Source organism: Papio anubis, chromosome 3, assembly GCF_008728515.1.
Source record: "Papio anubis isolate 15944 chromosome 3, Panubis1.0, whole genome shotgun sequence".
Taxonomy (NCBI): domain Eukaryota; kingdom Metazoa; phylum Chordata; class Mammalia; order Primates; family Cercopithecidae; genus Papio; species Papio anubis.
In genome coordinates, this window is record NC_044978.1 from 68,120,446 (window position 1) to 68,264,624 (window position 144,179).

General features: G+C 38.5%; 1 protein-coding gene and 1 pseudogene across 1 annotated transcript; both read left to right on the forward strand.

The window, feature by feature from the left end:
- Positions 1–14,021: 14,021 nt before the first annotated feature.
- Positions 14,022–70,011, forward strand: QRFPR (pyroglutamylated RFamide peptide receptor). The gene is made up of 6 exons (XM_003899140.5): positions 14,022–14,768; positions 56,796–56,954; positions 60,523–60,584; positions 64,301–64,536; positions 66,814–66,911; positions 67,619–70,011. The coding sequence occupies exons 1-6, from the start codon at positions 14,429–14,431 to the stop codon at positions 68,017–68,019; spliced, it is 1,296 nt and encodes a 431-aa protein (XP_003899189.2). The 5' UTR covers positions 14,022–14,428; the 3' UTR covers positions 68,020–70,011.
- On the forward strand, positions 16,557–25,718 carry LOC110743326 (annotated as a pseudogene).
- Positions 70,012–144,179: the final 74,168 nt, after the last annotated feature.

The window sequence follows — 144,179 nt, forward strand, 5'->3', positions numbered from 1 at the left end:
TCTTCCAAAACACTGCACGAAATTCTGGCTGCCTGCCTTGCTCACTAATGTCAGGAACTCTGTACACCCGACCCTCAAATCTGAACACCTTGTGTCTGCCTGCTGTTTCGTGGCTGTGGTCTTTCTGCAATCATCAGATTGTTCTGTGCTAATAGGCAAAACACTCCCTTTGGCGGAAGAACTGTTTGCTTTTCAGACTGAGTTGGAAACTGATTTTCCATTCTATGGCCCTGGCATTTTCTGGAAAATGGAGCATTAGTAACTGCGTTTGTAGCAGTACCTCAGAAGTGGCCCTGAGGGAGAATGTCTGTTTAAACTAGTGGTGTGTAGGCTACACTATCATGGAAATATAAGTAATTATGTGTTACCATCATCCTAAACCAACTCAGGGGAGTAATACAGGCTTAGTATGTTTAAAATCTGCAAGAGCACATGCACCATTCTAAGGAGAATGTGCTTCCCCTTGTGGCTGTCTTGACAAAACATCTGCTCAATCTCTTGCTCCATCTATGCTGCAATTATTTAGTGGTTTGCACCATTTTTATGGTTCTTCTCATAGCATGAGAATCCATAGAACAAGCATTATGGATTTAACACTATCACCTCCCAAATTCGGTCACAAAGCTGATTCTCTGCATTGGTTATACACTTGTAGTCTGATTAGCTGCCATTAGCAGATAGATTAGACTGACTGATTATTTTGTTATAAAAATTATCTGTTTAATTCAACAAAACTATTACTTAAAGCAAAGGAGTCGTTATTTATTATACATTAGGGGCTCTCCAACCTAATTACCCATTAGATTCATCTGGGGAGCTTTCACCATCTCTGATGCCCATGCTACATTCAAATTAGTTACATCGCTATCTCACAGGTTGAGATTCAGATATCACACTTGTTATAGTCCCCCCCGACAATTCCAACATGGAGCTGAATTTGGGAACTACTGATTTACAGGGAGACTTTTTAAATGATCCCATCATTATAACAGAACATAATAGAGAGTATTTGTTTTATTGTTCTACACTGGCTCTATTACTATGCCTTCTTTTATCTGCAATATCTGCATTTTATCGGCATTTAATGAATATAACCTCATTTAATCCTCACTATGACCCTATTGTTTTGTCTATGTTATAGTTGATGAAAATAAGGGGCAAAAATTAACTTGTCTAAAATTGTCCATATTATAAGTGACAGAGTCATGATTTTTGCTGACAGCATGGCTCTTAACCCCTATGCTATTCTGACTCCTATTAAATTTTCATATTGTTAAATAGAGTAGCTGTAGTAGCAGCAGCAGCAGGCATTCACAGAGCGCCTACTACACTTACGATGAATGAGCTACACTTCTAAGTGCTTTACATGGAGGACAATATGAAACTTCCTGAATAAATACCAACTCTTATTAATAACTGGTTAATTTGCTTCTACATTCTATTGTTGTGCTCTCAGAATACAGCTCTTTTCCTCTCTCCTGTGGCTGCACTGCCATGGAATTGGAGATTGGTCCCCGATGTTTCTTCCCTGTGTTGCTCCATTCCTTCCTCATGCTCACTGCCTTCCCGACATTCCTCATTTACCCCCCTCATCTTTCTTGACACCCAATTTCCACAAAGATACAAACTGCTCATGGGCCCCCAAGACCCAGGGAAGAGAGCGTGCCTTCTTCTGGTGTGCGGTAGGAGGAAGAGAGGGTTCTCCTAGCCACATGCCCTGAGAAGGGCGACCTCTGATTGCTCCCTAGTTGGAATCTATTGCCACTCTGCCTTGTCATGACCAGCTGGGTTCCCTCACAGGAAACCCTTCTGAGGTTCTGCAGCTGAACCCACTTAACTGCTGCTGGTGCCAGTGGAGCCCAGTGTGGGACCAGGGACCACTCCTGAACTACAAAAGACACCAAAGAGTCACTCAGTATAAAGTGGGTGTGTACACACTCATTGATCACAGTAGGACCTTTAGCCCACTCTCAAATAGATTGTTGATTTATTTCTGTGGCCACACTCTATATCTTAGTTTTAATAATTGTGTCTCTGTTTTTTTCTTCACTCTCACCTTCACGTACATGCCTCTGAACAGGCCCTGACCCAATGACCTTGTCCTAGTCCCTTAAGCCCCACTAGGGTCTGTTGTCCAAGCCCCTAATTCCAGCCCCTAGCCTGGACTGGCCACCTGCCACAGATCTCCTTGACACCCAGTGCCTAGTCTTGTCCTATGCCTATGACCAGGTGCTCTGATTCCATTTGCCATTCTCTCGGGGTGTTTTTCACATCATTACTTACTGTGGAGACTTGTCCTGTGACCTTCTCTATTCTGGGGTTCTGGTATATTTCTGGTTATGGGTCTTTTCTAACATGACCCGTCCCAAGTGCCATTTGAGCCTGAGGTTTGGCAGCCTTCTCTCCACTGGTGCTGGTGTTTGTGATAAATTATTTATATCCACATGGATGTTTGTTTATTGTTGAGCTATGTCATAGGCTTCTAGCAGTTTTCCCCACCAGTCTCAGGATGGCTGGCACAGACTCCTCCTTTATTAAAGGGGCCAGGTTGCTTTTAGTGAAAACATTTAAAAATTATATTCAAACACGACAAATCTGTAAGCAGGTACACAATATTCCTTAGATCATCAATGGGCATCACCCCTTCCTACACACCCCACTTCCCTCATCCATCTCCATGATCGGTGACAGCCTCCAGCCCAGGCCCATCCTTCCCTGTAACCCTGTGCACCCCTCCTCATAGGGCTCACCTGTCAAGTTCAATACCCATTCAGCAAACATTCTGCATGCTGTGGCTGCATATTAGTGCCACCTGGAACCTTTTTAATTAAATTAGAATATCTGCAGATGGGACCTCAGCATTGGTGGTGTTAAGAGCTCCCCGGGTGATTCTAATGTGTCTCCAAGCCTGAGAACTTCTGACTTAGGAAAATTAGGCCTCAGTCTTTTATACGAAGTTGAAAAGGCCCTGCCAACCAGGATTAAGTTGCATCTAATTTATCATTTTATTCTTAATATACAACATAGCATGTGGCATTTCTTGGGAACAATGTGTATTTGATGAATAAGTAAATAGATATCCTAAAATGTGTTTATGACTTTTCCCTGAGGCTGGAAGCTAGGATTTCTGTCCACTAAACCTAATTGGCTGAAAGTTAAAAGCAAATACATTCCAAGCATGTTCACATCCAATTATAAAAATTTTAAATTTTGACATTCTTGACACCTCTACTTTTGAAAACTTGCAGAATTTTCTCCATATATATATATATCTATATATAAAGATATATATATATATCTTTATTACAGGAAAAATAGAAAACACATAACCAAAACAAAGAAACTAAAAAATATTTGTACTTATACCATCTAGAAATAAACTGATGTTAATCCTTTACTATCTCTTCATTTACTATGCATATGTATTCTTGGATACATTACATTGAATCATCATCTTATTCACTCAGCAATATATCATATGAAATGTTATTAACCTTATTAATACATAACTTGTAGACAAGTCAGCTAACCATTAGGGAGGTGAAAATTTAAATTCAAAATCCCATAAAAGGACTCTCATATGGTTTGACTGTATCCCCACCCAAATCTCATCTTGAATTCCCACGTGTTGTGAGAGGAACCCAGTGGGAGGTAATTGAATTGCGGGAGCAGGCCTTTCCTGTGCTGTTCTCGTGATAGTGAATAAGTCTCACGAGACCTAATGGTTACAAAAAGGGGAGTTTCCCTGCACAAGCGCTCTTCTCTTGTCTGCTGCCATGTGAGATGTGCCTTTCACCTTCTGCCATGATTGTGAGGCCTCCCCAGCCATGTGGAACTGTAAGTCTAATTAAGCTCTTTCTTTTGTAAATTGCCCAGTCTCAGGTATGTCTTTATCAGCAGCATGAAAAGGGACTAATACAGATTGTAAGAAGACCTTTCTAAAATTCAGCTACAGTATCTCTTTTGTGCTTCATTAGTGATTGAATCCTTAAATAATATTTGTGTTTGAAAGAACAAACCTTAAGGCCTGTGAAATAAAGTTATTCCCCAGTAGAGAATAGGGAGGGTGCAAAAGCAAGAATTTTAACGAAAATGAAAACATTACTTAGGAGTTTTGAGTATTAAAATCATAACATTCTTTTAAACTTATGATTGCCTTTTGCTTTTGGCAAAAGAAATCATAATAGCTAATTTTCATCAACAACAGGTATCCTATTGTTCCGTTAGTCCAGCTATACTTAAAAATGTGTAGCTACTTTGGCAAAATTCCTTTCTAAAAACTTGTCTTGATAATCTCCTTCCCTTTACTAAGTCATTTTAGAAGTCTACCAGAGCCGGCTTCAAATTCACTGTTTAAAAACCCCACTTTCCTTCTTGAGGAAATTGAGAGTTTACCCATGTCTAGTCTTCACTGCTTTTCTTGGACATCTGATTTCCAAAAGATTTTTGGTGATGATTATTCAGACACGTTGGTTAAATTCTCTTCATGCTTTACTTACACAGTCTGTTGCTGATCTCCATACAGAATTGAAGGGATTCACTTGAACAGTGAAACAACACAGCTGAGCCCCTTAGCTTTCATAATGAATTCACTCACTGGCAGACACATCATGTCCAGAGCACATGGATCTCTTTTTAATCAACAATAGCGCTTACCCCATTTATCTCAACTTAGAGCCATTTGTCATATGGCTCCTGTCCAAAGCCTGAGAGAGATAATTGATATTCAGGGATGGTAGTTTATGAAATATGAAGGGTTATCATTTGCTAAGTTTCCTCCGATCAGGTCAGATCACTAGAAAGCAAGATACTGTACCTGCATTATCTTATTCTGGCTCTCTGTAGAAATCACTTTATAAACTATGACTTGAATTATGCCTTCAGCTTGCATCACGTTTGCTATTAGGAATGTCTATTAGCAACTATACTTTGCTTGTCATGAAGTTAACAGAAAGCCCATGGTTATTAAAGACACCATCCATTATGTATTTCAGTATTTCTTATATGAAGACTAATGCAGTAAATTTTTCTTAGAGGTCAAAATGTGAAGAAAGTTGTTCTCTTTTGATATGCTTCCTTTCTTTTTTAGGTTATGAGGATTTCAATTCTCCCTTATATTTTTCTTTTGGCTCTGACTCCATAGTTGTCAGAAGCTGATAGCTAAGTCTTCTAATCCATTAGTTTAGTGTCCCATAATCTAGGTTTGCTGATATAATTATCTGCCTAGCTTTTATCATTACCAACCTCCTGTCTCCTTCTCCTCCCTGTCCTTCTTTTTGTTCCAGCCTCATGGTTTATATTTTCCTCATTGGTAGTAAAGACAGTATGGGGTTGAGAGTATGATTGCCTGGAATTTTGAGAAACAAACTACCAGTTTTTAGCTGTGTGACCTTGAGCAAGTTTCATTATATTATCTATGCCTCACTTTTTCATTTTTCAAAGAGGCTAATAAAAGCACCTACCTCATATGATCGTTATGAAAATTAAATGAAACAATGCAGACAAAATATTGTTTAAAAGATATTATTTTTGCATTTTTTCTTTTTAAAAATTGTGGTAAAATGCACATAACATAAACAGGGTATACTGTACATTTACCATCTTAACCATTTAAGTACTGTACATTGTTGTGTAGCCAATCTCCAAAACCCTTTTCATCTTGCAAAATGAAAACTTTATATCCCTTAAATAACAATTCTCCATTCTACTCTCTTCCCAGGCTTTGAGAACCACCATTCCCTATGCTTTTGACTACACTAGATACCTCATATAAGTGAAACTTAGAGTATTTGTCCTTTTGTGACTGGCTTATTTCACTTAGCATAATGCCCTCAAGGTTCATCCATATTATAGCATATGTTAAACTCTCCTTCCTTTGAAAGGCTGAATATTATTTCATGGTATGTGTATACCACATTTTGTTTACCCGTTAATCTGTCGATGGACACTTGAGTTGCTTCCACCTTTTGCCTGTTGTGAATAACGTAGCCATAAACATGGGTGTAAAAATGTCTCTTCTAGACCGTGTTCTCAATTACTCTGGGTACCCAGAAGTAGAATTGCAGAATCATATGATAATTCTATTTCTATTTTTTTGAGGAACCATCATACTATTTTCTATAATGGTGCTATCAGTTTACATTCCAACCAACAGTGTACAGTGGTTCTCTTTTCTTCACATCCTTGACAACACTTGCTATCTTTTGTCTTTTTGATAATACTCATCTTAACAGGTATGAGGTGACATCTCATTCTGGTTTTGATTTGCATTTCCTTAATAATGAAAAATGGCCTCTTTTTGCATGCTTGTTGCCCACTTGTATATCTTATTTGGAGAAATGTCTATTCAAGTCATTTGCCTATCTTGTAAGGGGATTGTTGTTGCCCTTGTTAAATGGTAGGAGTTATTTTTATATTCTGGATATTAATGCCTTATTAGATATGTGATTTGCAAAATTTTTTCCATTCCATAGATTTCCTTTTCACTCTGTTGTTTGTGTTCTTTGAGGCATAGAAGTTTTAAATTTTGATGTGATCCAGATGATCTATTTTTACTTTTGTTGCCTGTACTTTTAGTGTAATATCCAAGAAAGTATTGTCATATCCAATGTCATGAAGGTTTTCCACTATGTTTTCTTCCAAGAGTCTTATAGTTTTAGCTCTTATGTTTAGGTCTTTGATTAATTTTGAAGTAATTTTTGTATATGTAAGGTAAAGGTTCAAATTCATTATTTTACATACTAATATCCAGTTTTCCCAGCACCATTTGTTGAAAGACTGTCCTTTCCCCATCAAGTAGTCTTGGTACCCTTGCCAGAAACCATTTGGCCATGTATGTGAGAGTTTATTTCTGGGCTCTCCATTTGATTCCATTGGTCTATATGTCTATCTTTACGCCAGCAGCATGCTGTTTGATTACTATAGAAATGTTTTAAGTTTTAAAACTAGGAAATGTGAGATCTCCAATGTTATTCTTCTTCAAGATTGTTTTGGATATCTTTTCACCCAAGCAAATAAAAAAAATTGTTTTGGTCATTCAGGGTCCCTTAAGATTCCATATAAATTTAGCATAGGTTATTCTATTTCTGCAAAACATATAGTTGGGATTTTGATAGGCATTATATTAAATGTGTAGATTACTTTGGGTGGTATTGATATCTTAGCAACATTATGTTTTCCAATCTATGAACACTGAATGTCTTCCCATTTATTTGTGTATTTTTAAATTTCTTTCAGCAACATTTTGTAGTTTCCAGTGTACAAGTTTTTCTCCTCTTTGGTAAAGTATATTCCTAAGTATTTTATTGTTTCTGATACTATTGCAAATGAAATTGTTTTCTTAATTTCCTTTTCAGGTTTCTCTTGTCCGTGTATAAAAATGCAACTTATTTTTGTGTGTTGATTTTGTATCCTGTAACTTTGCTGGATTTGCTTATGAGTTCTAGCAGTTTTCTGTGCAATCTTTAGGTGCAATTATTTTTTAAGCATAAGTTATCTCCAGTCTTTTCTTAAAGTAATTAACATGGATAAAAATACCCAATATATACAATTACATAATCTCTCTCATTCTCTCTCTTTTGCTGAAAGCACTTTTCACAAAAAAAAATCAATTTACTCTGGGCTTCCTGAAATTACTCTTTTTAGATGTTTTTGTATCTGTTCATATACATAAATAAACATATATACACACACACACACATATATACATACACACACACATATCCATCATATAATTTAAAAAATTCCTGCTTTGTAGCAGAGTTCAGAATATTGATTCTATGCAAACTTGTAGCATACCATGGCTACTACTCTTGCTTTTTAAAATTTCTCATTGAGATACTCTGCTACTATGGTGTCAGAAATTTTAAAGCTCCTCAGTCCTCTTTATTCAGCTTCCATTTTAGAAACTATAACCAAGAGATCATACAATCTTTTCTAAATATCATTAACTTGGTTTCTTGCAGCTTAGAATCCCTATCTGACAATATGTAGTATGTTCTACATCATCTCCCTCAGAGTTGGCAGTTTCTCAAGCTTCTGTCACTTCTACCTTACTATCAACCCTTTGCTCACTGGGCAGAATTAAGAACAGAAAACCAAGTCTCCCAGAAGCTTTTTCCTTTTGAAAGACAAAATTCTCAGGAAGGTGAGGAAAATACCACATGCTCTGCTTTTAGACTACTTGTACCTTTAGCAAACATCTAGTGAACTCCCCGTCTCTGACAATTTGGTAATCTTTTCTAAGGAAAGTTTGATTATCACAACATCTCACTGACAAGATAAAGTACAGTCTTTTAAAACTACTAGTTGCCTCTCCTTTTGTATTTATCCAGATACTTTCTTCCATGTTCCTATCTTTGAGGGTAGAGAGTTCTTTGGCGATTCTTCTTCACCCTGTGATTTTATTTATTTTGGAAAATAGACCCTCTATCACTATTGTTTTCTAGTCATGAGAATTGCCAGTAAGCATCAGAAGCCAATCCTGCCTTTCTGGCTTGCTTTATCCCTGTTTCTAACATAATCATTTCTACTTCTGTGCCTTTGGAGAGGCTACCCACCCTGTGAGATAAGTGACCTTTCTCTTTTTCAATTTATCTTTCCTTTTAGGCTTGATTCACACTCCACATTCCCCACACAGCATGTATGGATTTGCCTTTGCTTGAATTTCCAGAACATGTTCTTTCTGTGTCTGGATGTGGCACTTGTCACCTTATTTTGAGCTATGAATATTTCTGTCCATCCAGCCTCTCCAACAAGATGGGATTGGCAAACTGCTGCTGCAAAGGGTCACAGAGTAAATATTTTCTGCTTTGAAAACCATACAATCTCTATCACAAATATGCAACTCCGCCATAGTAGTGTGAAAGCAGCCAAGGATGATATGTAAATGAATTAGCATGTTGTGTTCCAGTAAAATGTTTTTATTTTTATAGGCACTGAAAGTTGAATTTCATACAATTTTATGTGTCATGAAATATATTCTCTTTATGATTTTTAAAAATGATCTGAAAACATGAAAACTATTCCTTGCGCATGAGCTATACAAAAACAGATAGTGAACCATGTCTGGCCCAGGCTGTAGTTTGTTGACCCTAAACTAGATAATGAGCTCCCCAAAGGCTGAGCTGTGTTGTGTGCCCTTGTAGGAGTTACCCCTTAAGACTGGGTCTGTTTCTTCACCATACTACTCTTAATGATGAACATAGTGCCTGGCATACAGCAGACATTCAAAAATGTTATTGAACAGAGGCATAAATACTCATTTACTTATCTGGTTTTTAAACAATAAGCAGGTATTTCAGGAAATGGTCATGAGGTCATGGGGGGGCAGGAAAGGTCAGGAGTACTGGCAGTGTCTTGTGAGATTAGCCTTGGGCTACCTTAATAGGGGTATTTTCACTAGGTAGAGCATTGGATGAGTGAGATGTGGGTGGTTGAGATAAAGTGGGTTGGGAGGTTGAAGAGATGAGAGTTGAAGAGGTGTAGAGAAGTCTTGAAAATGAAGTCTAGTGCTATATTATTAGAGGGAGGAAGACACAAAAGAGTTTAAACTTTAAAGGCAAATGTCATTTTTTTTGTACACTTAGCTCCAATCAAACTAGCTTCAATCATGCATTATTTCAAAAAACAATTCTCAAAATCTGGATTCAAAAGCTTTTCAAATATCCTAGGGAGCCACTATGAGAGTTTGTCTTTGCTTTCCAAACTTCCCTCCTTCCCCTATACTCCTTTACTTGTTTTGAAGAGTGTTGAGTGGAACTGGGAAAGATGAACACTATTGCCGACTGCAGTAATGTATGTCTACATAAAGCACAAGAAATTAAATATAGTCATATCAGACCTGCTCTGGCCCTAAGAAAGCCTTGAGATTTCTTCTCTGGGTCACCTGGGGCTGGAATCAGCCTGAAGCTATGCTGCTGACCTTCTTTGATCCCAACACTATGGACCAGGGAGAGGCAGGGCATGTCTTCTATCTATGTGGTTCCTATGTCATTCAAGAGCCGTTCTCTATGACCCAAACTTTCAGTCCCTAGTCCAGAGAATTGGAGTCATAGATGTGAACCATTGCTCCTACAATGGATTATGATTGGACATCTTCCCTTAGGTTTCCTTCAACAGTTACAATATGAACACATCCTTTTCAAATACCCTTGGAGCATATACCAAAATAGATAATACCCTTGGCCATAAAACAAACCTCAACAAATCTAAAAGAATGCAATTATACAGAAAATGCTCTCTGACCAAAAGGGAGTCAAACTAGAAAACAGAAAAATAGCAGAAAAATGTTCAAACACGTGGAAACTAAATAAGACATTTCTAAATAATCCATTGGTCAAAAAAGACATTTAAAAGGAAATTAAAGAGTACATTGAGCTGAATGAAAATGTAAATATAACACGTAAAACATGTGGGACACAGTTACACCAGTGCTGAGAGGGAAATTTATGGCACTGAATGCTTACATTAGGAAAGAGAAAAGGTTCCAAGTAAATAATTAATGTTTCTACCTCAAGAAACTAGAAAACGAGTAGCAAAATAAAATGAAAGCAAGTAGAAGGAAGAAAATAATAAGGATAAGAGCATGAAAATCAAGAGATGAAATTCAGAGAAAATAATAGAGAAAATCAGTGAAGCTAAGAATTGTTTCTTTGTAAATAGCAATAAAATAGCCAAACCTCTAACTAGATTGACAAAAGAGAGAGAGAAGGCAGAAATTATAAAATCAGGAATGAGACAGGGGATATCCTTCAGCCATACAAAGGATATTAAGAGAATACTATTAACAACTCTACACACATAAATTCAGAAGAAATTTATCAATTCTTAAAAAAAACTCACCCGATATGGAATAGATAATTTGAATATCACTAAACTATTAATAAAATTAAATCCATCATTTAGGAACACCTCTAAAGGAATTCTTAGAATACTACCAAACTTTTAAAGAAGAATTAATACCATTTCTATACAGTCTTTTCTAGAAAATAGAAAAGGAAAGAATGCTCCCAATTCATTCTATGATGCTATTATTACCTGAATGCCAAAACCAGGATAAAAAATACAAAAAGAAAAAAAATTACAGACCAATAGCCCTCATGAAGATAGACATAAAATTCTTTAAAATCCTAACTAATAGAATTTAAAATGTATATGAAGAATTACACACCATGACTAAAATGGGGTTTATTTAAAATATTCAAGGCTGATTCAATATTCAAAAGTCAATCAATGTAATCCACCATTTTAACTGGCTGAAGAAAAAAATCACATGATAGTATTAATTGATGCAGAAAATCATTTGACAAAATTTAACACCATTGATAGAATCTCTCCACAAGTTGAGAGTAGAGAGTAACCTCCTCAAGTTGATAAAGAACATCTGCAACTAACATCATACTTAATGGTGAAAGAAGGCTGAATACATCCTTATAAGATTGAGCACAAGACAAGGATCTCTATTCTCCATTGCCATTTAACATAGTAAACTGTGTTCTCCAACCATTGCGCTAAGGCAAAAACAAAAAACAAAACAAAACAAAACTCAAACAAACAACTAAAACAGGAAATAAAGAGCATACAGATCAGAAAGGAAAAAATAAAACTGTCTTTCTTCTCAGATAATGTGATTGTCTATGTAGAAAAGTCCAAGAAATCTACCAAAAAAACCCCCTCTGTATTAGTCCATTTTCACACTGTTGATAAAGACATACCCAAGACTGGGCAATTTACAAAAGAAAGAGGTTTATTGCACTTACAGTCCCACATGGCTGGGGAGACCTCACAATCATGGTGGAAAGCAAGGAGGAGCAAGTCACATCTTACATGGATAGCAGCAGGCAAAGAAAGAGCTTGTGCAGAGAAACTGCTGTTTTTAAAACCATCAGATCTCATGAGACCCATTCACTATCATAAGAACAGCACAGGAAAGACCCACCCCCATGATTCAATCATCTCCCACTGGGTCCCTCCTACAACACATGGGAATTATGGGAGCTACAAGATGAGATTTGGGTGGGGACACAGAGCCAAACCATATCAACCTCCTAATAAAATTAAGTGAATTCAACAACATTGGAGGAATCAAGGTCAACATACAAAATAAATTGGATTTCTGCATACTAGTAATGAACACATGGAACCAAAAATGAAAAATTCAATACAGTACCATGTACAAATGTCCCCCCAAAATGAAATACTTAGGTGCAAATCTAAAAATATGCACAGGACTTACATGCTGAAACTGTAAAATGCCTTTGAAATGAATCAAAGATCTAAATATATGGAAAGACATTCTACTTATGGATTGAAAAACCAACCTAGTAAATATGTCAATTCCTATCAAAATCCCAGCAAGGTTTTTTGTAGACATAGACAAGTTGATTGTAAAATGTATATGAATAAGCACAGGTCTGAGAATAGTTACAATAATTTTGAAAAATAAGAATGAAGTAAGAGAAATAACTCTACTTGATTTCAAAACTTATTATACAGCTACAGTAGTCAAGAATGTGGAGGATAGATAGACACATAGATCAATTCAACAGAATAGAGCTCCCAAAACATAAAATATAAATCTATAACAGTTTTAGAAAAATACCTAAGAGAAAGTTTTTGAGAAATAGGCTTTGGTGAAGTTGTTAGACTGAACACTAAAAGCTATCTATAAAAGAAAACATTGATAAATATGACTTCACTAAAACTAAAAGCTGTTCTGTAAGAAGATAAATAACAAGCTACAGACTGGAAGAAAATATTTGCAAACCATTTACTGACAAAGGAATTGTACGTACAATATAAAAAGAACTTTCAACAGCAAATAAACTAAACAATACAATTAGAAATTGACAAAACACATGGAAAGACGTTTCACCAAAGAAGATACAAAGATGGCAAATAAGCACATGAGAGGTTCAATATTACTTGCCATTAGGGAAATGTAAATTAAGGCCCTAAAGAGTTATCACCACACATCTATTAGAACAGCTTAAAAAAATAGTGACAAAACCAAACGCTGGCAAGGATGTGGAGAAACGTAACTTGTCATGCATTGATGGTAGAAATGGAGACTTGTACAGCCACTCTGAAAAGTAGTCAATCTCTTTAAAAATTAAATATACACATTACAGACTCAATAATCAAAACCTTTTGGTATTTCCTATAGAAAGGAAAACTATGTTCACACAAAAACCAGTACATGGTTCTTTATAGCAGCTTTATTTGTAATAGCTCAAAATGGTAATCAAACAAAATGTCCTACAAGAAGAGGTGGATGGTTAAATAAACGGTGATACAGCCTCAGCAATAGAAAGAAACAGCCATTAATACATGCAACAACTTGGATGGATTTAAAAGGTATTAGGCTAAGCGAAGGAAATTCAATATCAAAAGGAAGCATATTGTATGATTTCCCTTATATAATGTTCTGACAAAAGTTGAGAGAGAACAGATTAGTAGTTGCGAGGGGTTAGAGATGGTGGAGGGAGGGGGCTTGGTGTGAGTATAAAAAGCACCAAGGAGATTTTTGTGGTGATAGAAGAGTTTGTATCCTGATGGCTACAGGAATCTACACTTGAGATAAAAATACGCAAACACTGTACCTGTGTCAAATTCCTGGTTTTATATTGTTCCCTAGTTAACTAAGATGTAACGAATGGAGGAAACTGGGTGAAGGGTGGGTACACAGGATCTTTCTGTATTATCTTTGCAATTTCCCACGTTCTATATTTTAACTATCTTAATTATTTTTCAATACAGAAAATAATTTAAAATAAACCTTATTTGCCTTGGGTAGTTGTGGCTCCCATTATTTTTCAAGAGGAGAAACTTGAAACTGTGGAATCCCGCAATACCCAGTTTCACATATAAGCATGACCTGACTGGGGCCATGCCCTGAGAAAGGCGCCGGGCGGCAGCAAGGTGGGGAGCCAGGGAAGTCTTCCCTCGCCGTGAGGGTGCGGGGAAGCGACCTTGGCGCCACTGAAGCTGGGTGTGAGGGGGGCGTCACCGAGTTCAGCCCCACCCTCCGCCGCTCCCCAACCGTGTCCGGTGTCCGCATAGCAGGGCCAGAAGGCGGGGAGCCAGAGGCGCTGGGACCCTCGCGTGGCGCTCCATCACCCTGTACCGTCGCGGCGCCTCGCCTTAGGGAAGAGCAAGGGAAGAACTTTACTTGAACCGCGAATATTTTTTGGCCACTGAGATTGAGTTTCCCAGTGCTTTGGCTTCCTGCCTGTTTATCGTGGATTTGATCCCTGAGCTGCTCGCCTTTCCCTAACCTCCTGCGGTGCAGCCGAGAGCCCTCCCGCGCGCCTGAGTCCAGAGCCGAGGAGGGGAGGCGGCCTCCTCCCGGTTCCCCCGAAGCCCTCCCTGCGCCGCGGATGGCCAGGAAGTAGCGGGCGGTAGCCCCGCGTCCCGGGAGCGCACAGCAATGCAGGCGCTCAACATCACCCCGGAGCAGTTCTCCCGGCTGCTGCGGGACCACAACCTGACGCGGGAGCAGTTCATCGCTCTGTACCGGCTGCGACCGCTCGTCTACACCCCAGAGCTGCCTGGGCGCGCCAAGCTGGCCCTCGTGCTCACCGGCGTGCTCATCTTCGCCCTGGCGCTCTTTGGCAATGCTCTGGTGTTCTACGTGGTGACCCGCAGCAAGGCCATGCGCACCGTCACCAACATCTTTATCTGCTCCTTGGCGCTCAGTGACCTGCTCATCACCTTCTTCTGCATCCCCGTCACCATGCTCCAGAACATTTCCGACAACTGGCTGGGGGGTAAGAGTCGCGCCCCGCTCCTTCTCGGTTAACCCTCTGCCTTTCAGGCAGATTTTTAACTTTGGTTTGTTTAATTATTTGAAATATTTTTTATCTTACTTTTAGTAAGAAAACTAGGGGAGAAAAATCTGATAATTACAGAAAAGGGAGCTGAAATAAGTGGCGACGGGTGCGACTCCCCACATCACTGCTCAGGACCTTTCCCAAGCCTTTCCCCAATGTATGTCTCTATGCCACAAGGAGGAAGCGCTGGATGGGAATCAGAGGCGGCAAAAAAAACTTACATCCAAGTGAACACAGGTGGCGAAGTTCTAAGAAAGAGCAAACCAAAGTTAAAAATCTCATTTCCTCATTCCCCTAGCCTCCACCCTCACTTCCCAGTGGCTTGCAGACAGCTTCTTGTACCTATGAATATAAAACAAATATAATTCATGTACAGTAAAAATATACTGAACTAGTCCTTTAAAAAATTGTATTAAGTGTCATGCAGGAAGAAGGAACACAGAAAACTGATGCCCTCCTGACTATTAAAAAATGAGACATGACATTCTCGTCCTTCCGTATAATGGGAACAAAAATGACAGAAGAGAGATGGAGTCACTGAGTTGGGAACAGTGTGTGGAGATTGGAAAAAAAGATATCCTGTTTCTGCAGATGATCCAGCTGTTCCAAGAACACAGCTGGAGAATGCCCTGGTGTAAACCCATCAGCAGTAGTTTTGTGTTCTCACCAGTGCTTATGGTGCACTGTGGGCCTCCCCATTTTCACGGTTGGGTATTCTTGTGGCCACATCAAAATGGTTAGAAATGTAAGAGAAATAGATCATTATGCCTTCAGTCTCTGCTATTTCTATCCCATTACTAATTCCCTTAAAGTCATGGAGGGTGTTTCATCCTACCATTACCAATTTGAGATCGTGAGCATTGCTTTTTTCCCCATTAGCTTAAACTGAGTTTGCTATTAGTGAGTCAGAATGTTAAAATCTTTGATTCTTATCAATCTACAATGTAAATATTTTCAGAAAAGCATTAAACATGGAGTACAGAGCATTGACTTGAAAGTAATACACAATGTGGAAAGAAAGACATTGATTTATGAATTAGAGACTTTCTTATGCACACTGATGCAGTAATTGTATTTGGGCATTTTAAAGTTGCTCAGTGAAACTAACTCCACCAAATTAATGGGGTATTTTTTGATCATCATACAGAACTTGTTTTTTGGGGGAAAAGCTTGTGAGTTTTCATTTCTAAATGTTTGTGAAAGCAGATTTATGAGGCTTATTTTTACTGGAGATGATTATAGCTCCATTTGTAAAGGTGAAAATAATTATGCAAAGTGGGATTTTATGGTGGGGATCAAAAGACCTGGATTACTATTTTGGCTGTAATACATGTTAATTTTGCATGTCTGAGTCTCAATTTTTCAGTAAAATATTAGGGATTAGAGATGTTTGAAAGTGCAGTGAGTCTGGTCAGGCACAGTGGCTCACACCTGTAATCCCAACGCTTTGGGAGGCCAAGGCGGGTGGATCACGAGGTCAGAATATCGAGACCATCTTGGCTAACACGGTGAAACTCCATCTCTACCAAAAATACAAGCAACAACAAAAAATTAGCCAGGCATGGTGGCACGCACCTGTAGTCCCAGCTACTTGGGAGGTTGAGGCAGGAGAATTGTTGAACCCAGGAGGCAGAGGTTGCAGTGAGCCGAGATTGTGCCACTGCACTCTGGACTGCGTGACAGAGCAAGACTCCACCTCAAAAAAAAAAAAAAAAAAAAAAAAAAAAAAAAAAGAAGGAAAGAAAGTACAGTGAGTCAGATCTTGAGCTCCTGTTCATATTGGGGAATGATGGCCGAGAAAGGCTGTATGGAGCATCTTCCATCCTCAGGGCTTATTTGGGAACTGCCAAGATTTTTCTCAAGTTTTCTTTTCTCCCTGCTTCTTACTTCATGGAGAACATTTCACTTTAGCTTCTAAATACTGAAGGAGAGTAATACATTGCTCATTTATTTTACAGGGTTAGTGTGAGAATAAAGTGTGTTGGTAAAAGTGCTTTGAAAAATATTGGTCATGCCATGAAAGTATAAAGTATTAATTCTATTAAGGGGTGTTTAATTGGGGGTGGCCTATGTTTATCTGGGACAAGATTTATAGAGTAAATAATAATCTTATAAATTGAGTAAATAATACCAAAATTGAAGTGCGAGGGAGAGGTGAGAGCCTGCAGAGGGGTTAGAGATAAATATGAAAATAGAATTAGCTTGTGCATTATAGGACAGGATAATCATTGCAAAATTTCCTTAATAAATTAACAAAAGAAAAGTTCAAGAGAATGTAATCTAAGAGCCAAAAATTAATTCACAATTTATTATTTTACAAAGCTATTGAGGATCTCCTATCTGGCAAAGTATTCTACCTTGAGAGTACAAAAGTGCGTAAAGTCTATCTGTGCCCTTCAGGACCTCAGAGAATAGGAGATGGTCCCAAAATTAGCAATAAGAGGATTTGATAGAAAGAGGATCCACTCTGCTCTAGGAGCACAGAATAATCAGGAAGGCTTCCTCAAGGATGTGATGTTCAAGCTAGGTCTTGAAGAATAATTCAGAGAATAATTTAGACTGTTTCCAGCAGAGGATGGAGTGTGTTCTAGGAACAGGGGTCAGTGCCAAGTTGGAGGGAAGAAAGAAGATGGTGTATTCCAAGAATACCATGCAAGGCATTGCAAGAATGCACAGTTTATATGTGGGGAATGGCAGGAAATGAGACAGAAAAGTAGTGCAACTGGGGAGGAAAGTATATATATATATATATATGTAATTATGTAAAAACCTAAAATATGAATACCCCCCAGATTCCTTCAGGGATGAGGTAGGAAACAGAAACAAAGCAATGAAGATCACCAGGAAGCAACAGCGACAAAAGAAAGACTCTGTCTCCTCTGAAGGGGGCAGGATTGCAGCATGCTGGAGTGGTGCCCCGGATTGTCACATCCTCTTTTGGTGTTGTTCTTGCTTCCCCACCTCTCCTTCTGAAAAGTTGGCAATACAGATTTTTATGATGCTGACTTCTAAGTCAAATCCAAAAGTAAAATGCAATCGAGTAAAAGAAAGCATCTTTATGGCTTGGTCACAGATAATTCATGGACTTCCAGTTTGTGACATCTCTACATTGCCTCTCTCTCAAATATTTCCGATAATGGTAAGGCTGTCAATGACTGTTTTATTTTTCTTTTGGTCCATTCCTCTTTCTTTCTGGGGACCAGCAGCACTTATTGAGTCAAAACCTGCATTTTAACAAGGTTCTCAGTTGTTTCACACGCACATTAAAGTTTGATAAGCACTAGAGAAGTCAGCTCAGGTCTTTACAAGGAAAAAAAAAGTTTGTTAAGCACTACTTGAAGTAAGTAATGGTTCTTAGACCTAGCTACACAGAGAATCTCCTGACGGGCTTTTGGAAATGGCCTGCACCAGCCCCAGCCCAAACCAGTTACACTTGTCTCCAGCCACACTGCCTTACAGAGCCCAGTGTGCACAACTTTACTCAGGTCCCCTTTCAGGGACATCATGTTGTTACCTTAAAATTGGTCGTGGCAGGAGTATTCACATCATGGAAATCAGCACTTACTAGTTAGGCCTGTTTTTTAAAAAAGTGAAAAAAAAATCACAAACAAACAGAAATCAAACAGTTGTTTCCAGCACACCACTGAGCAAAGACATTGTGTTTTCTTCTGTACACTGCTGAGGACCATGAATAATAGGTGAGGCAAAGTATAGCCACAAACATGTTTTTAACTGAAGTTGGAAAGAGATACAGCTGATCCACAGCATCTAAGTGTGCCCAGCATGGAGGCAAGCTGACATTCGATTCCTTTCATCCACCTTGCATTACCATCATCCCCTTATTGTCTTACCTTTCATCTACCAGTTGACTCACTCTCTACTCTCCAGGACTCCTTCCAACATGGAGCTAGCAGGAGTGGGGATTCTCTGCCCCCAAGTATTATAAGCAGCATATGATTATGAGTTTTTTTTATTCCTCATATGAGGGTGGAGTTGTGCTGCCGTGGCCCTTTCCTTTAGGAAAGTTTTTATCTGTTCTCTTCTCTGATTGACTTGGCTAGACTGCAGCAGTGGAGTTGCCCATTGCCTCCTTAGGGCCACCAAATTTACCTATCCTTATCTGCAGCTTGTTCCTCCTCATTTTGTTTTGTTTTTTCCTCTTTTTTATTTTTTTCTTCACAATGTCCAAATGCTCCTCCAAATTCACTCACTGAACATGTTCTGTTTCTTCCAGCTAAATATAGAACAATTGATTTTGCTTGTGACCAGTGCTACAGAACACCACTCTCTTCTCTAAGTTTCCATGAACTGGTCTTTTTTTCTTTCTTTGTTTCCTTTATGTCTCTATCTCTGTATTTTCTGCCTTTTGAGGGTTCTCAATCTTTCTCTTATTTTGCAAGTAAGTGTCCACTGAAGCTTAGCATGCAATCTCCTTTCTTTCATCAATTTCTGCATAGAGGTTATAGTCATGACTCTCACTTCTTTGCTGATGATTCTGAAATTGGTGTCTAATCAATATCATAAGCCATGGTCTTTCACCTGAACTGAAGACTTGGCACTTACACATGAATATCTTACCAACATCCATCATTCTCTCATGTTATCTTGTTCCTCTGCCCAAAGTCTAAAGTATTATTAATGACACTATGAGTCATTCTTGTATTCAGCATTTCCTGGGTATTTCCTGTGTGCACTGGGATATTGCAGGTATTGAGAAAGCCGTGTTCCTGTGGAAAAGCCAAGTTTCCGTTAGACTAAGGAGGGAGGAAGCATTCAAAGAAGTGATGGAGAATGCAGGGAAGTTTGTAGATGTCAGGGTTCCAGAGCACGCAGTGCAAGTATTGAGGAGTAGGGAGCTTGAATCAGATTAAGGGATGTTCACAGTCTGATGGGTTTGAGTTCCAAGTTGAGGGATGGGCTGGGAGAGAATGGGACTCGTGGTAGCTGAGGTAAATGAAAACTTAAGGCATAGGAATACTAATTCTGAACACTTCCCAGAAGGAGATAGAAAATCAGTTCTAATGCTAGCCTGCTTTATGACTCTAAGCATTCATAAGATGAGATGGGGAGTGTTTGGGGTGTGCCTGGAGTAGTGGCCTTGCTAGGATCCTGCTGGATTCTCTATCCACTTCCGTCCTGCTGTGGATGCAGGCACAGCCCGGGGGAGGATGGTCTCCCCAGGTGCATACAGTTCTGCAGCTCTCTCCCAAATCCTGCTGTGGGCAGTGAAAAGAATTTTCTAGCAGTGGCTGGCAAATTGACTAAAAGCAATTCCAAAAAAAAAGGAGTTTGAAATATATTCTAAGTAATGGCAGCATCGCTGGGGGAAGTACACTTTCATGCACCTTTACTACTTTTGAAGAGTACTAGGGTAAGAAAATACAGAAAATTAATTTTCTCAGCAGTGGATATGAGAATTTCTCTTAGAGTGGTAATGCTCAATCTTGGCAACATGTAGGAATCATCTGGGAGTTTTTAAAAACACAGATGCCTGGTTCCTACCCCCTGGAGATTCTGATTTAATTGGTCTGATTATGATAATTGGTATGGAGTTTTCAAAAGTTCCTCAAGTTAGAAAAGTTATAATTTGCAGCCAAAGTTGAAAGCCACTGATGTAGTGTAAATGCTGACAGCACCAGGAGTTCCCGAAGTTAAAAAAGTTATAATTTGCAGCCAAGATTTATAGCCATTGAGGTAGTATAAATGCTGACAGCTCCAGAACTCAGGCTGATATGAAGACTAAAAGAAATAATAGATGTGTTTTTTTAAAAAAGTGCAGTGCCTACCCCATGTACCAGCTCAATGTAGCTATTATGTATTTAAAAAATAGCAATGGCAGTCAGAATGCTTAGAAAATGCAAAAGCAGATTATCTTAACTGGAGTCCAACAAGGAGCTCAGAGGCAATTCTTCCATTTTCTGCAGCCTATTGAATCTTTACTAAAGCCGTTGACGTTTTTAGAGTCTTTCAAGATGAATTTGGAAAGGAGTCAAAAATGGTGAAAAGTTTGGAATATAAGCCATACAAAGAAATACAAGAAGAATTATTCTCTTGCCTGGAGAATAGAACTTTAGTTATAAATTAGCACACCTCACCACAAAGCTTTTACAGTCTGTTTTGCCCAGGGCCACAGTAGCGGATGTGGGCGGGTAATAGAATGGTAGGAGGCGAAGCTCCAAGCTTCATCATAACAGGTCCTGTCTCTCTTTTTAAGAATTAGAGTTTTGCATATGATTTTATATGAAAAATGAAAGGAGGTAACTGGAAGGAAAGGAGGGAGAGAAAGAAAGCACTCACTGTACACAACGTGAAATGTTAGGGTGTGTTTTTAGAGATTGAGAGCTGATACATTGTGAAATGAATTAAAGGAGGTTGTTGAACTTCATTTAGTGAAAAGATCTTAATTTTGAGGGCCAATTTAGAACAGAGAGCTTAACCTGGAACTTCTTCAGTCCCATTTTATTATTCAATCAGTGACTAGAAAACATCAGTTACATTTGTTATATAATTTTTTTTCTATGACATTTCAGAAATTTTAGAGTTCCTGGGGAAATTTACATATGGTAAGATTGGTGTAAAATCAACAGTATTGTGGGGCTTAAAAAGTCAACAGAAATGATAAAAGCTGTTGATGAAGAACTTCCTTATTTAAAATAAGGAAGTATTAAAAAAAAGATGTAAATTAAACAGAGGCCCAACAGCAACAGCAGTTTGGAAGTAAAGTCAGAAATTATGCTATGGACCAGCCTCTGGTTGATCTTTCCTAGAATCAATTTTGTGCACACTTTGAGAAGAAAAGATACTGTAGGTCGCTAAATTTTCTTGGTAGGTGGGAGAGTGGCAGTAACAGCAATAGGATTTATGTAAAAGATTCTCTCCACTTAGGACAAGAGCAGTTTACATTTAAAATAATGACAGGAAAGGATTTAGCGGTAAGAAAGTTTTAAACATTTCACTGTGCACTTAGGAGGCATAAAATGAATGCCCTTTTTAGTTTGCTTTTCTAAAACATAACTATTCTTTGACAAGTGGTTGATTTATTAGGATTCTTGTTTATAGGGAGAGAAGCCCAACTTAAACTACCTTAAGAAAAAAAAGGGGCTATTCTACTTCTGCAACTGAAAAGCTCAAAGTTAGGGCTTGTTTTAGGCATAAATGGATTAAAGTCTTCAACAATGACTGTCTTCCCTCTCTGTGGCCAGATTCACTTCCCTCTGTGTTGTGGTTTCATTCTTGAGCTGTCTTTTGCCCAAGTGTGAAAGTTGACCCCAGGAGCTATAAGCTTACATTTTCTTTAAAACTCCCTGTCTCAACCCAAGGGTCCATTGATGGACAAATGGATATACAAAATATGCTGTGTATACACATAGTGGAATATTACTCAGCCATGAAAGGGAAGGAAGTTCTGATACTACAATGTGGATGAACTTTGAAAGCATTATGCTCAGTGAAATAAGCTGGACACAAAAGGACAAATATTGTGTGATTCTACTTATATGAACTATTTAGAATAGGCAAAGTATAGAAACAGAAAAGATACTAGTGTTACCAGGGGGTATGGGGAGGGCAGAGTGGGGAGTTATTGCTCGATGCTTAAATTTCTGTTTGGGGTTATGAAAAAGTTTTTGAAACAGATAGTGGTGATCACTGCATGAGACTATGAATGTGATTAATGCCACTGAATCATACACTTAAAAATGGCTAAAATCATAAGTTTTATGTTATATATATTTTACCACAATAAAAATTCTGGAATAAAAAATAAAACTTTTTATCTCAGGAAATAAGAGAGAGAACTTCCTTGTAGCTGCAGAAAATTCTGGAAGGATTCTAGCCAGTTTGGCCTTGCTGTCTTACCCATAGAACTAATCATGCACCTCAGGGAGCGCCATCGTCACTCCTATTCAAAGACCTGGAGATGCCTCCTTCAGCAGGGAGAAAAGCCTACTAAGGAGCCACTGTGAGGCAGTTTCTTATCCCTGCCTTGTGGGAGACTGACTTTCTCTCATCTGTCTCCCATTTGGTTTCAGTTGAGTGTAAGACTTCCCACCTTGCTCCCACTTAAGGTTCAGCTGCAGTCTTTTGTATAAATCTGTACAGTTGCTCAACTGTGGTTTAAGGGTTGCTCCTCCCCAGCAGAGCAACCCATTGCCCATGCTGTCAGTCATCTTGCCCTTCAAGGCTCAGTGTCTTCCTGTGTTGATCTGGCCTTTGGCGTCTGTGCAAGTAATAAACTTCCTGAATCCATTGATGCTCATTGTCTCCTTACTAACTGAATCCATGGAGGTGTGACAAGCTAACAACTGCACTAGTGACACTTGGGACCCTGTTAGCCACCAAGCGCCTTGGAAAGGCTTGTCTGCTTAGCACGAAGTTCTTCCATAGGAAGGTACTCAGGGTAGATAGATATGTTTAGCAGAGTCGGCCATTTATGTCTATTGGAGTGAGTCAACTTACAGGGACTAAAGCTCCCTGATCATATGTGTCCCCATAAGGCCAAACCCTGCACTAGGTTTCTCAGGATCAAGCTGAACCAGCATTCTGAATAGCTCTTCCTTGTCTGCCTTTCCTGCCTTGGAATGGAGTGCTGGGATCTCCCTCTGCTGTTCCCATCTCATTTATTAATATATACTCCCTAGTGGACCAACTTCCAGGCTGCCAATTCCTTCTAGTAGTGGACATATGCCTTCTCCCTCTGCTAAGGAATTATTGAAAGGTCAGTGAATGGGATTCTAGAAGTTGGTATTGGCAGTTCCCTCTCAGTCTGTGCTTTTAAGAAAAATTCAGCAGAAGCTATACTATTTGTTTCCTTTTATGTCTTAAAACTAAAGATTCTTAAGGATGAATTCTGAAGTAATCAAGTAAGTGCTTATTGTTTTTATCTGTCTTTGTAAAACTAAATTAGTCCTACCCGTAGCTTGGCTTTGGAGAAACACATTTACTGTCATATCAGAAAGATTGTAGGCTATTCAGGGTAATAGAAATCTTAAAAGACAGCATGTTCTTACATCCCGGGAGAAATAGAAGGATAGAGAAACAGTTTGATGCTGTGAAAACGAACATGGATTGTGGAATCAAACAATATTGGGTTCTAATCCTGTTCCATCCTTTATCAGTGTTTGTATTAACTAGATTATAAATTCCATGGCCTGGCATTAAAGCTTCCCCTATTAGAAGACCAAGGAGAGAAGTTATAATGTTTGATGCTGCCCCCCAGTGGTTGATGTGGCCGCAGAAAATATGACAAAGATAAAGGTTTTAGATCAAGCTTTATTTTAACAAAAATATTAATGCATCTCTAGTTCTTCTTATTTCCCATTTGATTTCTCCATGAAGCATATAGCATTTACATATTTTCATTTATGCAATCTCATTTTAAAGCCCCCTTGAATACATGTATGAAAATACGTTAACGTTTTTAAACAATTTCCTGTGGGATTGAGATGCATTTAAAATCTGCAAACGTCAGGCAGTGTTGCCTAGTGCGTCCTGGAGACCTTCGAAGTCGCCGTCGCTCTCACCATGACTGGGTCCAGACTGCGCCAAGCTTCTGGAGGACGTGGGTCCTCGGAACCTTTTTAGTGCCGGACTCCGGGCCACAGGCAGTCCCGCGGCAGCAGGATAACAGAACCTCTGGATGGACTCTTCCTGGGAAGCTTTGCTAATTTGCAGCAGCTGGACCATGTTCCTCATTAACATCTGTCTGTCAGCTTAGTCATCACATCATTTCACCATGGTAGCAGGGACTCAGCTCGGAATTCTATATAGAAAAACACCTGGATCCCAGACTTTCAATGGCTTCAAGACAACTAGAAGTGCCTGCTCTTGAGGCTAGTGGGCCTCTAGGCAAGATGTCCCTGCCCTTCGGGATATACCCCTGGGCACTCAGCTTTGATAATACTCTCAAGGACCCTGCACCCATTACTCCTCCTCCATCAGACATGGGCAGCGTCCCTTGGAAACCAGTAATTCCAGAGCGCAAGTATCAGCTCCTCGCCAAGGTGGAGGAAGGAGAGGCCAGTCTACCCTCCCTGCCATGACCCTGTCATCGGCCATTGACAGTGTGGACAAGGTCCCAGTGGTGAAGGCTAAAACTACTCATGTCATCATGAGTTCTCTGATCACAAAACAGACCCAGGAAAGCATTCAGCATTTTGGACAGCAGGCAGGACTGAGAGATGCTGGCTACCCACTCCACGAGGGCCTCACCACTGAAGAGACCAGGTACCTTAGAGTGGCATAAGCACTCCACAAACTAAAGCTACAGAGTGGAGAGATAACAAAAGAAGAGAGGCAGCCTGCATCAGCCCAGTCCACCCCAAGCACCACTCCTCACTCTTCACCTAAGCAGAGACCCAGGGGCTGGTTCACTTCTGGTTCTTCCACAGCCTTACCTGGCCCAAATCCTGGCAACATGGACTCTGGAAGTGAGGATGAGGACAGCAACTTGTCCGATAAGTGGAGCCTCTTTGGACTGAGATCACTTCAGAAGTATGATTCTGGAAGTTTTGCCACCCAGGCCTACTGAGGAGCCCAGAAACCCTCTCCAATGGAACTGATCCGTGCCCAGGCCAACCGAATGGCTGAAGATCCAGCAGCCTTGAAGCCGCCCAAGATGGACATCCCAATGATGAAAGGGAAGAAACAGCCACCACGGGCCCATAATCTCCAGCCCTGTGACTTGAATGTGCTCACACTCACTGGCTTCTAGAGCCCTTTCCAGGGATTCTGGTAAAGAAGGTTTCTTGCAACCCACTCTCCTTTTACCTTGGCTTTCATATAGGAAAGGTGTATTTAAAAACTTCATCAGATGGTCGCGGTGGCTCACGCCTGTAATCCCAGCACTTTGGGAGGCCAAGTTAGGTGGATCACCTGAGGTCAGGAGTTTGAGACCAGCCTGGCCAACATGGTGAAACCCCCATCTCTACTAAAAATACAAAAATTAGCCAGGCATGATGGTAGGTGCCTGTAGTCCCAGCTACTTGGGAGGCTGAGGCAAGAGAATTGCCTGAACCGAAGAGGCAGAGGTTGCAGTGAGCCGAGAGCATGCCATTACACTCCAGCCTGGGTGACAGAGCAAGACTCTGTCTCTAAATAAATAAATAAATAAAGTAAAAAACCTGTTAAATTGAGGCTAGAGCTGGAGACATAATTGGTTTTTGAGAAACATTAGTACAAAGCTTGCCCTTGTTGTGTGGAGGAAGCCATTTTGTACTGCTTTAAAGTTAGACTAAATATTCTCAGCAGTGGTGTATAGGGACCTCATTACCTATTTTTTCATCATTTACCCTAGGTAAGAACTTCGATCACTGCTTACTGGGTAAATAATGTTTGTGCTGTTCCAAAACCCAGGCTTCTTGATTCCTTTACCACTATCCGTGTGAGCACGGACAAATCATGGCGTAGAGGTGCTCACTGACTCACTGAGACGACTCTGGCCCTGTTGATGGCTGATGCTGTGCTCCAGTCTTATCAGTTAGGGGACCCAAGATTTGTTTGGGACCTGGGTACAGGTTAAAGCCAGACTTGGCAGGGACCCCTGCTTCTAGGCTGAACCTTGAGTCTCCCCGCTTTTTGGTAGACCTAATGGATCACTGTCCTGCAGCCAGTTCTTCATGTGGGGCCTCTTAGGCCAGTGCCAGGGGAGGCATCTCCTCGTTCTGTGCCACAGAACAAACGCTAGTCTAGTAGAGCTTTTCTTGCACTTTAAAGTGAGATTAATTTAGCTCCAATTTGGTTAAAAGCTTCCTAAGCGAGAAAATTCGACCTACTGTTTTGGTATAGGTAAATGGACTTAAACTTTTTTAAAGTAAGGGAGATGGTAGGTACAGTTAGATTATAGTCTTGAGGTTTATATGAAGCCAGTAGTGTTACCTTATTTTGATTTCCTTGTTCAGGTCAGGGCCTGGAATGTCTGTGGCGGGAGGTGAATGAATTCAAAATTTTCTGTATGAAAGCATTTTTCACCAAAGTGAGCCTCATGGCTTTATGCAACACATAACCTTACTGAGGGAGGGAAGTAGGGAAACCACATTTTTATTTCTCCTTACTGTGTACAAGTTCAGTTATGGTCTTGAACACGGTCTCAAATACCCATTTTTTGTTTTGGATAGTACCTTGTCTGTATAAGAAGCTGGCCTTTCCACAGAGGGGCCCTGGAGTCGGAAATTATGAGAATTAATTTATTTGTGTCTTCTATTATGATCTCTTATTTTGACAATAAAAATCCTTACTACTTTCTCCAAAAAAAAAAAAAAATAAATAAATAAATTAAAGAATATGCAAACATTGTAGTTTGGCAAACATAGTGTTTGACTGTGGTATAACTATTTAATTTCTCTTTGCTTTGGTGTCCTAATATGTAAACTTAGGAAACCTTATTCCCACTTTACAGTGTTGCTATGACAATGAATGACCCCAGGTGTCAAAAGGACCAGGCACCTAGAGAGAATGCAAAGAAAGGAAGCTATAATTGTTGTTCACATATTCGAAATTATGCTACTTAAAGTGTTAGCTACATTTGTGTGTAGAATAGTTTTATATACAATAAGGATGTTGGAGAATTCTTTAAAAACTTGTTGCACTGTTAGTCATATATCAAATATATTTGGTATGCACTTTTACAAAGCACCTGTAAAAACCAGGTCCCTTATAGCTTATTTATGATAAAATACTATAAAGTAGTTATTTCACATAAGTACAATTTACATGAAAAGAATTACTTTTATGCTCAAACTATGAGGATTCAAACTAATCATTTGTACTCAGAAAACAGAAAAGAGTGCTGCTTTCATTTGTTTCAGAAGCGATAATACATCTCTAGAGGAGGAAAAAGTGGTGGTAAAAAAAATATTATTGGGACTGAAGCTGATTTTGTAGTTCCTTTCAAGGCTCATGTGTCTTTCCAGGCCACCCAGACCATAGGCACAACTTTGCAACACCAATGTTCCTAGGAAGCGGTCCCACTGACCTCTGCCTCTGTCTTGTAATTTAAGACAACTTTTCTCAACCCCTGTGTGCCTAACTCCCCATCCCACCCCAACGGAACCTCCCTTGATTATGAACATGTGCAACCAGTTATATTGCTGACATTCTTGCTGTTTAGTTCATAGCCTGAAAATGTACATGACGGCACCTCAATTTGGACACCAGGGTGAGAGTGACTGTGAAACAACGATGTCAGGTGTATGAATATTGTCTTCTGACTTTCCTGTGATGCTGGCGCAGGCTTGCTGAGATGTGGGCAATCCTGGGCACTACCGCCTTGCTGTGCACTGCAAAGAAGTGGAAATAATAATACGAAAATGGATACCAAAGTCTTAACATAGAGCTTACTATGTGCCAAACATAATATTATAATATTATCCTCATTTTACAGATAAGAAAATGAAGGCTTAGCAAGGTGTTCATGTATTGATTAGCTATTCTGCATAACAAACCACAAAAAATTTAGGTAATTAAACGATCATTCATGATTCTATAGGTCAATTTCAGGTTGGCTCATCTGGATAGTTCTTCTGCTAGTCTCATCTTGTTCACTCTCGGTGCTACATCTATCTGGTGACTTCATGGGGGCTCATTGTTTTACCTCAGCAAGGGACAGGCCATCTCTGTCCCACATGGTTTTCTCTTTCAGTAGGATATCCAGAATTCTTTATGTGGAGGCACCATATTTCAAAAGAGAGAGGGAGTAGAAGCATCAGAATCTCTCAAGACCTAGGACTGAAAGTCACACAAACGTTACTTCTGTGTTAAAGCAAGTCACATCACTGACCCAGATTCAAAGAATAGGGAAACAGATTCCTCCACTTGATGTGGCAAGTGGCAAAATCATGTTTTAGAGAGCTTGCAGAAAGTCATGGAATTTGTAGCCTTTAAAAAAAAATCTTACTTTTTCATAGTAAGTAAAATGCCCAAGCTCATATAGACTGGACATAGTGGTGCCAGACCCAACCAGTCTGCTTCAGTGTTGGGTTTTTAACCACAGTGGTTATATTGACAGGGGAAGAATTTCACTTTCTGCAGTGAATTATGCTTCACCACCTGCTTCGGCCCTGTTTGTGCAGTGGTGCCTTTAGCAGTTCCAGCCCTCGAACTCAGGTACTAGTTTGAGACCTGGAAGACAAATTTCTGTAGTGAAAATTTGCTATGATCTTTTCCTCATAGACTTTTGTGAAAATGAACTCTTGTACACTGACTATAAGTCACCCTGCCCACAAGTCTACTAATGCAGAGGCCCCAATACACGTACATATTCATAGAAGTCTGTATTGGCTCCAGTGTAAAGGTAACCATGAAGCTATTCTACAGATGAAACTACACGCTTGGTTAAAAAAAAAAAAAAATTACTGTAATATCTACAAACAATAAAGGATTTATTCTTGTGAGGAGGAATTTTACTGGATCAAAATCTAAGTGTCAGTATGAACCTGATCCGAACAGTGATTTATGGGAAAGAGACACTGGTTATGTGTGTGTGTGTGTATATATATATATATGTATATATATATATATATTTTTTTTTTTTTTGAGGTGGAGTCTCGCTCTGTCACCTAGGCTGGAGTGCAGTGGTATCATCTCGGCTCACTGCAACCTCTGCCTCCTAGGTTCAAGTGATACTCCTGCCTCAGCCTCCCGAATAGCTGTGATTACAGGTGTGCACCACCACGCCCAGCTAATTTTTTGTATCTTTAGTAGAGACGGGGTTTCACCATGTTGGCCAGGCTGGTCTTGAACTCCTGACCTCGTGATCTGCCCACCTTGACCTCCCAAAGTGCAGAGATTACAGGCATGAGCCACTGCACCTGGCCTAGTTTTGGCTCCTTCTTTAAGACATCTCTGGAGGATGCAAAATGTGCTAGGCTTGCATAGACTCCAGAGAGGTTAAATTGTTTCTTTTACATTTATCCATGAAAGTCTGAAGTTTTTGAAAGAACAGCTCTCCATGATATATTTACAAGTTTATTTCAATAACAATAATGGGTATTTCATGTCAGATAAGTATGGTTAGTTATCTAAATTGGATTTGCTTTTATCCTAGGCAGACTTCTTTTTAAATGGTCTTTCTTATAGTGTCTAGATTCTTTTATTTTTCATGTGGAAGTCCAGTTGTTTCAGTGCCATTTTTTGAAAAGGCAATCTTTTCTCCATTTTATTGTCTTTGCTGCTTTGTCAAAGATTAGTTTACTATATTTATGTGATTGCTGAGCTCTCTATTCTATTCTATCGATCTATTCATCTGTTCTTTCCCCAATACCACACTCTCTTGATTAACGTAGCTTTAAAATAAGTCTGAAGTTGGGTAGTGTCAGCCTTCCAACTTTATTTTTCTTTTTCAATCTTGTGTTAGTTATTCTTGGTCTTTTGCCTCTCCCTATAAACTTTAGAATCAGTTTGTTGATGTCCACAAAATAACTTGCTGGGATTTTGCCTTTCTTACGTAAACATGCCAAAGAAAGACTTTATAGTGAGAGCAGCTGCATACATGTGTCTCCTCTCCCCGCTTTTCCCCCTCTTCCTGGATAAGGGTACATAGAAAAATGCTTTTTACAAAGAAAGAGAACTGAAAGAAAACCACCCATGTTGTTCAATTATGGTCAGAAAAATTTTGATTTACAGATTTTACTGACAGATAGGGAGCTGACTCTGTGAGAATGGGGTTTCCTTATCTTTCATTTAAAAACCTGAAGAAAATCTCTAACAAAAATCATTAGGTGAGAGGCTTATGAGCCAGAATTATATACTGAGCTATTTGGGCTCTGCGTGGCTTTCACACATCTTTCAGCATGTGTTAGCTCTGGGTAGCAGCAATATAGAATATTGTAGAAAATTGCAGTTATTGTTTTTTAAAAAGTTCCTTATATGGAGGTAAATAAAAAGTGGTTGTTTCACTGGCCATGGGAAGATATCTTATTTTAGACTAAAGAGTACTGCTTCTTTGTAATTTGAAAAGGGAACAGGAGCAGTGTTGGGAGTGGGCAAAGGAAGGAAGAGGCCGCACCTTTTATTAAATGGTTTTGCTTCCAGCACTACATGTCATTAGGTCAAGTTGTCATACTACAAACTTGTGGCCTAGTTACCTAGTGAAAAAATAGTTTAGTCTGGGAAATATTGTTCCTTAGGAGCAACAGAAAGTCTTCAATCTATTGTGAACTTTTCTTGCTATTTAAAGTCTGGTCCATGGACACGCAGCATCAGCGTCACCTGGAACCTTTTTCAGAATAATCTCAGGCCTCATCACAGACCTACTGAATCAAAATCTGCATTTTAACAAAATTCCCCAAGTGGTCCATGTGTTCAATGGAGTTTGAGACCCAATGGCCTAAAATATATCATTGCTGTGTTCCACTTTGGCTTCTGAGGAACACGGGATAGATTATTTTGGCCAGTGGTGGTAGGTCACCACTGAGCACTTTTTATTAGCAAATAGACTGTGGCTGCATATCTCTCTCTGATTACCTATAATATCATAGAAGTGTTGCTACAGTAACCAGGACCCTATGCTATTAAAGTTTAACTTCCACATCATCATTATACAAGGAGGGTGCAGAATGTAATACACTATCACTTTTACTTGTCTGCTTTATTTATTGAAGACTGGATCCATCTGATTCAAACAGAATGAGTGAAAATTTCCTCAAAGTAAATATGGTCTTTGTGAAACTATTTACCCTTGTTTTCAGAAATTACAAATTTCTCTAATTATAATTAAGGACATTGAGTGCTTTTTCTCCTTTCTGTAGCATGTGGCTGGATTTTCAGAGTTAAATCTGTGAGACATTATTGTAACAGTACATTCTTCTGAATAGATTTTCATAGCATTTTCTTCGTTTGTTCATTGCATCATTCACTTACTCATTTAACTAATATTTATTAAATGCCTAATACGTGCTAGGCACCCTGTTGACCTAGGGATGCAAGGGTGAACAGCACACAGTGTATGTTGTGGAAGGTTCTTGGGGAGAGACAACAAGCTTTTTGGAAAATGTGAATAGTTTTGTATTCCTGGAGTTTGGCATTCAGAGGGGATGTGTTGAGAAATGAAGTTGGAAAGAAAGGGAAAATGCGGATTCTGAAGAGCTTTCTAGTGCTGTGTTAAGGAGTTTGAGCTTCATTTTGGAGCAGAGGCAACACTACTGAGGCAGTGAATTTCAAAGTAGGAGGTGCAACCCATGAATGAGTCATGAAGTCATTTGGTGAGTCAGTATTGGCAGTTTTACAAAATGGAAATACAGTAGAATAGAAAATATCAAAGAGCATTTCTGTAGTAAAAATTTTGGGTAAGTGTGTGTGATGATCATGGTCAAAACCACTACTATCAGGGGAGTCAGGCTACCTAGGGGAACCAGGCGAGCACAGCTGACCTAAAAAAAATTAAACCCATCGGAACTCAGCAGTACCATAATCCTGGTCCATCAAAATGATAATGCTTTGTTCCAGCCAACTCTCAGAATTGGGATACTAAACTGGAAGAATCGATGTTTGCAATTTATAAGGAACACAACTAATAGAAAAAATGATTTACCTGTGGTTAGCGTCTAAGAAAGTACTACGTTTTTTATCCATCTTGTAATGTTGGTATGTGGGTGAGCCTATGATACAGGCAAACCATTTTACATCAGGTTATACTAAAAAGTGTAAGTGATGACTGAGCAGAAAATCACTATCATCTTATATATGATTTCTGCCTAGGGCTAGCTACATAGCTCTCTGACTGTTTTTGTTACTGCACTAAACACAGTTGCCGAAAGCAAATTTGCCATGTACTCATTGTGTATAATAAATTTTAATTTTGGACTGTGTTATGTGCAGAGATTACTAACTCATAATAGAGGAACTCCATTGCTCAAAAACTTTTTGAAAAATGTTACCCCAGTAAGATTTGAAAAAAAATGGTGTTTAGAAAAATGAGGTGGGAAAGGAGCAGGGTGACATGCAAGTTACAGAGATGAGATACAGAAAAGAAGGAAAATTGTGATAATAAGCTGTATTAGTCAGGGTTCCCTAGAGGGACAGAACTAATAGGATATATATACACACACACACACATACACACACACACACACATATACACACACACACTCCTATATATATACTCCCATATATACACACACACATATACACACACGCACTCCTATATATACATATATACTCCCATATATATATACACATATATATACATATATATATACACATTTACTAAGTATTAACTTACACAATCACAAGGTCTCACAATAGGCTATCTGCAAGCTTGAGAGAAAGGAGAGCCAGTCCGAGTCTCAAAACTGAAGGACTTGGAGTCCAGTGTTCGAGGGCAGGAAGCATCCAGCATGGGAGAAAGATGCAGGCTGGGAGACTGGGCCAGTCTTGCCTTTTCACATTTTTCTGCCTGCTTTATATTCACTGGCAGCTGATTAGATGGTGCCCACCAGATTAAGGGTGTGTCTGCCTTTCCCAGCCCACTGACTTAAATGTTAATCCCCTTTGGCAACACCCTCACAAACACACCCAGAATCAATACTTTGCATCCTTTGATCCAATCAAGTTGACGTAATAACCACCACATCAGCTGTCTTCCAAACCTAAATGTATGTACAGGTAGAGAATAGAGTTGAATTAATCTGGCAGGTAATGAAGTAATTTAAAAGAGATCATACTGATGCTTCCAAACCATTGAAACACCCTGAATACTTACTTCTTTTGTAAGGCCTGTTCTCTACACTAATTATAGAAAACTTGGGATTTGGGGGGTGCATTTCCATAGGGGTTACAAACACAGACTCTGGAGCCAGACTATTTGTCTTCATCCCTTACTGTATACACAAATGACCCTGGACAAGTTACTTTATTCCCCATTTATCCCTCATACAAGTGGAAATAATAATACCACCTATCTTTTAGTGTTGCCAAGAGAGTCTATGAGTTGATGGTGTTAATGCTTATGAGATCAGTACCTAGCACATAGTAACTGCTCAGGAAATGTTCCTAGAGTAGAAATTAGTTTTATAACTTAGAACATTGTGATCAGTGTGGCTCAGCCATGACCAAGGACATTTCTGGCAAGCTTATGTCATAAACAAAGACAAAAGAAGAGATAGAGTGGGAAAGAGTAAAGAGGCAATTTCATGCTGTGGCAGAACACCACAAGTTTATGAGAGCAGTACAGGGAAAGAGATGAAAGATGAGTCATTTATAAAACACAAACTTCCCTTCCCAACTATTCTGTCAAGAATAAAGAAAATGATTCAGTATCCTGAGACTTTGCTGAAGTTGCTTATCAGCTTAAGGAGATTTTGGGCTGAGACAATGGGGTTTTCTAAATATACAATCATGTCATCTGCACACAGGGACAATTTGACTTCTTCTTTCCTAACTGAATACCCTTGATTTCTTTCTCTTGCCTGATTGCCCTAGCCAGAACTTCCAACACTATGTTGAATAAGAGTGGTGAGAGAGGGTATCCCTGTCTTGTGCCAGTTTTCAAAGGGAATGCTTCCAGTTTTTGCCCATTCAGTATGATATTGGCTGTGGGTTTGTCATAAATAGCTCTTATTATTTTGAGATACATTCCATCAATACCGAATTTATTGAGAGTTTTTAGCATGAAGGGGTGTTGAATTTTGTCAAAGGCCTTTTCTGCATCCATTGAGATAATCATGTGGTTTTTGTCTTTGGTTCTGTTTATATGCTGGATTACGTTTATTGATTTGCGTATGTTGAACCAACCTTGCATCCCAGGGATGAAGCCCACTTGATCACAGTGGATAAGCTTTTTGATGTGCTGCTGGATTTGGTTTGCCAGTATTTTATTGAGGATTTTCACATTGATGTTCATCAAGGATATTGGTCTAAAATTCTCTTTTTTTTGTTGTATCTCTCTCAGGCTTTGGTATCAGGATGATGTTGGCCTCGTAAAATGAGTTAGGGAGGATTCCAAAATCACAAGCATTCTTATACACCAGTAACAGACAAACAGAGAGCCAAATCATGAATGAACTCCCATTCACAATAGCTTCAAAGAGAATAAAATACCTAGGAATCCAACCAACAAGGGATGTAAAGGACCTCTTCAAGGAGAGCTACAAACCACTGCTCAGTGAAATAAAAGAGGACACAAACAAATGGAAGAACATACCATGCTCATGGATAGGAAGAATCAATATTGTAAAAATGGCCATACTGCCCAAGGTAATTTATAGATTCAATGCCATCACCATTAAGCTACCAATGAGTTTCTTCACAGAATTGGAAAAAACTGCTTTGAAGTTCATATGGAACCAAAAAAGAGCCCACATCTCCAAGACAATCCTAAGCCAAAAGAACAAAGCTGGAGGCATCATGCTACCTGACTTCAAACTATACTACAAGGCTACAGTAACCAAAACAGCATGGTACTGGTACCAAAACAGAGATATAGACCAATGGAACAGAACAGAGCCCTCAGAAATAATACCACACATCTATAGCCATCTGATCTTTGACAAACCTGACAAAAACAAGAAATGGGGAAAGGATTCCCTATTTAATAAATGGTGCTGGGAAAATTGGCTAGCCATAAGTAGAAAGCTGAAACTGGATCCTTTCCTTACTCCTTATATGAAAATTAATTCAAGATGGATTAGAGACTTAAATGTTAGACCTAAAACCATAAAAACCCTGGAAGAAAACCTAGGGAATACCATTCAGGATATAGGCATGAAAGCAATGGCAACAAAAGCCAAAATTGACAAATGGGATCTAATTAAACTAAAGAGCTTCTGCACAGCAAAAGAAACTACCATGAGTGAACAGGCAACCTACAGAATGGGAGAAAATTTTTGTAATCTACTCATCTGACAAAGGGCTAATATCCAGAACCTATAAAGAACTCAATCAAATTTACAGGAAAAAAACAAACAACCCCATCAAAAAGTGGGCAAAGGATATGAACAGACAGTTCTCAAAAGAAGACATTCATACAGCCAACAGACACATGAAAAAATGCTCATCATCACTCGCCGTCAGAGAAATGCAAATCAAAACCACAATGAGATACCATCTCACACCAGTTAGAATGGCAATCATTAAAAAATCAGGAAACAACAGGTGCTGGAGAGGATGTGGAGAAATAGGAACACTTTTACACTGTTGGTGGGACTGTAAACTAGTTCAACCATTGTGGAAAACAGTGTGGCGATTCCTCAAGGATCTAGAACTAGAAATACCATTTGACCCAGCCATCCCATTACTGGGGATATACCCAAAGGATTGTAAGTCATGCTGCTCTAAAGACACGTGCACACGTATGTTTATTGAGGCACTATTCACAATAGTAAAGACTTGGAATCAACCCAAATGTCCATCAGTGACAGACTGGATTAAGAAAATGTGGCACATATACACCATGGAATACTATGCAGCCATAAAAAAGGATGAGTTCGTGTCCTTTGTAGGGACATGGATGCAGCTGGAAACCATCATTCTCAGCAAACTATCGCAAGAACAGAAAACCAAATACCGCATCTTCTCACTCATAGGTGGGAATTGAACAATGAGATCACTTGGACACAGGAAAGGGAACATCACACACCAGGTCCTAATGTGGGGAGGGGGGAGGGAGGGATAGCATTAGGAGATAATGCCTAATGTAAATGACGAGTTAATGGGTGCAGCACACCAACATGGCACATGTATACATATGTAACAAACGTGCACGTTGTGCACATGCACCCTAGAACTTAAAGTTTAAAAAAAAAAAAAAGAAGAAGAAGAAAAAAGAAAATGATTCAGAAACAAAGAAATAATAGAGGAGAAAACAAAACAAAAATAAATAAATAAAATATGTATACAAGTTGGAATTCTTTTCAGTTATCGTTTATTTGAACTTTATCAGATAGCCAATGGTATGCTTGTGCTAGTTTGTACCAGCCCATGAGAGCTGATTGTGTACATCTCTTCTGAACTCCACATTCACTGATATTGTGTTGGTAGTTTTGAAATTGGCTCTGGCAGGAGTATTTACATCAGAAAATCAGCAAACATTACAAAGCAAGGTCTTCCTTTTTAACTTGGAGAACTGCTTATTAACATTTACCAGTCTACCAGTGTAGGTATCTCTTATAATGCAGACAATAAGCAATAAGCAACATTCTAGGTATTACTGGCTATTATTACTTTAAGGCATGGTTTTCTTTTGTCATCTCACAATCAACTTTAACCCAGCTTTTTGCTTTTTAAAAAAGTATTTTGACTGTATTCAAAGAGAATTGCTTTGAATACTACTTTGTAATTTTATGGTTATCTGTGACATATTGTTTCATGTCTAGTCTCCTTTTAGGAAGAGGAGGTGGGAGAGTATATATGTTGCACAGCCTGTATGTAAAGAGCCTGGAGTAGTGTATGACCCATAGATGAGTGAATGAACAAATATGTGAATGAAAGAGAAGATAGAATATAAAATAAATCTGAGTGAAAGACAAAGAATATCCTCTCCCCCTGAAGCCCCTTAACCTCTTCAGTTGGAAGCAGTGTTAGAAACGTAGACCTTGAAGTGAGGGCTGTCTCTCAAATCCATTCTCTGGCCCAGTGGTTCTTGAGCTTTGCTGCCTATTTAAATCACCTGGGAACTTTAAAAAGCCTAAGTCCCCAAGCATACCCTAAAATTCACAGTCTTGCAGAGTGGATCTAAATATCAATTTCTTTTAAAGCTCCCCGGTTATTCCGACGTATAGCTAAGTCAAGAACCAGTGCTTTCTAGGGCCTGGAATCTGGCACTAGGTCTTAGAATTCTCCGTGTAGGGGAAGGGAGTTTAATTGGGAGGGAATCTGAATATCTGCCTTTGAGTAACTGCTGGAAATGTAACTGGTAGTTACTGTTTGGATCAGCAGATAGGTACTGCTCTGAATTCCTGGTTATGGCTTTAATTTTTTTTTTTTTTTTACCTTATCTCTCTTGCAGAAATATTTGACTGCCTTCTTTCTCTCTCTCTGTTCCACTCCCCACTTTGTTGACTATTCTTGCTTTTATGCTCTCTCTTAGAATCTCAGGTCCATGGCATTTAATTAATAATATGCTATTGTTATCATATGGGCAATGATCCTCTCTTGTCTGCCAAGGAAGGCAGACAACCTCTAGAAACTAGAAAAGGCAAGGAAATGAATTCTTCCCTAGAGCCTCTAGAGAGAACACAGCCCTATTGACCCATTTCAAACTTCTGACCTCCATAATTGTAACATATAGATTTGTGTTGTTTTAAGTCACTAAGATTGTGGTACTTTGTTACAGCACCAGTAGGAAACTCATACAAACACCCTGTGCATTAGCATAGAGTAACACTTTATTTAGGCCTTGTTTGATATTATGCCTTGCTAAGGGAAACCTGGTATGATCAAGGTATTGGGTGGGTATATTCGTATATTCTTCAAGAAAGAATAGGACCACCTCTCAGCCTTAGCGGAGCCAAGCAGGAGGATTCAGAGACCCTGGACAAGACCCAATACTCTGCTGGCTTCAGGTGTGACCCAGTATAGTGCCAGCTATGCAGGCCATGGGAGTGCTTGCATCACTTCTCCCCTAGTTCCAGGCAGCCCATAATGGAGACTATCCTTCTGATTGGGAGAAAGAGAGAGAGGAGAGCTAGAGATTTTGTCTGGTAGCTCAGGGATTCTTCATTATCTTACCCAATTCCATCAAAGCAGTGTATCTAGGAGTCTGCAGTACTCTTGGGTTGCCCCCTAGTGCTGATTAAGTTTTTTTAAGTGCTGATTTTTAAGTTTTGTTTTTTTTTTTTTAATTTCTTAAAACAAATGAAAACGGAAACAGAACATACCAAAACCTATGGAATATATCAAAAGCAGTGTTAAGAGAGAAATTTAAAGTAATGAAATCCTATATCAGAAAAGTAGAAAATCTTCAAATAAACAATCTACTAATGTATCTCAAAGACCTAGAAGAGCAAAAGTAAACCACACCCCAAATTAATAGAAGGTAGGAATAACAAAGATCAGAGCAGAAATGAATGAAATTGAGACTTTTAAAAAACACAAAAGATCAATGAAAAATTGCTTTCTTGAACAGATAAACAAAATCAACTAACCTTTAATCTGACTAAGAAAACGAGAGTGACTCAAATAAAACAAGAGACAAAAAGGGAGACATTACAACTGATACAACAGAAATTCAGATGATCATTAGAGACTGTTATGAGCAACTGTATGACAATAAATTAGAAATCCTAGAAGAAATGGATAAATTTCTAGACACCTATAACCTACCAAGATAGAACCATGAAGAAATCCAAAAGCCAAATAGACCAGCAACAAATAATGAGATAAAAGCAGTAATAAAAAGTCTTTCATCAAAGAAAAGTCCAGGACCTGATGGCTTTACTGCTGAATTCTACCAAACACTTAAAGAAGAACTAATATTAATTCTACTCAAATTGTTCCAAAAAAATCAAAGAGGAAGGAATACTTCCAGACTTATACCACAAGGTCCGTATAATCACAAAACCAAAACCAGACAAAGACACAACAAAAAAAGAAAAACTACAGGCCAATATCCCTGATTAGCATAGATGCAAAAACCTCTAACAAAATACTAGAAAACCAAATTCAACAACACATTAAAAAGATGATTCATTATGATCAAGTGGGATCATTATTTCTGGGATGCAAGGATAGTTCAACATATGCGAATCAATCAATGGTGTATATCATATCAACACTATGGAGGACAAAAACCATATGATCATTTCAATAGATACCAAAAAAGCATTTGATAAAATGCAACATTCTTCTATGATAAAATCTCTCAAAAAATTGGACATAGAACATATTCAACATGACAGAAACCATGTATGACACACTCACAACAAGTATCATACTGAATGGGGAAACTGAAAGCCTTTTCTCTAAGATCTGAAACATGACAAGGATGCTCACTTTCACCTCTTTTTTTCATCATAGAAATAGAAGTATTAGACAGAGCAATTAGACAAGAGAAAGAAATAGATGACATCCAAATTGAAAAGGAAAAAGTCAAATTATCCTTGTTTGCAGATGATATGATCTGAAATTTTAAAAATATCTAAAGACTCCACCAAAAAACTATCAGAACTGATAAACAAATTCAGTAAAACTGCAGGATACAAAATCAACATACAAAAATCAGTAGCATTTCTTTATGCCACCAGCAAACAATCTGAAAAAGAAATCAAAAAAGTAATCCCATTTACAGTAGCTACAAATAAAATAAAATACCTAGGAATAAACATAACCAAAGAAGTGAAAGATTTCTACAATGAAAACTATAAACATTGGTGAAAAAACTGAAGCAAACGCACACAAAAAATGGAAAATATGCCATGTTTATGGGTTGGAAGAATCAATATTATTAAAAGTGTTCATACTGCCTAAAGCAATCTACAAATTAAATGCAATCCTTCTCACAATATCAATGGCATTCTTCACGGAAATAGAAAAAACAATCCTAAAATTTATGTAGAACCACAAAAGATCCAGAATAGCCAAAGCCATCCTGAGCAAAAAGAACAAAGGTGGAGAAACCACATTATCTGACTTCAAATTATACTGCAAAACTATAGGAGTCAAAATAGCAAGGTGTTAGCATGAAAAACAGACACATAGAACAATTGAACTGAATGAAGAACCCAGCAATAAATTCATGTATTTGCAGTCAACTTATTTTTGACAAAGGTACCAAGAACATATACTAGGGAAAGGACAGTCTCTTCGATAAGTGATGCTGGAAAACTAGTTATCAATATGCAGAAGAATGAAACTAGATCCCTATCTCTCTCCATCATACATCAATCAAAAATGGATTAAAAACATAAATCTAAGACCTAAAAGTGTAAAATAGCTAGAAGAAAACATTGGGTAAACACTCCAGAACATTGATCTGGGCAAAGATTTCTTGAGTAAAACCTCAAAAGCACAGGCAACCAAAGCAAGAATGGACAAATGGGATCACATCAAGCTAAAAAGCTTGTGCACAGCAAAGGAAACAATCAACAAAGTGAAGACATAACCTACAGAATGGGAGGAAATATTTGCAAAATACCCATCTGACAAAAAGGATTAAAAACTAGAATATAGAAGGAGCTCAAACAATTTAATAGGAAATAGTCTGATTTAAAATGGGCAAAAGATCTGAATAGATATTTCTCAAAAGAAGACAGACAAGTGGCCAACAGTTATATGAAAAAAATGCTCAACATCACTAACATTGGAGAACTACAAATGAAAACCACAATGTGATAGCATCTTACCCCAGTTAAGATGGCTTTCATCCAAAAGATAGGCAATAATGAATGCTGGCCAGGATGGGGAGAGAGCAGAAACCTCATACACTGTTGGCAGAAATGTAAATTAACATAGCTACTATGTAAAACAGTGTGGAGGTTCTTCACAAAACTAACAATAAAACTACCATAAAATCCAGCAGTCCCACTGCTGGGTATACATCCAAAAGAAAGGAAATCAATATATTGAAGAGGTAGCTGCATTCCCATGTTTATTGCAGCACTCTTCACAATAGCCAAGATATGGAATCAACCTAAATATCCATCGATGGATGAATTGATAAAGAATATGTAGTACATGCACACAATGGAATATTATTCAGCCATAAAAGGAAATGAAGTTCTGTTATTCACAACGGCATAGATGGAACTGGAGGGCATTGTGTTGAGTGAAATATGGCACGCACAGAAAGACAAATATCACATGTTCTCACTCATATGTGGGAACTTAAAAAATAAATGAACTTTTGGAGATAGAATAGAATGATAGTTACCAGAGGAAGGGTAGGGTGAAAGGGTAATAAAGAGGGGGATGGTTAATGGATATAAAAACACAAATAGAATGAATAAAATGTAGTATTTGGTAGTACAATAGGGTGACTATGTTTAACAATAATTTATTGTGTATTTTAAAATAACTAAAAGAGTGGAATTGGAATATTCCTAACACAAAGAAGTGATAAATGCTTGAGGTGATGAATACCCCAGTGATCATGATTTGATCATTACATACTGTATGCCTGTATCAAAACATCACATGTACCTGATAAATACCTGATAAATATGTGTAACCATTATGTGTTCACAATAACTAAAAATAACTTTTAAAAAGTAGGCCAGTGTGTTAATTTCAATTCCCCTTATCAATGATGATTTTTTTAAATGGGCATATAATCCATTCTGGCCATAAAGTCTGAGGTTTTCCTTACTTTTATGAAGGGCTTGAGAAAGTATATTCTTTGTTTTCCACTTCTGGTCTTTGAATCTTGTTTGAGATGCAGTGCTTGGAGATACTGCAGTCATCTTATTTGCCAAAGTGACAATCATAAGGACAAAGCAAACCACACTGAGGAGGACAAAGAAATCCAGTGGAGAGAACTCGGAACTGTAGTGAAGCCATTCAGCTGTGGCATTTATGACCCTGTTATTGGCCTACCTCTGAAATTATTTTTATGTTAGATAATACATTTCCCTTATTGTTTAAAGCAGTTGAATTTTTAACTCATAATCCAAAACGTTCTAATGAATGTATAGAACAAATACATGTAAAGAAAACAAAAAAATATTTATTCCAACAGCCAGAGAGAATTATGATGATCACATCAGTGCATTACATTTAGTTATTTAAATTTTTCCCACATACATTTTTAGCAAAATAGAAACCTTTTAGTGTTTGTATACGTCTGTACATGAATATATTGTTTACTGTTTAATTTCATTTTTTGGTTGCATTGTTAAATATCTTTTGAAAGATTATTAATGATTGAATGATTTGCATTATATTGGCATATCCCAATTTATTTAACCATTCTGCTTTTTTTTTTTTTTAACATTAGTTTATACTAACTTGGAGTTATATCTTTGGTGAACAACTGAGTACATAAATTACATAAGTGCTCCTAGTATTTTATTAAGCATTTCTGAGGAAGTTCACTTTATAGTATGCTTTGTTGCCTGATTACCTTCACATTCAAGAAATTCCTTCTAATGCCTAAAGTTTTTCCATTTCTTTCCTAGTATACAAAAATATTCCTTCCATTATTACTTCACAATGGGTTATTTTAACATGAACATAATGAAACCCCATTATTTCTGATTTCTGCTTTACTGTCCTCATGTTTAACCCAGGCTCATTTTATTCTATTATTTGAAAATCTAATTTTTGTCATTAGTGGAAAGTTTAAGCAACTCAGTTACCTTTCTGAGGTTGTATTTGTAGCTATTAAAATAATGAAAATTGGAAGAAAAATACCAGTATAGACATAATTGTATACTGGGGAACTTGTTTTTAATGCAAATATACACACAAACAATTCTTATAAAGTAATTGAAGGAAGCACTCTGAAGGGAACTACAGAATTCATATGAGCTGTGACTCCACAAAGTAAAACCTAAAAGTTTGAAATTTGTGAGACGCAGAGTATCAAGACCCACTCATCCTAAGTCAAAGCTTTCCAGGGGACAGCTTCTACCTGTACACAGAGCAGCTAGTGGTCTTTCATGCTGTCCCATTCTCAAACATGTAAGGAGAACCAAAGATTGTCAGACAGTTGAGGAAAGCTTTCTTTCCTTCTTTCTTTTATTGTACATGTGCAGGATGTGCAGGTTTGTTACATAGGTAAATGTATGCCATGGTGGTTTGCTGCACAGATCAACCCATCACCCAGGAATTAAGCCCAAGAATAAAGGAGAACAAAACAAATGAATAAATGAAACCCGGAAGAAATGGTTAATCATAGAAGGGAATTTGGAAATAAACTCTAATTAGTATTTTTATACATACAGACGTATCAAGAAGAATGTCTCCTCATTTGAAATTTTCCAGGTGGAATTAGTATTGGTTTATAAGTCTCAGACTTCTGCAATGAATATATCACTCAACAGCAACCTTTTAGCTGATATTTATATAAGGAAAATTTATGTTCCTAAACTCAATAATTTAATATTCTAAGCAAAATGATATATAGGGAAAATATCAAGCTACCTTCCAAAAATAAAATACCTTCCAAATACATCAAAATCACAAGTAGGTGTTTTGAAAAGCATGCCTAGTGTTCACAGAGGGATGCATGTGCCGAATGTTGACACTAAGAGAGGCATCATATCATTTTATTCAGTGTAAACCATGCTTTGCCATTGTTACTCTTGCAAAGAAGATTTGTTTTGAGAGGAGATTGAAAAAGATATTGATGAATTCTTTAAATGTAATGCTGAGTAATCAAGTACTAAACTTGTTCAGAATGTCAATCTGAAATAGTTGATCATAGTGATAACAGAGAGAGCCTTCAATCAAACCACCAGACACTGCTCGCTGAAAATAATATGGGGACTAAACAAACACAGTGATAAATATTATCCTGGAACTTGGTGGACTGTGAGTGCCTGACTCTTATAACACTGTGCAAAAAAATCTGTGAACATAAACTTGAAGAGAGTTAAGTAAAGCTTGATTTTGTAGTTTTTCATCCTAAAATGACACTTGCATCCCCTGAAGATCCATTCATCATTTATAAGTCCCTACCCCAGAATGAAAATGACAAAGAATCTCTGCCTGTTTCTTGCATGAAATTGCCCTTTTGTCATCCAGCTCACCTATGATGTCACTTTCCATAGGCCTTGACAATGACTACATTTTAACCATCCTTCCCTTTCCACTTTCTTCAAGTTTCCAGTTTGCTTTTTTCTTCAGGAGTAACGGGTCATCCCAGGTAATTGCCCTATTTTCATTGTAAATTTTACCTGCATTTTCTAATGCCTTTATAAATTGCTGTGTGCTGATTGCTATGCCTTATTGGAAAAAAATATTTATGATGTACCATGAAAAGTGGGCATGTTACTGATACAGAGTAGCATGCATACAAACAATCTGATAACCATTCTAATTGTTTTGCAATCAATTAGACCAATTATTTTAAGATATTATATTTTAAATGCTGGCTTTCCTATGTTTTAGTTATACTTAATGAAATCTGTTAGAAGTTTAATTTGGCCTTTTAAACAAAAGGAAATAGGTGACCAGGGCACATTTCCATATAGACTGTCTCATTTTCAGGAATGGGTTTCTGATATTAAATTGGGGGTATGTGTCTGGATTTAAGATGAGACTGACTTCATAGATCAAGAACAAGCTTCTTTGAAAAGAAATATTTTAAGAGCAAGAAAAGCTTTTGAAAGTAAAAATATTGCTGAAATTATACATAAATTAGAAGGGTTGGAAGACAAAAACAAGAACGTCTCCATAATGTGGGGCAAATAGGCAAATCTATATCTATATATAAAAGGTATAAACATAGGAGGATCAATTCAGGAATTCCAATAGCTGATCAATAGGAGTTATTTCTTAAAGACACAAAGAAAAGCACAGAGGTAAAGGACTGAGAGTTGCCAAACGTAAAAGGTACACACAGGGCTATGGAAAAAGAGTAAAAAAAAAAATGACACGTGTTTCAACACATCCCCATAACAGTTCAGACTTCTAGTTACAAAAAGATCAATAAAATCTTCCGAATAGTAACCAGGATATTTATAAGGGAGCAAAAATCAAGCTGACAATATAGACAGGTTAGCACCAACAGTGGATGCTAAAAGTCAATAAAGTAAGGTCTTCAACATTCTAAAGGCAGATGATGTTGAATTTAGGTCAAACTACAGCCATTTTAAGATATATAAGAATGTAAAGAACTTACTTTCCTTATTATTTTGAAGAAGTTACTTGAAAAATATTATGCAAAATATGGGTAAAATACAAGAAATGAAAAACCATGAAATTAAAAAAACCAGAGAAGAAATCGATTGAAAATGAATTTAATGATGACAGCTGTAGAGTGATCATTAAAAACAAAACAAAGCAAAACACAGCCTGCAGTCATCAAAATTGGAAGTCAGTGGTCTTCTAGAAAGAAGTATTAAAATAACAAACAGTGGAATTGATTCCAAGCAGTATATGTGTGGTGTTAAAAGTTGAGATGTAATAGTAAAAATGATAATGATGATGATGATAATAATAAGAATAGCTAATGCATTTTCACATAGTACTAGACACTGGCCTAAACACAGTAGGCTTGTTTTCTCATTTAATCCTTCAAGAGTCCTATGAGGGAAGTACTGTTATTATTTTTACATTTTATAGATAAGAAAACCCAAGACACAGTGAAGTAAGATAATTTGCCTTAGGTCACAGTTAGCAAGTGATGGACCCATGATTCAAACTCAGACAGCCCAATTCTAGAGCCTATACTCTAAACTACTATACTGTGGTGAAGAAGATATATGCTTCTTCTTCCAACTAGAAAAAAGAAACACAACCCAAAACTCTAGGAAAAATTAAATAAACAAAAATACTCTATAAAAAAGTTACATCCATATAAAAAGCCGATTAAAATACGGTATGCTTTAGAGCAATAGATATATTCACAAGGATCTTGACTATAAAGTCACTAAAAGGGAGATATGTTTAAAACATACACATTGGCTTTGTAGTTAATATTAGTCATGGTAATTAAAATGCTGTATATGGTTTTAATCTTTTATAATTACAAAGTAGGCCAAGGGAATAATACTTAATATGGCTGTAGAACAGAATGAAAAGCTATCAGTCTTTAGAGAGAGTAAATGTAAAGGTATAGATACAAGACATTTGGAGAAAGAAGAATGCAAAAATAGGAGGAGAGAGGTACAGAGATGAGGCATCATCTCACAAGTGGGGGACAAGATAAACTGTTGGAAGCTAATAGACTAATGAAGAGGGTGTTAATATATTACTTTAAAAGTCAAAGTAGAAGAAACTACATGTTAGAATTTAAGAAATACATCCCCTAAAACCTTTCCAAATAAGTTACTGAAGACAGTGTTATAACTGTAAGAAAATTAGAAGCTGTAGGAGAAGCAACAGTGGGAAATGACAAAAGCGAACCAATAGCCCATCTACCAAAGAAGGTAATCTATGTATCATCTGAAATCAATAAATCAAAAGAAAAGCTGTGTAAGGCAATTTATTTAGAGATTGTAGTGCCCCCAACAGTAGAATTAAAAACAAGTGGTTGTTGGGAAATAGGCAGACACTTACTCTTTTTTATTGTAGCCTTTCTGATTTTAAACCACATGCTCATAATTCTTTGATAAAAAATTTTTAATGTAAGAGATAAAAAAATTGAATTTGTAATTAAAAAGCTCTCAAGAAAGAAGTTTCCAAGCCCAGGTGCTTTCACTGGAAATTTTGCCATTTAAAAAAGAGTTAACACCAATTTTACACAAACTCTTCCAGAAAACAGAATTGGAAAAAATAGTTCCCAACTTACTTTATGAGGCCTTCATTGCCCTGACGCTTAAACCAGACAAAGAGTTCAATAGAAAGAAAGCTGCAAACCAATAGCTCTTATGAACTCTGGCATACAAAATATCAATATAATGCCAGACAGAATCCAACAATGTATAAGAAAGATTATACATCATGATGAAGTAGGATTTATTCCAGGTATGCAAGGCTGGCTCAAATTCCAAACTCAGTGTAATCTACCATATCCATCAAGCTAAAGAAGAAAAATCATATGATTACACCAATTAACAAAGAAAAACACTTGACAGATTTCAACACTCATCTGTGATAAAAATTCTCAGCAAGTTAGTAATACAGAGGCGATTTCTCAATTTGATAACAGCATTACAAGAAACCTACAGCTAACAGCATATTTTATGGTGAAAGACTGAATGTTTTTCTTCTAAGATTGAGAACAAGGCAAAGATGTCTGCTTCTCACCACTCTTATGCAAAACTGCACTCAAAGTAGAAGCCACTAAGAGAAAGAAGGACAATAAGTAAGACATATGCAGATTGGAAAGGAAGAAACAAAAGTATCTATATTTGCAGATGACACTATTTTCTATGTAGAAAAGTCCAAAGAATCTACAAAAACACCTAGAGGTAATAAGTGAGTTCAGCAAGGTCACAGCACATAAGATAAAGACACAATCACATTTCTATAGATTAATGATACAGGAAGAGGGGCAGGGAAGTGCTGGGAAGGGAAGGACATGGTCCCTGGCTAGAGCTCCGCCCCCAGGTCTGTGCCTATGGACCTAGGTGAGGACAGGCATTTCTGTTTTTGTGCCCAAATGTTATATTTCCCAAGACCACCCTGACCTGCCACGCCCTCATCCTGTGCCTATAAAAACCCTGAGACCCTAGTGGGCACAGACACAAACAGCTGGACATCAAAAGGAACACTCTAGTGGAAGAAGACACAAGCAGCTGGAAGTTGAAAGGAGCGCACCAGACTAAGAGCACACGGCCATGCACCAGCAGATGCCAGGAGGCAACCAGTCGGCAAAACAACCACAGAGTTTGGCCGGGGCAGTCAGATGACAGCCCATGACTCAACTCCATGGGAAAACCACCTTCCCACTCCTTCCCACTCCATCCCCATTCTGGCCTCCCCATCCACTTCACCGAGAGCTATCACTCAATAAAAATCCTTGCACTCATTCTCCAAGCCGACAGGTGATCCAATTCTTCCGGTATACCAAGGCAAGAATCCCAGGATACAGAAAGCCCTCTGTCCTTGCGATAAGGCAGAGGATCTAATTGAGCTGACTAACACAAACTGCCTACAAAGGGCAAAACTAAAAGAGCAACCTGTAGCACATGCCCAGCAGGGCTTCAGGAGCTGTAAACATTCATCCCTAGACACTGCCATGGGGTCAGAGCCCCATGACCTGCCCATCTGCCTGCTCCCTCCATGGGTTTTGAGCAGCAGGGTACTGAAGAATCGAGCCACAACCCCATCACAGGCCCTGTGAGGGGGACAAGGGAACTTTTCCCGTTTCATTAACAGGTGACATGCAGAAACTGAAATGAGCAATACAATACCACCTAAAATTACTCCAAAGAAAATAAAATATTTAGACACACACTTACCAAAATTTGTATAGATTCTGTATGCTAAGAATTACAAAAATGCTGATGAAAGAAATTAAAGAATACATAAATAAATGGAGAGACACTGTGTTTGTGGATTGGAAGATTCAACATATTAAAGATGCCAGTTTTCCCAAAATAGATCTATAGGTTTAATGTAATTTCTCCTAAAATCTGGGCAAGAATTTTTGTAAGTGTCGAGAAGCTTATTCTAAAATTTATGTGAATAGACATAGGTCCTAGAATAGCTAAAACCATGTTGATAAAGAAGAACGAAGTGAGAGAAATCACCCTACCCAATATTAAGGCTTACTAGGTATATAAAATAATCAAGATGATGTGGTGTTGGTGGAGGAATAGACGTAGATCAATGGTACAGAATAGAGGACCCAGAAAGAGATCTACATCATGTAGTCCACTGATTTTTTGACAAAGGTGCCATTCAGTGGAGAAAGGATAGCCTACTCAACAAATAGTATTGGAGCAAATGCAAACTTATAGGTCAAAACAAACAAACAAAACCTTAAAGTAAATCTCATGCCTTATACAACATTTTACTCAAAATGTATTATGTAGACTTAAATGTAAATGTAACACTATAAAACTTTTTTTTTAATGAGAAAAGTTTAGAACTAGACACAGAGTTCTCAGAATTTTTAACTGACACTAAAATCACAGTGCATAAGAGGAACAATTGATGAACTGAACCTCATCAGAATTAAACACTTGCTCTATGAAAGCCCATGTGAAGAGATAAAATGACTAGCTACGGACTGAGAGAAAATATTTAAAAAGCACCTATCTGAAAAAGGACTAGTGTCTACAATATGCAAAGAACTCTCAAAACTCAACAGTAAAAAGGCAGTCTAGTCAGAAAATAAAGAAAAGATATGAAGAAACATTTCATTAAAGAGGATATAAAGATAACAGGTAAGCACATGAGACGATGTTCAGCATTATTAGCCATCAAGGAAATGCAAATGAAAACCACTGATATATTACTACACAGCTATCAGAATGGTGAAAATAAAATTAGAGACAACACCAAATGCTGGTGAGAATGTAGAGAAACGGAATCAATTATACATTGCCAGCAAGAATGTAAGATGATACTACTCTGGAAAAGAGTTTGGTAGTTTCTTCTAAAACAATATATGATTACCATGCAACTCAGAAATTACATTCTTGAGCATTTATCCAAAGACACGAAAATCACCCAAAACCTGTACACAAACAGTTGCTTTATTTGTAAGTCAAAAACTGGAATCAACCCAGATGTCCTCCTGTGATGAATGGTTAAACCGACTGTGGTACATACATAGAATGAGGTAAGTGTCCCCCTCAGGGCCAGCAGGGCAACCTCTGTCTCCTTTTATGAATCCAGAAAGAATCCTAGAGAAAAAATGGCTCATATTCTTCACCTGTAAGTTTCCCACTGCAGTCTCTTTACTCATCTGTCTTTCGGCACCTGGCAGCCATAGGACTTTTCTCCATTTCCCTTCACTCATCAGAAGCTGAGTTTCCTTCAGCCTCTTCTCTTGTCTTCCACTTTTCCCTGAGCTAGATTTTCCTTCCTCTGGATAAAATTTTTCCCTCTCTCCTGTTATACAGATAAAAGTGTTAGTGGAAAGTTTCTAAAGTCACAAGATAATCACTTGGAGTGCTTTGTAATGGTATTATGCATAATAGGAATAATTATTGGGAGGGCTGAGATTTTAGAAGAGGCCAACCGTACATCTATTTTAAAAATATTTAGCAATTAAGGTTCTCATCTTTAGTCTTTACAGTTTAAATCAGCAGGATATTCCAGTGTATATCAGATGAGTCTACTTTGGGGTCTTATAAAATATTCCTTAAAATTGCAGATGCTTTAGATGCTGGGACCCCAGCAAATTACGCTATATACAGTTGGAGCTGCTTTAGTTGATGCAGGGCTGGAGCTTGGAGCCCTCTCTGCCTCTTCACATTTGGCCTGCCCCTCTCTGTAGGCAACTCCTACAGCACCGTGTAGAAATATAGTGCTCCCTGGAACACTGATGGAGCCACAAGTCTGGATCTTCTCTGGAAGGGCTTTCCAGTTGAAGAAGTCCATAGGTCTGTTCTTGTGTGGTTCTCAGCCACACTTGTACAACAGTTCTAATCTTGACTATATTTAACTTGTTTCCTACTCTTCTACAACAGGATGTGGTTGAGGGGAGTGAAATAGGATTCAAGATTTGGTAAATTTGCTCATTAGAAGCTGCTTAATTATGAAACACGTTAGATGCAACTAGAAACCTACAGGTTGTATTGGGACAAGGATGCATAGACTGTTTGAATATGATTTGTTTATTGGGTACATGAAATTAAGGTAATTACATGCCAGTTTGTTTTATAATCTGTTAGACCATTATTTCAAATAGTGGTTGCATCAAGTAACCTTTCCTTTATGAAACTGCAATGTGTCTATTCACTTGTTTTTCAATAACCTTGGAACAATTATTCAGAGTAGTTCTTATCATTAGATACTTTCATGCAATTATACCTCATTATACCATTTTCTAAATTAATAATGTTTTTAATCTTCTCTACGGTTAAAGACTGTTTTTTTTTTTCATTCTGTTCTTTCCATTCAGATCCTTTTTAAAGTCACTATTACACACTAAAGTGAATACAAACACTGCCCAAACTGTTTTCAATTTTCAAACATCATGTTTAGAAATAATGTAGTCTTGCTTCTCTTTGAATTGAGACTTGCTCTGTGTGGTGGTGGCTGAGTGGATAGGAGAGTGAACCCCATTCTCAGTGAGAGAAAAAGGTTCATGTTTTGCACAATAAAGTTATATAAATGTGTTAAAGTTGGAAATTGAAGGCAGCAGATATTAAACCAAAGCAATTGTTCCTAATCCAGTAGGCAAAATAAAATGATTGTAGCCTCTATCCCAAGAGTCAGACAGTAGAAATGGAAGCAGCAGTGGAGGCAAACTGTAGTAGTAGGATTGAGGACTGTCTAATCTTAGAATTAACAGTACACACAGAGAGAACATAGCCCATAGTACGCTACATTTTAAAAAACCTACCTTCCAGAGAATAAGGTAGCAAAAGAGAAGTATATCAAATAATTCTACTTCGTTGCAAGCAACAGTTGATAGCTAAGTAGCTCAAGAGAAGGGAATGTATTGGATGTTGAAGGCTCACAGGATCAGTGTGAAGCTGAACAAATGAATCTACAACAGAAAGCGACCAAGGGACCTCAGAGTTCAGTAGCCATAACTCAGCAGTGAACTGTTAGCACTCATGATCTGGTGAGCACATGACCACACCTCCCCAAATCTCTCTTTCATCTGCATTCAACCTTTCAACACTAAAAAGGATCTCACCTATTACTGCTTTGTCCTCCTAAGTAGGAGCTCTTACCTAACCTGCCCACAGTGGGGGAGAGTTAATATTCTAAAAAGAAATCATGTTGCCATTTGGAGAAGTGAGGTGGATGCTGGAATATCAAAATATGAGAAATACCCATTCCAGGCTGACTTTAAGAAGCACAGCTTTGATATTAACATCTGATTGTCCTGTAAGGAAAAAAAAGAAGGACATCCCAAGTAAACAGTGCCCTTTGCAGGGAATGTAGGATTATCCCAGTTTAAAATTACCATGTTTACGGGAAGAAATTTCACAAGACACATTCTTACGAATAATTTAGACCCATACAGTTCACACTGGGAAAGATAAAAGGTAGAATAAGCTGACTGAAGAGCTAACAAAGAGATTACCAGAACAAGAAGCTGAAAAAGAAAGGGAGGTTTGATGACAGGCTTAATGAAGGGCAGAGAAAAACCAGAACTCTTCAATGTTTATTTTGTTTTAGTCTTCTAGACCTTGAAAAGTGCTCTCTCAATTAAAAAGGGCAAATGTTTAGAATGAAAATAAATATCCAAGATAAGTAAGTAGATAGCAAAAGAGCATGTACCTATTTTTAAAAGAACTCAAACCTACATCTTAGATAAATTACATGACAGAACTTTGAAGAAACTTGGAAATGTGATCAAGGAAACACTGTCAGTAATTTCTTAGAGAGCTGGTTGGAGAAATGTCAGAAGTAATGAATAGGGCAAATGCTGTTCCAAATTTATTAAAATGGTAAAATGACAGATTATACTACAGCTTGGTGTGAAATTCACAGGTGGGTTATTAAACAGATGATTTATGAGCAGGTAGACAAGAAAACTGCCACATAGCTTGGGCATAAGATAAGTGAGGGTGACGTAATGGAAGGAACTGGAGTCAGACAACCTGGACTCATTCTGTCAATAAATAGATGTGCGGACATGAGCACATCATTTAACTTCTTTAAACTGCAGTGTCTTTCTCTGGGAAATAAGGTTATTAGATTAGGTGTTCTTTAATGGTCAGTTTATCCACAAAGAACATGTCATCCCCAAGTGTATCGTATTTACCTTAATTCTTTTAATAGGGCTGCCCAATGATAAAAGAGCTGCCATTTATTAAAGAATGTATCCAGTATTAGGTGTTTTTGTCACGTTTTGAAATACATCAGTCCTACGACAGATGGGTGGTGTTGTTTTTTTTAAATTATACTTTAAGTTATAGGGTATATGTGCATAATGTGCAGGTTTGTTACGTATGTATACTTGTGCCATGTTGGTGTGCTGCACCCATCAACTCGTCAGCACTAGATGGGTGTTATTAATCCCTTTTTTCAAATGATGAAATTGAGGCTCAGAGTGGCTAAGAGATCAGATAAAGCAGAATCAGAGTGTATCCTGATATCAATGAATCAATTGACAGACATCCTGTGCTGTAATACACAAACTGAATATATTTGGGATGGATAACACTATAATGAGATAACACTACAATGGATGCAGCAAAAATTCTCTTTTGTTTGGATAGCAGTATTTAAAATATCTTTCCTTTCAACCAAATTGTTTATAAAATGTTTAAAAGTACAAGGTTCTTCTCAATAGAAAAAGTTCAGATTAAATTTGCAAGAAAAGAGATAAAACCTAGAATAAATATGCAGATTAATAATTTATACCCATATTCATTTATTCAAGTATCACATCCAAACCAGGATTTGAGGTAAACTGATTTATTCACAGTATAGTAACTATTCAAACACAGTGGAATTTATTAACATTGAAAGTAAATTCCCACCGTTGGCATCTAAACCATCTTTCTAAACAAAAGAGGGCCTTAAAGTTGAACAGGATTTTGTCTTGGGAAACTGTAACAAGGAATAGAAGTGAGTGGGATTGGTTCTTGGGTTGCCATTTGGAGCCCCCAAAAAGGATTGGGAAGGGAGTATCTAGAGTGATATCTAAGTATGTTTTTCCCCTTAGGCATAGGATAGCAGGTAAGGGAGTCTTGGGTTAATGAAATTTCTATTAAAGTGATCCAGTTCGTTTCAAGTTGATTTCAAGTTCAACAGAAGCCAATCATTTGAAAAGTCCAGCACAGAAGGCTGATGTAAACATCAGTTTCAGTCACAGAAGAGGGTGTTCAGCCTTGGGGAGCCAATACAGTCCCACAGTTTCTGCCTTGGCCAAGCCATATCCTGAACATTGGTGAGTTCCCTTCTGCCTAGTGCATGGCCATGGTCCATGGGGGTTCCCTTCTCCATTCACCTTTTAAAGCTCTGAAAAGCATAGCAAATGAGAAACAGCTGAGACAACTAGGAAAGACAGGAGTGACACAAAGGCTTCTGTCAAATACATGTGGAGCCACTGTTTGGAAAGCATGGTTGGTTCTGAGACTCTGAGAACAAAGCTAGAAATGAGTGGAGTTTAAAAGCACTTTTTCTAATTAGCGCCTCTCTAAAATAGAATGGGATGCCTTTAGGAGTGACGAGCCTCCTACTCATTTGTTCTTTTCAATTCAGTGAATATTTATTAATGGCCTACCATATTGCCATTCTTAAAGCTGGGAATACATCAGTGAAACAAATAGACAAAAATTATTGCTCGGGCATTATTTATATTTTAGTAGAGGTAAATAAATAATAAAACAATAAAATAATAAAAATAAAAAACAAATTAGCAGCATATATATTATATATCAGTATGTTAGCATGTGAAAGAGTTATGGGAAAAAAGTAGAATAAAAGAGATGAGGAATGAGAGGAGATAGGGAATGGGACAGGCTCAATTACAAATATGATTGTTAGAGTAGGTCAGCCTCATTGAGAAGGTGACTGTATTAATCAGGGCTCTACAGAGAAACAGAACCAATAAGATATTTGGAGATATTTAGGAGAGATTAATTATGAGGGATTGGCTCACTCAATTGCAGACACTGGGAAGTTCCATGACCCACTATCTGCCACCTAGATACCCAGGAAAGCCAGTGGTGGAGATCCATTTCAAGCTTGCAGGCCCGAGAGCCTGGGGAACTGTGTATGTAGGTCCCAGTCTGAGTCAGAAGGTGTGTGGGAACCAGGAGCATTGATGTCAAAGGGCAGGGGAAGGTGCACGTTCCAGTTTCAGTAGAGAGCAAATTCATCCTTCCTGTGCCTTTGTGTTCTATTCACGCCTTCAGTGGATTGGATGCTGCCCAACCACACTGGGAAGGGAGGATCTTCTCCACTCATTTCTGATTCAAATGCTCATCTCTTCTGGAAACACCCTCGCAGGCATACCCAGAAGTACATTTTTCTATCTGTCTGGGTATTCCTTAAGCCAGTCAACTGGACACATAGAGTTAGCCATCACAGTGACATTTGAGCAGACTTCAGGGAAGGATGTGGGGGAGTCATCTCAGAGAAGAGCATTTCAAGGAGCTGGAAAAGCCATGCAAAGACCTGAAGCAGGGCTATGAAAGTAAGGAGACCTCCCATGGAGTATTCCTTCTCTGAAATGCTTGAGACCAGAGGTGTTTGAGATTTCAGATTTTTTGGAATGTTGAAATATTTGTAGACATAATAAGATATCTTGGCAATGAGATCGAAGTCTACACATGAAATTCATTTATGCTTCTTATATACCTTACACACATAGCCTTAAGGTAGTTGTGTACAATATATTAAATAATTTTGTGTGTTTTGGCTGTGACTTGTCACATGAGGGAAGATGTGGGATCTTCTACTTGCGGCATCATATCAGCACTCAAAAAAGCTTTGGGTTTTAGAGCATTTCAGATTTTGGGATTAGAGATGCTCAACCTGTATTTAAGCAGAGCTCAGCAGAGCATTTCGGAGAGAAGTGGAAGAGAGGATTTCTGCTTTTGGTATAAACTAGGACTAGATAACCTCTGATGAGTCTTCCAACTTCATATTCCCTGAGTTTGTGATTCTCTGGTAGCTGGGAATCATGAATTTGGTAGCAGCCAGCAGCATGGGTTCAAGACCAGAGGTGCCAGACCAAGACTCACAAATCCAGATGGTAAAGAGGCCAGATAGATAGTATAAACATTTTAAAAGATTGACAAATATTTTAAACTGTTATGTAAACCAAATAAAGCATGTTTTCAAGCCAAATCTTGCCTAGTGGCTACCAGTTTGAGACCACTGCATTAGAGAAAGTAAAATCAGTTTGGAGTATAATGGTGTAAAACATATATAAAGTCTTAGACAGGGAGCCAAAGGAGAATAAATGATAAAAGAAGAAATATGGGAGTCTTTGATGAGAACTATTCCTTTGTTGTGATTTGACAGGAAGCCAAAAGAAAACCGAGAGTCAAAGATTACTCTGTAGTGTAGAGCCCAGGCGGCCAGTTCACAATGACTTTGCCCTTCCCCAAGCAAAGGTCATATTGCTTTTTTTCCACTGTTTCTATGGCTAGATACGGATTTGTCCTCTCATTGTCTTATTATACATAATTGCATAGCATTTAGGAACGTAGAATTCAGTTAGAGGGAGAAAGATAAGCCAATGCAACATTTTTCAATTATTTTGTGTCTACAGTGTAATTACAGTTATCAAACTTTTTGGCAGAGGCTCAGAATGAACTGATTGTCATAATTACAAAGACACAGATGAAACCTTTATTCTTTTTGTTTTGATGTATGATTTGTCCTATTTCTTTGCTGCAGGTGCTTTCATTTGCAAGATGGTGCCATTTGTCCAGTCTACCGCTGTTGTGACAGAAATCCTCACTATGACCTGTATTGCTGTGGAAAGGCACCAGGGACTTGTGCATCCTTTTAAAATGAAGTGGCAATACACCAACCGAAGGGCTTTCACAATGCTAGGTGAGGCCACTGGATGTGCCAATGGCAGCGTGAGTGACATTTTTCATTACAGAATAAAGAGAACCATATTTTTAAACTAGAAGAGTAGCTTCTTATCTAACTTGTGGGCATTGGAATATAATTTCAGAGTTTCAGTGCTTTCCCTGTTTGCCTCCACCTCCACACCATCTCTCTTTTAGGCTAACCTCAGCACTGAAAATGTATCATTTTGGATATACATTTTCAGTTTACGTCTTTAATGTTTGAGCACTACGTTCGGTGAATCTAAGACAACCTATCAGTGGCAATGCCACATTAACGTTCATTAGATTGAGAACTGTCATCTTTTTTTTTTTTCTTTAGAGACAGAGTGTCAACTACATTGTCCAGGCTAGTCTCAAATATCTGGGCTGAAGTGATCCTCCTGCCTTAGCCTCCCAAAGTGCTGTGATTACAGGCATGAGCCACTACGCCCAGCTGGGAATTATCAACTTGAGATAAGACTCTAAGTTAAGCTAACAAGGGCAGGTCGATTTTTTTTTTCTTTTTTAGGCAAGGTCTCATTCTGTAGCCCAGGCTGGAGTGCAGTAGTGTGATCACAACTCACTGCAGCCTCAGCCGCTCAAGCTCAAATGATCTTCCCACCTCAGCCTCCCAAGTAGCTGGGACCACAGGTTCTCACCACCACACGCAGCTAATTTTTTTATTTTTGGTAGGAACGGGGTCTCTCTATGTTTCCCAGGCTGATCTTGAACTCCTGGGCTCAAGCCATTCCCCCTCGGCCTCTCCTTGTACTCCTTGGCCTCCCAAAATACTAGGATTACAGGTGTAAGCCACTGCACCTGGCCAGGCAGGTTGATAATGATAGGGAGCAGGAAATGTGGTTTTAGAAAAGTGGAGAACAGGGGTGCTGCTCTTGTGATGAGTACACAAGGGTAGAAAGTGACAGGGTACATGAGAACAGTGGGTTCTGAGTGCTGGGGATGCCTGGCAAAGGCACATTCCACCCACTTCATACTTTTGCTTTAGGCATTTCTGGATCGCCAGCTTGCTGTAATTGTTACTGAGTCAGTAAGTCACAATGAACACATACCTCATGGTAAATGGTAAATTTGAAGCAATGCCCTAAGGTCTAACACAGTAAAATGGAAGCATTTCTCTATTCAGTAATTATAATTGAGCCATTTAAAACCTTAATGTGCTTCACAGTAGTTTGAATTTAATATAGCAAATAACCAGAGGTGTAGCAAGCAACTAATGTGATAATCAAATAAAGCAATTTTTACTAATATCTCACTTGAGAAGAATGAGTAAACATTTATTTCTGCTGTAAGAATTTAGCCAGTATTGGGCTGTGGAATTACAGAAAGAACCCCTGCAAGCTTTGCAATGCCAAAGTCGTTTAAAATAGCTTGAAAATAATAGCTAAATCATTAGGGGAGAAAGGTGTTAGTTTTAGTTAGTTTTAATTTCATGTCATATCTTTCCTACTAAGAATTCAGAGATTTCTGGGCTTTTAATAATTGACATCCTTCCAACATCATAACACCTGAAAACAGCATGTGGGGATGCAAAGCGAGTAAGGAAAGGATTACATGGAGGAGGGGAGTTATGTAAAGGAAAGAGAACTGGCGAGAGTGACAACATCTCAAAGCATAGTTGATAATAGGCAGTCAAGGGAGTTCCTACTCAAAAGAGACATAGGAAACAAGAAGGTTTTAAAATCAACTAGACTCATCTCGCCACGGGGGCTTTTGTGAACTGTTGTCTAATGTCTTCTGTAGCTCTGTCTCACTGTGACCCAGCCTTGTCAGTCACTGTTTGTCTGTCACGTCCCATTCCTCCTTCCAGCTGAGATTGCCTAGACCTAGACAGAGGATGTCCAATCTTTTGGCTTCCCTGGGCCATATTGGAAGAAGGAGAATTGTCTTGTGCTACACATAAAATACACTAACACTAACAATAGCTGATGACTTTAAAAATATATCACAAAAAAATCTCATAATATTTTAAAAAAGTTTACAAATTTGTGTTGGGCCACATCCAAAGCCTTCCTAGGCCACACGCAGATTGGACAAGCTTGGCCTAGATCCTCCAGGCTTTCTTGCCCAGATGTGGTCACTGTGTCTGTATTGTTCATCTAACTGTAGCCCTTCTATCTCAGAACCGTCCAGGAAGGTAGGCAATGAGCTATACAAATTAGACTCGGTTCCTCGAGAATTTGTACTAAAGTCCAGAAAAATGATTGGACATAAGATAACTATATGTGATTAAAATAGAACAGATGTGTATGGTAATAGGGAAACAGAAAAGAGAGAGAGAGAGTGAGAAATAGAGACAGCCAGCCAGCCAGACCTGTGAGTCCTACAGCTGCCAGGTATCATTGGATCATGATGAATTTTTATAGGCAGCACCAGATTATGTGTTTCTTTATAATAAACCCTAATTATGGCTTAATTGAGTCATTGAAACCCAAAGCAATAAACTGTGCTCTTAACATTCCACCCAATGTAGAAAGAACAAACAGAGTTCGAGCTGGAAACTTTTCCCCCAAATCAAAGTTGGGGCTCTTGGTTCTGTCCTTTTCCACGTCTGTTAAAACACATGAGTTGAAATTGTTGTTGGTAGTTAATCCCTTTTTTCTTTTCTAAGAGTACATCATTAAAGCAATCCCTCTCAACAAGTTTGTGGAAGACAGGAAATTTGGAAAGAGCATTCTGGTTTCTGAAGTTATCAGTGTTCGTTTTCTAAATAAGAAAATAATGTCCATGTTATGGTGCTCAAGATAAATGTACATTTGATTTTAAAAAGAGGTGATAGAGAGTGGTCCATGCCATGTTTAAAAGTTATTCATCCATTCCACAAACATGGATCAGCCCCTACAGAGGGCCAGGAATTTTCCCAGGACTCTTGTTTGAGGAAACACAAAAATAAATGGCATTGTGTTTGCTTTCGAGGAATTTGTAGGGAATTGAGAAGTCAGTAAGGGCAACCAAGACACTGCACTAGAGGGCATGTAGAGACAACAGGGAATTAGTAGTCAGCTTATTTGGAAATAGCAGCAGCCTTCAAAGGTTCCCCAGAGAATGTGATTTCTGAGTCAAGTCCTGGAAAATGAGTCCAGATAGACACTGGGAATAGGGTGGCCAGGGAGTGGCACAGTGCATTCTGGGATACAGGAACTGAAACCAGCGCTGCAGACTCCTCAGTAGAGGACTGCAATGTGAATAGCATGGACTGAAATGGAAGAGGAGAGGCAGGCAATTGAGATGGTAGAGAACCTCATGGGCAATTGAGATGGTAGAGAACCTCATGGGCAATTGAGATGGTAGAGAACCTCATGGGCCATGCTAAGGAAACTAGGTTTTATCTTGTAGGCAATGGAACACTATTAAACATTTAAAACTTGTTTTAGGGAGTTTATTCCAGCAACAGTTTTGAGGATGGTGAAAGAGTGGAAGCATGAACCTCAGGGGAGACCATGGCACTACCCTAGGGCAGAGAACAGCTGCCCTCCTATAGGGAATCTTGATGGTTAGATAATTATGCATGGATGTGTCATACTCTGATGACTTTAACACTTTTACAGGTGTGGTCTGGCTGGTGGCAGTCATCGTGGGATCACCCATGTGGCACGTGCAACAACTTGAGGTAGACTCTAGCTGGGATGGATAATCATGTTGTTGAACTATTTTCTCACGCCTCTTAATTGTAATTATTCTCCTTCCTGCATGAGCAATACAGCAAATTTTTATGACCTCAGCTATTTCACTGGAGGTCTTTCAAGTGGAATAAAATGATTTTTTAAGGTTCATTTTCTCTGTTTTACCTAGCTCTTCCTGATATATTGTTAGGACTCTAATGCTTAAAATACAATTTTCGAAAAATACACAGGTCAGTTTCTACATTTTCCTGCAAGCTGAGCATGCTTTTCCCAGTGTCCTCAAATGTTTTGTTACATTTTAAGAGTTGAATGATTGCTCTAAGTTTTTCTTTTATTTTTAAGTCACGTAAAAAAAATTGTAATAAATTATTTACTTAGTTGACTCTCATAAGTCTTTTCTTACCTGCCTCCTATTCATTGACACATTGAAATTCTAACTGGAAACATGTCAGGAGATCATCTTATTCAGCCTCTCTCCTTTCCCCACACCTTTGTCAGACAGGCCCAGCCACCCATGGGGATTCACAGGAAGGAGAGCACTGAGTTGGTTTCAGACAGCCCAGCCTGTCTGTTAGGGTGAACTTTAACATGTCTTGCATAGGTGATCTACCCAGGCAGCAGTTTTCAAAGACACTAGGGGGTTGCTCACATATACCCTAAGATAAGTTTTAAATGATTTATCCCTTTGTACCTTTTAAAATAGAGATAGGCAAATGTGAAACTTTACGGTCCATGTCATGTCATCCTCAAGGATAACAAATGAGCCTAAGATAAGAGAACATTCAAAAAGTAGCCTGATTTTTTTTTTCATGTAACTAATTTATTGAATGAGCTGGACTCCACAGATGAGAGCAGAAAATAATTTTATTTTTTCCCTTGCTAGCTGTAAAAATGCATCTGAGGACTTTTTTAGTCCTCTTGGTGAAATATGGATGAAAAAATCTTGAGCAACTTTTCCAGTCAGATAATAAAATTTCTCTGGTCACTTTCACTCACAAGAATAGTGTGAGTTTTGTTATTAAACTGTCCTGTCCAGGAATAGAATTACATAAATCCATACTCTTATTTAATCAATTTGCAATTTTTCCCTTCCCTCAGTGTGAATAGTTTTCAGGCCTAGAAATGTGAAGGAGTTATGGTCAGCTGCTTCTGTTTCCTCTCCTTGTGTTTCTTTTTCTCTCCCCTGCCCCACTTCTCTCCCCGCCCCCCCACACCATTGGCTGCCTCTCTCTTGTCAGAAGCTGATGAGGAAAATGGGGAGAGGAAAGGGGGAGATGTCACCGGAATCGGTGCCCTCTAGGCGTGATGGTATTGCCTGTGACTGACTACTTGCTTCAGGACTTCTCAGAGATAACCGCACTGAGACCTCGGCCAGCTGGCAAGGGATCATGCCAGCTCTTGTCTGTGGACGCTGCCCTTATCTCCAGCGGGAAGCCCAGACTGGTGGAGCCCTTTCATAATGACTCAGTTCTAAATCGTGTGGTCCATTTCTAGCCCATAGAAAACAAACAGGTGTATCCATTTTTAAATAAAATAAAAGCATTTTATTTTTTTAATATCGAAAAATTATTTTTATATGTTTAAAAATACTCTAAATATTTTTTAAATATGTAATTAATTGTGTCTGTAGAAAATGCGCATCATGTCATTGGCAAAGCCAGTCCTCACTGTCAAACAGATCAGTCCAGTCAAAGTTACTCCCTGTCAGGAAAACGTCTGATTAACCAAACGTATTAATATGCATCCCATGGCCACCGTCTCACTCCTAAATTCTTTTAGGACAAGCAAAGACTTCCTGAGGTCATATGCTCAGATGGTTTTATGGAAAATTTCAGGTCTTTTTTCACTCTTCAATTTCAGATTTTCTATTCCCAAACATATACTTCTCGAAAATTCTACTACCTAATATTGTCCTGAGCCTGCAGGGACTCTGAACTTATGACAGGGATGATACAAATCTCCCTGCCTTCAGCATTTCTCACTGCCACTCTCTGCTTCAGTTGTACTGGGCTGTCTCTCTCATGAGTGATGTATTTGTCAGTTTTCAGGTGATAGAAGCAATGAGATGGTTAAGGTTGTCATTGCTCCTGCCTCCTTACTGTATGAAAAATGTGAATTCACAACTTCTCAACACCTGTCAAATACCTTTTTTTCTCTGCCAGGCTTTACCCTGAATAGAAATATATTTAAGAGAGAGAGTAGCACAAAGCCCTGCCATGCGTTTGTAATGCCTTGATCAGTGTGGCTTCCCTGACATCAGTCATTGAATTATCTCTTGTTTTGGTGCCCCGTGGTGAGATTCAGTTTGGGTGAGAGATGTGACTTTGGTAAGTTGGGAGAAGGGTGCTTATGATGGAGGAAATGGGAATGTAGACCCAGCGTGACACTTCAAACTTGGGGACGATATTAGGCAGTGGAATTTTAGAGAAGTGTGTGTTTAGAAATAGAAGATCTGAAATTTTCCATAAAACCATCTGAGCATGCCCTCAGGAAGTCTTTGCTGAAGTCCATAGTCAGGACTTTGCCAAAGTTAGGAAGTCCGTAGTCCCTAGGGCTATGTGAACCTGATCCAAGATGCCCCGTCCAGCATGCTCTTAGATGTGTCAGTCCATGCCCCCGGGTCATTGGCCTTTGCCGGCTTTGCTTCCATAGAGTCAGAATGAATTTCATTTTAACATCTTATTTCCAGAGAGTTTGAATCTTGAGATTATTTTTCAGTGAGTGTTATTCCTAGTTGCATTTGTAAGTAACACCTAGGTCAGAACTTGAATTTTCTTACCTTTGATGAGTAACCAAAAAGTTGCTTTCCCCCATTCAATTCACGTTGAAGACTGGTGATAAAATTTGCTGGGAATGTAGGCAGAAATATATCTGAGACCCAAGTATTCAGCTCCACAGTGACTAAAATGACAATAGTTTTGATAAATCTGTCATTTTTATTCCTATTACCCAAAAAAGTAACTTTTGAATATGCTTTAAATATTTAGTTTGTTCTTAAACTAGCACTTAAAGCACTCTGTATTATTTATAAATGTTATTAATAATAGTTTTGAGTCTACCAGAAATAGTATGAATAAACCAGCAGGTACAATCTGAATATTTGTATATTTGCAATAGTTTGAATTCCAATTTCTCATTCATCTCAGAATAAAAGCTGCCAGTTGCCTCTTTAATATCTTTCCAAGCAATCTGATCCTTATAATATATGAAGTAGCAGTAACAAATTACGGCTCTCAGTACCTTTCAACTGAAAGATGTCTCATGCCTTTCAAAAATCTATCTCAACAATTGAAGAAGCAAAATAATTTAATATTAAACTACCTAGCATGTATTTTATATTGCAAATATTGTAAAATATTTTACGATATATACTTTGGCAAATGTAGTGCTGTTTCAGTCAACTGAAAACTTGTGGCTAGTGGAAATAGAAGTTGACAAAGATAATAAATGAAAGTAAACAGGCCATGGACCTGAATTCCATTTAGAATATAAAAGATGGTATAAAACTGTTAAGAACTTAAGCAGTGAAGTGGAAAAACTATGCTTCACAACAAAAGAACAATGAAAAATGTATCTCATTTGAAATACATGCTGGGGACAAATTTGAAAGAACTTAAAAAATGTGTTGCAATAATACTTGGCTGATTTCTGTTCTTTTAATGCTGACTACTGGTTCTTTTAATGAATTTTTCTTATTATAAAGATCAAATATGACTTCCTATATGAAAAGGAACACATCTGCTGCTTAGAAGAGTGGACCAGCCCTGTGCACCAGAAGATCTATACCACCTTCATCCTTGTCATCCTCTTCCTCCTGCCTCTTATGGTGATGCTTATTCTGTACAGTAAAATTGGTTATGAACTTTGGATAAAGAAAAGAGTTGGGGATGGTTCAGTGCTGCAAACTATTCATGGAAAAGAAATGTCCAAAATAGCCAGGTCTGTTTAATGAAATATTCGCCTCTTTAAAATATCTTTAATTAATTGTGCTGGAAGGGATGGTTGCCAGGGCTCTCAGAACCGCTAGGTAATTTAGTCTAAGCAACCTTTGTAATTCAAATTTAAGGCATGGACTGACTTTAAACTCTTGAAGTTTTACATGGGGCGGAAAGAAACAACAAGATTACCAGCTCGCAAATCAACTGGGAAGTTACAGCTATAGGTAGAAACTGACTTGGAATTTAGAATATATATGATGTGGTAGGAAGACAGTGGGCTGGTGTCAGAACCCTGTGGTCCTATGGGTACTCTCTCTATCACTCACCAGCCACAAGATAGACATCAGTCTCACTCCCAAGGCTCTGCTTCCCTCATATGTACAAGGAGCATAATAACATCCATCCTTACTTAATCCCACCCAAAGATGATGCTAAAAGACAAAAGATTGATCTGTATGAAAATCCTTTGGAAACCAAAGCATGCTATTTATTTTAAATTATTATTATTTATTTATTTTTACCTAAGGGCTTTGCTTTCTGAATTTATTCATTAATAGAAATTTTAAAACACGACTTACTGCTGTGATACTTGTAGTCCATATCATTTTTTAATAATCTACACTGAATGACTATCAGAAACAAAGCAAAAAAGCCATAATGGAGGAGTCTGGTGATTTGGTGGGATTTTATCATCTCTCCAAGTGTGCTCTAGTGCTCAGTTTGAATTAAAAAGCCCTTCTCAATGTACGGGGCCCCTAGACTGTTCAGCACCTTGGGACCTATCGTTAAGTTGGTTCCTCCCACTTCCTTGAAAGAAAAAGCTACCGTGTTGAAATAAGAGATAATGGATCAGGCACAGTGGCTCATGCCCGTAATCCCAGCAATTTGGGGAGACCAAGGTGGGTGGATCACTTGAGGTCAGGAGTTCGAGACCAGCCTGGCCAACATGGTGAAACTCAGTCTCTACTAAAAATACAAAAATTAGCTGGACGTGGTGGTGGGTGCCTGTAATCCCAGCTACTTGGGAGGCTGAGGCAGGAGAATTGCTTGAACCTGATAGACAGAGGTTGCAGTGAGCCGAGATCACACCACTGCACTCTAGTCTGGGTGACAGAGCAAGACTCCATCTCAAAAAATAATAATAATAATCATAATAAAAGATAATGAGTATGAGTTTTTATAAACTTAAAGCACCATGCATATGTGTAGAGCTCTTGAAGATGTAAATCCTCTTTACAGAAGTCATGGAGAAAATTAGTTTGAAGCCCTGGTTAATCATATTGTTAAGATACATCAGGCTGGGTGTGGTGGCTCACACCTGGAATCCCAGCACTTTAGGAGGCTGAGGTTGGAGGACTGCTTGAGCCCAGGAGTTTGAGACTAGCCTGGGCCACAAAGTGAGACCCCGTCTCTACAAAAAATTTAAAAGTTAGCTGGGTGTAGTGGCATGCACCTGTGGTCCCAGCTACATGGAAGGCTGAGGTGGGAGGATCACTTGAGCCCAGGTTGAGGTTTCAGTGAGCCATGATTGCACCACTCCTCTACAGCCTGGGCAAAAGAGTAAGAACCTGTCTCAAAAAAAAAAAAAAAAAAAAAAAAAAAAAAAAACCAAGATATATCATATAGATATTCATTTTAATTGTATCCCTGGAACTTCCCATATTTCATATATATATATTTTTTGGTAGAGATGGGGTTTTGCCATGTTGCCTAGGCTGGTGTTGATCTCCTGGACTCACACAATTCACCTGTCTTGTCCACCCAAAGAGCTGGGATTACAAGCATGAGTTACTGCACCTGGCCCATATTTTATAAATATTGATATTTTACTGCCACAGGCATGAATGCTCTTTAATATAAAGTGAGTGAAAGCTTTATATTGAAGTAACAGAAGTTGGACTTCCTAAATTCACATCCAAGATACAGTCTTTACTAGTCATCCAACTTCACAAATTAATTAACCTTCTGTGTGTCTCGATTTCTGCATCTATCAAATGACTTATTGAGAAAATTAATAACATCATCCATTTCATGCATCTGGCAGAGTGCCAGATCCGTAATGAGCAGACATTCAAAGAACACTTATGATGTGGAAAATATTAAGATGAGGGTAATATCAACAGGAAAAGAGGATAATCAGCTCACAAATAACCTATCATAAACTTAATTTAAAAATTATATTTGAGTGAACTAGGCTCAGACTTTAATAGCTTTGCAATGAAGCTGGCACATTTGCCAAGGAGAAGTTAACTAATACAATGTTTGCTTGTGGGTTTAGGAAGAAGAAACGAGCTGTCATTATGATGGCGACAGTGGTGGCTCTCTTTGCTGTGTGCTGGGCACCATTCCATGTTGTCCATATGATGATTGAATACAGTGAGTGCTTGTCATTCTCATTTGATAGACATTCTCATTCATTTCCTGTGAGAATAAACAATGAATCTTTGAAATGTGCCGCTGTTCACTTGGATAATCAAATACCTAACATTTCATGTTTCTTTCATGTCTTCAAGATCACAAGGTCATTATGTGGTAGGTCATTATGTATGACTATGACTAAATCTTTATAATTACAGAAGACAAAAGCTTTGAGATTCCTCTCCTGTGTTACTCCTTCTGTTCTCCCTAGGCTATTTAAACGTTGGGAAAGGAGTGACATCCTATGAGCATTTCCCATTTACAACCCGACTTGAATAGTTAGACCTGCAGTATATTCTCTCTGATAACCCAGGACTTATCATGGTTCTCAGTACGATTTTGTTTCTGTAAGGCAAGTGAATATTTGAAGGGTTACTGCTGCTTCCAGTTTACATGAAGCTTGGAGTTATCAAGCTGCATTGCTATAAGCCCCCTACTATTTGCTGGACACCAGGCTATGCTTGTAAGCCTAGATTCTCTAAGTGAAGACTCATCACAAAGGTTATTTTTATTCAGATATCAGATGCCTCTCCCAAAACGATCTTGAGAATTTTTCACACCTTTAGATACTTGTAGAAGTGTAAGTCTTTGACAGACGACAAACAAAAGTTTTATTTTATGCTCCTTAAAATAAATATACATTCTAAAATATTACTTTATTTCAGGTAATTTTGAAAAGGAATATGATGATGTCACAATCAAGATGATTTTTGCTATCGTGCAAATTATTGGATTTTCCAACTCCATCTGTAATCCCATTGTCTATGCATTTATGAATGAAAACTTCAAAAAAAATGTTTTGTCTGCAGTTTGTTATTGCATAGTAAACAAAACCTTCTCTCCAGCACAAAGGCATGGAAATTCAGGAATTACCATGATGCAGAAGAAAGCAAAGTTTTCCCTCAGAGAGAATCCAGTGGAGGAAACCAAAGGAGAAACGTTCAGTGATGGCAACATTGAAGTCAAATTGTGTGAGCAGACAAAGGAGATAAAAAAGCTCAAACGACATCTTGCTCTCTTTAGGTCTGAACTGGCTGAGAATTCTACTTTAGACAGTGGGCATTAATTATAACAATATCTCCATAATTAATGCCCTTCAGATTGTAGCCCAAAGAGAAAATTATTTTGAGCAAAGGTCAAATACTTTTTTTATTCTTAAAAAGATGACAAGAAGAAAACAAATCACGTTTCCGTTAAAAAATGACACGAGGTTGGTCCAAGTGCAGTGATGTTTACAACCAATTGATCACAACCACTCAACAGATTTCTGTGTTCCTTCTCACTTCCACTGCTTCACTTGACTAGCCTTAAAAAAGTGACATGGAAGGCCAGGTGTGGTGTCTCACGCTTGTAATCCCAGCACTTTGGGAGACCGAGGCTGATGGATCACAAGGTCAGGAGATCAAAACCATCCTGGCTAACACGGTGAAACCTCGTCTCTACTAAAAATACATAAAATTAGCCGGGCGTGGTGGCAGGCGCCTGTATTCCCAGCTACTCGGGAGGCTGAGGTGGGAGAACGGAGTGAACCTGGAAGGCGGGGCTTGCAGTGAGCCGAGATTGCGCCACTGCGCTCCAACCTAGGCAAAAGAGCGAGACTCCCCGTCTCAAAAAATTTTTTTTGAAAAATTTGTGAACCATACTTTTAATATTATTTCAGTAGATTTTTAAAAATCTTGTACAGAAATCAGTGTTCTTAGCTAACAGTTTTTCTCCCACGCAGTTTTTCTCCCACCGTAATGTGACTATGTATTGCTAGACTGAATAAGAAAATCACTTAAAATAATGTCTTCTTCCTTGAAAATTAAGTTAATAGTTCAGTGCTGTAATGTGATTTTTATTGCACTGTTGAAATTAGGTAATACAGTCTCTTGCACATGAGGTCTGTGCCACAATCATAAAATTAAAGCAGAGGGAGAAGCAGCCAAGTGACGGATGAATGAGACTTACAGGAAGATGCCTGTACTGCAGCTTTGTATGGTTCTGCCAGTTACCTTGCTGCCTTGCTGTATGACTGGCAAGTCACATCGCCTTTTTAAGCCTTCATGTTTTCCTCTGTAAACTGGAGATGATACCCGCTCCACTTCACGGAGTTGCTGCCAGAACAAAATGAGACACAAGCAGACAAGCCCTTTGTACTCTAAACAGCCTCAAGCTCTGATGCATAAGCTCCCTATGTCTCACATCTCCCCTTTATGTTCTCTTTTCCTTTCTGAGACTCTCCCCGACCCCTGCCCAACTTTCCCCTCATGCCTGTGTTGTAACTGGTTTCTCTAATCAAAAGAAGAAAGTTTGGGGAGCCTCATTTCTGTGATATATTTAGACAAAACTATCTCATATGGTTATCTTTTTAAGCCCTTTATTTTCACTGATGGGATTTCTTATATAAAAGGAATTTTCTGTGTAGTTAGTAGATGAGGGTGTGAATCAACTCCAAGCCCATGAAATTGTACTGTGCCCAAGGCTGACCCTCAAGAACTGGGTCAAGAAGAACAATAGAGTCCCCCACCCATATTCCTTACCCCAACCTCCCTTAAGTGCAATCCTTGTCTCTTCAATCTTCTCTCTGGTTCCCAAATGTCATGGATACAGAGGCCACCATCACAGCACCCTGTCATTTTGCTTTCAACAGCTAAGGTTCCCAAAGTCCAGCATCAACCTCACAGCCAAAGTGTTCATTCCATTTCCAGTTTTCCAGCACTTATTCTCCCAGCTAGGTAATAGGAAGAGAAGCTTAAGAGCTTATAGGACATTTTACAGGTAAAAGCTTTAAGATTTGGTAACAAAGGAACTAACTGTTGGGATCTTCAAGATACAGACATTTAATTTTATATGTGTCAGTGAAGCATGCATGAAAAAGACAAAGATGAAACAATGTACAGTATTATGAAAAATTGTCAATATGACACTGCAAAATTCACAAAAAGAAAAGAGAGAGACTGATTATTTAGTTTCTACTGAAGTGGACTATGGGTTATTTATATAAACTGCCTGTCATATCTAGTTACCCTATGGCAAAACAATGATTATCATTAAACATTAAACCATTAAAAATGAATTGGATTCACTGATTTTGGTTATCCTTACTCAGTTGGTAAGTATTCATATAATTCTTTCTACATTTGGTGTATACATGGTCTAAATATGACTTAATGAAAAACAGATAAATCTGCACTGTTATTGACCATGTAATTATTAAGGTTAGAAGTTTCTTGTAATTCCTAAATATTTAGATATAAGGTAATAACATAAATATTTACTGTAAAATTTCCAGACATCTTATGAAAGCCTTTTTAAAAAAAAAAAATTTTTGCTCACATTGCATTAAAGCTGTTTTAGAAACAGTAGCAGTAATAGCACACCTTTTTTGTCGTTTAAACATATAATCCCTTTGCTCTGTTATGAAGCTTCAAAAGGTAAATGTGGTCCAATCTGTTCCTGAAAATGTCCTACTATTAGCCAAAGAAGCTGAGAGTCTCATCTGGACGTTGAGTCCAGACACTGATATAACACAGCCTGTGAGTCCATAGAGGGTTCACCCTGGATTTGCAAAACGAACCTGACTACTGCCTTTTGTTCTCTTTTCTCTGACTTCACAGTCCCTTGAGTCTTTATTCCCTTTGTCTTCTACTCAGCCATCTGCCTTTTTCGCCTTTTGTCTCTGCCACAGACTGCCTGTCACTCATTTTATCCATCTGGTTTTCCTTTACCTGGTGCTTGGAGTGAAAATTGAAAAGGTTTTGTTGGATCCAGGAGGTAGGGTTGGGAGTGGTACGGAAAACTAGCTTTTCATCTATTAGCATTTAGGTAAAACATTTGTGAAAGCAGTAAAAAATACGTTTCACTGCTCAGACCTCTAAGCCTTTTATTTCATTATGGATCACTGTGCCAAAAAGAGATCAGTATCTTTTCTCCACTCTATAAATAGATATGACCTTCTGAGGAATATTCATAGTTCATGTCCCTTTTGATTATACTATGAAGGATATGTCCTTTTTTTTGCCATAGTTTGGTATGGTTCAGAACACCAGTGTTATACATGCTAGTTTGATTAAAGATTAATTACTAGTTCCAAGATCATTTTAAAAAGAGAAACTCAGTTTCAGGCCCTATGCTATGTTACTTGAAGGCTTACAATAAATCAAAATAACAAGAAAATGTGTCATTGGCTTAAGGATAGATACTTAGCTAAATGCAAAATAATAAAGATACCAGAAGAAAAGGCACAAATATGTAATCAACTTGTTTTGGCTGAGGTAGCAGCATAATTCAATGGGGGGAATGACAACCTTAAAACAAAAGGTTCTGGAACAATTGGATATTCAAGGACCAAAAATAGGACTTTGATTCTTATACTACATACAAAAATTAACTCATAATGCACCGTAAACTTAAACAAAAGAGCTAAATCTGCAAAATCTCTAGAATAAAATAGAAGAAAACCCTGGTACCCTAAATTAGGCAAAGATTTCATAAGGCACTAAAAGCAGGAAGCATAAAAGGAAATTGATAAAATTAACTTTGTCAAAATGAATAGCTTCTGCTATTTGAAAGGTAATGCTATAAAAATGAAAGGACAAGCCACAGATTATAAGAAAATATGTGCAAAACACATCTGGTAAAGACCACATATCCATTATTTATAAGGAATTCTCACAACTCAGTAATAAAATTGGCAAATTATTTGAACAAACATTTTACCTAAAAAGAAACACAAATCAATAAGCATATGAAAAGCTGCTCTACATCAATAGTCACTACAAATGGCAAAACAAAACAACAGTAAGATGGCGCTACAGAGTCCCTGTAGTTAATTGAAGTTAAAAAGTGTTGGCAAGGACGTTGAGCAACTGGAATTCCCATGGCTGGTGGGAATATAAAATGACACAGTTATTTGGGAAACAATTGGCTAATAAATTGAACAGTTGTTCTACAACCCAGAAATTCCATTCCTGGCTGGGCATGGTGGCTCACGCCTCTAATCCCAGCACTTTGGGAGGCCGAGGTGGGTGGATCACAAGGTCAGGAGATCAAGACCATCCTGGCCAACATGGTGAAACCCTGTATCTACTAAAAATATAAAAATTAGCCAGGCGTGGTGGTGGGCACCTGTAGTCCCAGCTACTCTGGAGCTGAGGCAGGAGAATCACTTGAACTTGGGAGGCAGAGATTGCAGTGAGCTAAGACCACGCCACTGCACTCCAGCCTGGCGACAGAGCAAGACTCTGTCTAAAAAAAAAAAAAAAAAAAAAAAAAATTCCTGGATATTTTCTCAAGAGGAATTAAAACATATGAATATTCATAGAAGCTTAATTCATAATCACTAAAAACTGGAAACAATCCGAATGTCTATCAGCTGGTGAATGGATAAACAAATTGTGGAAAAGCAATCCAATTGAATATGACTTACCAACAAAAAAGAATTAATTGTTGATACATGGGACAACAAGGATCAACTTCAAAAGTATTCTGCTGAGTGAAAGAAGCCAGCCAAAAAAAACTATATGCTCTATGATTCCATTTACATGAAATTCCAGAGAAGACAAAGCTGCAGGAATGAAAAACGGGGAGGGGTTGCCATGGGCTAGTAGTTAAGTTTAGCCAATTGAATGCAAGAGAGTGACTTTTTTGGATGACAGAAACGTGTTATCTCTTAATTTTAGTAATGGTTACTTGGGTTTAAACATTTGTCCAATTGATTAAATTGCATTCATTAAAAGGATGAATTTATTGTCTACAAGTTATAGTTTGATTTTTTAAAGTACATTTCATGAAGGAATTCCATTTCGCAATGTAAAAATGCCAACTCTTCATACTGATTCCTTGACCAGAAGAAGAAGAGTATCTATAGTAGGAAAAGCCTAGTGGAGGCTTTTAAAATTGCCGTACCCACTACCACCACTCAAGAGAGTAAATTAAAAATAATATTTTGGCCCCAGGTGAACAACAGAGATTGGTGCTGCACTCAGAGATTTAAATGGTACTGCATATATACCCATCATATCTTCATTTGTTTCACTAATATGATAGATTCTGAGATTTAAATGATAGTGCATATATACCCATCATATCTTCATTTGATTCACTAATATGATAGATTCCTGCAAAACTTAAATGGATTGTAATACATGACGTAGACTGCCGCAAACAAGTAGTAGCCCCAAGTGCTGTGCTGTGCTGAATGTGGTATCTTTACGGGAGCAGATTACCACAGCGTCTAGCACACTGTATGTAGCTATTCATCAGGCCAATGCTTTGTTTTCAATGTCTATTAGGAAGGAGAATAAGCAGGAATCTTCTACATCCACATGGAATAAACAATGTATATTCTATTGTCTTAAGAAAAATTATGTTTATCTGTCTGTTCCTTTACAGGATAGTCCAAAGGGACATGAAGTGTCTGGATATTCCACAGAAGATCATATTGGCCCTCTATGACATTATACTACTTGTGTCTGATACTATGAATATATATATATATATATATATATATATATATATATATATATAGTGTGTGTGTGTGTGTATATATATAGTGTATATATACGCGTGTATATATATATGTATGTGTGTGTGCGTGTACACACACACAGTATTGCTACATGGACTCTGTGCTATCGGGAAACATGTACCCCAGAAAGTGGGAGATAACAGTGATAAAACTTACAGATTTAGAGGCTGCCACATTGGTGAAGTTTTTAGAGGTCTTTCAAAGAAAATTACAGATTTTTGTACCTTGAATTTCCTACCACTAACAGAGAAGTACAATTCTTGGGAGGCCTCTTTGTATTTGATACTCTTTTCTAGAGAGTCGTGTTTTGATCATTTTCTTGGTGAAATGGTAGGCTGCTAGATATGGGTGTGTCCTACAGCTAGAAAGAGCTCTGCAGCAGGTTAGGTAGTAAACAAAGAAACTGCCATTTGAACCATACGAATTAGAAGATCCAATAATTTAGATTGTAGTAGGAGAAAAGCCTGTTGCTTGGATCATATGATCCATAAAATTCCATAGTACTAAGGTATCTGTGTTAGATAAAGATGCAATGTGGAGCCTCTAACAGGTCCCAGTTAAGAAGTTATAGTGTTTATTGCTGTATTTCTGAAGCAAGTGCATGCTATTTGCAGCAAATTATTTATCATCGAAAGGTAGTGCATGAAGTGCTATTGGCCCCTGTAGAGACCAACTGAGTTACTATTCAGTGACTATGTGGCCAAAATTTCTTACCATGTGTTGGGTGCTGTCTTACCCAACAAGTGTTAAGCATGGGCAGTCTCAGAAATAATTAATTCATAATAAAATGGAAATAGTATATCCAGAATCACACAGATCAGGAGGGCACAGATAAACTGCACAGACAGGTGGCACATAGCTCCACATCACTCAGCACTCCTGCACCTGTGGTCCCATGTTTGCCTGGATTGTCAGTTACTGAGAGACGTGTGTTAGAATCTTCCACTATGCCTTATATTTCTCCTTTTAAAGATGCCAGCTTTTGCTGGCATGTTAAGGCTATGTTATCAGGTACATGTACACATAGGATTCTCAGATCTTCCTTTATGATTGGCCATTTTATCATTATGAATTGTTCTTTCTTATCTTTTAGCAATCAGGAAGTTTTCAAAGAATGCATTATCAAAAGTCCTCTAAATGTGTTGAATAAATTGTTGAAAACTATGTGTTCTGTTTTTCATAATAGAAACAATAATTCAACAATAGGAAAAATTCTGAGTGACTGCCAGTAGAGGAGTAACCAAATAAATGATCTTACATTCTCATATGATCTATATTTTCAAGGAATGTTTATTGCCACGTGTGGCAGGTGAAGTCTTGCTAATAAAAGGTGAAAACTACACATTCAGAAAGTTACCCCTAATGCTTAACCTGGTCTACTCCACGCCCATATAGTCTATAAAAATAAAATTCCTTTATTTATCACTCCATAAAGAGTTATTTTTACATTCTCAGCTTGCCAAAGTAGGCTTATGATGATTTTCTGCTTTACTGCCCTAAAGTTTAACCTGAAGCCATTTAATTCAATTATCTGTAAGACTAGCATGCTCTTTAAATACAATGTTTAAAAACTTATTGCTATTAGTAGAGTAAAAAAGCAGTTCACCTACTTTTCAAATGTCATATTTGTCGGTTTTATGGAGAGTACAGGGGTCCTTTACATGTTAAAAAACAAACACCATACCCATCCATTAAAAAGTGTAAACCGATAGTATGTTGTTCTCATTGACTCATTCAACAGATATTTTTGGAGCTCCTGCTGTGTGTCAGACCTAGACAGACTCTTTCCAACTCCAGATCAAGAAAATTCTTTCTACTCTGAACTAGAACAGATTGAAAAGGGTTGACTGGCAAAAGTTAGAAAAAACAGGTAATTCATAGCGGTCACAGAAATTTTTGTTTTCTAGAACTGAGAGTATGATGTATCTAAAAAAGAAAAAAATTAAAAGCAAATGAAATAAGATGACAAAAAATGACCCTATTTGAATCATCAGAATTACCAGAGGACAGAAGTAAACGAATTCCCGTGTTCTGAGTCCTATGGCTTCTGTCACTACATGGGGCTGCCATGTTTACAAAACCATTAAGAAAACTTATATAAAAATAAACTATTTTAAAAATTAATAGTTAATGAACTGGCAAAGGTGATTTTTTTAATGAAGGAGTTTCAAGGAAAAGGAACATCTGAGAAGCACCAGTTATATCTCTTGTCTGTAAGGAGGAGGCGTTTCAAGTGTAACAGATGTTCTCTAAACTCCAACAGCCTGAGTGACTTCAAAAATAATTAAGGAATGATTTCTTACTTAAAATAGCAGACTATGTAAACACATTTATTTCTCCTCCCTACTGAGATCCTATCAAAATGATATTAAAGGAATAGCAAATGTATAGACCCACAAACATGATGAAAAGGAGAGGATAGCCACAGTGAATACGAATTTTCAATAAATATCCTGATGAAACCTAGATGTTGATTATGGCATTGAAATCATGAAGAAAAATAGAGAAAGTCACAGGTTCTGCCCAGAGCAGACCACAGTAGTGGAAGAATTAATTAATGATACATCTCCAGAAGAGTTAGACATCATGGTCTATTCCATCATCTGCCATAAATAGAATGGCTACCCGAAAGGTGTTTATTCCTCACAGCTTAACATTCCCACCCCAAACATACACATACGTTTATTCTTGAAGGAAATTAAACGAGTCTGGGGAGATATTGGCAGACACCTCGGTGTTCTGGAACACTGTAGTGCCCAAGTGTGATGATCAGATTCACAATAACCCTAAATCAAAGCCAGCCACTCGCCACCCTCAACCTATGTACAGAGTTTTTGGACAGCTTCACATTTCTGCACTCTTAAAGGATCATTGATATTTTAGAAAACCCTGAAAAAATAAAGAAAAAAACTAAGATAAAGAGACAGAAAACTAACTAGAATAATCAAATAATTCAAGGTGACAAAAAATTAGAAAGGAATTGTTTGGTATTCTTATAGAGATTTAATAAGATATTCCCTTTATAAAACCATAAATAAAGCATGCTACAAAAAGGAAGAATTGGATTAATAAAGCTTTTGGAAATTGAAAATAGATTGTTGAAATTAAAAATAGATTATTTACTCATCCTTATGGCCCATATGTTTAATGGAAGCCTTCACAAAACTTTCTTCAAAAGTGCTTTCTAATGTATGCTTACATGACAAACCTCTTGAGGCTATGTTTATAATTCATGGTGCTGTCCAGAAACAGATGACACATTCAAACTGAGTAATTTGAAGAGAGATAAATAAAGGGACTCCTTACAAGGGCTTGAGCAGGATACAGAAAAACAAAAGGATTAGTGTACCTAGCTGCTAATAACAACAAAGCACCCTTTCCACCCCTGGGCCTGAAGGGGAGGCAAGAAGAAGATGGAAAAGAAAGAAAAGGAGGAGGAGAAAGAGAAAAAAAAGAGAGAGACAGAGAGAGAGAGAGTTGTATGGAAAGAACTGCCTGTAAGCACTATTGTCCTGGGTAGAAGAATGCCACCAGCCTTTGCTGCCCCTCATGGAGAGTGTCATAAACATAAATATGCTGACTTAACTCCTTCTTCCCTCTGATCTGCTAGCAGTCTTCATTCCTCAAACACAAGCAAAAGACAAAGGTGCTCCTTGATTCAGACATGGAGCACAGTGATGCAGAATAGGTGGGCAAACAGAAAATATCCAGTGCATGTGTGCCTGAACATATGTTAATTATGGTTAGTTATGCCCTCATATTTCCATGGTGGTTTAGTTGCATATAAAAGTATAAGTTTTCAGCCTGGGTGACAGAGCAAGACTCTGTCTCAAAAAAAAAAAAAAAAAAAAAAAAGTGTAAGTTTTAAGTTTATTTCCTTCAATACATCTAAATCTGTGATGTTTTGTCTTTTTGATACCAACATGTCTATTCAGAGTTCTGATGTCCGTCTGAGATATCTTCTTTCTCTTTGATATCTTTTAAAACTTGCTGTTTGTCTTAGATTCCACATTTTTTCTGATTTATTTATTTTTAATTGATAAATAATTGTGTATATTTATGGGGTAAGATGTATACTTTGTAGAAAGATTAAATAAAGCTGATTAACATATCCATCACCTCACCAATTTATTTTTGGTGGTAAGAGTGTTAAAAATCTATTTTTAAAGCAAATTTGAAATACTGTAGTCTCCCCATATCCATGGGAGATACATTCCAAGGCTCCCAGTGGATTCCTAAAACCATAGATAGTACCAAACCCTATATATATATCATGCTTTTTCTTACACACACATACATACATATATATATATATATATATATATGTACCTATGATGAAGTTTAATTTATAAATTAGGCAGAGCAAGAGATTAACAAATATTAATAAAACAAAACAATTATACATAAATGTATACATACATTTAAATAGAACAATTTCAAACTTATGAATTCTTTTCATCTGGTTGTTTTCTTTAATGTTTTCAGACCACAGTAACTGAAACTAGAAGGCAAAATAACAGATGGGGGGATTACTGTATTCAGTACATTATTATTAACTGTTGTCACCATGCAGTGAAATAAATCATAAAAATTTATTCCTTTTGTGTAACTGAGATTTTCTATCCTTTGATTAACATTTTCATTTCCTCATCACTCTCCACCAGCCTTTGGTAACCCCCTTTCACTCTCTGTTTCTATGACATCAACTTTTTAGATTCCACATGTAAGTAAAACCATGCAGCATTTATCTTTCTGTGCCTGGCTTATTTCACTTAGCACAATGTTCTCCAGTCCCATCTATGTTGTTGTGAACGACAAAATGTCCTTTTTAAAGGTTGTATAGTATTCCATTGCACATATATATACACACCATTTTTGTTTTATCCATTTCTCTGTTGATAGACACTTAGGTTGCTTCCATATCTTAACTATTGTGAATATAATGCTGAAATGAATTTGGAGGTGCAGATGTCTCATCAACATACTGGACATATTCCATTCCCAGTAGTAAGATTGCTGGATTATATGGTAGTACTTTTAATTTTCTTAGGAACCTCCATACTATTTTCCAAAATGGCTGTACTAATTTACATTTCCACCAATAGTGTATAAGGGTTCCCTTTTCTCCACATCCTCACCAATACTTTTGTCTTTTGATAATAGTCATTCTGACATTCTCACTGTAGTTTTAATTTGCATTTCCCTGATGATTAAAGATGTTGAGAATTTTTTAGTGTATCTGCTGACCATTTGTATCCTATCTTTTGCAAAATGTCTGTTCAGATTCTTTGACCATTTTTAATCAAGTTGTTTGTTTTCTTACTATTGAGTTGAATCAAATATGTAGCCTCTTATCAAATGTATGGTTTATAAATGCATTCTCCTAATTTGTGGGTGTCTCTTCACTGTTAATTGTTTCCTTTACTTTGCAGAAGCTTCTTAGCTTGATGCAATCCCATTTGTCGATATTTGCTTTTGCTGCCTGTGCTTTTAGAGTCCTATCCAAGGAATCATTGCCTCTTCAGCTGAGCTAAGCCCAGGAAAAAAAAAACAGAAGAAGAAGAAAAAAGAAATATTGCCCAGACATACCATGGAGCTTTTCCCCTCTTTTCTTCTAGTAGCTTTACAGTTTCATGTCTTACACTGAAGTATTTTATCCATTTTGAGTTGATTTATGTATATGGTGTGAGATAAGGGACCAATTTCATTCTTCTGCATATGGATATTCAGTTTTCCCAACACCATTTATTCAAGAGATTGTCTTTTTCTTATCATGTGCTCTTGGCACTTTTGTTGAAAATCAATTGACAGTAAATATGTCAACTATCTGTGCTTTCTATCCTGTTACATTGGTCAATGTGTTTATTTTTATGCCAGTACCATGCTGTTTTGATTATGGTAGTTTGTAATATATTTTGAAATTAGGGAGTGTGATGCCTGCAACTTTGTTCTTTTTGCTCAAGATTACTTTGGATATTCTGAGTTTTTTCTGAGTCCATACAAATTTTAGGATTGTGTTTTGTATTTCTGTGGAAAAATGACATTGGCTTTTTGAAAGAAATTGTATTGAATCTTCAGATTCTATAAAATCTTACTAACGTGTTTAGGTATTGTTGGTCTTTTGGCCCCTTTGGTACTCTGTAAGAACTTGTAGTCTGAGATTTCTGATTTTTATTTTTGGAAAGTTTTTACCATTTATTCAAATATTTCTTCCCTCTAATTATTTTATTTTTCCTTCTGAAATTTTAATTAAACAGGCTTGATATTTTCTCCATTTTACTTAGTTTTTCATTAATTTTTAAAAATCTTTTAAAATGTTTTTCTGAGAAAGTTTCTTTTTTTATTTTATTACTTTTTTGTTTTATTTTGTGTTTGTATGTATGGGTATAGATATATGAAATCAAAAATGCTGGAGAATTTTAATTTTCTCTCTTCTGGGAGAGTTTTGAAATATAATATTCTTGCTCAGTAATTTTTTTTGTATCCACTCTGTCTTTTCATACCAATTTATAATAGTTTCATTTAAAGTTTTGTATTATTTATACCAAAACCATTCGTTTTTTTTGGTATAACTTTCAGTTTCCTCTTCATGTCACCGGAATCCTCCTTAAAATTTCTTGGAAGATATTTATTATGTTTCTTTTACAATTTTAAAAGACAATTAACACTAGGAAGGAAAGAATAAGTGTAAATGAGAGTTGTAAATATTTCCATGAGTACTTAGAGAAGATCCTGGAACAGTCAAGAAGACAATAAGGAAATGATAAATTTGAAGGATTTAGATCAGTTGTGGAGTTGGAATGATCTGGGGAAGAAAGAACATTCCCGGTAAGGAAAACAGTGTAAAAAAGATTTCTGGAGGTAGTAAGGAGTATTTTATAGAAATTCAAATAAGATTGTTTTAAGCAACATCATCTACTGTGAGTAAGGATAGTATTTAGAAAGTTAGATTGTGTAGAAATGGTCCAGAACAGTCAACTATGGGAAATGTGTCAATAAAGGATGATTGAGAGAGTTTCTGAGTGGACAGTTGGGCCAGATTAAATTAAGATTTCACAAGTTAGTGGTCAACCAAGGTATGTGATCTTAATAACATTTTCTAACAATACCAAAGAGTAAACGGGCTTGTCTGGGAAATATAGTCAGCAGAGAAGGCGAACACAAAAAGAACACTGAAATAAGAGGTGCTGCCCAGAAATTGTGACAGCTGTTCTGTTTTTAATAATAGGAAAATGATGAGAAAACAGGAGAAGACAGATAGTCAGGAAGATGAGAAGGAATATGGACAGGAATGAGTAAATATGATGGGTTAATCTATGTTGTAAGGCACGGATAATAGGACTGGACACAGTCGGAGGTAAGTATGAGATGTAACACAGAACACATTGGTAGGGCAGACTTTTGCAAATAGAGGAGATTGAGGGGCCCCTGATATCACTGTCCCAGTTGAAAATTTGGTGTGGCTGGGCCTCTAGACACCATCTTACCCTCATCGCCCCTGACAGAGGAGAGGAAGATGTTTTTCACTCTTGGGACTCCGGGCCTTGCTGTTAATAAGGTCCTCTGAGAATGTAAACTCACTGGGGCTTTCAAAATACAGGAGGAGAAATGTTAGATCCTAAGATTGCTCAAGAACTGATTAAAGCTTTGTGTTTCCATGGCTATAGATAACATCCTTGTCCTCAGTGCATCTTTCGTAAATACATGACTATGTCGAAAGAGGGGTAGGGTAAAAATATATAGCTGAATCACTTCAAGATGTTACTATTTATTGGAGAGAGAAAAGCAAGTAAAAATACATATTTTTATGTTTCCTACGTCATATTCCTATGTGAAGGACACAACATTGCCTGCGTTTCTTCCTGAAGAGCTTGGCCTGAATTGACTTCTCACCAAATTCCTAAGGCTCTTTTTACTGATTAGTTCTGCTCTGTCTTCTGTTGTTGTCTTGTTAGTTTTTGTGTCCTCCTATAGCGTGTGTATATACAGACAGATTTCTGTTAAAATGAGTGGTGGATAGGCTACTGACCTTATGTTGCCTACTCTGCATACCAGAATCTGAATAATCATAAATACAGGAATACATGAGTATATGTGGCAGCATTTTTTAGAAATTCATCATATTTTCATTAGTTGATGGTGACCTTATCCATTGTGGGTAAAGAAACAAGATTCTGTGCTGTGCCTTGTTGCTGTTGGTTCATTGTCTTGTCCACTGAAGCTTCCTATTCTGATTCTGAGGCCCTTATTAGTAGGTCTTGGGGTTTGTTTTATCTTTTTTGTTCTAAATATTGAGTTCTATATTTTAATGCCCTGTCTTAACACTGCCACTTGGACCACCGAAAGGCTACTGGATATGCCACAGTTCATTTCTCTTATCCGACTGCACTATTTCTGCAAGCTTTTCTGTAGAAATCAGACCTTCAATGCCTTTCAGCAATAATTGGAAGGCATTAAAGGTCTGTAGTGGGCAATTGAGGTTTGTTATTTTGTAACATACTGATAATGTCTATCCTTTTTATGGTAAAAAATTTCCTTCTGAAAATCACCCCTTCCCCAACTTAGACCATAGTGTTTGACTAGAAGTGTCCCTGCTCCCAGCTCCAGGAATCTTCCATGATTAGTGTAAGACAAAGTGATTAGTCTAGGGTTGAATACATGGCCCAATTCTGGCCAATGAAAATTAGTCTCAGGATGTTTTTGCCACTGTTGGGATAGAAAAGTTTTCACCTTCCTGCTGGACTCTAGGTAAGTGTTGATGCAGCCATCTTATGAATACTGCCAACTGGTGACAACAGTAAGGCTTCTACTGACAAAGTGAGGCACAGCAGGGAGAAAAAGCAAGCTGGTCCTAGATCAAGGTTCACTACAGGAACCCTGAAATTCCCAAGAGATCCCAAAAAGCCAACTGAATATATTGGTAAAAGCATCAAATATTTTCCTTGCTAAATGGCTTAGGAAAATGCTATTTAAATATTTTATGCTCAATATTGAGTTAGTTGCATTTATGTCTTACCTTGACAACTAATCTTTGAGGGAAAAGAGTACAGATATATTCATATATGCCCATGAGAGACAGAGATACAAAACAGCACATTGCTTTGTACACCATAGTGGTACAACATTTGTTGATTTGAATTGATATGTATCCTAATTTTTTCCACAAAGGTCACTGAGTTTATCCTCATTCTGTATTTATAAATAATGTGAGTCATATAGCTCAGTGGAAATACAGCAGCTCTAAAGTCCACGCAATACTTACTAAAGCTTTGTTAAAGAGTGTTGTGTAGGAAAACAAGATATATATGTGTAGGATCACATATACATAAACTGTGATCTTGAATCATTGCTTTTGAGAACTTTATAATAAGTTCTCAACTTGTCTAACATTTTATATCTCTTTATCATGAAGTTCTTGAAAATTTGGATGGAAGGCCTCCGTTAATGAAACATTTGTAGTGAGAGTGGGAAGATGGAAAAGGAGATTAACAAAAGGTCTGGGTTAGAGTATGAACACTGTTGTCCAACATGGTGTGTGGGAAACACTGAAGAATGAAGAAGCCCTGATTAATTCACTGGTTATCACCAAGGCTTTATCCAGGGATGATAATTATTTGGGCACTTATTCTAAGAAGGCAGAACTTGCTAATCTGGGTGGAGGGATGTTCACAATGGCCTGGAATACTTTCCCTGTACCCCTCCCATTCCCTATTTAGTTAGTCATTCATGGAGTAGTGGATATAACACTGGCTAAGGTCATATCCTCAGTTCATGTTCCCACCTCTGTCGCTTGTTTGCTGAATTGGCTAGGGCAAGTCACTTCATCTATTTGAATCTTACATTTTTTATGTATAGAATGAGGTTATAATATAAAGGTTCAATAAGATGGTGGTGGTTAAATGTTTAAAACTTAAAACTCAAAGAAGTAAAGCATACTATATTATTTAACTTTAATCACATTTAAAAATTAATACAAGTAAATCTAACCATGGAGTGCCCTTTGTACCAGGCTGGTGGGAAGTTTTTAAACATGGAATCACTCGTTACTCCTGCTGCCAGTATCTATTTATATCTTGCTGTTATGAAAATTTATACCTCATACAGGTTTGATTTAAATGTCTTCTTAATTAGAATTAGATTTTCCCAGGAACATCAAAAATTTTTTAAAAGACAGATTAGACACACAACTAAATAAATATAAAAGAGGCAAATTATAAACTCTTTTTTGACTAAAAGAATTGAAAGTTGGGCTACATTTTTGTAGATTTTTAAGAATTCTTTAGAACTTCCTATATATAATATCATGCCATCTGTGGATAGTTTTACTTCCTCCATTCCAATCTGGATGACTTTTATTTATTTTTCTTGTCTAATTGCCCTGGCTAGACCTGTAGCACAATGTGGAATAGAAGTGGTTAAGAATGAACAACTTGTCTTGTTTCTGACCTTGGAGGAAAGCTTTCAGTCTTTTACCACTAAGTGTCATATTTTCTGTGGGTTTTTCAAAATGTCTTTTATCAGGTTGGATACATTCCCTTATATTTCTATAACATCTATTGAGATGTTCATGTGGCTTTTGTCCTTTATTTAATTAATATGTATTACATTGGTTAAGTTTCATGTGTTGTACGAATCTTGCACTCCTGGGATAAATCCCACTTGGTCTTGTTATACAATCCTTGTATGCTGCTGGATTCAGTTTTCTGGTATTGTGTTGAAGATGTTTGCATCTGTATTCATAAGGAATATTGGTCTATAGTTTCATTTTTTGTGATATTTTTGTCTGGCTTTGATGCCAGAGTAATACTGGCCTCATAAATTGCATTATCTAGTAGTATTCACCCATTATGTCATCTGGGCCTGAGCTTTTTTTGTGGAACTTTTTTGATATCTACTCAGATTTTTTATTTCTTCTTGAGCTAGTTTCAGTAGTTTGTGTCTTTCTAGGAATTTGTTAATTCCATCTAAGTTATCTGACTTGTTGTATGCTATATACAATTGTTTATAGTATTCCCTCATTATGCTTTATTTATTTATTTATTTATCTCTGCAACAGAGTAATGGCCATTCTACTACATAGACATATAGAACTAAATGCAGTAATATTTTCTTTCATTTCTCAGCAATAGGCAAGAGTCTACTCAGACATTCAAAGCACATGATTGTTGATTTTATACTTGATCTCTGAAAATGGGATACAATTCTTCCTCAAACAATTTTTGCTCTATCATCCTGCATTAGTTAGGGTTCAGTTTGCTTCAACAGGACACATAGACTCTAGCCCAGTGTGTTCTAGCAAAACAGGCTTTTAAAAAAATTATTCCAGCTAGTTAGTATCCAACACTGATGAGTGGGAAATTGAAAGCCAATCCCCACTGCTGGCTCCAGGACCAGATCACTTCTGCCATGATCCATGCCAGGAGAATGGATATCCCATGTTCCACTGTTCAACACTGGAGAATGAGGAAACCAGCCCTGGGACCTCTCCTACAGTTACCATGGAAAAGCCAAATGCTTTCTATGACAGTTTTTTGTTTGTTTGTTTGTGTGTGTTTTTTTTTAGATGAATCTCACTCTGTTGCCCAGGCTGAAGTGCAGTGGGGCAATCTCAGCTCACTGCAACCTCCAACTCCCGTTTCAAGTGATTCTCCTGCCTCAGCCTCCCAAGTAGCTGGGATTGCACCCACAGCCACACTCAGCAAATTTTTGCATTTTTAGTAGAGATGGGTTTTCACCATGTTGGTCAGGCTGGTCTTGAACTTCTGACCTCAAATGATCTGCCCGCCTAGGTCTCCCAAAGTGCTGGGATTACAGGCATGAGCCACTGTGCCCGGCCTCCAAGACTGTCTTTACCGGAAGAATCCAGGTTTTGACACCACCCTAGTTTTATTCATTTCAAGACAATACTGCTTGGGCACACTCAGATTTACTAATTTTAAAATTAAAATTTATTTTAGTCACTATGACTTGAGCCACTTAGAAATGTAAACGAACTTTGAGAGTAATTTTCTTTTTGGATGAAAATATCTGACTCTGAGACATTTAAAATATGTTTCTTATTTATTTCAACTTTTACATTTTTACAGACTTTCTATTATATTCTTCTTCATAGAACTCATGTTATATGACTGCTAGTATTTGCATGTTTTGATCTTCAATTTAAAAATCACTTCAACTCCCTCTCTACACCATCACTGCATATTTCTGAGATAAAAAGTACTAATGTTTTCCAAGTGTTTGAAAGAATATCTACATTTAAAATGTCTGTAACTATGGTGATATTATATTATAAAAATAAATATTTATTTGAAGACAAAAAGAAAAGAAATACACTATACGACAAAGGGGAAAAAACTATAATCTTTACTTAAATCAGTGGGTTAAACAGCCAACTTGAGAACCCTGACTGAAGGGTAATTTCCAACAATTGCGCATTTTTCTCTTTTGACTTAAATCCATTTGTATTATGGTGCGTAATAAAACGTTCTTGGATTTGAAAGAAAATACTCTGTGCCGAGACTTCCAAAACACAACTATGTAAATCTTTTTCTTGTTCTCTTCATTCTACCTGAATACCTACTCTATATTCATTGCCCATTCTTTTCTGGAATATATTTGTCTCTAGCTTAATCCACCTCATTGTGTCCCAGGTTTATCTTAATAAAATCTCTTTGCAGCCGGGCGCGGTGGCTCAAGCCTGTAATCCCAGCACTTTGGGAGGCCGAGACGGGCGGATCACCAGGTCAGGAGATCGAGACCATCCTGGCTAACACGGTGAAACCCCGTCTCTACTAAAAAATACAAAAAACTAGCCGGGCGGGGTGGCGGGCGCCTGTAGTCCCAGCTACTCGGGAGGCTGAGGCAGGAGAATGGCGGGAACCCGGGAGGCGGAGCTTGCAGTGAGCTGAGATCCGGCCACAGCACTCCAGCCTGGGCGACAGAGCGAGACTCCGTCTCAAAAAAATAAAATAAAATAAAATAAAATAAAATCTCTTTGCAGTTTGCATTTTTTATTGCAAACTTTTTTTGGAGTATAACATACATAGAGAAAACTGTACAAATTATAAGCATAGAACTGAAACAATGAAAGGAGTTTTAGCTTTTTTTTATACTGATGTCAAGGTTGGCTTTATTATATCTACTACACCTCATATTTTCATACTTTATATATCATTGAAAATAATTATCAAAAAGCATATGTTATTTTTATTTTTTAAATTATACTTTAAGTTCTAGGGTACATGTGCACAACGTGCAGGTTTGTTACGTATGCATGCATGTGCCATGTTGGTGTGCTGCACCCATTAACTCGTCATTTACATTAGGTATATCTCCTAATGCTATCCCTCCCCCATATCCCCTCCCCACAATACAGACTGGTGTGTGATCTTCCCCTTCCTGTGCCCAAATGATCTCATTGTTCATTTCCCACCTGTGAGTGAGAACATGAGGAATTAGGTTATCTGTTCTTGCAATAGTTTGCTGAGAATGATGGTTTCCAGCTGCATCCATGTCCCCACAAAGGACATGAACTCATCCTTTTTTATGGCTGTATAGTATTCCATGGTGTATATGTGCCACATTTTCTTAATCCAGTCCATCATAGATGGACATTTGGGTTGATTCCAAGTCTTTGCTATTGTGAATAGTGCCGCAATAAACATACCTGTGCATGTGTCTTTATAGCAGCATGACTTATAATCCTTTGGGTATATCCCCAGTAATGGGATGGCTGGGTCAAATGGTATTTCTAGTTCTAGATCCTTGAGGAATCACCACACTGTTTTCCACAATGGTTGAACTAGTTTACAGTCCCACCAACAGTGTAAAAGAGTTCCTATTTCTCCACATCCTCTCCAGCACCTGTTGTTTCCTGATTTTTTAATGATTGCCATTCTAACTGATGTGAGATGGTATCTCAATGTGGTTTTGATTTGCATTTCTCTGATGGCGAGTGATGATGAGCATTTTTTCATGTGTCTGCTGGCTGTATTAATGTCTTCTTTTGAGAAGTGTCTGTTCATATCCTTTGCCCACTTTTTGATGGGGTTGTTTGTTTTTTTCTTGTAAATTTGATTGAGTTCTTTGTAGGTTCTGGATATTAGCCCTTTGTCAGATGAGTAGATTGCAAAACTTTTCTCCCATTCTGTAGGTTGCCTGTTCACTCTGATGGTAGTTTCTTTTGCTGTGCAGAAGCTCTTTAGTTTAATTAGATCTCATTTGTCAATTTTGGCTTTTGTTGCCGTTGCTTTTGGTGTTTTAGACATGAAGTCCTTGCCCATGCCTATGTCCTGAATGGTATTGCCTAGATTTTCTTCTAGGGTTTTTATGGTTTTAGGTCTAACATTTAAGTCTCTAATCCATCTTGAATTGATTTTCATATAAGGAGTAAGGAAAGGATCGAGTTTCAGGTTTCTACTTATGGCTAGCTAATTTTCCCAGCACCATTTGTTAAATAGGGAATCCTTTCCCCATTTCTTGTTTTTGTCAGGTTTGTCAAAGGGATCAGATGGTGTAGATGTGTGGTATTATTTCTGAGGGCTCTGTTCTGTTCCATTGGTCTGTATATCTGTTTTGGTACCAGTACCATGCGGTTTTGGTTACTGTAGCCTTGTAGTATAGTTTGAAGTCAGATAGCATGATGCCTCCAGCTTTGTTCTTTTGCTTAGGATTGTCTTGGCAATGCGGGGTCTTTTTTGGTTCCATATGAACTTTAAAGCAGTTTTTTCCAATTCTGTGAAGAAAGTCATTGGTAGTTTAATGGGGATGGCACTGAATCTATAAGTTACCTTGGGCGGTATGACCATTTTCACAATATTGATCCTTCCTATCCATGAGCATGGTATGTTCTTCCATTTGTTTGTATCCTCTTCTATTTCACTGAGCAGTGGTTTGTAGTTCTCCTTGAAGAGGTCTTTTACATCCCTTGTAAGTTGGATTCCTAGGTATTTTATTCTCTTTGAAGCTATTGTGAATGGGAATTCCTTCATGATTTGGCTCTCTGTTTGTCTGTTACTGGTGTACAAGAATGCTTGTGATTTGTTGCACATTGATTTTGTATCCTGAGACTTTGTTGAAGTTTCTTATCAGCTTAAGGAGATTTTGGGCTGAGACAATGGGGTTTTCTAAATATACAATCATGTCATCTGCAAACAGGGACAATTTGACTTCTTCTTTTCCTAACTGAATACCCTTGATTTCTTTCTCTTGCCTGATTGCCCTAGCCAGAACTTCCAACATTATGTTGGATAGGAGTGATGAGAGAGGGCATCCCTGTCTTGTGCCAGTTTTCAAAGGGAATGCTTCCAGTTTTTGCCCATTCAGTATGATATTGGCTGTGGGTTTGTCATAAATAGCTCTTATTATTTTGAGATACATTCCATCAATACCGAATTTATTGAGAGTTTTTAGCATGAAGGGCTGTTGAATTTTGTCAAAGGCCTTTTCTGCATCTATTGAGATAATCACGTGGTTTTTGTCTTTGGTTTTATTTATATGCTGGATTACATTTATTGATTTGCGTATGTTGAACCAGCTTTGCATCCCAGGGATAAAGCCCACTTGATCGTGGTGGATAAGCTTTTTGATGTGCTGCTGGATTCGGTTTGCCAGTATTTTATTGAGGATCTTTGCATTGATGTTCATCAGGGATATTGGTCTAAAATTCTCTTTTGTGTTGTATCTCTGCCAGGCTTTGGTATCAGGATGTTGGCTTTGTAAAATGAGATAGGGAGGATTCCTTCTTTTTCTATTGATTGGAATAGTTTCAGAAGGAATGTTACCAACTCCTCCTTGTACCTCTGCTAGAATTCGGCTGTGAATCTGTCTGGTCCTGGACTTTTTTTGGTTGGTAGGCTATTAATTATTGCCTCAATTTCAGAGCCTGCTATTGGTCTATTCAGGGATTCAACTTCTTCCTGGTTTAATCTTGGGAGAGTGTAAGTGTCCAGGAAATTATCCATTTTTTCTAGGTTTTCTAGTTTATTTGAGTAGAGGTGTGTATAGTATTCTCTGATGTTAGTTTGTATTTCTGTAGGGTCGGTGGTGATATCCCCTTTGTCATTTTTTATTGCGTCTATTTGATTCTTCTCTCTTTTCTTCTTTATTAGTCTTGCTAGCTTGTCTATCAACAAAATTGATAGACTGCTAGCAAGGCTAATAAAAAATCCAGCTCCTGGATTCATTGATTTTTTGGAGAGTTTTTTGTGTCTCCATCTCCTTCAGTTCTGCTCTGATCTTAGTTATTTCTTGCCTTTTGCTAGCTTTTGCATGTGTTTGCTCTTGCTTCTCTAGTTCTTTTAATTGTGATGTTAGGGTGTCAATTTTAGATCTTTCCTGCTTTCTCTTGTGGGCATTTAGTGCTATAAATTTCCCTCTACACACTGCTTTCAATGTGTCCCAGAGATTCTGGTATGTTGTATCTTTGTTATCATTGGTTTCAAAGAACATCATTATTTCTGCCTTCATTTCGTTGTTTACCCAGTAATCATTCAGGAGCAGGTTTTTCAGTTTGCATGTAGTTGAGTGGTTTTGATTGAGTTTCTTATTCTTGAGTTCTAGTTTGATTACACTATGGTCTGAGAGACAGTTTGTTATAATTTCTGTTTTTTTACATTTGCTGAGGAGTGCTTTACTTCCAACTATGTGGTTAATTTCAGAATAAGTGCAATGTGGTGCTGAGAAGAATGTATATTCTGTTGATTTGGGGTGGAGAGTTCTGTAGATGTCTATTAGGTTCGCTTGGTGCAGAGTTGAGTTCAATTCCTGGATATCCTTGTTAACTTTCCATCTCGTTGATCTGTCTAATGTTGACAATGGGATGTTAAAGTCTTCCATTATTATTGTGTGGGAGTCTAAGTCTCTTTTTAAGTCTCTAAGGTCTTGCTTTATGAATCTGGGTGCTCCTGTATTGGGTGCATATACATTTAGGATAGTTAGCTCTTCCTGATGAATTAATCCCTTTGCCATTATGTAATGGCCTTCTTTTTCTCTTTTGATCATTGTTGGTTTAAAGTCTGTTATATCAGAGACTAGGATTGCAACCCCTGCTGTTTTTTGTTTTCCGTTTGCTTGGTAGATCTTCCTCCATCCCTTTATTTTGAGCCTATGTGTGTCTCCGCATGTGAGATGGGTCTCCTGAATACAGCAAACTGATGGATCTTGAGTCTTCATCCAATTTGCCAGTCTGTGTCTTTTAATTGGAGCATTTAGTCCATTTACATTTAAGGTTAATATTGTTATGTGTGAACTTGATCCTGTCATTATGATATTAGCTGGTTATTTTGCTCATTAGTCGATGCAGTTTCTTCTTAGCATTGATGGACTTTACATTTTGGCATGTTTTTGCAATGGCTGGGACCTGTTGTTCCTTTCCATGTTTAGTACTTCTTTCAGGATATCTTGTAGGGCAGGCCTGGTGGTGACAAAATCTCTAAGCATTTGCTTGTCTGTAAAGGTTTTTATTTCTCCTTCACTTATGAAACTTAGTTTGGCTGGATATGAAATTCTGGGTTGAAAATTCTTTTCCTTAAGAATGTTGAATATTGGCCCCCACTCTCTTCTGGCTTGTAGAGTTTTTGCCAAGAGATCTGCTGTTAGTCTGATGGGCTTCTCTTTGTGGGTAACCCGACCTTTCTCTCTGACTGCCCTTAAGATTTTTTTCTTCATTTCAACTTTGGTGAATCTGGCAATTATGTGTCTTGGAGTTGCTCCTCTCAAGGAATATCTTTGTGGCGTTCTCTGTATTTCCTCAATTTGAATGTTGGCCTGCCTTACTAGGTTGGGGAAGTTCTCCTGGATGATATCCTGCAGAGTGTTTTCCAACTTGGTTCCATTTTCCCCGTCACTTTCAGGCACACCAGTCAGACGTAGATTTGGTCTTTTCACATAATCCCATATTTCTTGGAGGCTTTGTTCATTTCTTTTTCCTCTTTTATCTCTACACTTCTCTTCTCACTTCATTTCATTCATTTGGTCTTCAATCGCTGATACTCTTTCTTCCAGTTGATCGAGTCAGTTACTGAAGCTTGTGCATTTGTCACATAGTTCTCGTGTTATGATTTTCATCTCTATCAGTTCTTTTAACGACTTCTCTACATTGGTTATTCTAGTTAGCCATTTGTCAAATATTTTTTCAAGGTTTTTAGTTTCTTTGTGCTGGTTACTTAGTTTCTCCTTTAGCTCTGAGAAGTTTGATGGACTGAAGCCTTCTTCTCTCAACTCATCAAAGTCATTCTCCATCCAGCTTTTTCCATTGCTGGTGATGAGCTGCATTCCTTTGGAGGGGGAGATGTGCTCTGATTGTTTGAATTTCCAGCTTTTCTGCACTGCTTTTTCCCCATCTTTGTGGTTTTATCTGCCTTTGGTCTTTGATGATGGTGACGTACTGATGGGGTTTTGGTGTGAGTATCCTTTCTGTTTGTTAGTTTTCCTTCCAACAGTCAGGACCCTCAGCTGCAGGTCTGTTGGAGTTTGCTTGAGGTCCGCTCCAGACCCTGTTTGCCTGGGTATCAGCAATGGAGGTTGCAGAAGATAGAATATTGCTGAACAGTGAGTGTTGCTGTCTGATTCTCACTCTGGAAGCTTCGTCTCAGGGGTGTATCCCGCCGTGTGTGGTGTGAGGTGTCGGTCTGCACCTAGTGGGCAATGTCTCCCAGTTGGGCTACTCAGGGGTCAGGGACCCACTTGAGCAGGCAGTCTGTCTGTTCTCAGATCTCAACCTCTGTGCTGGGAGATCCACTGCTCTCTTCAAAGCTGTCAGACAGGGACATTTACCTCTGCTGAGGTTTCTGCTGCTTTTTGTTTAGCTATGCCCTGTCCCCAGAGGTGGAGTTTACAGAGACAGGCAGGCCTCCTTGAGCTGTGGTGGGCTCCACCCAATTCGAGCTTCCCAGCGGCTTTGTTTACCTACTTAAGCCTCAGCAATGGCAGGCGCCTCTCCCCCAGCCTAGCTGCTGCCTTGCAGTTAGATCTCAGACTGCTGTGCTAGCAATAAGGGAGGTTCCGTGGGCATGGGACCCTCTGGGCCAGGTGTGGGATATAATCTTGTGGTGTGCCGTTTGCTAAGACCCTTGGTAAAGTGCAGTATTAGGGTGGGACTTACCTGATTTTCCAGGTGTTGTGTGTCTCAATTTCCTTTGGCTAGGAAAAGGAATTCCCTTCCCCCTTGCACTTCCCAGGTGAGGCGATGCCTCACCCTGCTTCAGCTCTCGCTGGTCGGGCTGCACCTGCGGACCAGTGCCAACTGTCCAACACACCCCAGTGAGATGAACCCGGTACCTCAGTTGAAAATGCAGAAATCACCCGTCTTCTGTGTCACTCACGCTGGGAGCTGGAAGCTGGAGCTGTTCCTATTCAGCCATCTTCAAATAGCAAATATTTAAATGCCTCAAAACTTGATCATCTTTGAATTTCAGAGCGGCCAATGACTATATTAGAACCTTTGAAAAATTAGAAAACACCTACCAGTTTATTATATTCAGAGTCACTGGCTGACTGGAGAGGCAATTTTTTATTCTTAATTTGCAGAGTTGTAGGCTGAAACTTAGTGATGATAATAGAGGTGCAGCATCTAAAGCCAGACCTGTTTCTAAGGCCTGCCCTCTTCCCACGCCCCTGGGTGCTCAGCAGTGGGAATTGAACTTCTTGTAAATATTAGCCTTGACTGTGATAAAAAAAAAAGTGACTGAAGTTTGGAAAACCCTGTACGCCAGTGGTTCCCATCATTTTTGGCACAAGGGACTGGTTTCTCGGAAGACAATTTTTCCATTGATGAGCAAGTGGTGGTAGGGTGTGGAGGATGGTTTTGGGACGAAACTGTTCCATCTGAAATCATCAGGTATCAGTTGGATTCTCATAAGAGGCACGCATCCTAGGTCCTTTGCATGCACAGTTCACAATAGAGTTCGCGCTGCTATGAGAACCTAATGCTGCAGCAGATCCAGCAGGAGGTAGAGCTCAGGCAGTAAAGCTCGCTTGCCCACCGCTTACCTCCTGCTGTGCAGCCTGGTTCCTAACGTGCCACAGACATCAGCTGGTCCCCAGCTTGAGGGTTGGGGACCCCTGCTGTCCACTACCAGCTGCCCTTGCTAAACCAACTGCCTCTGAAATGAAAGGAGAGTTTAGTGAATTACACAAAGAACTTTTAGGTTGAAAGCATGTGAGGCCAGTACTGAAGTCTGGCTCTCTACCACTGAGACAGCAGACTGGAAACTAAAGACAACATTTCCCAGATGCCTTTAGAGATCTGGCTCCACCATAAGGATCTAGCACTGGCTTGAGATCTGGGAGACACACTCATCACACCTGTGTTCTAATACAGGTTAGCTGCCACTTTTTTTTATCTTTTAAGAACATAAATGAAACTTAGAGAAGGGGAGGCCCATCTTCTGCTGCTTGTGCTGCCTCTGAAGGTAAGTGGGTCCAAGGAGGCATCTGGTTTTCTGTGGCAGCTAGAGCAGAGGCCCCCTAGACTCACACCCCAATTCCATCAGCAATCTATTTCATTAATATGTCATCATATAGAGTCAGGGTTAGGTTGAAGGCAACAGAATATCCTCTAGTCAGTTCATGTAAAAAGAGGTTAATTAGCAGTTTTGGGGTGACTCATCAGATTTTTAAAAGGGCTGGAGAAGTAGTCTCTGGGCTGAATTTGCAGGAATTACCCTCATGAGATGTAACTGCCCTGATAAGAAGCCACTTCCTCTGCCACAATCTGGAAGGTAAGGCATCAAGGAGCTACCACCACAATTGCTGTCCTTAGGACCCTGTAGAGCTTACCACGACCCATGTGCTACAGAAATTGTGATTTGTTAATTCCAAATTTATTATCCTCTCTAGTTTATTGTTGTATCCCTTCCTTTTCACATTTTGAAACAAAACAAACTCTTGAAAGTGAAAAATACCAAGCTGCTCTTTAAATATAAAGATGACATTATTATTCTACCAAATGCACTTGGAAAATAGACAGTAAAGGGCTATACTTCAAAAAATATGTATATTATTCCACTCCCTCTCCCAAATTTGGCCTCCACCTAACTAGGTGCCCTTTTTCCTAACATTGCTCTGTAGATGGCGCTATTGCTGCACAGTGGCAAGTTGGTAGCAAAAGAAACTGACCTTTAAGAGGACTCAGAGAACAGGTTAATTTTAAAGACATCTGGAACTCTGGCACATGGTTGGGTCAGAGCTAAGTATTTTCAAGTTTGGTTTGTGGTTAGATGTTGGTGAGTTGCCTCTAATGTCTGGAAAGCAAAGATTAAAAGACGCTTGGAGGTTGAAAGCCACAAGGTGGGTTTGGCCCCAAGACAGAAGGTACAGAGCTTTAAAGTTTAGTGGATGTTCCTGACAGCCCGGTTTATATCTTGTTTTGCTCCTCTTGGGGTTCACCTGGGCTTGTGTAAAAGCGTGTCACCCTGTTCAAGAGCCACCTGGGCTTGTGTAAAAGCGTGTCACCCTGTTCAAGAGCCTGTCTTAGCCTATGGGAAGGTGGACTAGAGGAGCTGCCTGAAAGATGAAGTCATGAGAATAAAGGAGGTGTTTTTCATTTCATGCAGACTCATGGTTTTACTTCCTCTTGCCCAGATACCTTGTCTTACCTTGGTAATAAAACTTTGTATCTCTTTCTGACTTTCGTTTTGTGCAATAAATCATTTTCCTAAAACTATTCTTTTGGAAGACAAATTAAAGTGAATATGAACGTGAGCAATAATGCACAAATAAAGATAAACTCTGAGACTCATTAACTTACTCAGAAAACAGGCAATGTAACTGAAGAAGAACGTTGGCTGTTTTCCATTTCTTTCCATCCATGTCTTTTTGAGATCCTCTAGCAAATTTGAAAAATATGTGGAAGAATAATAACAACGCCTAGAAAACCTCAGCAATTCAGAAATTAATTTGACTCACCTATCTGTGAACATATGCAGTTGCATTAATAGCATACTCATACTGATAAACAGCCTTGCCAATAGACGTGCTTGATGAAGAATCGCCCAGCCACAACTCTGTGGGCCATTTCTCTTTAGGAAAGTCTTTCCAGCGCTATGATCTGATATGTGATTCAAAGAATATAGTTTTTATAGCATGAGGACATTTTCAGTACCTAGAGGGTTTTTGTTTTGTGCCTTTAAAAAATAGCCTGAAAGAGCAGTTTCTGGATCTTAAAACAAAGACTTGCTAAGCCCCATCCACAGAGACGATGATGCAGTCAGGTCTGTGGCAAGACTTAAGATGCTACACTCCTAATTGCTCTATAAACTGCTCCAAGAATTTGATAAGTTTTGGAAGCCTGGTTCATAGAGAAGGAATAAGATGCTAAAAAACAGAAAGAACCTGGGAGTGGCTAAACTCTCAAGACTTCTGATACAATTTTTTAAATTGCTGCATAACATTTTACCTATTTATGGGTTACAGGTGAGTATTTGTTATATGTGTAAGACACAGAATGATCAAGTCAGGATATTTTAGGTATTCGTCACCCTGAGTACTTATAATTTCTATGTGTTGGGAATATTTTATGTCCTTTCTTCTAGCTACTTTGAAATATACAATACATTGTTACTTCCTAGTAGTCACCCTACTCTGTTACGGAACATTAGAATTTATATCTTATATCTAATATTTGTGCCCATTAACCAACCTCTCTTCATATACTCCTCCTACCCACACACCCTTCCCAATCTCTGGTATCTACCATTCTACTCTCTACTTCCAAGAGATCAACTTTTTTAGTTGCCACATATGAGTGAGAACGTGCATTGCTTGTCTTTCTGTGCCTGGCTTATTTTACTTAATGTAATGACCTCCAGTTCCATCCATGTTGCTGCAAATGACATGATTACATTATTTTTATGGCAGAATATTATCCTAGTGTGTATATATATCACATTTGCTTTATCCATTTGTCCTCTGATGGACGCTTAGGCTGATTCTATGTCTTTACTACTGTGAACAGTGCTGCCATAAAAATGTGAGTGCAGATATCCCTTTGGTATACTGATTTCTCTTCCTTTGGATAAATACCCAGTAGTGGGATTGCCAGATCATATGGTAGTTCTATTTTTAGTATTTTGAGACCTCTCCACACTGTTCTCCATAATGCCCGTACTAACTTACATTCCCATCCACACTATATCAGAGTTCCCTTTACTCTGTATCCTTGCCAGTATCTGTTAATTTTTGTCTTTTTATACAAGCCACTCTGAGGTAAGATTTCTCATGGTAGTTTTGATTAGTATTTCCCTGATGATTAGTGATGTTGAGAATTTTTTCATATGCCTGATGGCCATTTATATTTCTTCTTGTGAATAATGTCTATTTATGTGTTTTGCCCACTTTTTAAAGGGATTATTACTGTTTTTACTGCTGAGTTGTTTAAGTTCCTTGTATATTAAAACCTCTGAATTTACAAAATTGGAAACAAATAAAAGGATGGACCTAGGGTGAGAAGTGGAGATTTTTATTTTAAAACCCTGGAATATAGATTGCTTTACTGTCTTCTAAAAAAAACAAAATTGCTTTCTCTCTCAAGTTCTTTTTTACACCTTAAGAGTAGAATAATTCTTATCTTCTGATGATATCTTTTAGAGAAACAAGATATACTTCTGGTGAAAAATACTTTGAGCTGGCCTGGTCTTTATGACCTCCGGCCTCTTTGGCCATTGGACATGCTGCATACTTATCCTATGTTTCTTGGTTTTGTAAATTTTTAACTAGATAAAGTGTCAAGTGAACTGAGAAGGTGATAGAATCTAGTGCATGCCAGTGTGCCATTCAGATTGACTTATACAGGGCAACAGTCCCAAGTTGTGGACTTATTGGTATGCAGTGGGAAGTGAAATGGAAACTGCACTAAGGTAAGTGTCGTTTCTAACAATATATTAAAACAATGTGAAAAGCCCAAAGTAGATGCTCTTAGTTCAAATAGCTCAACTTTGTATTTTTTAAGTCAACTTTGTATTTTAAAAAAGGTCAAAGTTACGCAATCCTTTTATTCTTTACTGACTTAAGATACCTACTTCTTTTGCATTAATCAATTATCTTTTATTATTGAATTTTATCTCATCTATCAGCTTTTTTATTATACATTTTTGTGTCATTTTAGAGGTTACCCTAGACGTCACAAAATGCAATCATAATTTTATCTCCTTTTGCCATGTCTCAAACACTGCAATGGGCAGATATAACAGATATCTGCAAAATAACAGATACTGGCAAGGATACAGAGTAAAGGGAACTCTTATACAGTGTTGATGGAAATATAAGTTAGTACAGCCATTATGGAGAACAGTGTGGAGAGTTCTCAGAAAACTAGAAATAGAACTGCCATATGATCTGTCAATCGCAGTACTGGGTATTTATCCAAAGGAAGAGAAATCAGTATACCAAAGGGATATCTGCACTCCCTTGTTTATTGCAGCACTGTTCACAATAGTCAAGATCCTTGCAGTGCTTTAACTTATAATAGTTAACCCTTCCTATCCTTTTTTTTTTTGCTGCTATTGTCACATTGTTTTACTCCTACATACGTTATAAACTTTTCTTGAACTTCTGTGTTCTACTTCTGTTCTTCCATCTGGGACCATTATACTTTGACATGAAGAACATTCTTGAGTAGTTCTTGTATTGAAGATCTACTAGTGACAGTTCTCTCAGCTTTGGTTATGTGGAAATGTCTATTTCTTTCTTTGCTTTTCTTTTTTTCTTTTTTTTTTGAAGGATACTTTCATTCTGTATAGAATTCTAAATTGGCAGGTTTGTTTTGCTTTTCTCTTTTAGTTCTTTAATGACGTCTTCTAGCACAGTTCTGGTCAGTGGATTTCCTCCTGACATTTCTCCAGAAGCAGCAGGATCTTTTTCTTTTGAAGATCTTCTCTTATTAATTGTTTTTAGAATGAAGCTGCAGTTTTCTTTGTATTTATCTTGCTTGGAGCTCACTGAACTTGTGGGGTTTCTTTTTGAGATTTGAAAGCTATTGACTATCATTCAACTTTTTTCATCTCTCTTTTCTCTCCTTGGGGTTCTAGTTATATGCATGTTAGACTTTTTAATCCTGTTCCACATTTCTTACCTGTTTGTTTTGTTGTTTCTATTCTTTTTTCTGTCTGTGCTTCTTGAATATTTTCTATTGACTTGAGTCTGTAAATCCTATCTTCTCCCATGTTCAGTCTACTGTTAAACCCATCAAGAGTTCTTAATTTCAGATTGTGTATTTTGCACTTCTAGAATTGTATTAGTCAAGGTTATCCAAACGGAGACAGAGAAAAAATATATATGTATACACATATATTATATATTATACATATATGATATATTATATGATATATAATTATTAATGTATATGTTGAAGAATTGGCTCACACAATTACAGAGGATGAGAGGATGAGAAATTTCATAATCTACTGTCTGCAAGCTGGAGACCCAGGAAAGCCAGTGATTCAGTTGGGTCCCAAGGCTGGAGATCTAGGGAATCTGGGTATGAATCCCAGTCCTAAAGCTGGGAAGATGAGATGAGATGTCCCAGCTTAGCAGGGAGACAGGAAATTCTCCTTCCTTTGCCTCTTTTTCTATTCAGACTCTCAATAGATTGGATGATGCCCAACAACACTGGGTAGGGCATTCTACTTACTGAGTCCATTCATTCAATGCTAATGTCATCTGGAAACATCTTCACAGACACCCCCAGAAATGATGTTTAACCTGAGCTCTCCTGTCAAGTTGACACATAAAATTAACTATTCACAGCAATGTTTGTTTGAGCCTCTTAAAATAAATTCTTTATTTATAAATTCCCTATTGTGACCCTCCATTTTTTTCTTCAATGTTGTGCATATTTCGATCTACGTTCTTTAACTTATTAATCATGGTTATTTTAAAGGCTTATCTGCTAACTTCAGCTTAATCTGGATCATAACTAAGCCTATTTCTCTTGTCTACTTTATTTCATGTCTGCTTTGCATCCATCATTTTATTTTGGCTTTTGAAGTGTTTTGCATTCTCTTCCATTTTCTGTGCCATTTAGTTCTTATGAAGTCTATGGATCCACCACTTTATTTTGTGTTCTTATAGTATTTCAGGGTATCTTCTGTGTTCTATACCATTTATTTATTATGAGGTTTGTGTTGGAAGACTTTTTTGGTAACAGTTTTTAATACCACTTACAGATAATACAAAGTTCCCTTTCTTTGTAAGTTGCTGAAAATTCACACTTTAAAAATAAGATCTTAAGAAATTGCACTTCTGTGTCCTGGTCCCTACATGGACACATGAAATGCCAGTATTCAAGAATTGCGCTGTTTAACATATTCTACAAAATGCTGATTGCAGCTTATTACTTAGGAGCATCTTTATTTACCTGTGTTACTCTTTCTGTGACATTATCATTGTTATTGGCAAACAAGTATTTACTATATGCTTTCAAAAAGTCTGGAAAGAAAATCTTCCAGATTTTTTTCCAAAACGAAAAAGGTTCTCTCTGTCAAAAGCCATAGATCATAGAGAATGCATGTTCTTCCTCAATTCATTAGTCCCATTTCCCATGTTCCAAATCTTGTTTTTTTTTTTTTTTTATTGTTTAACCATTTCATAGCCACAGGACCTTCACAAATATTATTTATTTATTTATAAACTAATACCAGGATGGTTTATTTAATGGTGAACTGAATTTCCTCCTAATAAGCAAATAGGTTGTACGTGTTTTGTACCAGAAAAACATCAATCAAACATTATTTCAGACCCACTTAATTCTAGGACAGAAAGAGATAAATCTGGGATAATCAAGAGAATGCAATCACTTGGCTCCTTTTAAACCAGCCTCATACAGTTTTAAAAAGACCTATTTTCTTTGTTTCCCAAAGGATGTTATGAAACCTTTACTCGCAGGAATGATCCATAAAGGAATATATCTTCATTATATAGACATTCTTTCTTCTGTTAGTGTTACTGCCATCTCACAGTATTCTTTCGAACTTCCAAGAAAGATAGCTCACGATTTTTTTGTACTTTATAGCCCTTTTAGGGCACATATAATAACATAAATTTATTTTCTATTATGAGCCTGATACATTATTAGCAACTAGCAACCAGGTACTGAAAAAATGATGCCCTTTGTGATATTAGTCTTTGTGTTCAAGAAAATGATTTGTCAAGTCCCAGCCTTGAAGTAGTAAATGAAATATATATATATGTATATAATCCTCATTGTGTCAATGGAGCAGTGAAAAAGTGATTCACCATGTTTTCCCTATGCCAAAATCACCACCTAGGCTGAGATGGTGAATACGTTCTAAAGGAGTTTTGAAAAACCTGGGTGGTTAGGAGGATGTACTTTAGAATAAGTACAGACCTGGGATGAAAGAAACTCTCAGGCCATGTTTGAGATGTAAGTCCTTCATTCAAGGGTGTGTAAGAGAACCTGGCTGCGGTGGGAAATGGCTATGGCTCCTGGCATGTGTTAGGACCTGCATTTCTGAAAAGATGAAAATATGCCAGAGAATGGCAGTAAGTAGACAGTAAAGTCAAATTTATTTTCTTATAAGCTTCAGCTGTCTCATGTGTAAAATAGTAAAAATATTTTTACATTAAATTTGAATAGAAATTTAATCTACTAGTAAAATTTCTCTAATTTTTCTCCTTAACTGATGTTTACCTAGAACTTAGTTAAGTAAAAATGAACTTACTGAAGTAAAAACGAACTGGGACCTCTGGTTTTCTCAGTGATTTTATTACATTATCTTTTCATTCCTATCTTGTCCACTTGAACCTAGAGAACCAAAGGTAAAGGGAGGAAGAGGACTATACAGCCAGCTGCTTTTGCTTTGGTATGGAAATGAGCCTATGGCCATCTCTGGGTTCCACAAATAAGTAGACGATAGAGAAAATTTGGGGGATTTCAAAGTAGAAGTTGTCCCCTGGATTCTTTCAACTTGAGGTGTAACTCAAAATATTTAGCCAGTCAATTGGGAGTAGGCATATTTAATGTGGAATAGTAGTAGCTTAGAGTATCACTTTGCCTCCCAGGTATCAGACCCTCAGGCTAGGCTGAGGGTCTTATCCTTTTATCTGGCTACTGTTTAGGAGTCTGCCAAAAGTAGATATGCCTTCCCTTTCTTGTCTATGTTGACAGCTGATTCTTTTGATTCTCCTCTTATCCCTCCATCAGATCAAATGCTATATGAACGCTGCTTTTTGTGCTCTGAGGAAGAAAGGACCAATTTTTTATATCAATGCTTCTGAGCCCTCAGATGGCACTAGTCATTTGTCAGTGTGGACCTACATGGGCTTTTTACACAACTGCAGATTGAGGTCAATCCATTGTGGCAAAAACTGGGGGCCTGTTCCTCCAAATGACTGGAGATGGTAGTTTTCTGACCCTCTTTACTAATTGTTCCTCCAAATGACTGGAGATGGTAGTTTTCTGACCCTCTTTACTAATTTTTACCAGATTGTGGACCCATAGAGAGATTGAATCACAGTTTTCTTTTTCTGCCATATCTGGACCACATAGGGAAAAATCTTTAACTTTTTGATAACATATGTGTGTGTGTGTGTGTGTGTATTATATATATATATATAAAACAAGTGAGAAAGATTTATAAGCAAATAAATTTAAGTTGATTTGCAGTAATTATTTGTTTGTCATCTTCAGAAAATATAAAATAATTGGAATGGGAAACATATGGATACATTTGACACATCTTGTTTAACAACAGATAAAAGTCATAGCCTGTTGGGTCTAACTTGTTCCTACATTGGGTAGAGGCTTTTTCTGAAGATTTCCAGTAATACCCACTGGCCTTCTTTAATTCTAGTTCCCCTGCCTTGACATATGATTCCACTTAACACTATGTACAATTTTCCTCTGAATGATATTTCAGTCATCAGATTTAAACTTACAACATTTTTAACTAGCAACCTCTCTGCTATCGTCTTTTAGGGTTAGTCGGGGAGAGCTTATAATATATCCTACCCATTAACACTCCGTCTATCTTCTAATACAAATAATTAACATTCTTCATATTTAGTAATTCACACTCCTGTGAATATTTCCCAGCATTGAAGTAGAGAATCATTAGAAATTTTCATTGGAAAATGTATGACAAAATCATTATAATTTATCATTGGGAGGTAGATTATGATCCTGCAAATATGATCCTGCAATATTATCTAGCTTATCTGATGCAGCAGGGCTGCTTTGAAATTAAATGATGTGCTTTACATAAAGTGCTTAGTATGGTGCCAAACATTCAGGAAACTCAATCAATTTCAACTGTTACTATAATTACTAATGTTGGTTGCAGGTACGCTTTCCAGCATAATACGTGTCCATCTCTCTCAACACTGGTGTGTCCTGGAGTCCTTTTATACATAAAGGGACTTATTGAAAATAAGTCTTATTGAAATAACTCATGGGCCATTATTGAAAAGCCTTCTTTTTCCAAAGGATGAGTAACTAGCACACAATAGCTCAGTTTTACCAGTTAAGCAAACTCTGTAATATTCTGAATATTTGATTTTCCCTTTGTTGAAACAAAAGTTTAAAATTTTTGTTTTTAACTGAATGGCTTACTTTTTTGACAAAGTTGGAACTGGCTACTAACGTTTTTCATCATGTGGAAAAATGCTAACTGTGGATCATGCAAATAAAAGTACTGCTCCTTCATTGAGCATGAAGCCATGAAGAGCTAACAGCCTGCTCAGGTCTGTGTGTGGGTGTGTATAAGGCAGATTTGGAGGATGGAAAATACAGCAAGTCACGTCTCCATTCTTTTTAGGCAGATTTCTTTCTAATTTCTTCTTGAACAGATGGTCATAAATTGAATAGTCTATTATTTTTATCTAATTATGTATTGTTAGAAGTTCTATCTTTTTTCTAAAGTAATCAAGATAATTTAGCAAAGCTCATTTCATTGATTTTCTTTCTATCACAAGGCCAGATGTGCTTTAGAAACATAAGTGATCATATCATTTGTTAGTTTCAACACGTAATTAAGTGGGTCACTTTACAGTAGTAGCATGAAGGTAGGAGATTGAATTTTAGCCACATATGTGCAGGAAACCTATTCAGTGCCCAAACTAGGTATATTGTATGATTTATTATCTAAACTGGTTAGTTTATTATCTAAACAAGTTAGGTGATGACTGTTGATGTAGTTAGGTGATGACCTTTGATATCTGGATGAGTGCAATCTATTACGTAGATAATAAACCTTACAGAGTAGATGAACGAATTTACCAGCAGGATTAGAGACAGGGGAGTCATGGCTGAGCATGTTTTCCAAGAATTATATCAGAATGTCTACGCCTGCCTGGAGTTCACTTTCTGCTAGATGTTTCCATAATGGAGCCCAGTTCACATTTCCCAAATATTGGGCTCAGGTTCAGGCCATGTGAGCCTCTGTCATCACCAGGGTAGGAAATATGTCTTATCGGGCCAAGGAGAAGACTGAAGGTATAGAGAATTGTTGCCTGAAAGTGAAGTAGAGAAAACATACAGCAGGAAGAGCTGCTATAGAACCTGAGTTTGCAGACTCAACATCCGTGTATACAAAAAAGTTTTTAAATAGAAATAAAGATTCTCCTTTGGATACCAAATACATTCAACGGGAAACATTGAACTTCAGAGAAGTCCAGGCTTTGGTCAGTGGTACTTTGGGTTTACGAGATCAAGAAGGAGGTGAAGCAGAGATAGGAACTTAAATGTCTCAAGTGGGTTGAAAGAAGCCCTCAGGCAATGTTTGAGATGTAAGTCCTTCATTCAAAGGTGTGTAAGAGAGCCTGGCTGCTTGGTTTACTGCTCCCAGGTTCAAGTGATTCTCATGCCTCAGTCACACAAGTAGCTGGGACTACAGGCATGCACCACCATGCCTGGCTAATTTTTGTATTTTTAGTACAGATGGGGTTTTGCCACGTTGGCCAGGCTAGTCTTGAACTCCTGAACTCAGGTGATCAACCCACCTCAGCCTCCCCAAGAGTTGGGATTATAGATGTGAGCCACTGTGCCTGGTCTTGTCTCAAGATTTTTTAAATTTCCCTTTTGGTTTCTTCTTTTACTCATCGGCTGCACAGGAATGTGTTATTTAATTTCCACATATTTGTGAATTTTCCAATTTCCCACCACCACTCCCCCGTTTTTTTGTTTTTTGTTTTTTGTTTTTGTTTTGAGATGGAGTTTCACTCTTGTCTCCCAGGCTGGAATGCAGGGGCATGATCTTGCTCACTGCAACCTCTGCCTCCCTGGTTCAAGCAATTCTCCTGCCTCAGCCTCCCGAGCAGCTGGGATTTACAGGTACCCACGACCACGCCTAGCTAATTTTTTGTATTTTTAAAAGAGACAGGGTTTCACCATGTTGTGCAGGCTGGTCTTGAACTCCTGACCTCAGGTGATCCACCTACCTTGGCCTCCCAAAGTGCTGGGATTACAGGCGTGAGCCACCATGCCTGGCCCCCATTATTTATTTCTAGTTTCATACCATCATGGTCAGAAAAAATACTTGATATGATTCCCATTTTTCAAATTTTGTTAACACTTACTTTGTGGCCTAACATATAATCTATCTTGGAGAATGTTTCATGTGCAATTGAGAAGAATGTGTACTTTGCTGCTGTTGGATGAAATATTCTGTTTGTGTCTGTTAGTTCCATTTGGTATGTGGTATTTTTCAAGTCTACTATTTCCTTATTGATTTTCTCTCTAGATGACCTGTCCAATGTTGAAAGGGAGGAATTGAAGTCCCTTACTATTATTATAATGCTATGTATTTCTACTCTTAGTTACGTTAATACTTGCTTTATATATTAGGTGATCTAATATTGAGTGCCTACATATTTACAATTGTTTTAGACTCTTGATGAATTGACCTCTTTATCATTATACATTGACCATTGTCTTTTGTGGGAATTTTTGACTTAAAGTCTATTTTGTCTTAGTTATCTCTGCTCTCTTTTCGTTACCATTTTCACAGAATATCTTTTTTTATTCCTTCACTTTCAGTCTATATGTGTCCTTAAAGCTAAAGTAAGTAGGCAGCATGTAGCTGGATCTTGTTTTTAATTCATTCAGTCATTCTATGTCTTTTGATTGGGGAATTTAAGCCATTTACACTTAAAATAATTATTGCTAAGTAAGAACTTACTACTGCCAATTGGTTAATTGTTTTCCAACTATTTCATAGTTCCTTTGCTTCATTCTTCCTCTCTTAATGTCTTCTTTTGTCGATTGATTTTTTTTTTTGTACTTGTATACTGATTCCTTTTTCATTTTGTGGGGCAAGTATCTACTAGAGGTTTTTTCTTTGTGGTTATCATGAAGCTTATTTTAAACACTTATAGAAGTCTGTTTTAAGCTGATAACAACTTAACTTTGGCACATAAAAAACTCTATTCTTTAACTTCTCCTTCTTCAACATTTTATGTCATTGATGTCACAATTTGTATCTTTTATATATAGCATTTTTATTGAAAAATTATTTCAGCTGTGGTTATTTTTAATACTTTTGGCTTCTAATTTTTATGCTAGGAAAAAGTGATTTGTGCACCACCATTACAGTATTCCTTAACAGTATTCTGAATTTGATGATATGCTTACCTTTATAGTGAATTTTATACATTCATTTGTTCTATGTTGTTAATTAATATTATTTCATTTCAAATTGAAAAACTCCCTTTGGCATTTCTTGTAAGTCAGGCCTAGTGGTGACGTACTCCTGCAGCTTTTGTTTGTCTGGGAACATCTTTATCTCTCCTTCATTTCTAAATGACAGCATGTAGGGTATAATGTTCTTGGCAGTTTTTTTTTTTTTTTTTTTTTTTTAGTACTTTGGCTGAGTATCATTCCATTCTCTCATGGCGTGCACGATTTCTGCTGAGAAATCCACAGATAGTTTTATGAGGTTTCCTTGTATATGATGAGTTGCTTTTCTATTGCTGTTTTCAAAATTCTCTCTCTGTCTTTAACTTTTGAGAAATTATTATAATATGTCTCAGTGGAGATATCTTTATATTTAATCTATTTGGCATTCTTTGGGCTTTATAAATATGGATGTTCATTTTTCTCTCCAGATTTGGAAAGTTTTCTGTCATTACTTTGGTTTTTTTTGGAGGAGGGATTTAAACTGCACTTTATTTTTATTATTTTTTTTTATTATACTGTAAGTTCTGGGTTACATGAGCAGAATGTGCAGTTTTGTTATATAGGTATACACATGCCATGGTGGTTTGCTGCACCCATTGACCGGTCACCTACATTAGGTATTTCTCATAATGTTATCCCCCCCCCTAGCTCGCCACCCCTTACCAGCCCCGGTGTATGATGTTCCCCTCCCTGTGTTCTCATTGTTCAACTCCCACTTATGAGTGAGAACATGTGGTGTTTGGTTTTCTGATCTTGTGAGAGTTTGTTGAGAAGCTTCCAGCTTCATCCATGTCTCTCAAAGGACATGAACTCATCCTTTTTTATGGCTGCATAGTATTCCATGGTGTATATGTGCCACATTGTCTTAATCCAGTGTATCATTGATGGATATTTGGGTTGGTTCCAAGTCTTTGCTATTGTGAATAGTGCTGCAATAAACATATGTGTGCATTTGTCTTTATAGTAGAATGATTTATAATCCTTTGGGTATATGCCCAGTAATAGGATTGCTGGGTCAAATGGTATTTCTAGTTCTAGATCCTTGAGGAATCGCCACACTGTCTTCCACAATGGTTGAACTGATTTACACTCCCACCAACAGTGTAAAAGCGTTCCTATTTTTCCACAACCTCTCCAGAATCTGTTGTTTCCTGACTTTCTAATGATTGCCATTCTAACTGGCATGAGATGGTATCTCATTGTGGTTTTGATTTGCATTTTTCTAATGAACAATGATGATGAGCACTTTTTCATATATCTGTTGGCTGCATAAATATCTTCTTTTGAGAAGTGTCTGTTCATGTCCCTTGCCCATTTTTTGATGGGGTTGTTTGCTTTTTTCTTGTAAGTTTGTTAAAGTTCTTTGTAGATTCTGGATATCAGCCCTTTGTCAAAAGGAAAGATTGCAAAAATTTTCTCTCATTCTGTAGGTTGCCTGTTCACTCTAGTGATAGTTTCTTTTCCTGAGTTGCAGAAGCTCTTTAGTTTAATTACATCCCATTTGTCAATTTTAGCTTTGTTACCATTGCTTTTGGTGTTTTAGACATGAAGTCTTTGCCCATGCCTATGTCCTGAATGGTATTGCCCAGGTTTTCTTCTAGGATTTTTGTGGTCTAGGTCTTATGTTTAAGTCTGTGATCCATCTTGAGTTGATTTTTGTAAAAGGTGTAAAGAAGGGGTCCAGTTTCAGTTTTCCACATATGGCTAGCCAGTGTTCCCAACACCATTTATTAAATAGGGAATCTTTTCCCCATTGCTTGTGTGCCTCAGGTTTGTCAAAGATCAGATGGTGGTAGGTTTCTGATGTTGTTTCTGTAGCCTCCGTTCTGTGCCATTGGTCTATATATCTGTTTTGGTACCAGTACCATGGTGTTTTGGTTATTGTAGCCTTGTAGTCAGGCAGTGTGATACCTCCAGCTTTGTTCTTCTTGCCTAGGATTGTCTTGGCTATGCAGACTTTTTTTGTTCCACATGAAATTTAAAGTAGTTTTTCCAATTCTGTGAAAAAAGTCAGTTGTAGCTTGATGGGGATAGCATTGAATCTATAAATTACTTTGGGCAGTAAGGCCATTTTAATGTTATTGATTCTTCCTATCTATGAGCATGGAATGTTTTTCCATCTGTCTGTGTCCTCTTTTATTTCATTGATCAGTGGTTTGTAGTTCTCCTTGATAATGTCCTTCTCATCCCTTATAAGTTGTATTCCTAGGTATTTTATTCTCTTAGTAGCAATTGTGAATGGGAGTCCACTCACATTTTGGCTCTGTTTGTCTGTTACTAGTGTATAGGAATGCTTGTGATTTTTTGAACATTGATTTTGTATTCTGAGACTTCACCGAAGTTGCTTATCAGCTTAAGGAGATTTTGGGATGAGATGATGGGGTTTTCTAAGTATACAATGATGTCGGCAAACAGAGACAATTTGACTTCCTCTCTTCCTATTTGAATACGCTTTATTGCTTTCTCTTACTTGATTGCCCTGGCCAGAACTTCCAAAACTATGTTGAATAGGAGTAGTGAGAGAGGGCATCCTTGTCTTGTGCTGGTTTTAAAATGGAATGCTTCCAGTTTTTGCCCATTCAGTATGATATTGGCTGTGGGTTTGTCCTAAATAGATCTTATTATTTTGAGATACGTTCCATCAATACCAAGTTTATTGAGAGTTTGTAGCACGAAAGTCTGTTGAATTTTGTCGAAGACATTTTCTACATCTATTGAGATAACTGTATGGTTTTTGTCGTTGGTTCTGTTTATGTGATAAATTATGTTTATTGATTTGCATATATTAAACCAGTCTTGCATCCCAGGGATGAAGCAGACTTGATTGTGGTGGATAAGCTTTTTGATGTGCTACTGGATTTGGTTTGCCAGTATTTTATTGAGGATTTTCACACTGATGTTCATCAGGGATATTGGCCTAGAATTCTCTTTTTTTGTTGTGTCTCTGCCAGGCTTTGGTATCAGGATGATGTTGGCCTCATAAAATGAGTTAGGGAGGATTCCCTCTTTTTCTATTGATCAGAATAGTTTCAGAAGGAATGGTACCAGCTCCTCTTTGTACCTCTGGTAGAATTCAGCTGTGAATCTGTCTGGCCCTGGAGTTTTTTTGGTTGGTAGGCTATTAATTATTGCCTGAATCTCAGAACCTGTTATTGGCCTATTCAGAGATTCAACTTCTTCCTGGTTTAGTCTTGGGAGAGTATAAGTGTCCAGGAATTTATCCATTTCTTCTAGATTTTCTAGTTTATTTGCATAGAGGTGTTTATAGTATTCTCTGATGGTGGTTTATATTTCTGTGGGGTTGGTGGTGATATCCCCTTTATCATTTTTTATTGCATCTATTTGATTTTTCTCTTTTTCTTCTTTATTAGTCTTGCTATCAGTCTATCTATTTTGTTGATCTTTTCAAAAAACCAGCTCGTGGATTCATTGAGTTTTGGAAGGTTTTTTTGTGTCTCTATCTCCTTCACTTCTGCTCTGATCTTAGTTATTTCTTGCCTTCTGCTAGGTTTTGAATTTGTTTGCTCTTGCTTCTCTAGTTCTTTTAATTGTAATGTCAGGGTATCGATTTTAGATCTCTCCTGCTTTCTCTTGTGGGCATCTAGTCCTATAAATTTCCCTCTACACACTGTTTTAAATGTGTCCCAGAGATTCTGGTACGTTGTGTCTTTGTTCTCATTGATCTCAAAGAAGGTCTTTAGTTTTGCCTTCATTTCATTATTTACCCAGTAGTCATTCAGGAGCCAGTTGTTCAGTTTCCATGTAGTCGTGCAGTTTTGAGTGAGTTTCTTAATCCTGAGTCCTAATTTGATCACACGGTGGTCTGAGAGACAGTGTGTTGTGATTTCTGTTCTTTTACATTTGCTGAGGAGTGTTTTACTTCCAATTATGTGGTCAATTTTAGAGTAAGTGTGATGTGGTGCTGAGAAGAATGTATATTCTGTTGATTTGGGGTGGAGAGTTCTGTAGATGTCTATTAGGTCCGCTTGGTCTAGAACTGAGTTCAAGTCCTGGATATCTTTGTTAATTTTCTGTCTTGCTGATCTAATATTGACAGTGCAGTGTTAAAGTCTCCCATTATTATTATGTGGGACTCTAAGTCTCTTTGTAAGTCTCTAAAAACTTTATTTATTAATTGGGGTGCTCTTGTAATGGGTGCATATATATTTAGGATAGTTAGCTCTTCTTGTTGCATTGATCCCTTTACCATTATGTAATGGCCTTCTTTGTCTCTTTTGATCTTTGTTGGTTTAAAATCTGTTTTATCAGAGACCAGGATTGCAATGGCTGCTTTTTTTTTTTTTTTTTTTTTTTGCTTTCCATTTACTTGGTAGATCTTCCTTCACCCCTTTATTTTGATTCTATGTGTGTCTTTGTATGTGAGGTGACAAACTTATTTCTGTTTTTCTCCATAATAGAGCACACTGATGGGTCTGGACTCTTTATCAAATTTGCCAGTCCATGTCTTTTAATTGGGGCATTTAGCCCACTCACATTTAAGGTTAATATTGTTATGTGTGAATATGATCCTGTCATTATTATGCTAGCTGGTTATTTCACCTGTTAATTGATGCAGTTTCTTCATAGCATTGATGGTCTTTACAATTTGGCGTGTTTTTGCAGTGGCTGGTACCGATTATTTCTTTCCATGTTTAGTGCTTCCTTCAGGAGCTCTTGTAAGGCAGGGCTCGTGGTGACAAAATCTCTCAGCATTTGCTTGTCTGTAAAGGATTTTATTTCTCCTTCACTTATGAAGCTTAGTTTGGCTAGATATAAAAATCTGGGTTGAAATTTCCTCTCTTCAAGAATGTTAAATATTGGCCTGCACTCTCTTCTGGCTTGTAGGGTTTCTGCAGAGAGATCCACTATTAGTCTGATGGGCTTCCCTTTATGTATAACCTGACTTTTCTCTCTGGCTGCCGTTAACATTTTTTCCTTCATTTCAACCTTGGTGAACCTGACAGTTATGTGTCTTGGGTTGCTCTTCTCTAGGATTATCTTTGTAGTCTTCTCTGCATTTCCTGAATTTGAATGTTGGCCTGCCTTGCTAAGTTGGGGAAGTTCTCCTGGATAATATCCTGAAGAGGTTTTCTAACTAATTTCCATTCTCCCCATCACTTTCAGGTACGCCAATCAAACATAGATTTGGTCTTTTCACATAGTCCCTTATTTCTTGGAGACTTTGTTCATTTCTTTTCACTCTTTTTTCTCTATTCTTGTCTTCTCACTTTATTTCATTAATTTGATCTTCAATCACTGATATTCTATCTTCCACTTGATTGAATCAGCTATTGAAGATTGTTCATGCTTCACAAAGTTCTCGTACTGTGGTTTTCAGCTCCGTAAGGTCATTTAAGCTCTTCTCTACACGGGTTATTCTAGTTAGCCATTCATCTAACCAGTTTTCAAGGTTTTTAGCTTCCTTGCGATGGGTTAGAACATGCTCCTTTAGCTTGGAGAAGTTTGTTATTACTGACCTTCTGAAGCCTACTTCTCTGTCAACTTGTCAAACTCATTCTCCATCCAGTTCTGTTCCTTTGCTGGCAAGGAGTTGTGTTCCTTTGGAGGAGAAGAGGCATTCTGGTTTTTGGAATTTTCAGCCTTTCGCTCTGGTATCTCCCAATCTTTGTGGTTTTATCTACCTTTGGTCTTTGATGTTGGTGACCTATGGATGGTGTGTTGATGTGGATATCCTTTTTGTTGATGTTGATGCTACTTATTTCTGTTTGTTAGTTTTCCCTCTAACAGAGCAGCCCCTCAGCTGCAGGTCTGTTGGAGTTTGCTGGAGGTCCACTCCAGACCCTGTTTGCCAGGGTATCACCAGCAGAGGCTTCAGAGCAGCAAATATTGCTACCTGATCCTTCCTCTGGAAGCTTTGTCCCAGAGGGGCACCTGCCTGTATGAGGTATCTGTCAGCCCCTACTGGGAGGTGTCTCCCAGTCAGGCTGCACGGGGTCAGGGACCCATTTGAGGAGGCAATCTGCCCACTCTTGGAGCTTGTACTCCATGCTGGGAGAACAACTGCTCTCTTCAGAGCTGTCAGGCAGGAACATTTAAGTCTGGAGAAGCTGTCTGCTACCTTTTGTTCAGATATGCCTTGCCCCCAGAGGTGGAATCTATAGAGGCAGTAGGCTTTTCTGAGCTGCGGTGGGCTCCACCCAGTTCAAATTTCCCTGTTGCTTTGTTTACACTGTGAGTGTAGAACCACCTACTGAAGCCTCAGCAATGGCGGACACCCCTCGCCCCACCAAGCTTCAGCATCCCAGGTCAATCTCCAACTGCAGTGCTGGCAATGAGCAAGACTCTGTGGGCGTGGGACCCTCGACCTGGCCTGCTGGTTGCAAAGATCATGGGAAAAGCACAGTATTTGGGCAGGAGTGTACTGCTCCTCCAGATACAGTCACTGATGGGTTCCCTTGGCTAAGAAAGGGAAATCCCCTAACCCTTGTGCTTCTCAGGTGAGGCAACACCTCACTCTGCCTCGGCTCGCCTTCTGTGGGCTGCACCCACTGTCCAACCAGTCCCAATGAGATGAACCAGGTATCTCAGTTGGAAATGCAGAAATCACCCTCTTCTGCATCAATCTTGCTGGGAGCTGTAGACCAGAGTTGTTCCTATTCGGCCATCTTGGAAGCAACCCATTTCTTTGTAAAGTCAGCTTTCTATCCTTGTTGCCTTCTACTCTGTGACTCTCATAATGCATACATTGGCTTTCTTGATGGTGTCCCAAAACTTCCATGACTTTCTTCACTATTTCTTATTCTTTTCATTTTTTGTTCCTCTGGCTGGGTAATTCCGAATGACCTGTCATTGAGCTCAATGATTCTTTCTTCTGATTGATTCAGTCTACTGCTGAAGCTCTCTATGACTGTTTTTTCAGTACTGTCATTGTGTTCTTTAGCTCCAGAAATTTTGTTTGTTTTATTTTAATGGTTTCTATCTCTTTGTTAAACCTCTTTTTGTTCTTGTACCACTTTTCTGATTTTTAAAAAATTGTCAGTCTGTGCTCTCTTTCAGCTCACTGAACTTCAAGATAATTATTTTGAATTTTTTTTTGTCAGGCAGTTCATAGATTTCCATTTTTTTTTTAGGGTCACTTTATTTTGTTGTTGTTGTTAGTGCCATGTTTCCCTGATTATATGTAATCTTTATGGCTTTGCGTTGGTTTCTGTGCATCTGAAGAGGTCTCTTCCATTCTTTACATGGAAGAGACTGACTTCTTGATAAGAAAAGCCCTTTACCAGTCAACCTGTCAAGAGGTTTTAGGCAGGCTAGCTGGTGGAGTCCATGGTGGGGTATGAAGTTCTCTTGTGAGCTGGCTGGTGCCTGGGTTAGCAGGTGAGCCTGTCAACTGGGTGGATAGGCCTGGTACCTGGGTCCACTGAGGTGAGTCTGTCAACTGGATCTTCAGGGTCATGGCTATGGCCTGGGTCTGTAGGGACAGGTATAAAGTTTGTGTCCACAGGGACAAACCTGGAGCCTGAGTCCAAAGAGGCTGACCTACTGCTGAGGTAGGTCTTGAGCCTGAGTCACAAGGGCCAACCTGGCACTGGAATTAGCCTAGTGTTTTGGTCTATCATAATGAGCCTAAAGCCTAAAGCCACAGAGGCTGGCAGGGAGCATGGGTCTACAGGGGTTGGTCCAGCACCAGGGTTTGCTGGAGTGGTCCTGGACCCTGAGTTCACTGGAGTAGGCATGGAACCTTGAACCACAATGACTGGCATGGAGCCTGGGATTGGCCTGGCACAGAATGGGCATGGAGCCTGGGTTCAAGGGAACTGGCTTCATGTCTGGGGTGCCATGGGGAGATACATAGAGACTTATCTGTTGGGGCCAGTTTAGAAGCTAGCTGGGTCTGTGGGTGCTGGCCTGGAGGCTAGACTGGTGAGGCCTGCCCTGGAGCCTTGGGGCCCTAGGACCCTGGGGCAGGCCTGGAAACTGGGTCCACAGAGGTGGGCCTGGACCCTAGGTCCACTGGAATGTCATGCTCCATGTCCTTGCCTGGTGCCCAGGGCCACAAGAACTGGCCTAAAGCTGGAGTCAGTGGGTGCTAACTTGGGGCTGAGGTGGTCCTCAAGCCTGGGGCTCTGGGGACTGGCCCAGCACTGGGGCTAGGTCTTAAGCCTTAAGTCGACCTAGAACATGAGGCTGCAGGGGCTTGCCTTGGGCCTGGGTCTACTGGGGCCTACCTGGCTTTGCGGCAGACCAGAAGCCTGGGAACACAGATCCTGGCCTAGAACCTGGATCTGGAGGGCCTGCCTGGAGCCTGAGTTGTGGGGACCAGCCTGGTGTTGGGCAGCCCTAGAGCATGAGTTTGGGGAGCCTGCCGGGAACCTAGAACTGTAGGGGCCAAACTGGAGCCTGGTTTCACTTGGCTGGTGCTGGGATCTATGGCCAAGTCAGGTGCTTCACTCTCACTGTCTTTTCCCATATACAGGGTTTCTCTATATATGCAATACTGTGCAAGCTTGGGGAAGGGGTGGTGTGGGTAATATGAAACTGTTCATTCTGCCCTCTTTATTGCATCTCTTCTTACATCTGTGCTACATCCAGGTGCTATAATCTCTCACCCGAATTCCTTAGCTCTTGTGATTGCATTCTTATGCATAGACACATAAAACATCGATTGTGTTCAAATTGATGTTTCTGCAAGATGAGCTCCGCGAAGTTCTTCCTACTATATTGTAGATATCATTTTCATGGGTCATTCTTGCCATTCATCATGGTCATCTTAACTATTTCTTTGACAATTCTATGTTAGGGGAACTTCCCTGACCCTCTGATCCCTAGCACCTACAACTTTTTCTTGTATGTAATCTTAAAATTCTTATAGATTAAGTCAGAATTATTTGCATTGGTATCCATAAAATTAGAAGTTTGGGTTTTATTGCATGGATTCAGATCTAGCTTCTGAACTGTGTGCACAAGTTTTCAAAAATGGAAATTACTGGTTTATGGACATAGATGGTACTTAATGAAGGCTGGTACATTACTTAGAAATGTCTCACCATTTAGTTGTAATGAGATATTCAGGATGTTCATAATTGTTCCTGAAACATTCTCCTTATTACACAAACTGTGAACCTTTTAAAGTTGGGGATTAGTTATTGTTGACCACTGCAGGTCTATTATCTACCATATGCCTGGAACATAGTTACTGCCCAGTAAAAAATGTTTGAGTCAATGAAGAATAGACAAATGAATACCAACCTCAAATTATGTAACATAGTGATGTTGAATTGCACATAACATCTGATTCAAAAGAAAACTCATTACTTATTAATGGAACAAGGAAAAGGAGAAAATGACATATCAAATTTTAACAATTTTACACACACAAGAAGACCTGAAAAGTGTAACCACCAGGCAATTACTTAGGCATAGCCTTCCTTCAATACTTTTACAAATATGTGAGCTTTCTTCATGAGTCAACTCCTCTATACTTTGTAATAACTATATACAGAAATGAAGATAAGATAGGTCTGTATGTAATCTATTCCCTTTATCTTGTTCCACTCCTCAATCAGCCAAAGTCAAATAAAAACTGACCAAAGGAGTAAAATTTTTATTAAAATTTTAATTTTAACAAAATTTTAGATTGAAGTCTAAAAAGAAAGCACACCATGGTAATGTAACCAGGGTGGATCAGAGATTTTTTTTTTTTTTTTTTTTTTTTTTTTTTTTTGAGGCAGAGTCTTGCTCTCTCCCCCAGGCTGGAGTGCAGTGGCGTGATCTTGGCTCACTGCAAGCTCTGCCTCCCAGGTTCACGCCGTTCTCCTGCCTCAGCCTCCCGAGTAGCTGGGACTACAAGCACCCGCCACCATGCCCGGCTAATTTTTTGTGTATTTTTAGTAGAGTTTCACCATGTTAGCTAGCAGCAGGGAGCAGAAATAGTTCCTTCAGCACTAGAGTTGCAGATGGGCTGCCGTCAGTGGACAGCACAGATTGAGAGCCTGGAACAATGGACCCATCAGCTCCACCAGGTTTCCTCCCTGCCTTGTAGGATCAGCCCAAAACATGAGAGTTGTGATATCAGTTCCTACCAGAAAAGTGGCCAAAGACAATTTTTAAAAGATTTTGCATTGTTTTAACTGATGAAGTGAGGCAGGAAAGTAGGGTCTGGAGACAGAGAACATAAGACTGATTCACACTTCAGCTATGAGAGGAAATATCCTCTCCACAGGGCATACAACGAGTAAATGACTTCATAATTGTACTTCATTCTCTTCATTTACATAGAAATTGCCTTCTGGGAATTTTCAAAGAAAAGTATAGCAGAGATGCAGATTTATTCAGATGTTCAAACAAAATAACTATTTCTCTCTTTTTCCAGAACTCATCTGATCTTTCTCATCAGTCCTCATCTGAGCTGCAGAGAGAAAAGATTTAGTCCAGTTTGGAAACCCCAGTCTGACCTAATAATATAAAAATTGTCTTGAATAATGTTCAGTCATTCAGACATTGCCTCTTTCCTCACCCCAGTGCTCTAAATAGACTCCAACACATACACAGATGGACTCCCCAATAGTATATGGTTGGAGCAGAGAGTGTGCATCATCTTATAGCAACAGAGGAATGATGAGTCTTAGATATCTCTGCACAAGTTCTTGCAGAGTCCTCAGCTCCCTGTGTTTCCACACAATGTCCCTATTTGCCTGGTTACCGTGCTACCCGTTGTCATATGAAGGTGAATTTTTCAGCAAATGAACTCAGCTTTCTCAGGGCTCCTTACTTGGTCCTACCTCAGCTTTTGCTGGGTCCATTTCTCTTCCTGAGGTCTGGCTGCAACTCCTACCTGAGCCTCAGCTTGTATGCGCCCTTGGATAAGGAGCATTTTACCTGTACTGTAATGACACTCTTCCTTTACCTAAGCTGGTCAGCCAGGACAACTGACTATTTTTGACATTTCTCCTGAGAAAACTGAAGATTTTTTGAGCGTGTTTATACTACATAGGGTTGGATGGAGACTCTAAAAAGTTATTCTCATATCTTTCACTCTGGCCATGTGGCCACCCAGCATTGGCTGTGGATCCCCAAACAAGAAAGATGCAAAAGTCCCTCTTTTTGTGTGTGGGTGTGTTGCTCTTTGCATTGTCTTCGAGTTATTTACCATGCCTTCTACATCCAGAACCTTTGTGCAGAGATAGAACCTTTGTGCAGTGATAGTGATGTCTCCTTGTGTGTCTCCAGTCTTCAATGGCCATCTGGCTCCCACAATCCAGCAAAACTAGAAAGGGCAAATTTTCCCATTATTTTCCCTTACAGGTAAGGAATTCTCTTACAGAAAACTGAAAGATCCGATCTGCCAGGCTAAGATTTTTGACATGTTTAGTAGTTAATATGTTAGCATATCCTTCTGTATTTAGATAAAGACTGTACTCCAGTGCTATTGTCCTGCTGTGGTCGGGAGAAAGCCGCCTTTAAGATGCAAGGTTGGTGGAAGACCTTCTGTTCTTGAAGGGATCTGCTCTCTTTTTTCCTGCAGGGGGTCTCAGAACTCAGCCTAGGGGGTGGGAGGCTGCCAGGAAAACGGTTCAGAGGAAGAAATGAAATACATGAGTATATTTTCTTAATAATACTCTCCCTGTTCTAGGAATGTGAAGTGCCTGATGAGGTCTGTTCTGTTCCCTCCTTGAGTTTCCAGACTTAACCTTGCCATCTAACAGCCCATAGACCATCCCCTCCTTTTCTCTTAGTTTCCTCAGAGTACCTGGTGGCTTCCCATAAAACCTGAGCTCAATGTTAATGTGAGGAGTGAGGAGGAAAGCATGTGAATGGGAAGAACAAATGATTATGTGACAACCAGAGACAACTTCAGAACCATCTCAACTATGACTAACAAGGACAAAGGTACATGTACAGTACCATCAAAGCCTTGTTTCTACAAGAAAGTAAACTGCTGCTTTTTCTTGCATGTAAGTGAAAAGAGAAGAGTCTTTTCATACTTTTCTTATCTCTGTCATGAAACCAGGAATGTTGTCAACTCATTTCTTACTTACGTTCAGAAATTCCAGTGTGTTTTGGGTAGTTTAACAGAGGTGTGTAGTACATGAATAACAACAACAACAGTAATAATTATAGTTCTTCTAAATGAATAGAGTGATTGTGGTTTGGGGTCTTTTCTTGGTGAAGAACTGCACTGGCTCTCTTAGATGAAAAGCTATGTGAGGCAGAACACTCACTTTGCATATTTCCCCCACAATAGTCATTTGTATAAATAGTGACTAATTTAATACCCAAAATCAAGGCAAAATTACATTTTAATTTCACACTATTAAAACTGGGGCAGTCCCTGCCATGTTCAGCTTGCAGTACTGCTTTTCAGCATTTCATAGTCCATTTATCCTGGACTTTTGTGATTTATTGAAATGTAAATGAGAAATAGTGTGAAAGAATCACAAGCATTATGCCTCTTAAATGGTGGTTGTTAAAAATAACCTTTAGAGGAAGTTCAACAATTACCAGTTAGGTCACTTCCTCTGGGATCCACCAAGCCGTCTTGATCAGAACTTCTTTGATGGCGGGTGGCAGGGAGGGAGGGTTGAAAATATTCTGAATGCCCAAGAGATACACCTTGCCCTTGGAGAGTGTGAGCCAGAATCTTTTGACTTTTAAGTAATTTTGTTTTTGTTTTTTGAAATGTGGTCCTGCCCTTTGGTGTGCATAACTTAGCTAATGATAGATACATTTGAATAGGGATGTTCCCCATCCTGTGTCCAAGTGTTCTCATTGTTCAGTTCCCATCTATGAGTGAGAACATGCGGAGAACACTTGGACACAGGATGGGAAACATCACACACCGGGGTCTGTCGTATGGTGGGGGCAGGGAGGAGGGATAGCATTAGGAGATACGCCTAATATAAATGATAAGTTAATGGGTGCAGCACATCAACATGGCACATGTATACATATGTAACAAACCTGCATGTTGTGCACATGTACCCTAGAACTTAAAGTAAAATTATAATAATAAAAAAAGAATCCTAAAAATAAATAAATAAATAAATACATTTTGAATAGGAAGCCCAAAACCCTTCTTGGAAGGAAAGCACAGAAGTTCACCACTCCCCCAACTCTGTTCATTGCAATTTGAACTTAGGGCAACATTTCATAGTGGAATAAAGTGACCCCAACCAGAACCTGAGGGCAGAAAAGAACATCTTTCAATCCTTAAGGGAAAGGGCGATGACCTAAGCTGATGGCCCCAGGCTCATGGCCCAGGGCTGATTCTGAAACAGGGCATGTTCCAAACAGGAAGCCCCTCTAGACTCAGCCAGAGTGAAATGCTTGAGAACAATGGCTGAGCATGTAGGTCTGATCTTGGAGCCCAAGATGGGCACCATCATGGCTTGGATAGAGATCTGAGAACCTGCATCCTGTAGTGATGCAGTAGCAGCCACCAGAGTTCGCAGGACCTGAGTAGCCATGTGGCTGACACTACCTGGTGTTTGGAAGAGGAGCTGCCTCTATTCTGGACCACATAAACCCCTGAAGGCAAGTGGAAGGAGCCTTGATTAACTGAAAACACAGTCAAGAGATGAAAGCATGTTTGTATTCTGAATTTGTGAATGAGTGCACCCAGGTTACAAGTCAAAGCATAATCACAATGTATTGAATTAATGTATTGAATTACTATGCAACTTGTCTGGGTGCTTCTAGGAGTATAAAGAAGTTTAGACCATGGTACCTGTCCGCAGGAATTACTGCTGAATATTAGAGAGGTATTTGCAGTCAAAGAACAAGAGAATATATTGAAGGTATCAATTGTGCAAAAATAATTATAACTATTTATAATTATTGTGCAATAATAATTATAATGTTCTCTAGGCATCAGACTCTGTTCTTAGTGCTTAACATCTGTTAACTCACTTAACCCTCACAGTAGTTCTGTTATCTCCATTTCACATGTGAGGACACTGAAACATTGAGAATTTAGGTAAACTGCCAATGTACTTGCAGGATTAAGGTTGGTCTTGGTGCATGGCTATATATAAAGTGAGAGGCACTTCATATGGAGAGAAGGGAGGATATGGGTCAGATACAAAGAACACTTAGAGCACAACCATCAAGTCCATGTTTGGAGCTGAAGTTTGATATGTACCCAAGTCTTTACTGCTTTCCAGGGTTGCATTGCCTGGCATTATACCAAGCCACCAGCCAGAACGTCTTGTGAGAACCCCTTTTGGTTCTTCATTTGCCCTAGTGAAATGAAGGGCGTTTCAGGCCACTGCACGATTGCATGTTTATCCCCTAAATAGTTTCATTTTGGTTGTTTGGGATCACCCAGTGCCCAGAGGTATTGATCTATTGTCACTCAAGCAACTAAAATAAATACTATTTTGTTAAACTTCCTAGAAGTAATTTAGACACTGGATGACTACGATGAATTCATCTACTCTCAACAAGATGACACTTCTGGGCATCTTTAATGATTAAGCAATGGCAGATTAATTTTTTTAAGCTACCCTTTGTAAGTGGTAAGATAAATAACTTTATGGAAGTTGTATGGTCTCCTTCTCAGAGGATAACCAAAGCACCTTCACTTCATTTTCCTATACTTAGCTCCTTATCAGTTTTTCAATTCTATCCTCATGTTTGTATTCAGCCAGCAAATATTTAACAAGCACTGGAGATTCAGTAATGAATGGAACACCATCCTTGCCTTTAAGGTACACATAGACTAAGAGGGATGATACACAAATAATCAAGCAAAGTAATCAAAACTGTGTTAAGAGTGCGATGCATGGGGGCAAACACAGGGTGATGGGAGCCCAGGGTGGGGAGTGGCTTACTCAGTGGTGAGAGTCAGGGAAGTCCAGTCTGAGAAGGCTACATTTGAGCCGACTGAAGGAGGAGTAGGATGTGCAGGACAAAGAAAGCAGCACATTTGAAGTCCTGGTAAGAGAAATTATGATGCCTTTTTTGAAACTGAAGCAATCCAATATGTCTGGAGAAGCTAATTTTATGTGGAAAGTGACTTTGGAGAGCATGAAATATGATGAGACCAGCGAAGTATTTGGGTTGTATCCTGTGGTCCTTTATAGCAAGTTAAGACTTGTTGAGTCTATTGTGAGGACCAACGGTAACTGTAGAAAGGCTAAGGGCAGGAATATAATGAAATCTTTAATATGTCAAAGAAAAGAAATCCTAGTTGCAGCATAACCAATGGTTTGGGGCTGAGACTGGGGGGTAAGCCGATCATGTACAAAGTTACAGCACTAAGTGAGGTGAGAGATCATAATAGGCTGGCCTTAGTAATGGCAGTGAAGATAAAAAGAAAAGTATAGATTAACTCAGGAAATATTAAAGAAGAAAAACCGATAAATCACCAATTGGAAGTAATGGACAAAAGAGAGAAAGGAGGATTTCCACATTTCTGACTTGACTGGATGTGTGGTTGGTGATATGACTGTATGTGATAGGGAACCAATTGAATTTGAATTTATTTAGGAACCACCATTTATATATGTCTGGTTGACTGTGACTGCACTGATCTGGAATTGAGGGGCAGGGGTGGGGATAGGGATATGGTCTCAATTGCCATGATGAATCTGGTCATTGTCAGCAAAGAAATGGGAGCGGCAGCCATGAGACAAGACTGTTCTTTTAAGCCCTGACCCCAGAGAGTGCCCAAGGAGGTTGTTGGTGATCCTGAAGAAAGCAGACTCAATGGAGTGAAGGTGGTAGATATCAGATCCAGGTGGGCTAAAAAATGATTGGTAAATCAGGAAGTAAAGCCAATAAAGGCAGGCAAACTCTTGCTAGAAATTTAGGAATTTATGAGAGAGGTTGTTAAGTTAGTGTCTAGCTAGCTTTTTTTTTTTTTTTTTTTTTTTTTTGTAGAGACAGGGTCTAGCTTTGTTTCCCAGGCTGGTCTGGAACTCTTAACCTCAAACCATCCTCCTGCCTCAGCCTCCCAAAACACTGGAGTTTGCAGGCATAAACTATTGTCCCCGGCCCAACTTCTTTATTTTTTATTTTTAATAGGAAACGTCGAACCTGAACCCCTAGGAATATGGTATTTTGTTAAGCAATCTGAATCCTTACCTTGAGGTCTTTGTTGGCCTCTAGGGGACCTAACTGTGGAGAAAACTTAGCAGCTTTAAGGATGGTAGGGGAAAAAAAAATACTGAAGCCCTGATGCAGAGTATTACAATCAATCACTTCTTGCGACTCTCATCCTCCTTTCCTGGACCTGGGAAACAGAGTGAAAACAAGTCTTGTGACCAAAGGAATGAGAAGAATGGAAATTTTAATCTCTTGTTTCTTGTTAATTAAATAATCTTCTTTCATCTTGCACAGTCTTCTTTAGCTTAATAAAACATGATAATGATTACTTAGTTTTTAAAAAGCAGAAATTATAATTAATATTCTCAATAAATAACTTGAGTAAACATTTGTTAAAAAAAAAAGTGAGTACATTTTCTCTCCATGTATCAAGTCTTTGAAATGATCTTGTAGAAATTGAGCTGTGAGTTTGGGTAACACTTTTCTCATCTGTTCCCAATCCTGGAGTAGAATAATTAGCTCTGGGGGCTAGAACCCACTGGACAATTTTACCTACAGAAAAAGGAATGGAGCAAGTATTGCTATTACCTAAATATTTTTTAGAATAATATTTTACAGGAAATAAAGAGCAGTAAAATGATTTAGGTTTATCTTTGTCTCTTATTATCTGAAATTTCCATGTCAGTGGAGAAAATGAATCAAGGTATGCTTTGGTTTAGATGGTGAGACATGCAAAAATTTGGTAAATGCACTAAATATTGTGTTATAATGAATGAGTGAATGTTGCTTCATGTCCCAGGCAAATAATCTTCAGGTAAGATCATAAGAAGTTATCTTAAATAGATTTTGATGCGTTTATTTTTATAACAATGAGAAAACTGAGATATATTTCCTTATGACCTAAAAATATCAATAATAAGACATTTTATGTAGCTTAGAGACATATCAAGCTACAAGAAAGAATAAATTTTAGGAAAAAGAAGAAACAATGATTATTTTATTTTATTAAATAAAATAATTTATTAATTAGAGTCATGTTTGCAAGTGTTCATTTAAAAAAATTTTTTGAAAGCAACATAGCTTTTGCCTCTTTGCCTCTCTCTCTCTCTCTCTCTCTCTCTCTCTCTCTCTCTCTCTCTGCTTGTTCTTGGCATGCATCCAACATTCTATGAGGAAGCCACCCGTAGAGGCTACATGTAAAGGTATACTGGCCACATAACTACCTGTGTGTGGTAAGCACAATGTGAGCTTCTGATGATTCAAGCCCCAGCCTTGAAGTCACCAAGCTTTGACATGTAGTGGATCAAATATAAGACCTTGCTTGTGGTCTGCCCAAATACAGGTGAGTAAAATACATGCTGTTGTTTTAAGCTAAATGTTTTGGAGTGGTTTGTTCAAAGCAATAGAAAATGGGAACACACTAAGTAACTCTAAGTTCAAGATAATACATTACTTTTTCCTATTGTTTTGGTAGAAAGCATTTAGGTTTCTGTTATTTTTTCCTCTCTGCATGAAAGAATATGCAGTCCTATCTTTCTGTCTCATACACACACTCTCTTTCTCTTATACACATCTGCCGCATGCACACTCACAGAGAAGTTCTAAGTTTTGCAGCTACTTAAAGCTTGCATCAAAACAAACTCTGAGATCAGCCACAAAATAACTACCTGAATATGACTTGTTCCAGTAACAGGTAGCCCAACAGCATAAATGTGCCTCCCAACTCAAGCTGTGTGTTGATAACTTATAGCTAAAAAACACATCTGGAGATGACACAGCTAATTGCAAATAACAGTAGGCTTAAGAGGACAGAGAGATGATGTTTCCAGAAAACATTAGCATATTGTTATGACTCACTATGTCCTCAGGCATGAGAAAGGCATGGTGTGAGTCCCTTATCTTTAGAATATTAGAGGCATTTTGTCCCTACTCAGCAACACTGAAAGAATAGATGGCTAAGCAAAAAGAGTTGCAACTAGCACTGATTCTCCTGGCTGCATTCAGAAGCTCTCTAGTTATACTAATGTAAACATTTCCAGTAGTAAGAAAGAATTCAGGGTGAGTCGCAGTGTACAATAAAGTTAAAACAGCTTATTAGAAACTACTCCAATACAGAGTAGAGAGTCCTCAGAAAGCAAGAGGAGGAATATCCCTAACTCAAATGTAACACTTGCTTATATTGGATATTAAAGATGAGAATAGAGTACTTTATTATAAAGGCTTGTGATCAGCTTGTGACAGACAAACATAATAACAATAATATAAACATATAATTTTCTCTATTTTTATCTGATGATCCTCAGTTTAAAGCAACAAATATTTATTTGGTTCTTCTCCTATGTCAGGCACTGTGCTAGGAACCTGGGTTACCATCCTGAACAAGGCACAACCCCTGGCCACAGGAAACTTGTGTCTGAAAAAGAAACAGAAAAATATATAGGCAATCTCCATGTGGATGCTAAAGGCTATACTAGGGTGAAATACAGCAGTCTATGAGAGCCCAGAAAAGAGGCACCTAAGCTAGTTTGAGGAGGGCTTGTTTCTGGGAAGACTTTATGGCAACAGTGTAATCTCAATCCAGACCCGAAGGAAGAACAGGAAGTGAAGGGGAGACAGTCAGGAATGTGTGCAGATATTGGGTGCAGGGCAGGGTAGGGGGCAGGCTGGAGGGGAGCTGTTTCATACAAAGGGCATAGGATGTCCAAAGGATCAGAAGCAAGACATTGCAGCAATATCGGGGAGTTAAAAGCTCAGTTTTCTTCCTTGTTTGGTTGGCTGACTTAAAAAAATTTTTTTTAAACAATACAATGAAGAGAAGTGCTAATAGATGAGATTAGAGATGTGAGCCCCTGTCTAATCATGGAATATGAAAAAGTGTTCATTGGAGACCACTGAAGGAAGCTAAATATTACTAGGTAGTAATATATCATATTTGTGCTTTAGAAAAAAGCCACTCTGGTTTCATCATGAAAACCAAGTTGGAAGGGGCTGCTAGAGCCGAGCAGAGTTACTGTTTTTCACACCCCTAAAGAGAAGAGCCACCTTTGATAATTCCCTCAGTGCGTCTCCTCCAGGTCCTGGGCTAAGGGTGATGGTGGCTTCTATGTCCGATGCTCTCATAGTTTTCTGCGTGTGTCTGAGGATATCATGCCACCCTTTGTCAGTTCGTCTACCCAGCTCCTGGACCAGCACTTCAGCCTCAAGGCATGAACTTAGCAACTCATTTTCCTGTCCCATATTTTATTTAATTCTACTAACTCTCATAAATAAGGAATTAACAAATAATTATCACGTTAAAGGTTAGACTTTATGTAACCAATAGAAAACAAAACAAAATAAATATTTTGGTGCCTAATTTTTAGCACGAAAAATATGCACAATGTTTAATGTTTTAAAGTTAATGTGTAGGTCAGGTGCAGTGGCTCATGCCTGTAATCCCAGCACTTTGGGAGGCTGAGGTAGGTGGATCACTTGAGGTCAGGAGTTTGAGACCAGCCTGACCAACATGGTGAAACCCTGTCTCCACGAAAATATGAAAATTGGCTGGGTGTAGTAGCGGGCATCTGTAATCCCAACTACTCAGGTGGCTGAGGCAGAAGAATCCCTTGAACCTGGGAGGTGGAGGTTGCAGTGAGCCAACATTGTGCCACTACATTCCAGCCTGGGTGACAGAGCAAGACTCCCTCTCCCCCAACAAAAACAAAAAACAAAAAACAAAAACAGTTAATATGTATTATTTCTAAGCCCTAATTTCAAAATATCAAATCTATAGTCATTTTCTACAGTGATTTTATGTAACTAACACTTTGTCAAATAAATTTAGAAACATCAGAAGTTATTATACCACACTTTTTGAAGTCTATTTATAATGTTGATATTTAACTGACTCATTTATTTTGTGTTTTGCAACTGCTAAATTAAGAAATGGCTGATTTTGACATTTCTGAAAATGGAATCAGAGCAACAATTGTTGGGTTGAGTAGGTGTGAGTCATGTGTGCAGTATTTCTGTGATGAAATTCAGCACGTACTTGAAGGCCAGTAAGGCTAGGTCAGGTAAGGACCCAAGGTGGGTCACCATGTAGATGGATCACTTCTCAGTAGCGACTGTGGGCAATTACAATAGGCAATTTGTTTTGGTGGTTGGAAAGCATTATCCAGACTCTATAAATGTAACATATAGGGTTTTTTGGGTTTTTTTTTTTTTTTTTTTTTTTTTTTGAGATGGAGCCTCCCTCTTGTCACCCAGGCTGGAGTGCAATGGCACTATCTTAGCTCACTGCAACCTCTGCCTGCCGGGTTCAAGTGGTTCTCTTGCCTCAGCCTCCCAAGTAGCTGGGATTACAGAGATGCACCACCATGCCCAGGAAATTTTTGTACTTTTAGTAGAGATGGGGTTTTACCATGTTGGCCAAGCTAGTCCCGAGCTCCTGACCTCAGGTGATCCACCTGCCTTGCCCTCTCAAAGTGCTGGAATTATAGGCTCCCAGCCCATATAGGATTCTTGATAAGAAAATGTACCTTTGTGTGTCTGTACACAGAATTACACACAATTCTTGAAACAACTGTTCATTGGAAACATCTACCTAATGTCACTTAGTTTGCTTCTCTTAATGTCAGGTGAAATCCTGTATATTGCCACATAAGAAGAATCCTTCAAGATGGGGGGAAGTGGAAATGCAGAGTAGTTGGGAGTGTATCCTCTGAAGGCAGGCATGTTTCTACCTCTTAATTGCCATTGCAACAGGAATTAGCCTCTCTCAGCATTACTTCCTCGTGAAAATAGAATACCAACAAGAGCACTTACTCAGAGAGTTGTTCTCAACAGATGTTAGCAGTTATTTGACTCTAGTACCTTTTCCACTGCATCATACTGAACATATATAGAAGGAAATGTAATCCCATGGGCATGGTTACACATGCTGTGTTAGAAATCTGCCTCTAACACATACTACTTGAATGGCATTAGATATGCTAATTAGTTTCTCCAAAAGTCAGGTGCCTACCTCATAAGGTTGTTTTGAAGATTAAATTAGAAAATGCATATAAATTACTAAGTTGGTGCAAAACTAATTGCGGTTTTTGCCATTAGTTTTGCACCAACCTAATACGCCATTATGACAAAAATCACAATTAGTTTTGCACCAACCTAATACTTAGCACAGTGCCTGGCCCACAGTGAGAAGTCAAATAATGTCTGATGTGAGGAATAGTTTCAAATGCTATAAAGATAAAGACAGAGAATATGCTCTTGGGCTTAGCAAGAAAAAGGCTTAATTCTTTATTTAACATGTATACATTGCCTGAATGCCAAGCATGTTCTAGGTGATGGGGTCACAGCCTCTGCAATCTGATAGGGAAAGAGACTAAGTTAGGAGGAAATCTCCATGGAGTGTGATGAGTACAACCAGAGCAGAAATTTCAGCAGCTTCAGTGGCTCCTATTTACTGTTATGTACTTTACATACGCAGATTCCTTTAATCTTCACAACCACTTCATGAGGTAGGCAGGGGTGAATTCATGTTTTGTGGTGCTTGAATTTCGAATAATATTTGGGCCCCTCCTTAAGAAAAAGAACATGAAATTGCAAAAACAAAATGAGATACAATCACAACTATTCATTTAGAATGAGAAATCACTATAAATTATACATTTTTCAAAAAGATGATGAATACAAGAAGCATCACAAAATCAGCATAATAATTTTATTAAATAATTTCTAATATACATATACAACACTTTATACATAAATTTTTAGCTGCATAATCTTTGATCTCCTCCTCATGTAACAATATTTTTATAACATTATTTATAGAGACCATTAAATATCAGAAATGGCCCCCATTTTCAGCCCTGCTAATATCCTCACTATTGTCATACAACTTTGTGGTGCTTGCCTACTTTGACTTTGGGCTTAGCCATGTGATTGGATTTGGTTAATGGGATGTTAACAAATGTGAAGCAACTGAAGGTTTGAAAAGTGTTTGCACAGTTGGCCTTCCTCTCTCTCACACCTCTGCCTTTTGATAAGAATGTACTTAGACCAGCTTAGAGAGACAAGTGCAGCAGACCCCCGTCACCCTGGTTGTCAGCTGAAGCCAGCCTAGATCAACCTATGGTAACTAACCCACAGAAAAGGAGAAAAGCAAGCTAAGATCAAGAGAGCCATCTGGTCAAATCCCATCTGACTTCATGCTCATAAGCAGTATGTTTACTGGTGAATGCCACTGACGTGTTGCAGTCATTTGTCACACAGCATTACTGAGGCAATAGAAAACTGATGCAGACAGAATAGAAAATTCCCTCTAACATGCTTGATTAAAAAAAATTATTTATTATTGTTGATTCAGAAAAGCTTCAACTTCACAACTCATATTGGTGATGCCAAGAATGGTTTGTTGACCGGGTGCGATGGCTCACACCTATAATCCCAGCACTTTGGGAGGCTGAGGTGGGCGGACCACGAGGTCAGGAGATCAAGAGCATTCTGGCTAATACAGTTAAACCCTGTCTCTACTAAAAATACAAAAAATTAGCCGGGCGAGGTGGCGGGCGCCTGTAGTCCCAGCTACTCAGGAAGCTGAGGCAGGAGAATGGCGTGAACCCGGGAGGCGGAGCTTGCAGTGAGCCGAGATAGTGCCACTGCACTCCAGCCTAGGTGACAGAGAGAGAATCTGTCTCAAAAAAAAAAAAAAGAATGGTTCGTTAATGTCATTATTTATAAAGTGATCACTTATCTTAGCAATATAACTTTTTAGGATTGTTGTCAAATTTTGGGAAAACCTTTTGGGCTTCCTTAATGTTTGTCACAGATACAAATGATATTTATTTTAATAGTGCTGCTATTGGTTTGTGTCCTACAAACATAGGAATTCAGGTAAGATTTATTTTGCACAATTTTTATCAAAATAAGGCAGAAAGCATAGGTGCATTCACATTTGTATTTGCTGTATTACTGAATATATCCCTGATGGTCGATACCTTCCATTCAAATAGATCTCTGTGGGATCTGAATCCTCTGCTTTTTTATATATCTGATGGGAAGAGTTTTCCATAGACTGTCTTCAGGCTTTGTACATTTCACTCCTTGGTTTTCCTTCTGCATTTATATACTTCTGATGCCAGGCTCTGTGGAACATGTTTCTATTTTGCCATGACCACAGGTCCTGCATCTGTCTCCCATAATAACCTGGTGAGTTGCCATATGGGGCAGCAAGAATATTGCAGGCAGACACTTCTAGGTGGGGATAGCCAGCAAAATTTAATCATACATGAAAGCGATTGTGAAATACATAAATATATTTTTCTATACTCAAATTGAATGTATTGCCAACTAAACTTCCCTGTAGCTGGACCCAAAAATGGTTATGACCATTACAGATACCATCAGTGGAGGGGAATTACAACAGAGGAAGACAGACAGAAAAAAAACAAACACTTTTGCAAAATGTTCAAAAGACATGACTTAGAAAACACATTGCTCTGGTCCTTCCTCCCAGATCTTTGAAGGGACTCAGGCAAATGAAGGGCCCTAAAGCACGAGCTTCATTGGGTGCTACTAATATCCCCCCCTTTTAGTTTAGAGAGATTGAGAGAGGTTAAGTAATTTGCCCCCGGTCGCAGGATTAATTTGATAAACTTGTGAAGAAGACCTGGAGGTTCAGCTAGATCTGTCTGCAGCAGCGATTAAACGATCTCCAAATATGGAAAGAAGAGAAACTTAGAGGCTGAAAAGCCAGCCCAGCAGGGCCTGGAATTCAGGTGGGCAAGAGAGGTGACCTTGGGGTGGGAAGATTGTCAAGTAGCTGAGAAGAAGGACCCCCCCAGACTTCAGGAAGGAATGACTGAAATGTGTGTTGAGTGGATAAAGAAATCATAGATTTTAGTGACTGTGCTGCATTTATAAGTTTCTGTATGTTTCATGAGTGTGGTTTAACTGACAGGAAAACGTGAAACTTAAGTCTTTAACAAACAACTGGTTTTGAAATTTCAAAGAATAGAGAGTTGGGGAGAAGATGGAAAGAAAAAAATTCAAGCTGAGTATTAAAGGCCTATCAGGAAGAAAAGGAAAAATTCATTGTCTCCTGTTCAAAACCTTTTGCAGTTTGAAAACTATACGTCTCTTTCAAACTTCTCTATTAATCCAAAGTATACCTTCAAGTCTTCATCAAAGGATATTCCCAAGTTTATAGTTGCTTTTGCTTCTGAACATTCCTTAGGTTTCTCATTTTTAATTACAGTATCTCCAAATTAGCCTATTTTATGAACTTCTGATAATGATTTGGCTAAGGTTAGAAATGGAGAGAAAACCTTATTCCTACAAGTAAGCCACAGTCATGTGTTTACATCTATGATAATGTGCTGGTGCATCACCCCTATTGTATCAAATGCAGGTTTCACAATATTCAAGAATTTCAGGCTGAGCTAGTTGGTGTCTCCAAGGTCAATACCCCCATGACTTTTCTTCCAGAGTTCACGGTTATGTGTTCATGCCTATGGGCATGAGGTCTAAAGCAGATACACTTGGAGACAAGGGCTAAAGCACTCTAACCTTTTAATGACAAATGGACTGTGGACTCTATTCTTTCAAAACACTTTGCATGAAAGAACTGTAATAAACTAAAAATACAGATGGACATGAAGAGATTTATTTTTCTTAGCCAAATAATGAAAATAGAGCCCCACCTTTTCTCCACTTGACTTTCTATTTAGACTGCAGCACCTCGTCTTTATCTTCTCCTGGGTGAAAGAGACCCCTAGGCTAAGAGGAAATTGAATGTCAGCAGCAGTCTCCTCAGTCCCTTGATCTGCCTCTTGATCTAATGAGTTCCATCTTTTGAAGAGAGTTGAGGCCAAAACTTTCATTTCTGAAATGTCAAGAAATTATTAAACTCATAACACAAATGACATCAAAGGAAACCCATGGTGTTTTTGGTGTCCCGGGGAAAATTTCATCTTATATTTTGGGTTTAAATGTATAGTCTTGCATAAACAAACAAACAAACAAACAAACAAAAACACAGTGCAGTAAAATTGTCAGTGATTTTGAAAGCCCAAGTCAAATATTCTTGAGGATATGGCTTGTTTAATAATTTTTAATGTGGTTTTCACTGGCTTCATTACATAGAGGGCTAACCAGTGCTGCTTTGAACCACTGAAAAGAACAGATGACCTTGGAGATACTGTTTTCACACTACCTAATGAGAATAAAATAAAGCAAATGTGATTGTTAAGAAATTGCTGTTGGGGAAAAACCTTTCATTGTTTTTATACAAAGTTGCTATTGCAATGTACCTATTTCAAATCATTTTAGGGTTTATGAAGTTTGTTTATAAACATGGATTTCTTTTACTAGTACAATAAACCCATTTGGTGGGTAATGCATTCTTCTTTTTTTTTTTTTGAGACAGAGTCTCTGTTGCCAGGTTGGAATGCAGTGGCGCGATCTTGGCTCACTGCAACCTCCACCTCCTGGGTTCAAGCGATTCTCCTGCCTCAGTCTCCCAAGTAGCTGGGATTACAGGCATGCGCCACCATGCCCAGTTAATTTTTGTAGTTTTAGTAGAGATGGGGTTTCATCATGTTGGCCAGGATGGTCTTGATCTCTTGACCTCATGATCCACCTGCCTCAGCCTCCCAAAGCTTTGGGATTACAGGGGTGAGCCACCGCGCCCAGCCTAATTTTTGTATTTTTAGTAGAGATGGGGTTTCACCATGTTGGCCAGAATGATCTCGAGCTCCTGACTTCGTGATCCGCCTACCTCGGCCTTCCAAAGTTCTGGGATTACAGGCATGGGGTAATGCATATATTATTGCTGCAGTTTATGTATGAGGACGTTGAGGATTCATAATGCCAAGTTCACTTACAAAAGGCCACACAACTAAAAAGAAGCCGAGTCTGGACTTGAACCCAGGCTTCTGTCATTGAGACCAGTGATGTTCTTATGTGTTAGTCATATTTTTAACTTTCTGTCTTTTATGATCTTTGATATCTTGGGTTCTTGCTAAGGCTAGAAAATCTGCCCCTCCCACAGCTAGCTAATTCCTATAGGTAGTAAACAACTTGTGTTTCACATGCAAACCAACCAATCCAAAACCCATAACCTAAACCACCAGCTTTCTTTAACTCTCACACCCAAACTAGTATTTCCCCTGCCTTAAATCCACTTAGGATGAGGAACTGATAGTCAGGGACCACCCCTATATTATGGAACCAGGTAAAATTTTTCAAACTAGCCAGTCCTCAACTGCTTACCTTGCCTTGACTATTCCTGTGCCCCTAAAACCACAATAAAAGCCCTTTGCCCGTACTTTCTGCTCATTCTTTCTGCCTTCTGATGGAACCTGGTCTTCCCCATGTGGCCTTGTATGGCATGGCATGCCCCTCCACTTGGGAACTGTGAGTAATAAAACTCTTTCTTCAAAGGTAGTTGTCTCTATGTCTGCCATCTTGGCACAGCTGATTTAAAAAAAATCCAGATACATATTAAGGCATCTTCCCACATCAGCATCATACCCCTTTGGTGGTTAGCATTACCCTTGCCCCGTCCCCGGACACTAAGGGAGGAAGCTACTTATAAGGTCCCCTGAGCTTCTAAGTTATATAGGCCTGATGCAAATAATTTTTGTATGGTCCCTGTCCTTATTAACATTCTGATTAAAAATAGAGTGCAAGATTCATCAGTCCTTACAAGCAACAGTATTTTATTGATGAAGATTTAAAATAACGGGTAGAGAAGAGGTACTTAGGTATTTGCTTATGATCTAATCAGTGTACTGAAGATTCTTTGTGGTGTTCAGGCATTGTCTTGTTCAGATCCAGAAACCATTTTTTAAACGTTCTTTATTGATAAATGTGCAGTTTCTGGCTAATTTCATATTTTTTACCACAAGCAAATGATAGTAATGCTGTTTTTACTGAAAATGTCATGGATCTTTAGAATCTGTTTTATGGGGGAAAATATAGCTATTCTTGCCTCTGCTGTTGCCAGTGCCATTTGTTTACTGCTGGTTAGATCATTACTTTTGCTGTTGTATTGTCCATCATGCAACCCATGGATATTGCCTTCCAGCGACTCTGAAAGGGTTTGTTTCTGTGCTTTGTCAATGAGGCCCACAAATGCAAGCCTCGCCCCATCTGTGCAAAAAATATGAGCAATAATTTGTTTGATGGTCATGTTAAATTTGCCATTCAGAACTTTGTAGCAAAAGCATGTTTTCCAACTGTATCTCCTATACACTCTTTAGAACATAATCACTGTCTTCTTAGAATGATCACTTTTTCAATGTCACCTGCACTCTTTCTTCTACACATTGCGGCCAACAAGAGGTATAAGCAAAGGGCTAGTGAGTGGAGTGAGAAGGGCATTCTTATATGTGCAAGAAATGGCCTCCCTCATATGACATGGTTTAAGACAGACCTGAGAGAACAACATCATAGTATCAATTAGGGACAAGAGAGGACGTGGAATGAAAGGGCCCTTTGAAATAGCAGTGCACTGGTCTTGAACACTTTCAGACTATATAGGTGTAGCCTGCTCTGTGACTATCAACCATACGTGGCATGAAGCCTGCCAAGAACGTGGGGTGACCTCCCTGGTAACTCACGTAAGCTAAAGGAAGGATGCCTTCTGCCACTCTCACCACCCACAAGTGCTGTAGACAAGAGGTGAATCCTGGATGGAATTTGTGCTGGTGAAAGGCCAAGAATGCAGCCATAGGCCAAGAATCCACAGTGGACCAGAGGCCTGAGCTCACCCTGCGTCTGACTGGAGCAAGAGGTACTTCATGTCGGTGTGCCAGCACCATGGTGTGGCCCAATTTCTTGTGATCCCATGAAAGAAAGCAAGCAGTCAGTAGAGAACTGCTTACCAGGCCATCCTCCTAGAACCAGGGCCTGACCAGACAGCCTGGGGACAACACCTCAGGCATAAGTCAGGGCATCTGATGATGCTTTGTTTGGGAAAGAGAATCAGAGACTGCCCCAAATAGGAAGATGCAAAGACCAGAACCCACAGAGCCCTGAGCATTTTGCCCTCGTGGCTCTGCCAGCTCCGTGTGGTCCCAGGCACCAGAGGGTCTTAGAAAATGTCAAGAAAGGTACTTCATAGTACAGGGTTCTTGAGCTGGGGCCCTGCTTGTCCAAGTATTAGGGTGATACTGATTCCCTGCCCCAACTGCATTTTGTTACTTTTTCTGATTAGCAAGACAATGAAAAGCTCCAGAATACGTGATGAAAAGCCTCATTTTCTGTGCCAAGTATCATCCATGTGCCCCTTCAAATCCATTTCCACCCCTTTCACCTCCTTTCTGCTCTGGAGGTAGATATCTGACTGATAAGGACTGCATCTTCAAGGTCTCTGACCCTCTAACTTCCAGCTGGATTTCACCAATGGAAAGCCATGGTTGGGGATCAGGGGGACATGTCAAATGAAATAAGAGATCTAGTCCCCCTCATTCTTTCCTTGTGAAATCATTTTAGCTGTGTTTCCCCACCCGAGACCACTGCCCCTCTTAGGCCGCCCTCCCCATTTTAATCTCTCTCGTGGGTTCTGGCTGCTTCTCTCCCAGTGGTACCAACTTGGTTGCTTCTAGCCCAAGGGTACTGTACTATCTACTAGCCTTACTTCCTTTGTAATTAACTCTTCTAGAATTGTCTTATATTGATACACTTACAAATGTAATGCCTTGTTAAAACATACACAAGTGAGAGACAGGCAGCAACTGGAGAGGGCTCCTGCTTAGTGGCCCATGGCAAGTGCAAGCTGCCTACAAGCCTCATGAACAGGCTAGTCTCACTCAGTCAGCTATCGGGGCCTGAACTTCCTGTCTAAGACATGTGAGCTGTTTGCAACAGAAGACCTGGGCATCCCTCAGCTGGGCTAACAGGTCATGCCCCTCTGGCTGCTTCAGGGAGCTCCATTTCCTGGTCCTCCTCAGAAAACGTTATAGTTTGGCACAGGGTTATAGCCAGTCAACATGCTTTCCCATCTGTAAAATAAAGAGGTTGGATTAGGGGATGTCTAAGATCCGTTCTGGCACTAGCGTTTGAGATTTGGAGAAATTGCCGAAGTGGAAGTACTTCCTTCCAGGTCCGCCCCTAACATTTGCAGCGCTTAGTAAAGAATGCAAATAGAAGTCGTCTTAACTGTGAGTCAAAATATTTAGAAGTTTCAAATAACGGTACAAAAAAATTTTTAAAATATGTTCTATATTTTCACCCTGGAAAATGATGCTTTCACCACAGTAAAATTTTTTAAATGTGTAAAGATATAGTTTATTGGCAAAATAGCAAAGATGTATGAATTTTAACCATGACTGCGTAAATGTGATATTATGTTGATTGACAACATTTGAATGAGTAATAAAATGAAGATGTGCATAAATTATAAATAAATTTATATTACTTCCAAATTTTAAAAGGTATTTATTGTAGTGAAGGTGCTAATTATGGCTTTGTCATCAAAATTTCTTTACAGTTTTTGTTCTTCTAACAGGGTCTAAATGATTAAAAAATAAGGGAATTGTATTCAAAGTATACAAGTATTTTAATAGATTTTTCTACCAATATGACTTACCTCATAAAAATTCCAAACATTAAAGTTATTTCTATATGTTAAATTAGTTTTCTTCTAAATATTCAAATTTCTTCTAAATATTCAAAACAATAGGCATTAAGATGTAAAATAATATTAATGAATAACAAACATTCAAATAAAAATTATTTAAATAAAGCTAAACTTTTTGTTTGAAAATTTAATTAAATTTTCTTTTATTAAAAATCTCCCACATTCTAGAGTTCATCGTCAATCATCCAGCATCTGTAAGAAACTTAAACAAACTTACAAGAGAAAAACAAACAACCCTATTAAAAAGTGGGCAAAGGACACGATCAGACACTTCTCCAGAGAAGACATACATGCAGCCAACAAACATATGAAGAAAAGCTCAAGATCCCTGATCATTAGAGAAATGCAAATCAAAACCACAATGAGACACCATCTCATACCAGTCAGAATGGCTATCACTAAAAAGTCAAAAAACAACAGATGCTGGTGTGGTTGTAGAGAAAAAGGAAGACTTTTACATTGTTGGTGGGAGTGTAAATTAGTTCAACCATTGTGAAAGACAGTGTGGTGATTCCTCAAAGACCTAGAGGCAGAAATACCATTAGACTCAGCATTCCCATTACTGGATATATATACAAAGGAATAGAAATAGTTCTATTATAAAGACACATGCCTGTGTATGTTCATTGCAGCACTATTCACAATAGCAAAGACATGGAATCAATGATAGACTGGATAAAGAAAATGTGGTGTGTATACACTGTGGAATACTATGCAGCCACGAAAAGGAATGAGGTCATGTCCTTTGCAGGGGCATAGATGGAGCTGGAGGCCATTATCTTTAGCAAACTAACACAGGAACAGAAAACCAAACTGCATGTTCTCACTTATAAGAAATGGGAGCTGAACAATGAGAACACACGAACACATGAGGGGGAACAACACACATTGGGGCCTGCTGGGATTGGGGTTGTGGGGAGGGAGAGCATCAAATATAGCTAATGCATGCTGGACTTAATACTAGGTGATGGATGGATCTGTGCAGCTAACTACCATGGCACACATTTTCCTATGTAACAAACCTGCACACCCTGCACATGTACCCCTGAACAGCTGGAAATTAAAAAATATATATCCCACGATTCTGGAGTCCAGTGTCCATCTAGTTGCCTATGTAAAATGTATTCCTTTTACACATATTATTTCCACACCTGATTTATACAAACTTAAGATGAAAACGAATTGTTTAATAACCTAAAATCTTACTCACCAGCCATGTACAACTGTTGTGTAGAGTAGGCTAATTTGTAAATACCTCCAGAAACACAAATGAGAACACAAAGATTAGGAAGAAAAAGGACATTTGGCATTACCAAGAAACAATATTTCATTACTCACAGGGGCTGACATGTGGTTGGGCACAATAAAATGTAATTTTTATTAGTAGAAGTATCAATAGTCAAGAGTAATAGTTGTAGTATTAATTCTGTTTATTTAAAAATTGTGTTGCTATCTGCAACAACAGAGAACAACAAAAGCTTATATATAGTAAGCTTGTATATATTAGGTCTGGAAATAATATGTGTGAAAGGAATACTTACTTTTTACATTGGCAGCTAGATCGACACTGCTCTCTGCTTATTCCTTTGCTCTGTGTTGCAGAATTATTTGGGGGCTAATTTAAATAAAGATAGCCTATTTGATTTCTCCTCTATTTTGACCAAATTAAATCCTAATTTCAATTCAATAGATGATTAGGGGGTTAATTAACTACTATTGTCTCAATAGCTGTCTCAGTTTTACCTAGAAAGAAGAGATTTTTAGTAAACAAAATCATCATTCTGTTAGAATCTAACTGATGAGTATTTAGCAAAAAATTTTGATTCAGATACATTTTGAGCTAAATTGCCCTCATAATTTGAACACTGAGTCTTGGCTTCTAATTTCAACTACAGAAATGTAACTGCAAAGCAAAATTTTATACAAAGCCTGATACTTTATCTCTTTCAACCTCAACAGACTAGGAGTATTATTAATAGAACTTTAAGAAATAATCTTTGCATTCCTTTGTCCTATATTAATTTTCGCTTCTTTGCCTTTTGCCTTTTAAAATTTCTCCACTACCTTATCGAAGAGAAATTGGCAATGATCACATTTTCTACTTTGATTTTCACAATGGGTGTTTTAAAAAATGTGGACTAATAGACCAAAAGGAATGGAGTTGATCAGAGAGTTCTTGTGCTTTTGCTTTTGTGAATTAAGCTCTTCGCACCAACAGTCGCAAGATTTCTGTCACACTGGTACCTTTTGAAAGTTGGGTTCTTTCTCCTCCAAGAAGGAAAACAGAATTGAGCTTAAAGTGCTTTTAAAGTAGTAATGGCATCTGGAAAAATTATATTTAAATGCTATATGAAAGAACATCCCCAACAAAAATAACTTATCTTGAAATTACCAGAAATGTCACCTAGATTGAGAATGCATGAGCACCTTTTATAAGTTAAGGTGGAACAATTTATAAATACAGTAATGAAACTACAGGTATTGGGATAGTGTACTGCTTTTTTTCCAGCTGCTTACCAATTCCTTTTTCCTTCCAAAGAGTGAAAGAGAAGGATAGAAGCCCCAAACCCTTCTCTGTTCTCTTTAGTGGAGTAGTTATATCTAGAAGAATTCCCTAAAATTTTCCCAAGACATTCTGGCCTGACAACAGAATAGGAAAGTCCACAGTTAGATAGAGACCCTAAATCCATTTCCAGCTAAACACAGATTATCTGAGACCTCTCTGCTTGTGGAAAATATTTCTAAATATCCAAACAAATGAACAAGTCTCTGAAAAATGGGGCAATAATCAGTGTTTGAAACGGAACAGTCCTGGTAGTATCAAGCATGGCTTATGAATATTCGTATTTTAATTTTCAGTGGCCAGGTCCTGAGAGGCCCTGGCACAAATAAATAAAATAACATACAAATACAAATAACCACTGCACCTGGTCAGTATCTTAAAGACTCTTAGAATGTTTGAACTGGCATGGATTTCAGGGTTCTAAGTACCACATTTTTCAGAAGAAAGAATGCCAAGAGGTAGTGACCTGGGTAATGCCACAGCATTGGACCTTGGCAAAGGCAAGGACTGTGAAGATGTAGAGGAAGTGTAATGGGGTAGAAAAATCAGAGGTTATGTGAAGAGGTAGACTTTGGTTCTAGTCTCAGTTTTGCCACTTTGACACTGCCTTTGCAAAATTATGACTGAGACAGCAAAAGAGATCCAACTTAACTGATTCCACCTTGCTTCTAACCTCCAATTGTTCATTCCTTGGCATAGACTGAACTAACTTTGGGAGAAACTTTTTTTTTTTTCTTCTGAGGCGGAGTCTCGCTCTGTCGCCCAGGCTGGAGTGCAGTGGAGCCATCTCAGCTCACTGCAAGCTCCGCCTCCCGGATTCACACCATTCTCCTGTCTCAGCCTCCCGAGTAGCTCTGACTACAGGTGCACGACAGGATAATTTTTCTGTATTTTTAGTAGAGACGGGGTTTCACTGTGTTAGCCAGGATGGTCTCGATCTCCTGACCTCGTGATCCGCCCGCCTCCGCCTCCCAAAGTGCTGGGATTATAGGCGTGACCCCCCCCGCCCCCACAAAGCTCAGTTGATAGTTTAAACAAAGACTGTAACAGCCCTTTTCCAAAGCAGACCTCCTTCTTGCCTGGGGACTAGATTGCCTTTGTAGGACTTTTATTAGCCACAAGATTAGAAATTATGGTTTAGGAGTCATACTGCTGGGGGCTACAAAATTCTGACCCTCCCTAAACTGCTCCTAAGATCAGTGCTTGAGGTATTTTTCAGACCCTGCACTTGGTGGATCAGCTGACACCATCCAGATCAATAAATTGTCTCATCTGATCTTGCGGCCCACACCCAGAAAAGTGACTCAGCACAAGAAGACAGCTCTGACTCCCTATGATTTCATCTCTGACCAGTCAGCACTCCTGGCTCACTGGCTTTCTCCCACCCACCAAGCTATCCTTAAAAACTGCTCCCTGAATGCTCAGGGAGACTGATTTGAGAAATGGTAAAACTCTGGTCTCTCACACAGCCTGCATGAATTGCTCTTTCTCTATTGCAATTCCCCTATTTTGATGAATCTGCTCTGTCTAGGCAGAGAGCAAGGTGAACCCTTTGGGGGTTACATTAACGTAACAGAGCCCCTGTATCCATTTCCTTGTTTTTCAGCGTGAAGCATACTACGTGCTTATGGATTAAACAAAACAGTATATAAAGTGCCTAGCACAGACCAGATGTGTTGTGAACATGGATTATCTCTTTTTTTCTCAAATCAAGAATTCTTTGAAATATAGACCTCTATATATGAGCCCACTAAAGGCACCGAATAAAGGGAAATGTATAGTAATATTAAAAAAAAATCTCTGACCTAGAAAGTCCTTACTTTCAAAGCAATGGGTGTCAGTGACTCATCACTATTGGACTTAAACAGAAGAAAAGGGATGGGGGTTGGGAGGTTCCTATCAAAGCAAACTAGGACACAGATGAATAAAAATACACACATATATGTTTTATCTACACATGTTAAACTATCTACATTTAGGTGGAACTAAAGAGAGTTCAATCATAACTGATTCTACCCTCTTCTGACTCAAAAGCAGCATTAAGTAACTTCCTGCACTCTACTGAAATGAGTTCTCTCCCTGCCCGCCCCAGCACCCTGTAGCCTGAGAACCTGGCTTCACTTCAGAAGTTGAGTCACTGTCTTTTTCTTAAAGACCATTTCTGCCAACACATTTCTCCATCCAATTTCGGAAAAGAAAGATTCATAAAGTCAAGGAGTCCCATGTGAGTAGTATCTTATTTTGACCGGTGCAGGTATAATGCCACCCTGCATTTAAGGTCAACATTAAAGAAACAGAAGGGCAATTTTGAGAAGTCATCTAACCAAAGAAAATTAAAATAAAATTCAAACAAAAAGAAAAACATCAATGTTTCAACATCCCTCACAGTTGAATTCAGCTGCAATTTCTAATTTGCAAAAGGAAGTGCTTATTCATCTTAGTTCATAATGGCCCCCAAAGTGCTCAATTTCTCTTGCTTCTCTTAATCACAGACTCTAAAGGGACATGAGAGATGTGGATTAACAATGTGGAGATTTGAAATTGATTTTATTTTGGTAATATCAACTAAAATATATAATCTTTCATTAATTTAAGGAATTTCAAATTGAAATGAAAGATAATTTTCTTTTCTTTCTTTTTTTTTTTTTTTTTTTTGAGATGGAGTTTCACTCTTGTTGTCCAGGCTGGAGTGCAATGGCATGATCTTGGCACACTGCAACCTCTGCCTCCTGGGTTCAAGTGATCCTCTTGCCTCAGCCCGCTGAGTAGCTGGGATTACAGGCATCCACGACCACGCCTGGCTAAGTTTTGTATTTTTAGTAGAGATAGGGTTTCACCATGTTGACCAGGCTGGTCTCAAACTCCTGACCTCAGGGGATCTGCCCACCTCGGCCTCCCAAAGTGCTGAGATTACAGGCATGAGCCACTGCAACACTCTTGAATTAAGAGCATTATAAATTCATATAGAATTAAGCAATAGACACATTAACAATAAAACTTGACTTACCACATGAAGTAGAAAGTTCATTATAGTGAATGTACTCAGTTTCAATATTTTTTAAAATTCCAAGAAGAAATTGCTATGTTGAAAATAATAAGTGGTGTACATATGTATGAAAAGGAAGATCATGGGAAATGTGATGTATATTGTTACATCAGATGTACTTCTTTTCCATCCCTGTAGCTATGGTTTGGAGCAGGCTTCAACCAGATTTGTACAGGCATGATCTGATAGTCTTGCTTTGAGCTATGTCATATACCACATAGTGTGGCATGAGAAGTCCATGGGAAGCCACTTGGTGCTCACCCACATGTAACCTGGAAGTACTGAAGAGTTAACACTGATAGAGCACACTTGACCAATGAAGGATGGGGCTGTTGGAAATGCTTCCCCCCTGGATCTTCTAGAAGGACAATTCTGACATGCATTACATAAGGCTCCTCAGAGGGTCCTGCTGGATGGAGCATCAGTTGACCATAGAAGTAGCCAACACATGCCAGGCACGGTGGCTCATACCTGCAATCCCAACATTTTGTGAGGCTGAGGGAGGTGAATCACTTGAGCTCAGGAATTTGAAGCCAGCCTGGGAAACATGGTAAATCCCCATCTCTACAAAAAATGCAAAAATTATCCAGGCATGGTGGCATTTGTCTGTAGTCCCAGCTACTCAGGAGGCTGAGGTGGGAGGATCACTTGAGCCCAGAAGGTTGAAGCTGCAGTGGACCAAGAGCATGCCACCACACTCCAGCCTGGATGACAGAGTAAGAGCCTGTCTCAAAAAAAAAAAAAAAAAAAAAAAAAAGGTGACCAACACATTCTTACACTGCCTATCCCTCCTCCTCTGCTTGACTTCCTATATTAGCTATCTATTGCCATGCAACAAATGACCTGAAAACTTAGTGATTTAAGACAACAAATTTTTTTGGTTGTTGTTTTTGAGACAAAGTTTGTGTCTTGTTGCCCAGGCTGGAGTGCAGTGGGGCGATCTCGGCTCACTGCAACCTCCTCCTCCCAGGTTCACGCCATTCTCCTGTCTCAGCCTCCCAAGTAGCTGTGACTACAGGCACCCGCCACCATACCCGGCTAATTTTTTTGTATTTTTAGTAGAGATGGCGTTCACCGTGTTAGCCAGGATGGTCTCAATTTCCTGACCTCGTGATCCACTCGCCTCGGCCTCCCAAAGTGCTGGGATTACAGGCGTGAGCCACCACGCCCGGCCTAAGACAACAAATATTTATTCTCACCAGTCTCTGTGGTCAACTTCAGAAGCAGCTTGGCTGAGTGGTTCTGTCTGTCTCAGGGTCTCTCATGAGGATGCATTCCAAATGTGAGCTAGGAGTGCATTCATCATGAGGCCTGGCTGGGGTGGGAGGACCCACTTCTAAAGTTACTTACAGGGATGTGAGGAGCAGCACTCAGTTTGTCACCACATGGACTGCTGCTCACAAGGTGGCAGCCAACTTTCCCCAGAGTGAGTGATGCAACAGAGGGCAAGGGAGAGTGCAAGCAGGAAGTCACACCATCTTTAATGACCTAGTTTCAGAAGGGACATACTATCACTTGTACTGTATGCTATGGGTAACATAGATCACCCCAGGTTCAAAGCAGGAAGGGATTACACAAGAGTGTGAACACCAGGAGGCAGGGAACTAGGAGGCCATCTTGGAGGTGAGGACACTTTCTCTATGGCTCACTCATGATCCCTGGGGCCATTTCAGAAAAACCACTTTTCTATGGACAGGATGTTTATTGAATTCTCCCAAATTCAATGTTGAAATCCTCATCCCCAAGTGATAGTATTTGCAGGTGAAACCTTTGGAAAGTAATTAACCATGAGGGTGGAGCTCTTGTGATGGGATTGGTACTCTTACAAGAAGAGACACAAGAGAGCTTGCTTCTTCTCTGTCCCCACCAGGTGAAGATATAGCAAGAAGGCATCCACTTGCAAACCAAGAAGAGGGCCCTCACCAGGAACCGAGTTACTCGCTTCTTCATCTTGAACTTCCTGGTCTCCAGAAGAGTGAGAAATAAGTTTCTGTTCTTGACGTCACCTGTTTCATGTTATTTTTGTTATAGCAACTCAAGTTGACTAAGGTACACTTGTATGGAACTCTTTTATCACAGGCTCTAGTCTTGGATAAAAACTATGCTAACACAGTGAATGATTTTCTCTCCGTGACTTTTTTTTAATGAGGTACATCTATATATGTATATATTGATGTTATTTTGTGCAAAAAGTAAGTTGCAGAACTGTTCTGTTGTATACATAAAACCAAAACATTATAAAGGAAACTTAGCAGTGGTAATTTCAGGGGAGAAGGAGATGAGGAAAGAAAGACTTCCTAATTTTCATTTTCTTATTCTCAGCACTGCTTGAATTTTTGAAATACATTTATATATTCCTTTAAACATAATTTGAATTTTTGGGGTAGTGAGATTGTGGGTCACTTTAAATTTCTCTATAATTATCTATACACAAAAGTACCATAGTGTTTATAAAAAATAACAAATTTAACAGTCAAAGAAACCCTCTTTTGTCAGGAACTATTAGAGGCGTTCAAGAAATGGTTTAGTTTAAACAGTACATGAGGTCCCTATGTTTAATCCCTCCAGGTAGTGAGCTTCTGTGTTAACCCAGTTACTTCACATAACAGAATTAGGGAGACATTCCAAACTCCAAGAATCCATGCCCAAAGAGAGCAGACTTCTGTCAGTCACTGTGCTGGCTGGGAGTCCATTCTCTTAACATTATGTTAAACCTGGGAGTACATGGAAGAATTACCTGGAACCATGGTCCAGAATCTTGCTCTTGTCCTCTGTTACTTTTCATGTGTTTCAAATTAACATAAAACCCCTCAACAATACAGCACCAAGATAATGTGAATCC

Bases quoted from the DNA above. Each gene is read 5' to 3' on its own strand.
- QRFPR (XM_003899140.5), top strand. From the start codon at position 14,429: ATGCAGGCGCTCAACATCACCCCGGAGCAGTTCTCCCGGCTGCTGCGG. The intron at 14,769-56,795 runs GTAAGAGTCGCG...TCTTTGCTGCAG, and splicing joins TTCCGACAACTGGCTGGGGG to GTGCTTTCATTTGCAAGATG. The intron at 56,955-60,522 runs GTGAGGCCACTG...ACACTTTTACAG, and splicing joins AAGGGCTTTCACAATGCTAG to GTGTGGTCTGGCTGGTGGCA.